Below are 144,179 nucleotides of genomic sequence, written 5' to 3' on the forward strand. Positions count from 1 at the left end.
ACCCATATTGTAATATTTCTTCATTTATATTTTTTTAAAAGTTGGCAACTCTACTCTAAAAATATTGTCATCTTTTAGCTCTCCAAAAGCTCTTTAGTTTGATACCCATATTGTATTTCTTGATTTAATATTTTTTCTGTAATTTTTTAAACGTTGGCAACCCCAATCAAAAATTATTTTATAATTTTAGCTCTCCGAAACCTCTTCAGTTTAATACCCATAATGTTTCATTATTTAATAATATTTTTTCCTATTGGCAACTCTGCACAAAAAAGATTTTCATCTTTTAGCTCTCTGAAATCTCTTTAGTTTGATACCCATATTGTAATATTTCAGACTTAATAACATTTTTTTCTATAATTTTTTAAACGTTGGCAACCCTACTCAAAAAGTTTTTTAAAATTTTAGCTCTCCGAAACCTCTTTTGTTTGATACCCATATTGTAATTTTTCCGGTTTTAATAATATTTTGTCTGCACTTTTTTAAAAGTTGGCAACCCTACTCCAAAAATATCTTCATCTTTTAGCTCTCCGAAACCTCATTTGTTTGATACCCATATTGTAATATTTCTTATTTATTAATATTTTTTTAAAGTTGGCAACTCTGCACAAAAACTAGTTTCATCGTTTAGCTCTCCGAAACCTCTTTAGTTTGATACCCATATTGTAATATTTCATAAATCAGTAAAACTAGGTAGGTCCAGTAATTTTGTGCTCTAGGTCCAAGGATATATACTACGGGGTCAAAAAATATCTGCTGTGGGTCCAAAAATATGAAGCACAAGCCATATATGTACTAAAATTATACGCAACTTAAAACACTGAAGAGCTTTGAGGGAGGGCCATAATTCCGATTGGTCATGAAACTGAGACCCACCACCGGCTTTATCACCACTTTTAATGAATAAAAATTAATAAAAAATCATAATTTTAATTGTTATTTTATTATAAAAGCCTCAACGCACTCCGTAATATTATTTTTACCATTTTTTCATTAAAAAAATACCCGATAAATTTATTAAAAACCCGAAAATATGAAGAATTATACCAAATAATGAATAAAACAAATGATTTTCTTTAAAAAACCCGTTTATTTTTATTAAATAAATGAATTAAAACCAAAAATAAAACCGTTTTTTAATTAAAAATGGAATTTACCAACAATCCGTAAGTATAAAACGCCAATTGCACCCGAAATTCGCTCAAAAGCGCAAAAAAGCGGTCATACCCCTTATTTTCAAGCATTGGCGCACACACCCACACGCACCCACCCGAAAATTCGCCGAAATTCGTGCCTGCATTTCGGCTGCTGAGGTACTAGGCGCCCATAACCGTGCAGTAGCTGGCTGCGCCATATTTTTCGACGTCCTACTGGGCTTTCTGTACGCCTAGTAGCCCATCCGCCGCATAGGTGCATTTTGTTTTGGCCGTAGCTTCGCTGCGCGTGGCCGGATCTGGACGATTGAGGCGTCATATGAAAGAGCATGACAGAGCGAAGCGGATAAAGTACTTACCGACCATCCCCTCCAAGCAGGGGGGCTCTTAAAAGCGTTTAAAAATCGATAAACCTAAAAATCCGGCCAGCGGCGACCGATTGTATTGATTCAGAACTCAAAGGAAAGGGGGCGCATAGGAGAGGGAGCTTACATACCTTTCGGACACTGTCCGTCCATCGGGGAGTGGCATAAGCGTTTAAAAAGCGATCGCCCCCTTTTGGAGCTTGTTCGCCCACAGGGGGCGTGGCAAAAGCGTTTAAAAAGCTGGATCCGTTATAGCTCTGGCCAGCGTGCACCGATCGAGTTCATTGAGGTGTCGATTGAATGCAGAACGCTTAACGAAGCAAGCTTCCAAATTTCGAGCTTGTTCGCCCACAGGGGGCGTAGCAAAAGCGTTTAAAAAGCTGGATCCGTTATAGCTCAGGCCAGCGTCCACCGATCGCGTTGACTGAGGTGTTGATTGAAAGCAGGACGCTTAACGAAGCAAGCTTCCAAATTTCGAGCTTGTTCGCCCACAGGGGGCGTGGCAAAAGCGTTTAAAAAGCTGGATCCGTTATAGCTCAGGCCAACGTGCACCGATCGCGTTGATTGAGGTGTCGATTGAAAGCAGGACGCTTAACGAAGCAAGCTTCCAAATTTCGAGCGTGTCCGCCCACGGGGGGCGTGGCAAAAGCGTTTAAAAAGCTGGATCCGTTATAGATCTGGCCAGCGTGCACCGATCGCGTTCATTGAGGTGTCGAATGAAAGCTGTAGGCTTAACGAAGCAAGCTTCCAAATTGCGAGGGTGTCCGCCCACAGGGGGCGTGGCAAAAGCGTTTAAAAAGCTGGATCCGTTATAGCTCTGGCCAGCGTGCACCGATCGCGTTGATTGAGGTGTCGATTGAAAGCAGGACGCTTAACGAAGCAAGCTTCCAAATTTCGAGCGTGTCCGCCCGCAGGGGGCGTGGCAAAAACGTTTAAAAAGCTGGATCCGTTATAGCTCTGGCCAGCGTGCACCGATCGCGTTGATTGAGGTGTTGATTGAAAGCAGGACGCTTAACGAAGCAAGCTTCCAAATTTCGAGCTTGTTCGCCCACAGGGGGCGTGGCAAAAGCGTTTAAAAAGCTGGATCCGTTATAGCTCAGGCCAACGTGCACCGATCGCGTTGATTGAGGTGTCGATTGAAAGCAGGACGCTTAACGAAGCAAGCTTCCAAATTTCGAGCGTGTCCGCCCGCAGGGGGCGTGGCAAAAACGTTTAAAAAGCTGGATCCGTTATAGCTCTGGCCAGCGTGCACCGATCGCGTTGATTGAGGTGTCGATTGAAAGCAGGACGCTTAACGAAGAAAGCTTCCAAATTTCGAGCGTGTCCGCCCACAGGGGGCGTGGGAAAAGCGTTTAAAAATCTGGATCCGTTATAGCTCTGGCCAACGTGCTCCGATCGCGTTGATTGAGGTGTCGAATGAAAGCTGTAGGCTTAACGAAGCAAGCTTCTAAATTTCGAGCGTGTCCGCCCACAGGGGGCGTGGCAAAAGCGTTTAAAAATCTGGATCCGTTATAGCTCTGGCCAGCGTGCACCGATCGCGTTGATTGAGGTGTCGATTGAAAGCAGGACGCTTAAAGAAGCAAGCTTCCAAATTGCGAGGGTGTCCGCCCACAGGGGGCGTGGCAAAAGCGTTAAAAAAGCTGGATCCGTTATAGCTCTGGCCAGCGTGCACCGATCGCGTTGATTGAGGTGTCGATTGAAGGCAGGACGCTTAAAGAAGCAAGCTTCCAAATTTCGAGCGTGTCCGCCCACAGGGGGCGTGGCAAAAACGTTTAAAAAGCTGGATCCGTTATAGCTCTGGCCAGCGTGCACCGATCGCGTTGATTGAGGTGTCGATTGAAAGCAGGACGCTTAACGAAGCAAGCTTCTAACTTTCGAGCGTATCCGCCCACAGGGGGCGTGGCAAAAGCGTTTAAAAAGCTGGATCCGTTATAGCTCTGGCCAGCGTGCACCGATCGCGTTGATTGAGGTGTCGAATGAAAGCTGTAGGCTTAACGAAGCAAGCTTCTAAATTTCGAGCGTGTCCGCCCACAGGGGGCGTGGCAAAAGCGTTTAAAAATCTGGATCCGTTATAGCTCTGGCCAGCGTGCACCGATCGCGTTGATTGAGGTGTCGATTGAAAGCAGGACGCTTAACGAAGCAAGCTTCTAAATTTCGAGCGTGTCCGCCCGCAGGGGGCGTGGCAAAAACGTTTAAAAAGCTGGATCCGTTATAGCTCTGGCCAGCGTGCTCCGATCGCGTTGATTGAGGTGTCGAATGAAAGCTGTAGGCTTAACGAAGCAAGCTTCTAAATTTCGAGCGTGTCCGCCCACAGGGGGCGTGGCAAAAGCGTTTAAAAATCTGGATCCGTTATAGCTCTGGCCAGCGTGCACCGATCGCGTTGATTGAGGTGTCGATTGAAAGCAGGACGCTTAACGAAGAAAGCTTCCAAATTTCGAGCGTGTCCGCCCACAGGGGGCGTGGCAAAAGCGTTTAAAAAGCTGGATCCGTTATAGCTCTGGCCAGCGTGCTCCGATCGCGTTGATTGAGGTGTCGAATGAAAGCTGTAGGCTTAACGAAGCAAGCTTCTAAATTTCGAGCGTGTCCGCCCACAGGGGGCGTGGCAAAAGCGTTTAAAAATCTGGATCCGTTATAGCTCTGGCCAGCGTGCACCGATCGCGTTGATTGAGGTGTCGAATGAAAGCTGTAGGCTTAACGAAGCAAGCTTCTAAATTTCGAGCGTGTCCGCCCACAGGGGGCGTGGCAAAAGCGTTTAAAAATCTGGATCCGTTATAGCTCTGGCCAGCGTGCACCGATCGCGTTGATTGAGGTGTCGATTGAAAGCAGGACGCTTAACGAAGCAAGCTTCTAAATTTCGAGCGTGTCCGCCCGCAGGGGGCGTGGCAAAAACGTTTAAAAAGCTGGATCCGTTATAGCTCTGGCCAGCGTGCTCCGATCGCGTTGATTGAGGTGTCGAATGAAAGCTGTAGGCTTAACGAAGCAAGCTTCTAAATTTCGAGCGTGTCCGCCCACAGGGGGCGTGGCAAAAGCGTTTAAAAATCTGGATCCGTTATAGCTCTGGCCAGCGTGCACCGATCGCGTTGATTGAGGTGTCGATTGAAAGCAGGACGCTTAACGAAGCAAGCTTCCAAATTGCGAGCGTGTCCGCCCACAGGGGGCGTGGCAAAAGCGTTTAAAAAGCTGGATCCGTTATAGCTCTGGCCAGCGTGCACCGATCGCGTTGATTGAGGTGTCGAATGAAAGTTGTAGGCTTAACGAAGCAAGCTTCTAAATTTCGAGCGTGTCCGCCCACAGGGGGCGTGGCAAAAGCGTTTAAAAATCTGGATCCGTTATAGCTCTGGCCAGCGTGCACCGATCGCGTTGATTGAGGTGTCGATTGAAAGCAGGACGCTTAACGAAGCAAGCTTCCAAATTGCGAGCGTGTCCGTCCACAGGGGGCGTGGCAAAAGCGTTTAAAAAGCTGGATCCGTTATAGCTCTGGCCAGCGTGCACCGATCGCGTTGATTGAGGTGTCGATTGAAGGCAGGACGCTTAACGAAGCAAGCTTCCAAATTGCGAGCGTGTCCGCCCACAGGGGGCGTGGCAAAAGCGTTTAAAAAGCTGGATCCGTTATAGCTCTGGCCAGCGTGCACCGATCGCGTTGATTGAGGTGTCGAATGAAAGCTGAGCTTAAGGCGGTGGTTTTTGGGATAACGTGCATTTGTTGGGAAAAGGTTCTCTAAAACTTTTATATGCATATATAGTAAATTCGTATAAATTACAATTGGAATATAGTAAATACGTTCTGTTACACATTTATTATTTTTCGTTTTGCATTGCAATGATAATTTCAAAAATACAATAAAAATCTTCCTTTTCCACCACACCATGTAGTAGGTATTTATGTATGTGAATTGTAGTTAGTAAGTATGGTTTTTACACATTTACGTAATAAATTCCGATTAGTACACGTAAATATTTTATGAAAGTAGGTACATGACTTGTGTTTTCACGTTACTAGTACTTTTGCTTTGCAGCTAGTTATATGTTTTTTTTTATTTTTTTATTAAGTGTTTTAGTATTTAGTATAAAAATTTTAATCACACCGCAACTTAAGATAAATTTAGTTTATACTCTTCGCTCTTTTTATTATTATTTTCTTTTTTTGTTTTTTTTTTTTTTGGTATTGTGTATAAAAAACGTTGTTTTATTTAGCATATATATAAAATAGTTAAGCCAAACGTATTATATATATATATATATATATATATATATGTATATACATACATACAAGTGCAATTAAATATGTTTGCTTTGTTGTTGCAATGTTAAATTGTAGCTTACTAAATAATTATGCGTAAATTAATTGATTTAAACTATTCAATAAATATACATCTTAAAGCACAAAAGGCATATAATATACTCTAAATATATATGGTATATAACTAAATACATATGTATGATTGATATAACGGTTTTTCAAACAGAACTATAAAAATATATGCATATGTCTGCCTTTTTGTATGTTATTAAGCACACATGTTGCATACATTTTGATAGCAAATATTTCTATGCGCCTAGACTCTGCTAATTTAGTGCAATTTGGCCAACTACTAAGTTTAACTATAATCAAGCGTCGAAAATCACACGGAAATTTTGCAAAGTCAAACTTTTTTATTTTAATATTTTAGCAAACTTTTCACGACACATCCTCAATTAATTGTAAAAGTTTTAAATTTAATTATTAAAAAATCTTTAGCATAAATTTAAGGCAAATATTCGAGCATTAACATTCAATTAGTGCCATTATTGTAATTTCGTAATTATATTATAGTATGCAAAAGCTTAGTATTAAATTGCGAAAAATTTACTGTTACTAGTTTTCAAATAAAACACTATTTTTTATTGTTATAAATATATAAATGTAAAATATTAGTAATATTAGCAAGCTAGTAGTTTACGCATTGCTGGCGCTACAGTTTTTCAATTCCAATTTTTTTTTTTATAATTTTTTCACTAATTAATATTCATTAAGTATGTTTTTTTTATTTTGTAAAAAATATGTTTGATTTTCAAAAAATATTCGCATTGATTATAATTATGATTTTAATTAATTATTTATGTAGACTTTATAAGCGCAATATTATTAAAATGTTGGGGTTAAGCGTACAAGAAATCGGGAAGTTTTTTTTTTAGAAAAATATTAAGTAGAATTAAAATTTTAAATAAACGAAAATTAAATAATTTAATAATAATGTTAAATTCATACTTAAATGTTGGAGAAAATATATACTAGTGTAAATTATACTATAAAAATATAATAATAATAATAAGCTTCGAACAACAAAAAAAATATTATTTAATAATTTTATTTAAAAAAAAATTGCAAAAGACTAAAAATAAAAGTAAGTTACAAAATATAAATAAAAAAAAATTATATAATGGGTTAAATAGCCTTTTCACACAGCCAAATTAATTGATCAATTAAAATTTTGATTGAGTAACCAGTTTTTGTGCTTCACACTGCCAGATACTCGATAACCGATCAGCTGTTATACATTTTTGTTTTTGCTTTTCACAAGAAGTTGTCAAGTTTCATTAGCTGATTGATTGCTGATTTTAGCAGCGACATCTACCGTAGCCTTTTTTATCAAAAAAAATTCACCCAATCGCAGACAAAGAACTTATATCGTACGTCTTTGTCGCAGATTTGCATTTGATTTTCAAGTCGATTAAAATTTAATTATAAATTAATGTAGATTTTTATTTTGTATGATAAATCGATCTTAATTACCATTTTAATTGAGCAGAGGCCGTTTAATTGTTCAATTAACTCTTGTGTGGAAAGGCTATAATCATTCCTGAGTGAATTCGATTTCGATACGATAAAGATTTTCAATCGAAAATTTTCCTGCTATCATTGACTCCGTCGATAAACTGCTTTGCCACAAAGTGAAAATGTAAAATTGTTTGGTCTATCTTTGGACCTCTGGACAAATTCGTTAAGCTCTTTGAGAAAATGCTTTCGATAATTCGTTTTTAAATACTTCAAATTAATTTTTGTTTTCGTTTCTTCTCTCTAAAATACCTTTTTAAAACTTAATTTAGTCTGTCATCAGTAATTGTTTATATAAAAACTGCCAAATGGTTCAATTTTTTTTAATTTTCGCAACTCACTCACCAACGGATAGATTTCGACGAAAATTTTCGATTCTGCGGATAATGATTTCAAAATTAACGACATCTATTGCCGCGGAATGTATTTTATCAAACCGGTAAGTAAATTCACTTCGATCGAAAATTTTATTTTCGATACGATTTCAATAATTTCAACGTAAAATTTTTCGAACGAAACTGATTAAATGATTGGGCCCAATATAAAAAATTAAAATGTGATTATATAAAAAAAATTGCAAAAAAAAAAATACTTATAAAATTAAAATTAAAATAAAAAACTAAACTAACTAAAAAAATAATGAATGATAAAAAAATAAATTCAATAAACACTTGAATATTTTAACTAAAATGAATTAATTAAACTAATTAATTTAAAACTATTTAATTTAAAAAAGGGACGGTATGAATAAAATAAATACAAATTAATAGAGTCAATATAAAACTAAATGAGGTAAATTAGAAAATATTTATCTAAACAAATTACATTTAGCATTGTTAAAAATATTTACGTACTCAAAGTTATAGAAATCTATAGTCATAAACTATATATTTTCAATAAATTATTTGAAAAAAAAACATTAAAAAATCTATAAAAAATATTTTATTTAGATCGATCGATCTTATCGAAATATATCGATCTTCGAAACAAAAATATTTTTTTGTTATAAAAATAAATTAAAAAAAAAAAATCATATTAACTAAAAAATAATATTAAAAACATAAAAAAAAAAAATAATTAAATAAATAAAAAATAGTTTTAAAAAAATAATGCAAATATTGTCAGTGTGCGCGCGAATGAACGCAATTGTTCGTCTCTGTGACTATTAAAAAAAATAAGGTTTCTATTTTACTTTTTATTAAAAATCATTATTTTTTTCGTCTTAACACTAATCAATTCGTTTAGTTATTACTGTTCCGTGTTGTTGTTTCCTTTGGTTTTTTTTTGTATTTTCGTATTTCTATTAAGCATTTAGAAAACTAAAAACATAAATTCAGTATAAAATGCTAAAGATCCCTGAATATGACTTCTTAACAGTATTTTTCGTTTTTTTTTTTTTGTTTTTTGGTTTGTATTATTAATAATAGTTTTAAGTTAAATTGTTATGTTATGTTACTTTTGGTACTAGTTTTGCTTACTATTTTTATTGTTGTTGTAGCTTACACAGTTATACTACGCACAGTGTACGTCTGCCTATTTAAGCAGTAGATTCTCCTTAAACCGGATTTTTATTGTTTGTTGCTATTTTTGTTAATTTTGATTTATTTTCATTTTATTTTTATTTGTTGTTGTATTTTTATTTTTGCTAAACGGTAAACGCTATTCTAAATACAAACATCAAAATTAATATGTTTCTGTTGCTTTTGACTTACAATTACAAAATATTCCCCCTTTTCCCACCCGCTTCTACTATTCCAGCATCGTTTTCATACTTAGCTATTGTTTTTGTTTTTGCTTTTGGTTTACGTAATAAAAAATAGTTTACAACATTAATTAACGGCAGTTCTTTTGGGATTTTTTTTTTTCAATGTATTATGTGTTGTGTGTGTGTGTGTGCGTGTATACTGGATTCTGAGTTTATGAATGCAACTGTAGCTAAGGTTTAATCGCAAGAATCAAGGAAAAAACTATGAACTCGAATATGCGTCTGAATAATGTTTCCCAAAATTAACAGAAACCAACTTTAAATGGAAAATAATAATTCAATAATTAATTTTCAGTATTTTCTGAGAAATATCAACAATAATTATAAAACAGAGCTCAAAACTATTCACTGGGTTAAGCTTATATGCAAAGGGTTGCAATATTTTTAGTTGAAATAAAGAAAGAAAAAATAAATAAATTTTCTTAACCCTTTAGAGAACACTAATACAATTAAAGACCACTCAAGTAATTTAAAGATGATTAAACAAGTCATAGAGAGCGCAAAATAGAGCCGAATCAGAATTCTATATAATATATAGAACAAATCAGTAATTAATTTTTGCCAAAATAAAAAAAAACTGTGGTCACTAAAGGGTTAATAAAGTTAAAGGGTAAGGAATACGACAATAATTAATTTGAAGCGCTAAATCTATATATCTCAACTCAATAATTTCAACTTAAGGATCTCAAATTGTAATTTATGCACTTAAAGATAGGGGTTAAACCTTTTCTGGACCATAAAATTAATATGAAATGTTTACCAAAGAAATTGTGGGTCAAAATTAACTGTATGCTTTGCAAATTATACTTTTTTGGGAAACACTATAGACAAATTGGCATACAAATCGACACATAACAGGAAGAAATTATATAATTGGCATAATGAAAATTAAAAAAAAAAAATAGTTTCTTGATTGTGCTACAAAATGTGGAATAAAGAATTGTAAGACTTATATATGTAAGTATGATGGGATGCAATGGTGTATGAAAGATTTTCGAGTTTTTTTGTTTTTGATTTTGTTTGTTTGTTAAGTGAGAAAATCAGTGCGTTTATCATTTGTCTACATTCTATCTAGGCGCACGTCCACTATTACGACTGCGCAACGACTCCGAATCGGTTTCATCATCAGCCTCCTCTTTGGGGCGCGTCCACTTTATCATCGTCTCCGGTGAGCGATATAGGAAGATTAATTTGGCGAATAGATCCTCTTCAAGCGCAAATTCAAGCGCTTCTCTCACCTTTTGTGGGGGAAGGGTAAATTATTGTTTTTTTTGTTTGAGAAATGTTCACAAAGGAAATGGCCTTTGTATAGTATATACATTTCAAGCAATGTATACGGGTAGGCTTAAGCGCATGTAACTTATTCTAGGACTTACCAAATAGATATCAAGGCACAATTGTAACACTCTATCCACATAAGGCATATCTTCGAACATAATTTTGCGATTTTGTCCACCGATGAAGGACTTGAAGAAGCGCGAAGCCACAATCACGAACGTGGTGTACACGCCGAGTATGCTGCGACAATGAATAATTAAATTAAAATGGAAAAATACTTTTTTTTACAAAAAACTTATTTTTGTTTACTCACCCGCCTTTCGTGATAAAACTGAATGTTGACGGGAACTTCTTGTCGTTAAACGTGTATATAACGATGCCAGAATTGCATTTATCCAAAGGTAATTTTTGCAATACATTCAGATGGAACTCATCATCGCAGAAATCAGAGATTTCCCACCAAATGCGCGCCGAAGAGCTTGTGCGCATGCGTATCATCAGCGGGCGATAAGCTGCAACGTTGAGAGAGTAAACAAACGCATGAGTATATAGTAGCAAAAACTGAGGGAAACGAGAGTATTTAAAATCTGTTTAACTTACATTCGCCAGTCGGCATAAGTTGGTGTACGACGCTAACATCACCAGAATTCAAGATCTATAATTACATATTAACAAATAAGAATACCGTACTCCAATGAAAAAAAAAAACAACAACAATAACTCACCTTAACAAACTTCGGCACCAAATCGGGCAAAGGCACCACTTTCGACTTGTCCTTCAACTCCAACATATTTATCAAATCCTCACGCCTCATAAATGTTTCGTTCATATTGAATGTTATTTCATCCGAAACTGTACCCACCAAGCTCTTATCGGGCGGTATGCGCGTTATCGAATAGGCAAAGCTGGCGACAATTGAGCCATTCTGTTTCAACTCCTCCAGCAAACGCATACGATCCGGCGGTGAGATATTCCACAGTGATGGTGAATTACCGGGCAGCTTAATCGCCGCAATGTCAGACGCGTCATAACTGCTAAGGAATGTTATCGCACCTCGATCCTTGTCGTAGGCACCCTTCATATCGCTGTACATCGCTTCGTCGAAAGCGATAATATTATCGCGTGTATTCGTTTGATAGATGGGCGCGTACGAACCGATACGTATGGAAATACTCACTTGCAGTGGCGTGTTCGATTGGCCGACGGCATTGCCGAGCGCAAAGATGCACAGTGGACCCCAGAGTGCTAAGACAATGGCGATTATGAATAGTCCACCCATAATTAGTTTGGTTAAAATGGGTTTTTTCGTTGCACGTATAGCGGGAAAATCGGTTTCCATTTGTCGACTGCATTTAATGAAATATATATCGGCGAAGATATCCTCCATTTTCAGCCAATCGAAGAGTGTCATTGTGCTGTCTGTGCACACCCAGTCGAGTATGGTACGCAGCTCGTATAAGAACGGTATTGCCATGTAACTGTAATTGATATTTGATTGAGTTAAATTTTGTAAGGTTATTTATTTAATTGTAAATTTACACTTTGAAGGCCAACATGTTGAGCAATGAGAAACTCTTCGTTAGGAAATTGCCCAAAATACGTTTCGGATAACCACATTTGATTTGATACGAGGATAACAGTATGTAGAAGCATTTAATGATGTAGAAAATAATCGGCGGCGCCAACGAGTAGAAACTGCGCTCCGTTACCGCTGGCACAATGAAAAACATCCAAATGTGTATACCAATGACGGAGAGGAAGTGGAAGATGATTTTGTGCAAAAGCGCTTTGCGCAAGTACAAAGCGCGATCGATGACAATCAACATGAATTGCACCAACAACATGATCAGGAAGGGTATGGGCACTTTATTCTCCGCCAAATATGTTTGTACGCCACCAGCGCTGTCCGATTGTTGCGACTATGAGTGGGAGATGAATAGAAATTAAACGTTTTTTCATTAATATAATGTATTGAAAACGATGTACAGCAGCGGGCAGATAAATAGGGATAGTTTTGTTATTTTTTTACTATTTTTGCTGTTTTTTTAATTTTTTATATAGAAATATAATTCATTCTTCAACGTAATTCATATAATTTATAGCTTCCATATCTTATATATTTTTTTACCACTATTGTATATAATAATTAATATTCAAATGCAACTTACACCAAACGCCGTAAAGCCAAAGAGCAGCACGAAGAAGTTAATAAAATCGCATAGGAACATCAAAGCGTACACATCAGCTGGCAGTCGTGATTTAGAGAGCAAATTCGAGAAGAATTTCCGCACAGATGAGAGGTACTTGGCACGTCTAAAATTTTAAAAATTAAAAATAAAAAAAAAAAATTTAAATAAGAAATTAGTTTATATTTAAAATTTAAAAATAAAAATTTAAAAAAATTAAAAAAAAAATAAACAAAAATTAAAAAAAAAAAAATTTAATTAAAAAAATATTATTTTCAATGTTTCATATGTTTTTTATTCTCACGCACTTCAAATGTTTCAACCGTCGCTGGTATGTATTGGAACTTATAGCGCTACTTCTGTCGCTCCGAGCATCCACATCTTGTACAGCGGTGGTCGCCTTCACAATTTGCTGGTTGTTCTCCGGCTCGGCACCACCTTCTTTTCTATTGTTGCCGTTGCCGTTGTCGTTGCCATTGCCGTTCTCCTTCTTCTCATTGCCAGCATTCCCAGCATTTTCCTCTTCATTATTGCTGCGTTTTTCTTTTTTGCTTCTTCTTCGCACGCCATCGGTGGAACCAGGTGTGTTGTTATCAGACATTTCTCCACCTAGATTCTCGACCGTGTTTATTCTACTCACAGAGGACTGTAAGTCATCGTCATTGTCTTGCAGCGTTTTTCTAAATAAGTATAGATAGTAGGAATTATAACAAGTGGAGAATGGTTAATGTATAAAAATTGTGTGGTGAGTAAATATTATTATTGTGAGAGGGCTGTTTTAACTATTTTTTTTCTAAAACAAATAAGCTATAGACCTTAGTATATAGTTGAAAAACTTTTACAATAGATCTCTGGGAGTATTATATCATTATGTATAAAAAACAATAGTAAATTCAGCACTCGCTTTCCAAAAGAGGATCTCACTTAGACAGTAAAACAAAATCATATATTCTGAGGACCCCAGATATTGTAGTGTCAACATATTAAATTAAAATTTATTAAAATAACGGGTGATTTTTTTGAGGTTAGGATTTTCATGCATTAGTATTTGACAGATCACGTGGGATTTCAGACATGGTGTCAAAGAGAAAGATGCTCAGTATGCTTTGACATTTCATCATGAATAGACTTACTAACGAGCAACGCTTGCAAATCATTGAATTTTATTACCAAAATCAGTGTTCGGTTCGAAATGTGAAATCCGCTTTTTTATCGACAAATTTTGTTCAGCGATGAGGCTCATTTCTGGTTGAATGGCTACGTAAATAAGCAAAATTGCCGCATTTGGGGTGAAGAGCAACCAGAAGCCGTTCAAGAACTGCCCATGCATCCCGAAAAATGCACTGTTTGGTGTGGTTTGTACGCTGGTGGAATCATTGGACCGTATTTTTTCAAAGATGCTGTTGGACGCAACGTTACGGTGAATGGCGATCGCTATCGTTCGATGCTAACAAACTTTTTGTTGCCAAAAATGGAAGAACTGAACTTGGTTGACATGTGGTTTCAACAAGATGGCGCTACATGCCACACAGCTCGCGATTCTATGGCCATTTTGAGGGAAAACTTCGGAGAACAATTCATCTCAAGAAATGGACCCGTAAGTTGGCCACCAAGATCATGCGATTTAACGCCTTTAGACTATTTTTTGTGGGGCTACGTCAAGTCTAAAGTCTACAGAAATAAGCCAGCAACTATTCCAGCTTTGGAAGACAACATTTCCGAAGAAATTCGGGCTATTCCGGCCGAAATGCTCGAAAAAGTTGCCCAAAATTGGACTTTCCGAATGGACCACCTAAGACGCAGCCGCGGTCAACATTTAAATGAAATTATCTTCAAAAAGTAAATGTCATGAACCAGTCTAACGTTTCAAATAAAGAACCGATGAGATTTTGCAAATTTTATGCGTTTTTTTTTTTAAAAAAGTTATCAAGCTCTTAAAAAATCACCCTTTAGTTATATAATTAATTTGAATTAAATTTTAACCTATTGCCGATAGATAGATCAATATACAGACTCATATTGCTTTCAAGATTTAAATGAAAAATCAGAGATAAACTTTAAAACTACAAAAAAAAAAAATCAAAATAAGGTCGAAACAACGATTTTAACAAAATAATTCTGATATTTTTACTAGCGATTTCCAGGATGGGAATTCTAAAATAAAATTTTTAAGGTTCTGTCACCTTTCCTCTAAATTTAGTGAATAAGTTGTAAGTACAATTATTGGCGTAATTGCGTTCAATTTAGCGAGTGTTCTTTTTGTGGTTCGCTTATACGAATTTAAGGCTGATACAAAATTAGTTTTTGTTGTGTTTACTGTAATAACTGTGGTGTGTTTTAGGATTCAAAAACAAAATACCTTCTGGTAAGTTGTATGGGATTATCAGCTTGAATAATTTCATAGTCTTTTTGGGCAACCACAAAGCTCACTGGATACACATGCACACACACATACATATATATATATAAATTAGAATATAAATGTTAATTTCAATTCATGCGAAATGGTTTTTAATTGAATTTTGAAAAAGTCCACCAATTTGCCATACCTCTTAAAATAAAAACATTAATAAAATTAAAATATTATTTAAGATATAAGAAATATTAAAAGAAAAAACTTACGACTCCATTGCGTGTGCGCTGTGTGCGAATTTATATTCTGACTTCCAAAGGCCGTGGGACTTCAATATGAATCTAGAGAGAGTTAAATCATAAGTTCAAGCATAAGAGAATTTTTAAGATTCACACAAACCTGTGGAAGAACAACACCAACAACAGCAACAAGTCATAACTTGCATAATTGGGATTCAATTCAACACCGAATATCTTTGCTGGCGCCAATGGTTCGTTGGGTAGATTTATATAGTTGGCCCAAATCAATTTGTATTGGAATATGCATTTGATGAGCACAATCGCCTGTGTGTAGGCGATGAGTGTAACCCAGAATGTCTTCGTCGGACGCGGCAATGAGAGTGTGCCCCAAAGGAACACCATCAACGGTAGTGGCAGCGAAATTATGCTGGCATTAACCACCTGTAAGCAGTAGGGAGGAGAATGAGTAAAATTATTTGATTTTTTTAAGGCTAAACACACAGTGCAGCAGCAGAAATACAACTGAGATTTAGCACTGCTTTGCCGCACTGTGAATTTAGCGTGAGATTATATTACCTGATTAATAAACACAACCAAATAGCAGATTATGTCCGTATTCGAGAGCAAGGCATACCAGAGGGAAATGAGGAATTCAATAATGATGTGATGTTCACGTGCTGTAAAGTCTTCCTCGAGCATGACCAAGCTGTTGCTGGCGAAATTTGGAATAAAAATCAATTTTGAAATTAATAAAATATTATTAATTAAAATACATATTCTTATAGGGGAAAGTGCTTAGGGGCATAATACATAAAAATAAAAGATAAAATAACAGTTTTTCAAGTAATACAAACGAAAAAAAGTAAAAACACTAGAGAAGAATATATTTCAAAACCAAGAATATGGTACCCTTAAAGAGAAATGGTCGAAATTATAAAGTTTAGACCATAATTATGATAATTTAATAATAAAATAAAATAAAATAATAATAAAATATTAAAAATAAAATATTAATTAAAAAGAAAAATAATAATATTCAAGAGAGATAATTTTTAAAAACAAGTATTTTTGATCAATAACAATTTAATAATATAAATATATATATGCTAATATTAAAATAACACAGTGCTTGACTTATCTTGCTTCATGCTTAGCAAAATATTTCCTTTAAAGATCGATTGTTTAATTTTTAGTGATAGAGATTAATTTGCGCTGGGAAAACTAACGAACGAATATTTTTGGAATATGAAGAAAAAAAGGGATTCCGGACTAATAAATTTGACTAAATATAAGAAAAAAAAACTCAGCAACGAATTTCATTTCAGTACATCTATAGCTAAAGCATGTAGTACCAAAGAGAAATGAAAAGTATAATACTTTTGGGCATCTAATTACAAATTATGCGTTAATTTGATGGGGTAAATTGAATAATTTTTTCAAAAATTTCAAAAAATCTTTTTTTTTTTTAATTTTGTCAATATTTTTTAGCCAATTTTTGGTTGAACTAAAATGAACACCATGCCTTCAAGAGATAAAAAAATAACTTGCATTAGAAATACTAGGAATTCAAGGCGAAAAAGACGTGCGCAGCACTGACCAATGGAAATTAAAGCGAATTTAATTTTAGGCTATAATAAAATGCAATATTTTATTTTGGTGAAAAATATAATGGCACTGAATTAAAAATTTTACTATTTATTTATTTTGAAATTTGGAAATTTGCATGATATTTGAAGTACATATATAGTTAATAACTAGTACCTGTCCATCTTTTCATATGACCATTGCTTACTCAACATCCCCACATAGTTGTTACTGCAATCGAATGAAGGTGCCTTAATGCAAATCTTTGGCAAGTCTACCGAATTATGACTGATGTTAGGTGGGTGGTTTTGTTTTGTTTTTATTTTTTTTTCATTTTTTAGGAAAATAGTAGATAAAGGAAATGCGCACACAGCAGTTTACAGACATACAAACATACATATGTAGGTACAAATATGCAAATGTAAGTATGTGTGGGTATGTTTTTTTTAGTTTTTGTGTTTTTTTTTTCGGGGATAGTGGAAAAGTTGTGTGACATTGAAAAAATAGAGTTGTAGAAAGTGAAAGTGAATAATATCTTTTCTAATTAGATTTGGAATTTACTAGCACCCTAAAAGTATGCTACTCAAAAGATGCGCATACAGCAAGGCGTTCATGCGAGCTTTGGTTGCCGTTTAGCATACTTTCAGGTTGAAAATTTTTGAAAACATAATTTTTGAAGTGAATTTGAGTTTTTCATTTTAGCTATACGCTATTTTTAATAAGCTTTATGGAAATAATGTATTTTTAAAGCTTTAGTATAAAGGGAAAGTCGAAAAGTATTTATGATATTTGGTATACTATTTGGAAAAATATTAAGAAATATCAATAAAAAATCATTTATCATTCGTTTATGGCATTCTTTATATATGTATGTAGCTGTTTTGCATTATAGTATATGTATTGTAAATATATAGTTTTGTAGAGTGTTATATGGATTTTGTTAAGTACGAAATATATCATTAACAGTAAATACTTACGATTTTTGTATGGACATACCATCCGCATCGTATCTAAAATGATATGAGAGTGATGAGTAAATGTTAAGGTGTTAGTAGTGATAGATGAGTAGATATATACTACTAAAAATAATATTTTTTAGAGCTAAAAAAATATAACTGAATAACGAGAGCTTAAAAACAGCTACAAGCATTGTACAATAAAATAAAATTACATTAATATTAAATACAATACAAACATCTAATAATTATGTGACATTGGTGTAAGCGAACAAAAGTGGTTTTAAAAAATACTGTTTCTCAAATCACATGTAAACAATAAATGCTCACAAAATATACTTTCTAAACCCACTTTTGTCACTATTTTATTTTTGTTTTTTGGTAACTTCATTTTACCTATCATTGCGCATATCCACAGTATCCACAGACATATCTATAATGGCATGTGGATCCTCTGTTTGCTCTTGCTGTTGTGGTTGTGTAATGTGTGTTTGTAACGGTGATGGTGGGGAAGTGGTATCTGATGTGATCGTATTCAAATCGGTTACATTCGTTATGCTATGTGGTAATGGACGTGTTTCATTTTGTGTATCAATCGATGCCGACCCAATCGAGCCATTTTCATCACTAATGCAATACATAGTGTATGTAAATTACGGTAAACATAAAAACATTCATTGAAATAATCGCAAAAAATAATAATATACGCAAGATGTTGTAGTTGTTTTTGTTGGTAGTGGTAACGTGGTGGTGATGAGCATGGATATTAGCGATTTGCGGCGCAACGCAGCGTATACAATGTGGTGGCACAAACGATACATATATGTAGGTATATGCAAAAAAAGAAAAAGAACAAAATCATAAAAATAATTCAATAAGGAAAATAAAATAAATATTTTGATGCAAAAATTTGTTTGGCGATAAGTTGATTTTTTAAGCGTTGGTTGAAGCTACAGGAGCTAGGATTATGATTACAACATTTTTAAAATACACTAAACTTACGAAAAATAATGGTTTATGCTGTAAGTATGTTGTGTGTAAATAATTTTATATATATTGCAAAAATAAATATTTACTTTTGGGATTTCGAAATCAACTTTTGATTTTCAAAAAACTAATTTTCGAACTATAAAATTGCATGCGAAAAAACTACTAGATGAGCAAATGTAAAGTTTTAATATTATTGTATACAAATTTATAAAAAATATGCAAGCTCAAGCTCAACTTAAACCAACGCTCATAAAAATTTAAACACATTTTAAACACTCAAAAAGAAAGCATACGGCAATTAAATACATCAAATTTCACTTTGCAATAACAACAAACAAAGTAAATACTATATAAAGTTAATATCAATTTACGTACTTTGGCGACAAGCCCTTGATGTCCACATATACGTCACTATTAGTTGCGCGCACCAAATTGACGCTATGAGTTTCCTGAAAAAATAAAAAAAAATATTATTGAAAAATTAATTATTTTCATGCTACAAAAAAACTGTCATGATATAAAATAGAAGTTCAAATATTGGAATTTTTGAAATTTTAAAAAATGTTACATAGTTTCGGATTATACTCGTATTGGTGCATAGTTTGCGATGGTAGTGTCATAGTTGTAAGTATTTGTAATCAAGTTTAACTACCTTTCTTTTTTATACCATGAGATATATGTAATATATGACATATTTACCTTAAGCAAACGCTTTTCATTCGACATTATCTTATTAACATAACGGTAGTTGCGTGACAAACGATGTAAGCCGATTGTTACTGACACCAGGAAGCCTTCTAGCAGACGAACGATTGGATTCGCTTCCAAGTCTGCGGAAAATAATAAAAAATATGATAATTAAATATTCATAAATAAATTCATAATAAATTCAATATTAGGAAATAAATTATAAAAAAAGAAATATTAAATATTATCGACCACATTTATTTGTGAAAAATATTAAATACTACAGAACAAATTTATTTATAAAATAAAAAAAATATAATTATTATATAATTTATTTTATACTCTCGCAACCTGTTGCACAGAGTATTATAGTTTTGTTCACATAACGGTTGTTTGTGTCACCAAGAAATAAAAGAGTTAGATATGGGGTTATATATATATAAATGATCAGGATGACGAGTGGAGTTGAAATCCGGATGTCTGTCCGTCCGTCCGTACGTGCAACCGATAACTTGAGTAAAAATTAAGATATCTTAATGAAACTTGGAACACATGTTCCTTGGGACCGTGAGAGGGTTGCTTTCGAAAATGGGCAAAATCGGTCCACTGCCACACCCACAAAATGGCGAAAACCAAAAACACATAAAGTGTCATAACTAAGCCATAAATAAAGTTATAACAGTTGGGGAATTTTTTTGAGGAAGTGGGCGTGGTCCCGCCCCCAAATCGGTTATTTGTATATATCTCGCAAACCAAGGAAGCTATATAAACCAAACTTTCTGCAGTCGTTTTTTTTAGCCACTTCTTAATACAGTCAAAAAATGAAAGAAATCGGATAATAACCACGCCCACCTTCCATGCAAAGGTTAGGTTGAAAATTACTAAAAGTGGGTTAACTCACTAACGAAAAACGTCAGAAACACTAAATTTCACATAAGAAATGGCAGATGAAAGCTGCACTCAGATTTTTTTACAAAATGGAAAATGGGCGTGGCGTCGCCCACTTATGGGTCAAAAACCATATTTCAGGAACTACTCGACCGATTTCAATGAAACTTGCTTTGTAATAGTTTCCTTACATCCCAATGATATGTTGTGAAAATAGGCCAAATCGCTTCATAACCACGCTTACTTCCTATATACCAGAACTTTGAAGTCGATCTGAATCGTTTACTTTATATATATATATTTGGCGTAGGAACCGCTTTAAGCGATTATAGCCGAATCCACCAGAGCGCGCCACTCATTCCTCCTTTTTGCTTTTTGGCGCCAACTGGAAACACCAAGTGAAGCCAGGTCACTTTGCACTTGGTCTTTCCACCGGAGTGGAGGTCGTCCTCTTCCGCGGCTTCCTCCAGCGGGTACTGCATCGAATACTTTCAGAGCTGGAGTGTTTTCTTCCATCCGTACAACATGACCTAGCCAGCGTAGCCGCTGTCTTTTTATTCGCTGAACTATGTCAATGTCGTCGTATAAATCGTACAGCTCATCGTTCCATCGTCTGCGGTATTCGCCGTTGCCAATGTTTAGAGGACCATAAATCTTGCGCAAAACCTTTCTCTCGAAAACCCCAAGAGTCGTCTCATCGGATGTTGTCATCGTCCACGCTTCAGCGCCATACATCAGGACGGGAATAATGAGCGACTTATAGAGTTTGATTTTGGTTCGTCGAGAGAGGACTTTACTTTTCAATTGCCTACTCAGTCCAAAGTAGCACCTGTTGGCAAGAGTGATTCTGCGTTGGATTTCAAGGCTGACATTGTTGGTGTTGTTAATGCTGGTTCCCAGATAAACGAAATTATCTACAACTTCAAAGTTATGACTGTCAACAGTGACGTGGGAGCCAAGACGCGAGTGCGCTGACTGTTTGTTTGATGACAGGAGATATTTCGTCTTGTCCTCATTCACCACCAGACCCATACGCTTCGCTTCTTTATCTAGTCTGGAAAACGCAGAACAAACGGCGCGGTTGTTGCTTCCGATGATATCAATATCATCGGCATACGCCAGGAGCTGTACACTCTTGTAGAAGATTGTACCCTCTCTATTTAGTTCTGCAGCTCGTATTATTTTTTCCAGCAATAGATTGAAGAAGTCGCACGATAGTGAGTCACCCTGTCTGAAGCCTCGTTTGGTATCGAACGGCTCGGAGAGGTCCTTCCCGATCCTGACGGAGCTTTTGGTGTTGCTCAACGTCAGCTTACATAGCCGTATTAGTTTTGCAGGGATACCAAATTCAGACATCGCGGCATAAAGGCAGCTCCTTTTCGTGCTATCGAAGGCAGCTTTAAAATCGATAAAAAGATGGTGGGTATCGATTCTTCTCTCTCGGGTCTTTTCCAAGATTTGGCGCATGGTGAATATCTGGTCCATTGTAGATTTTCCAGGTCTAAAGCCACACTGATAAGGTCCAATCAGTTCGTTGACGGTGGGCTTTAGTCTTTCACACAATACGCTCGACAAAACCTTATATGCGATATTGAGGAGACTTATACCACGGTAGTTGGCGCAGATTGTGGGGTCTCCCTTCTTATGGATTGGGCAGAGCACACTAAGATTCCAATCGTCAGGCATGCTTTCTTCCGACCATATTCTACAAAGAAGCTGATGCATGCACCTTATCAGTTCTTCGCCGCCGTATTTGAATAGCTCGGCCGGTAATCCATCGGCCCCCGCCGCTTTGTTGTTCTTCAAGCGGGTAATTGCTATTCGAATTTCTTCATGGTCGGGTAATGGAACATCTATTCCATCGTCATCGATTGGGGAATCGGGTTCGCCATCTCCTGGTGTTGTACTTTCACTGCCATTGAGCAGGTCGGAGAAGTGTTCCCTCCATAATCCCAGTGTGCTCTGGACATCCGTTACCAGATTACCTTCTCGGTCCCTACATGATAATGCTCCGGTCTTGAAACCTTCTGTTAATCGCCTCATCTTTTCATAAAATTTTCGAGCATTACCCATGTCGGCCAGCTTTTCAAGCTTTTCATACTCACGCATTTCGGCCTCTTTCTTTTTACGTCTGCAAATGCGTCTCGCTTCCCTCTTCAGTTCTCGATATCTATCCCACCCCGAACGTGTTGTGGTCGATCGCAACGTTGCGAGGTAGGCAGTCTGTTTTCTCTCCACTGCGGAACGACAATTCTCATCGTACCAACTGGTTTTTTGGCGTTGCCGGAGACCAATTGTTTCGGCTGCAGCGGTATGCAATGAGTTTGAGATGCCGTTCCACAGCTCCCTTATATCGAGATGCTGATGAGTGCTCTCCGAGAGCAGGAGTGCAAGTCGAGTAGAAAATCGTTCGGCTGTCGGTTGTGATTGCAGCTTTTCGACGTCGAACCTTCCTTGTGTTTGTTGACGGGCGTTCTTTGCTGCACAGAGGCGAGTGCGTATCTTTGCTGCTACTAGATAATGGTCCGAGTCAATGTTTGGTCCTCGGAGCGTACGCACGTCTAAAACACTGGAGACATGTCTTCCGTCTATCACAACGTGATCGATTTGATTGCGCGTGTTTCGATCAGGGGACAGCCACGTTGCTTGATGAATTTTTTTATGCTGGAATCTGGTACTACAGACAACCATATTTCGGGCCCCAGCGAAGTCGATCAGCCTCAGGCCGTTTGGCGATGTTTCGTCATGGAGGCTGAATTTTCCGACTGTTGTTCCAAAGACACCTTCTTTACCCACCCTGGCGTTAAAATCGCCAAGCACGATTTTGACATCGTGGCGGGGACAGCGCTCATAGATGCGTTCTAGGCGCTCATAGAAAGCATCTTTGGTCGCATCGTCCTTCTCTTCCGTTGGGGCGTGGGCGCAAATCAGCGATATGTTGAAGAACCTCGCTTTGATGCGGATTGTGGCAAGACGTTCATCCACCGGGGTGAATGCCAGGACTCGGCGACGTAGTCTCTCTCCCACCACAAATCCAACACCGAATTTGCGCTCCTTTATATGGCCGCTGTAGTAGATGTCACAAGGACCCACCTTCTTCCGTCCTTGTCCCGTCCATCGCACTTCTTGGACGGCGGTGATGTCAGCCTTTAGTTGTATGAGGACATCAACCAGCTGGGCAGAGGCACCTTCCCAATTAAGAGTCCGGACATTCCAGGTGCATGCCCTCAAATCATAGTCCTTTATACGTTTGCCGTGGTCGTCATCAAAAGGGGGGTTTCTCATCCGAGGCCTGTGTTTCTTATTCACTGGTTATTCGTTTTTATGTGGTGGGTCCCAAGCCCTACGCACAACCGCACAAGCGGGCTTCGCCTTCTCACTTTAGCTCGCCTCCAAACGGATGTCTGTTAGCTACCCAGGGGATACTTGGTCTAAAACCGGAAGTCGTGAGCTGCTTGAGTCATATGCAAAAGAATCGTTCCTGGCCACTCCCAAGTGAATGGCAATCAGAAACTTTCCTCACTTGCGTGAACTTCTACATATGACCCCATCCCCCACTTCTACATATGACCCCATCCCCCAAAATCGCCGAAATCAGACCATAGGTTTTCAAGGCCCCATATATCGAACATGAGGACCTCGGTGCTTCTAACCTAATATTAGGGTTTCCAACTTTCAATGGACTTTATACAATATATTTAACGAGTATGTGGGTCAAATTGTGTATTATATAATATTAATTAAGTTAAATAAATAAATTGCGAGAATATAAAATGTTCGGTTACACCCGAACTTAGCCCTTCCTTACTTGTTTAATATTAAATTCTTACCATCATCAGAATCCTCGGAATCGACGACATCGCCCTTCTTTTTCTTTTCTTCCATTTCGGATGCCTCTTTAGCCTCCTTACTGGTCGATGGCTCTGCTTCGGTCTTGCGTTTGATGTCAGTCTGTTACAGATATGAATGAAAATATTTTATTGTAGATTTTCAAACGAAAATTGGTTTTTAACAAAGCTACACTAAACTATAAAATATTTTTTTTTTTATAAAAAATGTGGAGTTATAAATGTGTGTGTGTATGTATATAAACATATGATAAATATATTCAGCACAGTGTAGCATATTAAGTGGAATGCTACTAAAAATATTAAGTTTAATTTTATTAAATAAATGTGTCTAAATATAATGTGAATATTAATAAAAATGTATAAATGTGTTAGTGTGAATATTAGCGAGTAAAAGCGTTAGTGTAGTCAACTATTTTATTTAAGTGATCACTAAGTGTTGTGACTACTAATGTGAGTTTTTTTAATTGCTGCTGTTTAACGAATTCAATTTGTGCTTTAAGTAAAATATATTTTTGTGTATATGTGATTTGTAGTGGTAACTTAGTGGTATTTAATTTAAAACACTTATAATAGCAGAAGTTTAACGGTACACAGCACCGCAAACATTTCGACGTCAAAGGTTAACGTGTAACCCTTTAACAGCCGCAACAAATTTGAGCATAATATAATAGTTGAAAGCCGAAACTTATTGCATTTACACATTGACAAAGGACAGATGATACTAAAAGTCGTGATTATTTGTATACAAATGTTGTACGAGTACTCGTATATACAGCATTATTTATTTTTTTTTTTTGTTCAGGGATCCATTTCGAAAAGTGAGTTGGTGCATCACAGCGAGACACAACGAAACTATTTATTCAATTAATTTTGTGTACTAATTTCAGCAAATTTCGGTTAACTCACAAAGAAGCCGCTGGCCGAACGCGCCGGCAACGTATAATCGTACGGCTCGGAGAGCGTTGATGTGCGTGCGCCAGCCTCCTTATCGTCTTCATGCTCTAGCTCTTCATCGATTTTTATGCCAATACGCGAACCAGGCGCCGAAGCGTATGAACGCTGACGCATATAGACTTGACGACGAAATTCGGCGGTTTGTATATCCTTCCAAACCTTTTTTGGTTGGTAGTTTTTTTTTACAATTTTTAATTGGTGTTAGTGAGTTTGTTTGTGTGTATGTAGTTTGGTTATAATTTTGAAAAGCATCCGAATTTGGGCAGCAAGTGTTAAATAGATTAATTTTTGTTTAAATATTAGCATTTTTGTTTTAGTGTTTTGTATACAGTGAGTGTCAATTATATTCGATAATTACTTAATTTTTTTAAAATAAATAATTTTGAATGGAGTAAAAATATTGTTTACATTTTTTAAACTTATATTACATACTTTTAAACCAATTATACTTAGAAAAAATATATATTATATATACAAAATCTCAAATAATACTGTATTAGCAATTAAATTGACTAAAAAACTAAAAATGTTGCCTACATTTAGGCGAAGAGCAAATTGTTTTTGATTACCTTTTCTCTCTTTTAATTACGCTTATAGACTTGCTTTAAAATTTTATCAAATTCTATACTATGACATCAAATAAATATTTTCTAAAATTAATATTTTAGAAAAAAAATTGTCGACACTTTCACTTTAAATTTAACATAAATTTACAGAATTTTAATATGCGAAAAAATTTATATAAAATTTTTTGGCATTTTTTCATATATTTTTTTTTATTTTATTAAATCAAAATACCTAACGAACGATATTTTTGAGTCTCTATATATTTTCACTGTTATAAATATAAAATAAATAACATAATATATATATATACATATACAGTTGAACTTCCATAACTCGAACTGCTCTAACTCGAATTTATCCATAATTTGAACTATTGAATTGGCAATAGAAGTCCAAATTCATACAAATTACCTTCTGTAACTCGGAAGTCTCTCTAACTCGAAGTTTTTTGGTGGATTATGGTGATTCGAGTTAGAGAAGTTCCACTGTATCTACGAATACTCACTGACACTCACTGTACTTTCATTTTGCCGTGTATATTACCAACTTTGCGGCTAGAGCAAATACATTGCATACGCTTAAATACTACAACTGTTTGTAGGCATGTTTTTATGTAGCTCCAAAACAGTTAGCTTACTATTTAGTCCAATACTATTTGTTATGAGTATACATTTAAAAATTTTTTGAACTCACGTTTATGACCGTTTTACGTCTTTGCAATTTCTTCTCACTCTCCTGCTCGGAGAGGAAGTCTTGTTCATCATCGATTACGTCCAATTCGAATTTATCATCAACATCCTCGAACATATAGTAATCGCCAGCGCGTACGGCTAAAAGTGTTGAAGGATTAAATTGAAAATAATGAATTTAATTAGTAAAATACTTTCAGAGACACATCTAAGATCCATTATATAGGTTTAAAGCAATTATATGAGTACATATTGTATGTAAATCGTTAAAATTGTAAGTAAATATATACAAATGAAGCAAAAAACATAACACCAGACAAGTACACAAGTAGTATTAACAGCCATTGAAAATAATTTAATATATAAAGTAATGTACATATACGATTACTAAGTAATGTAAGCAATTGTTACATACACAATCAAGTATTTAAATATGTTTTATAGTAGCTAAGACAGAGCTATAAGTTGGTTATGGTTAAGAATGACCTTCCAAAAAGCGACGCGAATCTAATTAACAAACTACAGACATTAAAGTAATCAGTATGTAATGCTAAACACAATTACATTTGTATGTAAGTACGCAATTCGACACCGAAGCTAAAAATTTCACAAATTTTTAATTTCTATTTTCAGTTTTAGTAAGTAAGTAAGCAACTACTACAGAGTAAATCATGTATTTTATAGCTGTATAAAATGATATACAGTTTAGTGCGCGATAAAAGCTGGATTAAGCTGGTTTAAACCATACTTTGTTAGTTTGGCAGGAGGGGGCCACAGCCACCGGATAAACGCGTGGGTTTTAGTATTTTGCATGGCGATTTCATGTTTCATTGCTGTTTATTTTTGTTTTAAAAATTTATTAAAAATTTTCCACAACAACCAAAACTGTTTCATACAAGGAAAAAACAAGTGGAACACAAATTAAACCTTTCTTATGTGGCAGCCTTAATTGTTCAACGACAACGGTACCTACAGGCGCATCGGGCGCATCTAAGGAAACAAAAATATGCAAAATAACACTTAAGATTAAATATACCGTTTATTGTTTTTTGTATGAAAAAATACTGGGCATTTTTAAGCTTAAAACAAATGAGGGATGAAATGGAATTTTGAAGGTTTCTATTGGAAATTTTGGGTAAATATGCATACAATTGTAATAATTTAATATAAATTTAGTTTCAAGTAACTTGCGATTAGTTGAGATGTTAATTACAGTCGGATATGGATAATGCTTACTAATAATTAACAAATTATCGAAAATTTAGTTAAAATATTGTTATGAAAGTATGAAACTTCAAATATTTTAAATTTGATTTTTTTTAATTTTTTGATATTTTTGGTTATTAAAAAATAAGATTTTTTTTAACACTTTTCTTTAAAAAATTAATTCTGTAATTACATGCATAGACTTATTTCAGTTAGTTTAATATTTTTTTAGAAGAAATAAACTATAATTTTACAAAAATATTAATAATAATAATTTGCATAGTGAATTTCTCCAAATAATTTTTTGTAGAATCTTGCAGAGTTGACAGTCATTAGTTGGGTAAACACGAGTCTATGTCGGCTATAATAAGCGGACTGTATTAAAAAGAGGCTAAGGCTATGTGCTCCTTTGGAGAAGACTCGACTAGCTCCTTTTACTTTTTTTATTAATTTTGCTAGATAAGTTTATAGCCTTTTCACACAGCCAAATTAATTGATCAATTAAAAATTTGTGTGAGAAACCAGTTCTTGCTCTTCACACTGCCGGCTATTCGATAACCGATCAGCTACTATACATACTTGTTTTTGCTTTTCTTGAGAAGTTGGTAAATTTCATCAGCTGATTGAACAACAACTCGCAGACAAAGAACGTATAAATAATTTCAAATAATCTCTTTGTCGCAGAGTTGCATTTCATTTCATTTTCAAGTCGATTAAAATTCAATTATAATTAATTAATTCTAAAAAAAATTAATTCAATTAGAATTAATAGATTTTTATTTTGTATGGTAAGTCGATCTTAATCAGCGTTTTAAAGGAGCAGAGGCCGGTTAATTGATCAATTAGCCTCCGTTTGAAAAGGCTATTAGACTAGCAACTCAATTAAGAGGTAATGAATGATAATAATTCGAGATTTATGGGGTAAATTGTCTACAGAATTATTAATGTTGTAGTTTCTAAGCATAGTCCAAGATTAATATGGAACCACAGATTGCACTTTTAAAGGAAATTATCAGAAGAAACGTCTTTAAGTCAAGTGTAGTACAATGTATACTAACAAAGGCACTTGATTAGACTAAAAAAAAAAAATATTTTTACATTAAGAAAAGAACTAATGAGAGTGGATAGAGAACATGTTGGCTTCACAAAATCATTAAAAAGCTAAATTGTCATGTCGAAATTAATGACTTAGTAATACTCACAATCTAACCTAAAACTATATGAAGGAATATACCTAAAATATAATCTAGTTATAGAAATGATGGAGAAATATTGACTAGATTTGTAGTATGATGTGAGAACGCACATAAAATAAATCTAATATATCTATATACATAAGGTTAAAAGTATTAGTATATAGTATATAGTGTGGGTAAATATTAAAAATATACATATAGTTAAAGATTTGAGCATAAATAAGGTGTAACAAAATTTTGAAGACAAGCTTTTTTTAAATGTTTTTTAAATGTATATAAGATACAATCAATAAATTGAGGACAAAAACATTTTTATAGAAAAATCTATAGAAAATATAACACACAAATACATACAAGTATATAAAGAAGTAGGGAATAAGTAAAATACTTGTATAAAGTGTTAACCAGAGAGAGAAAGCAAGCTTTTTCTCACATAAATATTTACAAAAAATATAAAATAGCATAGGCAAATGTTACAAAGCATTAGCATGACTGGTATACCAATTATTTTTGGAAAAATATTTAATTAATTATCAATTATTTTTCAACAAGCATTGTGTGCATAAACTAAGAGGGGACTAAACTCAAAATAAACATAATAACAATAAATACATCATTTAAACATATAATGAAATAAACAGTTCTGTATATATTGAAACGTAAATACGTTTATGTGAGTATAAAATAAATGGGTTTTACCAGGTCCGTGTAACTTAATCTCTTTCCGTTTGTGCGGTTTGCTCGGAGCACCATGTTCTAGAAGTATTCGAAAAAAAAACATATACAAAGAAAGGAAAAAATAAACGTAATAAGCATACAAAACAGATAATGAAATAATTAACGGTAATTAATATGCTGGAAAAGCAAAGTAAAATTGTGCTGGCAATAATAAAAGTACGCTACTGAAGCCAGGCTTAATACATAAATGGCGTTTGCTTCGTAGCAGCCCGTTGTTTGAGGACCGGTGGAAGCATATTTGTTGCTTCTTATAAAAAAATTATTGAAAATGCTACTAATATACATTTTTTAGTATTTCTAAGAATATTTATATAAAAAAATTTAAATTTCAACTCGAAAGAGGCACGTACACCTACAACACGCTTCAACTAAGACACACTTTAAGTTTAGTTAAAAACTGCAGCTTAAAAATATTTACACCACTTTTTTATACATTTGTACAAGAGTTTTTGTTAGTCACAGTTAAAAAGTTACGCAATAAAATGACGGCGGTCATTTTGAAAAATTTTCTTCGTGTTATTTACAAAATGCAGTGCTACGGTTTTTCGTTTGAATTAAACAAATTTTATTGTCTATTATCACACGTTTGTTCGCTAAATATATACAATTTACAAAGATTACTATAAATTCGAAAAAAAATTGTATGCTTAGAGTGGAATAAAAGAGAAAAAATATGAATCTCCAAATCACATTGTCCATGCAGTTTCGTATCGACGGCGTCACACATCAACGAATCCAAATAGGCCGTACCAACGGGTCCCCAACTATGCGGACGCATTTTGGTGCGTTGCGCTTCAGCGTCACGTGCCCACGAGACATTGCTGTAACGGCGATTTCCATCCTGCAAGATGCTTTGCTCATCCAACGGGTATGTAGCATTACCGAGACTGAGGTGACGACGATGCAACACCTTCTCACGCATTGTAACGGGCACCTCCACCGAAGGCTTTATGTTGGAATTGTGGTTTTCATTATTAATATTCGAGATATTGGTGGGAGACTGACACTCAAGAGGAAAGGTGGTTGACCAAAAGGTTTTATTTGACCAGCTTAGCGTCATCTAGAATATATTTCGACCTCTGTATGCTCCGAAGAACATCGTAAAAAAATAGTAAACTAATTCATAAGTTCTCTAAACCCGAAAACTGGCGAAGGAGACAAATTTTGACTAAATTGGCCCGCTCGATAATACCCTAAAAGTTTAAAAACCGAGATTACAACAACAAAATGGAACCGGATTTCATGCGAACAAAAGCTGATGTTCTTTATGTTTAAAATCTTCTCTAGATTGTGTAAAATTTTTGGAAGAATAGCCGATGTTATCTAAGAAACCCCGATCCTTGTCAACCTTTAGTCAAACACCTTTCCTTACTAGCTATAGTCTCAAAATATTTCCAAAGCCTACTTCTTCAGCGGGATCGGTATTTTCATCGGGTGCACATTGCACCGAAACAGTTTCATTCCACGACACGACATTAACCGATGATTGACGACGATGTCTACCAGTGGTCCCAGTGGCACCATCTGTTACCAAATTCGACGAGATATTAGAACTAGCGCCACTAACATTAACATTGAGGCTGCAAGAGGTTGGCACTGGCACCATTAATGTATGCAACAAGGTCGGTTGCTGAACGGAGTCCTAGAAGAAGTGCACACAGACACGATCAAATCAAGATTTCGAGGAGTCAAAAGCATTAGCTGCAAGTTACATAAGTTGGCGGTGAGAAGACTTCATTCGAAGCCTCCGAGTCCTCCTCACGTATGACGGCAGCCAAATCCGAATTGGGTCCCGAGCCGAATGACATGCGTTGCACGTCGAGGAAACCATCTAACGGTATAGTGGTGTGATCCGAAGATGGTGTGGTAGGCTTCAATATGCACAGGCGGTTGTTTGATGAATTAAAGTAATATTTTTATATAATTTCATAAATCCTACTTACCTGCGTATGCGGTTGTATACCGATTTCTGGCAAACGCAAGCGCATAGCAACAGCAACCTCTTCGGCCAGCGCATTATCAGTGGCCTCACTCTGTGAGAGCACATCGGCGTACTCCGAACCACCATAATCGGCAAATTCAATGCGTATCTTGTGCTGCACCGTATCATTGTCAATAAGGTGCACACATTCCTCGGTACTGGTATCGCTCGCGGTGTCAACGTTATCCTCATGGCGCATGCGCTTATCGCGACGCACCTTCTCACCACCTTTCTTGCTATGTCTGCTACTGCGGCTGCTGCTGCTATGCGTTTGTGAAGTTGAGCTTGAATCGCTGGTATCGTCATCGTCGGGTGTATGATACCCAGACCCCTGACACGAGGCGAAACTACTTTGATGCGCCAATGGCGCCACATGTATGGTGGGCTTCAACTCAGTGTCGATAGAGGAGGCTGTAGCTTTTTTTCATAGATTATTTTTTGTTGTAGTTTTGTAGTTTTTTCATATTTATAGTTTTTTGTTTTAGTTGTGCTTTTGTGTCCAATGTGTGTGTGTTTGGTAATGAGTTTTTGTGTACTTTTTTATAAAACTTTGGAAATCAAACTCAGGCATGTCAATACACATTTTTCGTACAAAAATCATTTTGAAAAATGCACTCAAACACACCGAAAATAAAAGTAAAATATCACGTTTGCAAAAAGCGCGCATAAAAGTAGACAACGCGACGATACACGATTGCCTACAAAAAACTACGAGGCTCAACACAGCCTGGTCGGCTCGAAATAATAATTTTTAAAAATTAAAATAAAATATTTGAGAGAATTTTTAGGAAAATTAAAATATCTGTATTAATACAGAATACCATTAGAACTATATATTTTTTAAATATACGAAATTACAATATTACAACCCGAAAATATATTCTTGTATTAAAAAGGTTAAGCAAAAAATATTAATATTTTTTTTTACTAGGATAACTATTTTTATTTCATTATTTCTAATGCATTATTGGGCTAGGCACATAGTAACGCGAAGAATGATGAGATCTTAGAGCGAAAAAGCAAAATTTATCATATATGATCTCATGAAACCATAAATTTCAAGTTCCAGAGCCATTGTTTATTCTCATTTCAATACGTGCTTAGCCTAATATATATTAAGATTAAAAAAAATATAGACAAGGTAGATTTGAACCTTTAAAGTAATTTCAAATCGTTTAGAAATGTATTTCAGCACCCTATGCATCAGTTAAATTACAAAACAATGTATTATTAAATTCTTCATAACCTAAATTACACATTCTTAACCTCAAACACATAGCTTTTCTTTTCTTAATGTACCTTTTACGATATTAAAACTTGGTTATGTTCTAAATAAACTCATCTCACAAACTTTGAACAAAAATTTGTAACCGGTCTGATCTAATTTTCACAATTAATCAGTTGAAATATCAAAGTAGGGTTAGAATGAACCAGTAGGAATGTAAAATATTATTTAATGCTCTATATTAAAATTTAAAATTGACATTTTGGTGCTGATAAGTTAAATGCACCCTAATTTAAAACAAAAATTAAAAATAATTTAATAAGTTCTAACCTCAAATATACTCGGACTACTCAATTACGTTTTCGAATGACCTCCCATAACCTAAAATGTGCTATACACTGCAGACATAACCTAAAAGTTTGATATAGTTTGAAAAATTCACTATTTCCAAAAAAATCTTTCATAATCTAAAATAAATGTACTGAATACTTAATGACAGCACAAAACGAACATAACCTTGACGTTTTTAAAAGTATTAGGTTCACACGCTTTTCAAAAATGGTGTAGAAGCATATAGGTAATAATAATAACACTTTTCAACTTCGAACGAAGTTTCATTATCTTAGAGCATATTAAAAAAATACGAATATGAAATATACTATATATGTAATAAATATTAAAATATCAGTTCCACTTTAAAATTTTGCTAAAAAATATTCGTAAGCATAAAATTTGAAAATTCAACTTACCATCGAAATGTGTGGGCTTATCAATGGGTTTCAACATTTTCTGTTGTGTGGCACGTATGCGCTCCATCTTACGCTTGATCTTAACCAAAATTTCATTTTCATGCTGTTGACGATGTTCGATTTGCTTCTGACGCAGATCCTCAATAATGTCAGCGCCGCTATAGAAGTAATATAAATATTAAAAATAAAAAAACACATCAAACAACACCAATTTACCGCGTCGCCAAAATGCTGTTCGCTTTCGTGTCGATAATCAGATGACAGAAGTAGTGTGACTTGAAGATGCGCATTTGTAGTATGAGGAATGCAAAGCAAATGGTGTCCCACATCATTATCGACGACTTGTTGATCTCCGGACATTCAGAGTCCTTCTTATTCAGTGCATCATCTATATTTAGATCCGAACGGAAATGGCATGAAACGCCCAATAAATGCACCAGCCAACAACAATTCTGTGTTAGTTCTTTCAAAAACAGACAACCGGCCATTTCAATGCATGTCTTCACAACAATATTGAAGACATTATAGGCCAACAACCAACGCCAACGACCGATTATCTGATTTATAGGACGCAAATAGAAATCGGAACCCTCCCACAGGAATGTGAAGGCGCCAATTAGATAACCCAATGTGAGGAAATCACTCATATTTGTGCCGGCCAAGAACACAGTTGCCAATGTGACCCAATAGAAGCCGCACAGCACGGCATACATGAATATGTCCAAATAGTTGCGCACATGCGATAGGAAATCATTTGTGGGATTCACAAATGCCACGCGACCTAAATTCGCAATATCCTTCACAACATTACGATTCGAACCGCCGGCGTATTGTTCACCGTAACGCATTTCGATGCGGAATATACGCTTCTGACGTGTCACTATCATCAGTAGTATGAAATCGAAGATCAGCTTTTTCGTGTGATCGTAATGCAGGCCACCGGGTAGTAGCAGCCAACCTTGTATGGGCGCGGAGAAGCGAGAATTTTCCCAGGGGTAATCTGAAATTGTTAATGGTAAAGTTGTAATAACAGTTATTACAAAATGATTAATAAAAATAAATCAAAAATAAGAAAAATTCACTTCCACCTACCAATACACAAACTCGGCGGCAATCCGAGCAAAACTAAATATTGCAAAAATATACTGAGCGCAATGAACACTTGGAATATGCCCCACACAGAGCTGCGTCTGGCGCGGCTAAACATCAAGAGCACAGCTAACCAGATCACATAGAAAATCGCGATGATATCCTGGCGGTAAGCAATTGTCGTCACCAACATGATCAATGAGATTTCCTGTCCGAATTTATAAAAACCATAATTGAAAAGATATTGTATCATAGATTTGAGATTCGTTTCGGCTTTGGCACGATCCGTTGCCGGGAAGAGCAGTTTCGTTTCCATATTGTCGTCTTCTTGCACGGCGCGCATTTGGAATTGTCTCAAACTAACGACAGCGTGCAACGTCACCACGATCATATAGATGATGTACATTTTTATCAGTCCAATTAAACCGTTTGTGGTTTCATCGGCTTTCTGCAAGCCAAACCATAATGCGCTATTGCCATGAACTATCTTCTCATCTTGCTGTAAGTGAAAGAGAGAGAGAGAGAAATAGAGAGAGATATTTTTGGAATTTCTGTATAAGAATGCTTGTTGTTGTTAATGTCGGCCTACTTACACATCGCACATCGTAATCCTCATGCGTTAGGTAGCCAATTTGATAAATCATCTTCGAGAGTATTATTATGGAAACGACGAATGAGATTATGCGACTGATGAATATTTGTATAGAACTACGTGTTATACAACCCAGTATACATAATGCTACGAACACAACGTGAATAACGCAAACCTGGAAGAAAATAATGGAAATGATGTGGTTATCATAATTATTAAAAAAATTCAGGAATTTTAATTAATTACTGATTTTATTACAAAATATCAGAAATAGTTTAAATGATTACTTTGAAGAATCATCAGAGTTAGTTGATTAGCTAAATCAACAGTTAAACCTGTATAAAGATAGCTAAATTTCAGCTGTGCGCCAAAATGTAGGCAACGTTTTTGTGGTATAGTCAATTTTTAAGTGTTTACTGCTATGAACTAACTTAAAATTCTCGACTGATCGCAACATAACACAAAAGGCATATTACTTCAACCAACTCACCTGACTAACGGCACACACGAATGCCGTCACATAAACGGCTTTTATGATGTGCAACTCTAGGAAACGCCAAAATAGCTTTTTCGAAACAATAAAATAATGTTTTGTTATTTTGCGTATACGTTTCAGTGAGGAAACCAATAACTTGGTTGCATCATTACTGCCACGCTCTGCCTTTAACGATTTGCCCATCTCTTTGGTAAATTTCATTTCGGGTGTTAGTGAGGCCCTACGCTGATGCAGCGATTCGATGAAGCGACGATGGAAATAATGTACTTGTATAACGGTTAAAACCACAATCAGTGTGGGCGAGACGAGATGCAGGAATAGATCTTTCGTTTTATAACGCTCCAAACCGATATCGTTTTGACTACAAGTGGAGAAGTGGTAATTATTTTTCTACATACATAAATCATATGAGATTTCCAAGGTTTGTGTATACTTACAGCGTTTGCGATATATTCAAGTACTCATACCAATATTGTTCGAACTTATCAAATTGATAGGTGTAGATAAGTATAAGCATGGACATGGCGTAGAAAATGATGAAGAGCCAAAAGCCATACATAACTTTGACCCACACTTTCGACGAGGATTGGAAGACGAGTAAGAAGAAGAGGAATAACGCCATGTAGCATATGCGAAAACCGGTCATAAATTTGCCAGTCATCGCGCATAAGAAGATCACCAACACCAACATCCAGATCCACAGACGCACCAGCAGATTCTTCACAATATCACCGATTTTCTTCAGAAATTTCGATGTATGCTTAGTTTGTGATTCAACGGATACATCCGAATCTATCGTTTCCATTGGCATGACCACCGGTGCACGACGTTTTATCAGCTTCTCCTCGGATTGCTCTTGGAAAAATTGTCTTGAGGTGACCCAAAACATGAGTAGAAACAGGGTTTTCACAATTAACGGTACACACGGATGTGTGCCATGCTCTTGCGGACGCTCCAGACCGATTTGTTGCAAATTAATGCCGGCAGTCTGCAAGAAACGAGTAATGGTAGTTGTGAAAAATGAACAATAGGAGAGTGGAAAGCCTTCACTTACATCAACTTTGGAGGGTAATTCGTCGTTTTTCAGATTCATGCCATAAATATACTGCGCTATCAGCAACAACTCAGCATAGCACACAATAAAGGGACTGGAACGCATCATGGCTTTACGTTGATTCGGTATCATCCAGAGTATGTTGGCCCACAGCAACAGCACGAATGTCAACCAACTGTGATAGACAATGGACCAGGTCTGGAAGAGGCAGTGTGGTTAATTTTTTACAGTGTTTGAAAGCTGACTTTATTTAAAATATATTATTTCTTATTTATAAACTCAAACTATTGTTAAAAAATAATGTATTCAGAAAATCACTCACCATCATTGAGATATTCGTAAAAATATAGCTATTTTGATAAATAAATTGTCCGATGCTTATAAAACCATAGCATATCTGATCACATATCGTATTCGTAAAGACATCCGTCGATGTATTTTCCTCCAGTTCCATGGGAGCCTCATCGCTTGACCCTTCTTTCAGGTCATTTTTGCGCAAACGTTTCACCAGCTGTGCGAAAAAAGTATTTATAAAATATTATTTAAAATAAAAATAAAAATTATGCGGAAAATTTAAATATCCATTATTGAAACAGTTAGACCATAGACAAAGGGTATATATTATAAACCAGTAAACGCTCACTAACGAACACAATGATGCGGTTAATTAATTTGTGATCTCCAAACGAGAGTTGCTGATTGGACAAAACGCAGGTGAATGATGATTAGATATTATTTAGGGGGAATATTTTAGGTTATGAAAGTTAATACAAAGTTAGTTTAACGAATATTGCATTTAATTATTATACCAACACACTCACTTAAAAAGTTAAAACTGGCATAAAACATAATATGTATACATTTTTTTTGATAATTTTTATATTATCTAGTATATAAATATGTACAAAGTAAATAAGAATAAGAGAATACAGTTTTATGCTGGTTAAGCGCCAAATTTTGCTTATAAGGCTAGTATGACGTCATATTAGCAATGCATATTTGAGAATCAGCGCTATTATGACGTCATCATAGCAAACTTCGACACATAAAAATCTCTGTATTCACTCAGAGAACATATATATGAATGAAAAAGTAATATAATTTAATATAAGTTTAATTAGCGAGAACATGAGACGTCTGCCAACTAAATTGTATAACGAAATTCTACTTAAAAAGTTATAAAGGAGAATACGCTATGTACAAATTTACTTTAGACCCAACACCAACCCAGACAAAACCACAACAAAATAAAACTGATACAAACAAAAAATAATAATTTTAGCTAACTTTTCAAAAATCCAAATTTTGTCGAAAATTTCGAATTAAAAATTTGTTCAACTATTCATTTAATATATAATATGTTAGTATAAAACTTACTACAGAAAAATTAAGTGCAATGATATTGATGAAGGGACATATATTACGTTTATTTCTAGATTAATTAGCGGCACTGTAGTTTAGCTAAGTAGTAAGTAGTAGAGTCCTATGACAAGTTAAACATGAATTTTAGACAAACAATTTGAACATTTAATGCTACTAAATGCTGAATTATTAGTTGATTAGTGATTATTGTGATGAAGTTTGTTAATTTTTTAGCAAAAAGAATTAAATTTAGTTAATACATTTGGTTTTATTTATTATTTAACACACTGGTTAGTTTACGTACAGGTGTCGTCTCAGTCGGTTCGATAGTAGTTTTTGGACGTTGGTCACGACGTAACGAAACCTAAAGTAAAAGTAGAAAAGCATAAACTTAAAATAAACGCAATTGAAAGCAATAAAACGGTGCAAAATTTTACATTATTATTAATTTTTTTTTTCGAATATTACACACTCGATTTTTTTTTTTGATTTATGGAAAGTGTGCAGATAGTAGAGATATAGAGCTAAAAGAAAGAGTTTTTATAAGTAATTAATGTCAGATAAAAGGAAAGAAAATATAACGTAATCGATATTAAATAAAAGCGACGTTGAAAGCAGCATTAATATTAAGAACTAAGAGAGTTTTTCAAAACTAAATAATATTTGTAAATTACATAAGAGTTTATTTAAAAAATATATATAATTACTTTTTTGTTAGTATTAGATATGAGGCGGGATAAACTAGTTTACTTCCTAATATTTTTTATTTTAAAATAAATATTATTCTTATAAAACCAAGTATGGAAATATAAATTAACTCCTCAAAATTTTCCAATATGTGGCAACCTTCAACTAGTAAAAATATACAAATTTGTTAAAAAATAAAAAAATATCAAATAATAGGGACAGAACTGTAGAACTCTTAAAAAGTTAAAATAAAATTGAACTGAATTGAAAAATTGAATAAAAAAAAAAAAATTTTAAAAACATAACCCGGATAATAGATATTTCCATATGAAAGACACGATCTTTAAGGCAGTTTAGTTGAGGAAGTTTACTTGAATATAATTTATAATACTATTATACAGTGGAACTTTTATAACTCGAATCACCATAATAAAATATAGATTTATACTCAGTTTTATTTATTTACCTCGCATAAAACCTTATGTAAATACGTTAAAACATATATCCTCTAATCTTGTATGTTGCAGTTTGCTATTCTTTGGCTCTTAACGTCTGTATCACAAGTTTTTCTTCCATAATTTATGCAATCCATAAGTGTAATAGTATATTTTTGTTCGCCTCGATACGATATAGATGCAATCTTTTAAAATTCTGCCTCGATAGTAAAATTTAAAACTTTGTATTATGCCGTGGTCGAAAAATTCGATTTATGTAAGGTAATTTGTATAAAATTTGGCTTCTAAACTCTTTTGAAAATTAAAGTATTCGAGTTATAGAGATCTTCGAGTTATAGAAGTTCGAGTTATGGAAGTTCCACTGTATCTGATTTTTCAGGTATTTTTGCTTTCTTAACAATTTTTTTTTTATTAAACCAAGAGTACTAATGTATCACAACCGACACTTATAAGGGGAATTATATTTATATTGTTAACTTTTTGTTGCTGTAATTAATTATTTCATTGCAGTTTTTATACTCCGAGGTTTTAATGTTTTTTTTACTTTATAACATGAACTTATTTTACTTTAGTTTTTAAAATAATGGTACTCGATAATATGAGAGTGTATATACAAATATAGTTATTTTCATAGATATCTTTGGTAATCGTATTATGTAACATTATTTTAGTTAAAATGCAGATGATAAAAAATAAAAAAGAGTGATACTTATTTTACTTATTAATACATTATTTTATCTAAATAAACATTTTTAGTTAGGTTTAAATTTTATGAGAAGAAAGAATTAAACTTATTTTTTTGTGTCAAAAAAATAAAAAAAAATATTGGGTTATCCCTAGCAATAGTATATATTGTTCCTGTTACTCCTGCAAGGAGCATAGGGCCACAATAGCAATAGTAGTACCTTCTAAATAAACCAGATATTGAAAAAAAATATTTTTCACGTTTCGTAAAAAATGTTTTCGAAATAAAAACTGATGCTTAGCTTAAAATTTTTATGAATAATTTTTTAAACCCAGCATTCTGTTTCATACATCATAGTATGCCTTTCTTGTGAAAAACACTATTCTTCCACACTTTTAAGCCTATTAAATCTTATTGAGATTTTTATTTAGAGAAAAAAAATACATTGCTTACAGTCAGACGCTGTGCACGCTTCCAACTATCCTTTTTACTACTACGCGATGAATGTGTCGTTATGCGTGATATTTGACGAGCTAATTTACTGCCATTTTCTAATTGGGATATGACGGGTTTGGGCTTGGCGGTGACCTAAGGCAACCCAATAACACAGTGCAGAGTAATAGTTGAATTTTTAGGATTCGATATTAAAAATAATGGCACAAAAGGAAAATATATATATTAAATTAAATATATATGATAAATATTATTATTATTTAAATAAAAAATTATTTTGTAAATGTTACGTTCGAATTATTATTATTTTTTTTTTATTTCGGCGCAGCAGCAGTAGCATATTAGTTCGGACGCAAAAGCAGCATTAAATGAAAGAAAGTTAAAAGATTTCAGTTACATTTTTTTTCACTTTTTTACAGTTTTAGTCAAATTAGTTCACATACGAGAAACTTATGGTTATAAAAACAAGAGACAAAAAAATTAATGCCAAAAGCCATTTGAAAATGTTTGGGGTAAATTTCGTGTTATGAATTTCGATTATTTTTGTTTTATTGCTATGAAAATGCATTTGTTGTTGTAGTTTCTTGTGTGCATTCGACGATTAGTTAAAACACAATAACCATGAAATCGGTTAAAATGCAAACAGTGTACCCCCAAACTGTAGGATTAGATATGTAGTGGGTATGTATTTTTGAAATACAAACGTGTATTTGGTATATAATTTGGAGAAGGAGAGAATTGTAAATCTGATACTCACATTTGCATTGCTCAGACACTTGGCGGTAAGCGCAAGCACAAAGTATGTTAACAGCATTAGTATGGGAAGTATAAAGGAGTCGAAACTGTATTTGAGATTATAGCTCATGACGCGTATATCGCGATCGCAAGAGGAGAGCACCAACGGTTCCAAGCCGATTAATCTGTGTGGATAAGAAAATTAATTTTTATATATTTTTAAATAGTTTTATGAGAATTCGTTATGTACCTTGCTATTAGATTATCACTACTCAGGTAATACTGCGCCCAGGGTGTCTGATAGGCCACTATACACACCGAATGCAAGGCGATCACCAGCATTAGGAAACGCAGCAGCACGGAGAAACCGCTACAGATGATTTAAATGAGGTGGAAAAAAATAATTTGTTTAAGTTTAGCTTTATTTTAGTTGTACATTAAAAAAATAGTAAATACACTCACCGCCGCAGCGAATTATAGGTGGCCCAGTAGGAACCGCTTAGCAAGAATATGAGAAAATAGAAGCCAGCAGGCGCTGACGGCCGCAGCACCGCTATAACAAACAGCATTGCCAGACAGAAAAGCGGCGCTGAGGTAATACAAAAAAAAATTAATAAAAATTATTAATATTATTATCACAAAAAAAAATATTTTTCAAATAAAAAAAATTAATTTAATTTTTAATATAAACAAAAATAATTATTTAATTAAAATTAAAAAAAAAAAATTAATTGAAAATATTTGATAAAAAAATACTTTTAAAATCAAAAAAATATATTATTTTCAATACATTTTTTTAAACAAAAAAAAATTATTTTTATTAAAAAAAATTAAAATTATTTTTATTAAAAAAAATTAATTTTTTTCTATTATTATTTATTTTTATTTTTAATAAAAATTATTAATATTATTATCACAAAAAAAATATTTTTCAAATAAAAAAATTTAATTTAATTTTAATATAAAAAAAAATTAATTAATTAAAATTAAAAAAAAATTAATTGAATATATTTGATAAAAAATACTTTTAAAATCAAAAACATATATTATTTTCAATACATTTTAAACAAAAAAAATATTTTTATTAAAAAAAAATTAATTTTTTTCTATTATTATTTATTTTTATTAAAGAAATATTTTTAAAATATTTTCTTTTTTATTATTTTCAATAAAAAAATATTTTTGAAATCAAAAATAACTATTTCTATAAATTTTTTTTTTAATAAATAAATAATTATTTTCAATAAGAAATTATTTTTCAAATCTTCTCTTTCACTCACATATTCGTATTAGACCATCGAAGAACGCTTCATCATCTGTGTTATCGCTATCTGTTGAACCTCGTATTGGTATAACTTCACCAGTTTCCAATTGCAATGTGAGCGGCGGTGGTTTCTGGCTTAATTTCTTGATGACTACAAATGAAATCACCACCGTTAGGAAAACCACCACATCCGGCATATGCCATTCGGCGGCGGCTATAGGACTGTGTAAGAGAATTGTTATTAATATTTCTTTAAAAATGTAAGAAGAAATGCTATGACTCACTGCAAACCCTGCAGATTGATGAAGCCAATGTGTCGCAACAGTTGTTGCGTAAATGAACACATAGCGAAGATCGACTCGATCTTTATTGCAATTATTGTCACTTGCAGTACTATATGACATAATAATAGTAGTGAACATAGTGCGATGAGTATGATGTAAAATGGACCAACGGAACTTTTAAAATTACGGCTGTTGGCGATGGGGATAAAGGGCGTTATAAAAAACATTAACAGGTACACGAACGAAATGCCGGCAGGACGAAATAGTGCAGCTGGGAAAAAAGAGGGGAAATATGAATTAAAAATATATTTAAAATTTGTTAAGACCGCCTAAAGGTATACTACATTTTTTCATTAATAAAATGAGCTTGCGGTGTATTATAAGTGTTCTTATAAAGAAAGTTACTCACTTCCTAAAATTATTTCACTTGAGTATTTTATGAATTGGAGTATTTTTCGTATATATTTCTTAACTAAAAAATATGATTGGCGCCTAAAGCTATACCTCAAGTACTTTCTAAAGTAATACACTTGAGGCAGGCTTTTTGATATTACTTTAGAAACATGTCAGTACAACTTTTATAATTCTTTGAAGGCCTAAAACTATGCTATCGAGTTCTATAATATCTGTGATTGGCTTGCTTGGACACAAGTCACGTAAATATCGACTTAAATAATATCCTATTAAAAACTAACATAATTTATATGAAGCTATTATTTTAAAAGCTCGCATGTCCGCCTAAAACTATGCTTCAACAATTTGACCTTAAATATAGTATACTTTTAGGCATTGAAGGGAAAAACTTTCATAACAAAACCAGTTAAATCAATAATTTTCTTTCTTTGCATTAACTTGTCTACTTAAATATTGTTAAAAAACGACAAACTTACCCAACACCAGCACCGTCGGCACCACCACATATTGCACCGCGAGACAGGCATAGCTTACTGCCATTTTGTGGAAGATTTAACTATGTAACTATCGAGGTTAATATACCTACGTTGGCTATTAATTTCTGTTGTCTTTGCGGCATCACCAGCCAGTGTAATTTACACGCATAGATTCAGCTGAAAAATAAAAAGATAGGGAATTGATATAATTTAAGAGTTAAAATGAAAAAAAAAAAAAAAAATATTTTGAAAGTAAATATTTTTATGGAAAAGCTTAAAATTAGACTCGAGAGTTTATGAAAACAAGAAGATACCTAAAATAGTTCGTATATAACACTAGTTAATGTTTCAGAACCATATATTGGACACGTAAACTGAGATTTCATAAAAGAAGTAGTTAAAATAGCTCACGGCGAACAGAAGAACAAAATTTAAATGTTATTTTGAATTCAAAAATTAGGTTGGGAGAAAAACCATTCGATTGGTCAATAATTTTAAGATCGCTAGGAAAGCAAGAAGTCCAAGTCTTTGAGATATCAACATTGGGATCAATCTAAGTTCAAATACACTTTGATATCTCTCAAATCTTTAGAAGGAAAAGGATACTTTGTATATTTCTCGAGTGTTAGATCATCTCAAATATATTCTGAAATATTATCCATCCTTTTCAGCGATTTTAGTATTTAGACTATAAAACCCTTCTAAACATACAAAATATGAACTAAAAAACTAACTGGGGTGCGAAATTATGACAACTATAAAACAAAAGTAAAGCACCACCATAAAGAAGGAAACAAATGGTGCGTTCCATACACCATTTACTTGACGCTGAGTGGCTTTCTCATAAAACTGACACACTTTATACACTACTTAACCTTTCGGTGGCAAGTGCAATGGGCGATGAGCAAGAAAAGTGAGACAAAGACCGTTTCAAAACAATGGGAAAAGGCCATGTGTGGCACGTGGAGCAACAAACACAGCGATGGTTCATTGTACGTGCCACTTAGCGGGGCGGTGTAGCATGAACAACAGTCAAGTTGAAAGCATAAAAAGGAGCACACCCACCAAGCAAATGTGGCATAAAACAGGATAAGAGCTAACAAGTGGATGGTGATGGCGGACAAAAGCCGAAGTAGAAGAAGGACTTAGGCGTGCCCATTTCAGTGTCAAGCCATTATATATTTTTGTGAGTAAGTGTGTGTGTATGTGTTGCCATTTAATTAACAAAACTAATTTGCGGAAATAAACATTGGCACACTTGTAATTATAGTTGTGTTAACAACAACAACAACAAATATAACAAATGGCGTTTCGTACCACCGTATGAAAGTAGGGGCAACATGCTCGACAGGTTGCTGGAGCAGCTCATTCTCAAAAAAAAAAAGTAAAATGACAAATGAGCTCACAGCTGGACAGCTCAACAACAAAAGCAAAAAGACACAAAAAAAATATTTGAAGCCTCGGCGCGCCTCTTTTTTCATTCATGCATTGTCAGTCTTCAAGAGTAAGTAGTTTTTGTTGTTGTTGCTTCTTCTTTGTTTTTTGTTTTTGTTCACATAACGTGACTACCCATTTGGCGGTCAAAGCGCCGTGTTGCATAAACTTGGCATACAAGTTCGCATTAATTTGTATGCCACATCAGGACATCAAAATTCAACAGTGCGGTGCAAAATTGTCAACAACCGTTAGAGTAAGGAATTTAATTACAGTCAAGAAGCATGCTAAACACTTGAATGTGATAAATATGTAGGTGCAGTCCTTCAGGCGAGGCTAGGCTAATGAATTTGCACAACCTGTCAGAGTTTATGAAAAAACACTTTCATCACAAAAATTCAAATTAACTTTGTTTGAGTTATTAGAAAAGTTGAAAATATCTCCAACATAACATAAAAAATTTATTTCTCCTTCAAATGGCAAGAACCCATCGCGAGAACAGTACTGTCAGAAAATCGTTGAAACAACTAATGCTCTGAAGAAAAGTAAGAAGCTCTCGCTCTTACTCGAAGTCTCATTCAAAGAAAAAGACAGAAAGATCGATACTTTGATACTATAAAAATGATTGACCGAAATTCTTGTTAAAGATTGTTCCTTTGTTAACTCTTGCTCAATACACGTTCAATTCGAAAAGCTTTTGATGCGATATTTTCCAGATTTTGACCTACTTTGTGCATTTGCAATGCTAACACATCAAAGTAATAGCTAAATTGTTTATTGATGAGAGAAAAATGTGTGTTGAAAAAATGAATAAATACAAAAATGTATAGATAAATGCAGCATACGGTGCAGAAATCACAGTAGTTGCTAATAAAAATGATTCTTGGTAGGATTTAAGGCACCCATAGCACATATTTGCAATATTTAACAGCAAAGTTTCTAAATGGAGATTCAATTAATGAAATTTAAATTAATAATTTGTTTTAATGAAGTCAAAACCATTTATTGCTCACAACGACAATGTGGTGAGTCCACATAGAGCTCAAATTAATCTTTCTTGAGTACTTTTAGCTCAAGGTGGAACACATGATTCTCCAAAAGGATAGTTTTACGAGAAAAAGGCAACAGTTTTAAAAAATCGATACGTAGCAGCTGGATCTAGTAGAAGAAGAGACCTCCTATTGAACACTTGAACCTTAATAAGGGAATTTCGAAATTTCTATTCTTGAAATTACCTCTTAAGAGCTGTATAATTATAACTGAAGATTTTTTTGTTGGTTGCAGTTTGATATTGTTTGGCTCTTGACGTCTGTACCCATGTCTTTGTTACGTGATTTATGCAATCCATAAGTGTAATATCATATTTTTTGTTCGCCTCCTTACGAGAGAGAGAGGCTCCTTTATATTATGCCCTGGTCGAAAAGTTCGATTTATAGAAGGAAATTTTTACGAAATTTCTCTTCTATTGCCACTTTAAGAGTTCGAATTATGGAATCTTCGACTTATAGAAGTTCGAGTTATGGAAGTTCCACTGTATGTTAATGTAACAAGATTTTAAACCATATACTGTGCCCAAAAAATAAGGTGACATTTGAATTTAAACTGCGCGCGTCGAAGGATTTGGAGAATTATTATTTTTTTTTTTAGGTTAGTAGTACTGTCAGTCACATTTATGTCAAATTTCATATCAAAATATTCGTTAGAGTTTGAGATACGTGTCGTTTTGTGAGCTGCTAAAAGTGAGTTTTTCGTTTTTTGCGATGTCGAAATTTGTTGAGCAAAGAATTTGCATTAAATTTTGTTTACGGAATCAATGCATCTGCTGCGAATACGGTGAGGATGGAGCAGAAAGCCTTTGGTGATAAGGCTATGTCTAAAAAAAATGTTTACAAGTGGTATAGTGAGTTCCAAGCCGGCCGTGAACGTGTCGAAGACGAAGAGCGTCCAGGGCGACAATCAACATCAACCGACGAAGCTCACGTTCAACAAATCAAAGATTTGGTGTTGAAAAACCGTCGATTAACAATTAGAGACCTTGCTGATGAAGTTGGCATATCGAAAGGCTCAGCCAATACCATTTTGAAGGATGTTTTGGGTATTAGAAGGGGATGAAATTGATTTGGAAGAATAAATAAAGAATTTTCAAAATAAATACAATGTCACCTTATTTTTTGGGCACAGTATAAAACCGCAATAGTATTGATAAATTATTATTAATAATATTGTCTAAATACTTGTTTACGATTGTAATATAATCTCTAAACAGAAAAAAAAATCTAAAAAATACACTTTTTAAGTTACAATAGTTCCATAACGTTAATGTTTTTCCCTTTTTTAATTTTCACTCATATTATTATTTTGTTTTCAAAACGTTCTTTTTCTGCCGCCACCACTGTCCAACTACCAGCAAATTGAATTTTAAAGATGAGTGTTAGGTTCAAGGATAATCTCCCCCACACTAAAGCATACTAACAAAATATGGAATATGGAAAAGCTGTTAACATACAACGGACTTTACGGCAAAAGTAATGATAGGAATGCCCAAACAAAAATAAAAAACAAGATGGCAAAATAGTGGAAAAAAATTCACATTTCGCCCACTCAAAGTGGAGTGGCGAAAGAAATTCATGCTAAATATTTTTTATTAGCGAATTTGCTGCATTTACAACAGCACTAACACGAATGTGGGGATTGTTGCACGAAAAAATTGGAGGAGTTGAGTGGAGAGGTGCAAACATACAATGCCAGCCATATTAATACAACTGACTAAGCTTATTCGCACACCTGCCTACCTACCAACCTACCAACCTACGAACTTCTGTGGCAGTGAAACAGTTAACAGTTTGCCGCATTTATTTTACTGTAAGCACTTACGGTACTAGCCTTACTATTGCATACATAGAAGCTTCCATTTATTTATTGCAAAGGCGAAATTTAATCATATGAAAGTGCGCTTCTTTTTAATTTAATAAATTGGCAGCAAAAAAATTTAGGTTTTAGTAAAAGAATTTCGGGGAAAAGTAAATGAAGAAGAGAAGTAAGAAGCATGAAAAAAAAGAAAATATTTCAAAGCTTTGTGGCACTGTTGCTCACATATAATTAATTCAGTGTAGTAATTTCACAGTTCTTTTTTAATGAAAATTATAGTGTATGTGTTGCCAACAGCAACAACAACACCAACGTAATTGTAATGCGTGATAATGACATTTTATACGCTTATCAAATCAGCAAATTGAAGTGTGCGTACGTGAGGCAGCAAGCAAGGCGTTGCTGGAACTAATGAAAGCCTAATGGCGTAAGGATGGCTGAAGAGGCAGGCATAAAGGCAAAGCAAGGATGGCAAGACACACACACAATAAATGAAAGAAGCGTATGTTTATGACACATTTGATGATGATTGCCCACATAGTAGTTGTGTGGGATAGGCTGTAATAATACTACATATGTGGCACGTAGAAATTTTACGGCCTACAAAGTATGTATGTACATTCATACATACGTATAGGCGACCCACCATTATGTTAACACGCTGTTAAGTTGATGAAAAATTGTGCGAAAATAAGCAAGAAGGCGGAAATAAGTAGCAAAATAAAAGTGAGAAAAAGAAATAAACACAGAATAAAATACCACAAAACATGTTCGAGTGACAAAGTCAAGCTGTTAGGTTGACATCATTTAGCGCGAAGTCGTTTGTATTGTTGTTGTTGTTTTAAGAGCAAACAATGCTAGGCATTTGTGTAGAATTGTGTACAAATGTAAGTATGTATGTATGTAAAAATGTTTTTTTATAGAATGTGGGTTTGTTATAGCCACTGACAGGTTCGTTATAGAGAACACACACACACTGGGTAATGCGTCAGTTCAAGTATTCTTTTTTGATTAATTTATACCCATTTTATATTAAAATGTGGTATAAATTTTATTTTTATTTGGCATTAAAGATTAAAGAAAATTGAAATTGAATTTGAAGTTATATGACTTATTTGCTGCATACAAGTGTATGCATGCGGTTGGACATGGCGTATGAGCAATGCGAAATGCTGGGGGAAAATTAAAAAAAAATGGGTTAGAAGTGAATGGTACCAAACATTAAGTACTCTAGCAGATTGAAAGAACTTATTCTAGTAGAGTATTCATGTATGTTTTTAATAAGAGAGATTTACTGGCAAAGATAGCAACTTTCGCAAGAGAAGATATGGAACAAATACATCAGTTGTTTCACCTAATTTTGTTATACAGTGGAACTTCCATAACTCGAACTTCTATAACTCAAAGATCTCCATAACTCGAACACTTAAATTTTCAAAAGAGTTTAGAAGCCAAATTTTATACAAATTTCCTTCCCTAACTCGAATTTCTATAACTCGGAAGTTCTCCATAACTCGAACTTTTGAAGTGGTAATAGAAGGAAACTTTCATACAAATTTCCTTCCATAAATCGAACTTTTCGTCCAGTGCATAATACAAAATTTAAAATTTTTCTATCGAGGTAGAATTTTAGAAGAGTCCCTCTATATCTTTTGAAGGCGAACAAAAAGTATGATATTACACTTATGAATTGCATAAATCTTGTAACAAAGGCATGGAATACAAACGTTAAGAGCCAAACAATTGCAAACTGCAACATACAAAATTCAGAATACATGTTTTAACGTATGAACATAAAACTTTTTGCGAATTAAATAAATAAAACTGGGTATAAATGTATATTTTACTGCTTTTTGAAAAATTATATTTTTTTATGAAAATTCTATAACTCGAAGTTTTTTTGTGGATTATGGTGATTCGAGTTAGAGAAATTCCACTGTATATTAAATATTCATTCAGGAATAGAAGAACTAGTAAGAAACTCCTACTAGAAAATTGTGACCGGTGTCTTCTGAAGACTACTTCAGACATTAGCCTGAAGCAGAAAAAAATTCGAGAAAAATCAGTAAAAATTAATAACAATTTTATAAATTTCCAAATAAATAAATTCCTTTTTTTCTGTGAATTACATCTTGGAATTTAAATTATTATAAACGCAGTTGTCTCTCAGGGCTCCAACTTATCTAAAATATTGTCCGATTTTCCAAATGTATGGTTTAAATGAATCTCGTCCTATTATAATACTAAGCACCTCGTTGTATGATCTCCCAAACCAACTCATCTAATAACTCTTTACATATTATCTAACCCATTCATCCCTCGTGTCTCGTTATTGGACCTGATTTGTTTATCACTAAAATGGGGTTTTTGCACAGTTACAACAACTACTGTAGAAATAAATAATCATAAAAGGAGTTTACGACATTTTTCTGTAACTACTTTTTTGAAATGCGTTTGACAGAAGACCCCATTCGTCCGCGACATCAACTATGTAAGGAAGTCAGGTTTTCGAACTAACAGAGGTAGGCTCCTATCCACTTTTCATACAAATCTAATTCCAGTATCTTAAAATTACCTCCAAAATGTAATTTCTTTTGTTTACGCGACTATTGAACTATCCATCTATAAACCAAACAGAGCCACGTTTCTGTAGGAACGAAAAGTGTAAATAAGTGGAAGGATCCAAGTTATACATTTTTTAAATCAGTATATTAGAACTTCCCTATAAGAAAGCTCGACCACTCATTTAAAAAAGTAAATCGGCAACTTTACTTTGTTTAAACCCAACCGAGGTCCGAAGTAACTCTTCGAGGCAGTATCGACAAACATTTGTAATTAAATAATGTACCATTGATGATATGTTGTATTGTAAAAATGCACTTCAAAAGCCCAAGCAATTCAGAAAAGCTTTTAAATAAAATCAACAATGATATTAATTCACTTAAAAGCTTCATGATCTATGACTATATGATTATTACGTCGAAATCAAAGCACAATCATCCTAAATGCAATTTTTCTAACCTCTTTGTGATGCTCAAAAACTAACAAAGAATATAAATCGATGGGGCGGAAAAACACTTATTTGCCACAAATAAATCAAAAACAACAATAAAAACAGCCAAATCACTTCCTTTACATGTGATTTTGCCATTTCATTTTGATTTTAAATTTTACAACTGGCAACAGCTTAACAAACAAACATGTTGCACATCCGTCATAAACAGACACCTTACACGCTTGATGGGCGATAAAGCACATATAAATACAACGAATCGTTAAATGTAACGGCATACTTGCCACATGTGGTTGTACATATTGATATATAAATAAGTGAGAGAATATTAAAAATATATGGCAGGCGAAATACACAATACGAAATGAATTGACTATTCGATTTAAATAATGCATTTAAAAGCGAATTTCGCCGAGAAAATGATGGCAATGTACAGCTGTTGGCCGAAATGACGGTTGCCAGGCGATTTGTATATGTACATATGAGGAAATCAGAGAATTCTACAAAGCACTTGAAATCATTGTATTTATATATATGCAAATAAACACTTATGGCCACTCAATATTGAAATCAGTGTGATATATTTGTGCACATGTAAATATTTATGTATGAATAATGTATTTTGATTGCTAAAACACCATACCGAATTGTTGTTTATGAATATTTATACCTAGACATAATCCACACCGCAAGTGCGTGTAGCTCACTCATCAGTTATTTATTAAACGGTGGCAATTTTCTCGTTTGCCTCAGCATACCTTCAGTAATGAATAAATAACTAAGCACATATGTATGTAAATGCATACATATCTATATAAAAAAAAAACAATAATTCTACTGACACATTTAACCATTTTTGGCAACATCATCTCGGCAGCAGACTCACAGTAGTTATAAAGGGTGATTTTTTAAGAGCTTGATAACTTTTTAAAAAAAAAAAACGCATAAAATTTAGATTGGTTAGATTGGTTCATGACATTTACTTTTTGAAGATAATTTCATTTAAATGTTGACCGCGGCTGCGTCTTAGGTGGTCCATTCGGAAAGTCCAATTTTGGGCAACTTTTTCGAGCATTTCGGCCGGAATAGCCCGAATTTCTTCGGAAATGTTGTCTTCCAAAGCTGGAATAGTTGCTGGCTTATTTCTGTAGACTTTAGACTTGACGTAGCCCCACAAAAAATAGTCTAAAGGCGTTAAATCGCATGATCTTGGTGGCCAACTTACGGGTCCATTTCTTGAGATGAATTGTTCTCCGAAGTTTTCCCTCAAAATGGCCATAGAATCGCGAGCTGTGTGGCATGTAGCGCCATCTTGTTGAAACCACATGTCAACCAAGTTCAGTTCTTCCATTTTTGGCAACAAAAAGTTTGTTAGCATCGAACGATAGCGATCGCCATTCACCGTAACGTTGCGTCCAACAGCATCTTTGAAAAAATACGGTCCAATGATTCCACCAGCGTACAAACCACACCAAACAGTGCATTTTTCGGGATGCATGGGCAGTTCTTGAACGGCTTCTGGTTGCTCTTCACCCCAAATGCGGCAATTTTGCTTATTTACGTAGCCATTCAACCAGAAATGAGCCTCATCGCTGAACAAAATTTGTCGATAAAAAACATTTCGAACCGAACACTGATTTTGGTAATAAAATTCAATGATTTGCAAGCGTTGCTCGTTAGTAAGTCTATTCATGATGAAATGTCAAAGCATACTGAGCATCTTTCTCTTTGACACCATGTCTGAAATCCCACGTGATCTGTCAAATACTAATGCATGAAAATCCTAACCTCAAAAAAATCACCCGTTAGTATGACTCTCAAGTGTCAAATGAATTTGCCTGGCGTCAAACGGAATGTCAAACAAAGGAGTGTGTATGTGCTGTAAAATGATTTACAGTGACTCACAAGTGTGAACATTAGGATTATATATATCAAAGTGATCGGGGTGACGAGTAATCTACAAATACGGATGTATGTCTGTCCGTCCGTTCAAGCTGTAACTTGAGTAAGAATTGAGATATCTTAACGAAACTTGGTACACGTGTTTCTTGAAGGGCGAAATCGGACCATCACCATCCGCACAAAATGGCGATAACCGAAAAAATATAAAGATCTGTAACTAAGCCATAAATTAAGATATTGAATATTGATATTAAAGTTTGGTTTGAAGGATTGCACTATGAAGAGTCATATCTGGATGTAATTTTTTTGGGGAAGTGGGCGTGTTCTCGCCCCCTGCTAAGTTTTTTGTACATATCTCGTAAACTACTAAAGCTATATCAAGGAAACTTTCTAAAGTCGTAAAGTCCAAAATTGGTGGAAATCGGATTATAACCACGCCTACCTCCCATACAAAGGTTATGTCGAAAACTAGTGAAAATGCTTTAATTCAGTAAGGAAAACCAACAGAAGCCTTAAATTTCATTATTAATTTTAAATAGGCGTGGTTCCGCCCACTTCTGGGCCAAAAACCATATCTCCGAAACTTCTCGACCAATTTCAATTCGGTTCATAATATCTTGTTTGAAGAAATGAGTGCAGTCGCGATAGATCAATTTTCAACGGCTAGTGAGACCGGTTAGGGTTTGTTCTATCAATTAAGATTATAAGATTTGAGACAATCCAAAAGAATACTTGGATACCTCATTAAAGTAATATAAACACCTCATTTCTACAATTTATTTCATTATGCCAACTGGTATAAAAGTTGTTTGTTCTTTTCGCCAACTTCCAAGAAACAAATACATTACCGAACCATATTAATGAATAATTGCTACAGTCACTGTAAATAATATATTTGTAGGTGATCATCGGGCTTCTATGCGCACTTATATATATATGTTAATCATATTTATCTGTGAATATGTACATTGCATGTCGTCGTGCGACCTTTGTGATGATGATTTCATTTAGTGAAAATGCCACGCATTCAATTGAAAATTCATAACCAATGTTGTAATAACATTGAAGTACTCGCCAACAAATTTAGACACAGACATACTATATGAGTATCTATCTCTGATAAATATGTAATGCATTGGCATATGCTATGCATCTAAGCAAATACATGGCTGAGCATGTAATCCAGTGAGGCGGAAAGTGAAAATGGTTGATTCAAACACAATTGAGTTATGTGAGAAAATACATATGCTATTTAAATAATTGAGGTTAGAATAACCAAAAAAAAAAATCTAAAATTTCCAAATTTAATGCTAAAAACGAAAGAAATATATAAAATTTATGGATACATCATAATGAGAGATAACGGTCTCATGAGAGCATAACTTGACTATAATCAGAAACAAAATTAGTAGCAGTACCTCGACCTCCAGTGAAATGTTTAGTCTTTCAGTATGTAAGACAGAAAATTTTTCAACCAAAAAATACCTAAAGAATATGATGAGATGCAGATAATGAAAAACCGAGTTCCAAACCGATTTACCAAAACTACAGGATAGTAGATGAAGAATGTCTAAAGTTCGGTATTTAGTAGTAGTTAGACCTAGTGAACAAATTAAGACGATTTTTGATATAAACTAATTAATTTTAATTCAGGATAGAAGATTGAAGAAAGGTATATAAGGTCACTCTTGGTCGCTTTGGGTCACCTGATTTATGGAAAAAAATATGGCCTTTGCTTTCTACGCAAAGACACTGGAATCTACTAAGATCAGCTCTTTGGGAAACTCTAACTAACATGTATCACATTGTCTTTAGTATACTTCACAAGTCGTTCATTTCTTCAACTTCGAATTTATATGAAGGGAAAATATACACAGAGAAAGATACCTAAAGTTTATATTATAATAGTACCATACAATAACTTCACACTGATTTAACATTCATCAGGCTGTTAGGGCCAGCCAAAGCTTTACCGATTCTTTGTCTCACTAACTTTCTATTAAACAATAGAGTTTGAGTACAACAACAGAGATTATATACATAAATACATATGTTATGTATCTTATATGAGCGCCAAACCAGACCATCCAAGGGCTTACACACATTATATTGAGTTTAGTGTCTTATTATTGGAGGGCAGACTATGCTGCTGGTCAGTAAGTCAAGCGACAAGCCGGTTAGGCAGCTAATCAACCTAAAAGATATGCAACTTAGTATGTGTGAGGTATGGAGTTGGGCCACAAAGGCAAGCAGAGCACATTTGTTGAGTTGAAGATTCATATATAATTATGTACATATGTATATGTAGCTATATTTATATTATATAAGGTATCTGTGCATATGTAATGCTCGAATTTCAACGCTTTTCAAATAGTTTCGCCGCGTTGTTTGTCTTCGAAAATTACTTTTCTTACATTCAAAGTCGCTCAAGAGCTTTTTCTATATATTATATACAGATTTCTATGTATAAATATGTAATACGCTTCATAAGCAGTACAAATATCTGTTTTTCTATCACTAAACTCAAAAATTCTCTTTTAATTTTATTTTCTGTGTTGAATATTCTTCATTGTCTCACAGTTTATTTCTTTCGAATTAGGCTTATGCTTTGACTCTATTGTTTTTTCAGTACTTGACTTTTCTTTTTCTTATTTTGTTGACTATATGGATAGATACAACCGTATATTTTTGTTAAAAAGCGCTTTAATGATATGTAGATACATATGTTTTTAATTCTATTTGATGCCATTTCAGTGCCGGTTTTTTCATTCACGCTTCTTCATATTCCAAATAACACAAAAAAACGGAATAAAATAAAACAAAACAGAATTAAAGCATAGAAACCAAAAAGTGACCGAATATTACGTCATATTTAGCGCTAAAATTAGCCAGAATAAATATGTATACTGTAAGTGTGTCAGTTTTGTTTTTAATTCACTTTTGAGTGTCGGTATTTGGTAAATACTATTGTTTCATCCATTCGCACTCGCAGCGATAGACGTTGCTTGTGTAAGTATGTTGGAGCAGATGGTGAGCAATAGTTTCGAAGCTGAAAGTGATTTTCAACCGACAACATTTCCTGTCGGAATACAATGCGATTGCGAGTTACAAATTAAAACTAAATTTACAGATGATTGCAAATGCTTGAAGTTAAATAAATGCTATAAGTAGTTCTCAAACCAACCATGAATGTAGTCGACACTCAACGGAAGCTAACACCCTTCAGATATCAAGGTAATTGAATCCGAATCCGAATAGTTTTGAAAAAGAAGAAATGGCCGAATCAAGGCAATGCAACTGTCGCAACTCCATAAAAACGATGGCAAAATACAGTAATTGGAAACGAAGAGATTTAAGATTACTAAAGCAGAAGATCGCAAATCCATAAAAGGGTTTTGGTTACCGAATAACATCATGCAAAGGCTCTGGGATAAGATTATAGGAACATATGTTCACAGAATGAACTTGCGGAATCTTAGACCTGGCTGTCTTGCTTAGAGGACTGCTCGGTTGGTTAAAAAGGGAAAGAACTCCAGCCATATTGAACTGAGTCCAAGTCGTTTGATATTCAATTAATACTTTTACTGTTTTAAAACCGTCAAAGTAAAATCCATGAAGTGGACCTTTACGACTTGAAATTTTTGAACAAAGAGTTGTAAAATAACCAAAATCATCAATGAAATTAAAAAAAAAAGGTAAACTTCCATATTTATTACAACTATTCCACCCAATTTAATTACAATAGTTCGCCACGACCTTGCCTTCAATAGCCAAATCCACTTAATAATTAAAGATGAAAATCGCCAAAGCGCATCGTTGCCACACCCGTGAAAAATGAGAGTGAAGCCAGCAAATATGAAATATACAAATGGGAAATTATGCTAAGTGCCGTTAATATTTGCGGTATTTTAGCAATAATATTTTGCATAAAGAAGGGCGAAGCATCAAGATAACGGCACTTAGTATGCGTGTATTCCCCTTGTCGGATGAAATACCGTTTTTTATGTCTTACAAAAGGGATGTGCAAGTTGTGAACCTGCACCCTTTTTTAAAGGGGGGAAAGAACGATAGAAAACTATGTTGAAGAGATCAAGGGGATATATACGGAATGCAACGGAAAAGCGGGAAGTTAGTGTGTGCAATGCATCTTCGCCCCTTGTAAACGCAGTATTTAGGTCACTATGGCCTCTCCGACCCACAAATCGCACCGATCAGCAAGTAAACGCAGCCATAACTATTTTGTGAAAATCAGCCAGCCGTAAACAAAAACACAGCTTTTGAGTTTAATTTCCCTAGTGAAATGCTGTGCAACTGCGTAAACATTACTCGCTGTGCAATAACAACACAAATTTACTTATTTATTTTGACTAAATTACTGCTCGCTCGGCTGACTATTCGATTATGAGTCAAAATATGATTTTTAAATCGGAATGAAATCATGCATTCGATGTGTTAGGGGCTCTTACATATATATTATTCATATGAACATGTGAGCTTTAGCATTTGTTTATAGATCTATAAAATGAAATTAGTAGCGAAACAATAACAACAATAAATCAGTGAATGAGTTTAAATGAGCACATTCATCATGTAAATACTCGTGTGTTTGTCACCACATCATCGACACGACCCAATTATGTCTGGAATAATATTTATGATATTTTTCAGTCTGCGGCTTTGAACTCATTTCTTGCGGTAGCTACTACTGTTGAACACCCACCAACAAATACAATTGAAAAAGTGAAAAGTCATCTACTCATCCGATAAGTTGTAAACATTCGTCTGAAGCTGATAAATCGATTGTTGGTGAGTACTGGCGAGCACATAGTTGTAGGAGATTTTAGGATATTAAATAAGCTGCTTGATTGAGTGTTAAAAGATCACAAAAAAAAACTTAAGAAGACTCTATCGAAAAAAGATTTCCTCTAGTTTTCTGAGACGATACATTCTTCAACAGAAACAAGAGACTGGAGATATAAAATGAAGAGAATTTCATTGACTTTAAAAAGTTAAAAATCTGAATACTTAAAGAAATCTGAGTCCTAGGTATAAAGCAACATTGCCTTAGTATTTGCAGTTAGGACTTTCCAAAGCTATGTGAGATTGTACAAGAGAATGAGTTTTCAAAGATCACTCTCTTATGTAGCTTTCCGGTTATATGGTATAACTTCGAGTAGGAAACCGAAACACTGAGATTGAAAAATGTAACCTCTCTATATGAATCCAAGGCGCAGGCAAAATGTATCACTCTAAACGGAGAATTGCAATTTCAGAACGAAGAACATACAAATCTAACAAGGGAAAAGGGAAATCTTGCAGTCTTAGGACTCTGCAGTAAAATTATGTTCATGATTCCAGAGAATCAATAATAGATCGAGAAAAGAAATTCAGCGATTAAAAGTAAAGAATATCCGGACCGAGGTCCAGAACTGAAGTATGTAAATTTAAACCAACCGTCTTAGAAAAGTCATTGAAGGTAGTAATAAAGTTTTCTATTAGAAAATACAGTGTAAGCTTGAAGATATTTTTTTTTTATAAATATTTTTAATATAACTAGTCTAGGTATATCCAAGAGACGGATAGTTTATGAAAAGCAACAACACAAATACTATATATAATATTTATTAGAAATAATATTCATAAACTTTGAGTTAAAATCAACAGTTTGCAGTAGCACAACTGCTTGTCACACAAACTCACAATCTAAACTTTCACTCCTCCACTTTCTGTTGCTGGATGAACTCAGCACCAAAAGTTTACCAGATTTTCGTTACTTAATTAAAATAGTAATAAAGTGTGGTATGCATGTCAAGTAAGTTAGTATAACAGTTTTAAAGCAGCTAGTTTGATATGACAAGTTCAAGGAGAGAGAGAAAGAGAGAAAAGCGAGAGGGAAGAAGAAAAGAGTGTGCTACAATAGAAATGGGATGAACATTTTAAGTTCAACACGCAATCAAGCTGCTGACACAAAAACAATAACACTTGCAGTTTATGAACTTATCAACAGTGCGTGATAAAAGTATGACTACATCGAAAAAATAAGTGAAGAATGTGATCACTTGGCTTGCGTGCCAAGAGAAGAGTTGGATGACTTGTAAATTGTGGAGTTTAGTGAACTTTGACAGGGGCATTAGAAACTAAAGTTGGCTCTGTGTAAGTAAGTATATATAGAGTAACTGGGTGTGTATTGGTAATTTAGTAAAAAAAGAGAGAGATGGAGAGAGTAGAGTAGAAAAAGTGAAAAAATATGGAGCAAATTAAAAAATCTAATTACATTAAAAATATAATTTAATTTTCTTTTCATCTTACTCGCATGCTAATTGCCTACACATGCAACCCTGTTCAAATATTTTATGTTGCCTAAGCCAATTAAGCCTTGATGTTTTGTGACAACTTCAAATTAGTTAATTAAACGCATGCGAGATAACTTTTAATGAAACTTTATAATTTGAACATATGCACTTTTTTGAGTAAAATGGAGAAATATTATTGCATATAGTCAAGATAACAAGGCAGTCACTTTACTTTAACGACTCGAATTTGACAATAAAATAAATAATATGAAATGTCAACCCGTAAAATGCACAAGCGTGCCAGAAATGCTGTTGCGGAAGGGGTAGCCACCAAACGGATGGCACGAAAATATTTTTTATGCACTTTTTATTTTCATTTATTTTTTTTTTTTTGTTGTGCATTGCACTTTGCACTCTCCTTTTGTGTATTTTTGGCTGTGACAAGTTTCCGTTGCATTAAATCAAATTTACTGTAGATTCTCGAAGACGACGTAACTAAACGTCATTTCATTGATAGAAAAGTAAAGTGAAAATAGCAACAAGAAATTGCGAGAAAATAAAATGGCAACAATTTACGAATTGATTTTGTTTTGTTATTGTTGCACTAAATACAATTTAGCAACTAGCAACACACCCAAAACCAGCAGACGTGGTGGTGCACAAACGAAGAAGAAGCGACCAAAAAATGTGTGTTTCTACAAACAAACTTAAATGGTTACATACATGCATATATACATACATATTTACAGGTATGAATGTAGAATTGCAATTGTTGCATTGTTTCATGTCACACACAATATGTGGCATGTACATGAAGTCGTGGGTGTTGTACTAAAAAACCATAGGTATCTTACAGTATCTAAAATAGAGCAAATTTTGCAATACGTTCTAATTATTGATAGTGCAGTCGGCTGAATAGATATATGTATGTATATACTTATTGTATTTAGGTCTACACCGTTATATAATATATGTATGTTGTATGTTCACATTTCGCATTTTCAACCAACTTCAGGTATTTTCGTGTGTTAAAGCTATCAAATATTTATATTTCCGAAGGACACATGGAGGCACAGGCATACGTATTTACATTGGTAAAAATAAATAAAACCTGTGTATATAGCTCTTAGACAGAGGATTAGGCAACTAGCTTCTTCATGGGTGGTTCAAAGCTCAGTGCGAAAAAAGACTAATTTTAAGACCACACATTTCGCTCAAACTGAGGTAGCTGATACTAAGTAAACGATATATCTACCAACTGAAAGGTCGACTCTTTCAAGGAGCTAAGTATTACTTCCAATAAAAGTGCAACGATAGGAGTCTTGAGTCATAATAAACTTATTTAGTAACTGTTTAACCTCGCTTTCGATTGTATCGAGTAATTCTTAATAAGCCTCATATAAGTGTCAGGCAGTAACCGAAAATCCTAACAATTATAAGACTGAGGAGCTTGCAAATAAAGCACCCTCGCTTTAATATTACCGGAATCGAATCGAGTGGCATGCTGCTTTTCCTCTCATTGTCTATCAAATTTCACGTAAGTTCAGCAAGCGCCAATATTTGCTTTCTAGTAATAATAGTATCTACTCTGGTTTCATACTGTAAAGCCGAAAATGTTCCTTCATCCCTACTATCGAAATCATCAGGAAGAATTTACTATACTATTATTGAGGTACATTGAACGTCTCTTTTATAGTCACCTAGAGAAATTTTCTGGTATTAGTCCCAGGAAAATATTTTTTGTGTTGAAAGATTTCTTAAGCTTCGTTTTTGTGAAAAGTCATGCTATATTTATTTGTAGTAACCTATTCTGAAACTTGAAATGCGCTCCAGAGAATTTTTGTGTAAAATCTTGAACAATATATTTTACTATGCTTTCATGAAAGATTTGTAGATTTTTTTAAATCAAAAATTAAAACTTTACAATCGATATCTTGGTATTTTAAACAATAATTCTTGAAGCAGAATAAATCTTGCGCCAAATTGAGCTATGTCGTCCATAATTATGGATACATAAGTCAGCAGTTTCGGTCGATGTTTATTAAATATAAATGTATGAATTAAATATAATGTTCATTAAATATAATATAAAAATATTTATAAATATTTTTATTTTGTCTGATAAGATAACCTCTAAAAAGTCAATACCCCAACGAAGAATAAAAAGTATTTAAACCATAAATAACAAGTAAGGAAAGGCTAAGTTCGGGTGCAACCGAAGATTTTGTACTCTCGCAATTTATTTAGAGATTTACCTATATTTTCGGTGAAAAATTACCCTTAGGCACTGAGTTCTTCATGTTTGATATCAGTGGCCTTGAAAAGTCATGGTCCGATTTTGACAATTTTTCCACAAGTGATGTCACAGCTCAAATACAGTATTTGTGTAAAGTTTTATTTCGCTATCTTTATCGGTTCTTTATGTATACATTATAAAGTGAAAGAATCAGAAGGATTCAAAATTGAGTTATATGGTAAGTAGGCGTAGTTGTGAACCGATTTCATCCATTTTCCACACGTGTCATCAGGGTGCAAAGAAAATATTATATACCGAATTTCATTCGAATCTGTCGACTGAGATAAGGTTTGGTGTTTCTGACGTTTCTCGTTAGTGAGTTAACGCACTTTTAGTCATTTTCAACCTAACCTTTGTATGGGAGGTGGGCGTGGTTATTATCCGATTTCTTTCATTTTTGGACTGTATAAGGAAACGGCTAAAAGAAACGACTGCAGAAAGTTTGGTTTATATAGCTTTATTGGTTTGCAAGAATATACAAAAAACCTATTTGGGGGCGGGGTCACACCCACTTTTCCAAAAAAAATACATTCAAATGTGCCCCTCTCTAATGCGATCCTATGTTCCAAATTTTGTTTTCATAACTTTATTTATGGCTTAGTTATAGCTCTTTATGTGTTTTTGGTTATAGCCATTTTGTGGGCGTGGCAGTGGTCCGATTCCGCCCATTTTCGAACTTAACCTTCTTATGGTGCCAAGGAATACGTGTTTCAAGTTTCATTAAGATATCTAAATTTTTACTCAAGTTACAGCTTGTACGGACGGACAGACGGACGGACAGACAGACATCCGGATTTGAACTTTACTCGTCACCCTGATCACTTTGGTATATATAACCCTACATCTAACTCGTTTAGTTTTAGGACCTACAAACAACCGTTATGTGGACAAAACTATAATACTCTCTTTAGCAACTTTTGTTGCGAGAGTATAAAAATATATAAAGATAATAAGTACTCGTATAAAGCAACTGACGCATGAAAGACTACAAAGAGTTACACGCTGCACTTGAATGGATGCTTCAACGATTTAACAGACACAGAATACGCAATTGTGAATATAAAAAATACCAACGCTGAAATGATTTATATTTGTAGAGAAAGAGAAAGCTTAGCCGCAAAAAATGTAGAAAAATAATTAATCAAAATAAATATATACAAATATATGGAAGGAGTGAAAAGCTATTAAAAATAGCAAATTAGTACCTCATTTGTCTTAAAAAATCTAAAATTATTCGTGCTCTCTATGATAATTAAGAGAAATAAATCAAACAGACTACTGTACAGATGAATAAATTAAATAGAATAATTTTAAAAAATCTAAGCTTCTTTTAATTATCTACAAAACATTTTAGCTAGAACAAACTAATGTCATATATATAATACTAATTGCATAATTTTTGAGATGCTAACTAAGAGATCTTCAGCAATGCGCTCTTAATTATTCTTAATTAATTATGCAGTAGAGTAATTAACAAATTACACAATTAGTAGGAAAAAATAGAAACATTTTCGTGCAGCCATCAAATATTATTTGAGCTAAATAGAGTACGTTGAAACACCAAAAACAATGAGTCAATTAGCATCTTAATTGTGTCAACTAATTGAACCATTTGAATATGGCATAGATTGTTACAAAAATGATGCATTTTATACAATATTTTTCGAGAATTTCAAACCAAAATTTTGAATCTAAGATGGAAATAAAAATTATAAAAGTTTAGTGCTTATAATGTGACAATGTCTCACAAAAAAAAAATAAAGAGAAAAGAGAAGAAAACTAGGTTAACAATTAAACAAAAAAGGCATCAGCCCACACAGCGGCGATTTTGGCACTGAGGCAAACATAAATAATAGAAAATACATATAGAAAGCTTAAAGAAAAATTAAAGACACACTATTTTGTCACAATTTTCCGTAAAAAAAAACTAAATGTGAACCACTTACTAATCCATATAAAAAAATATAGGGTGCGACAGCTTTTATGTTCGGTATGTGAACATTGAAAGAAACAAACATTGAAACGATTGAGAAAGTTAGACATATGTGTATCGTGGAAATTACAACCCTGTATGATGTATCATGAAACGCTTCACTCTGAAACAACACGTTGATTCTCTAGATAGAAAATAGGGGTTTAACCCTAAATTAATACATATTTAAACCCACCTCAGGTTATCTGACGGCATTAATAAACAAATATGTCGTGTTAATGGAGGAGGGATATTCATCCACTCGAGTTCCCTGGAAGGGTTTAGCAAGACCAAAATCATCCCAATTGAGAATATTTTCGCACCCAAAAAATAATTCAGGTTAGAAGGTATTGACTTTTACTTGCATAAAAAATGGGGCATCCTCTATATACACTATTATACCAAATAAATAATCTAAACACATTTTGAGTGGCGTGTACGTAAGAAATCTCTGCGCTATCCCAGCGAAATTAGCACTTTTGGTGGCACACTAAACTAATATAATATGAACAAACACGCAAATCTACAAATACATATAATATTTTATTATTTATAGCATATTGTTAACATTTTTATATGTTTTTACGGGCAACTCGCTGTGATTTAGTCATCACTTGGTAGATTTGCGTTTTTAAACGAATACTATTTAATTCGAACTACAAATGTATGGGTAAATAGTATTCAAACATACACAGAGATACACATTGGTGTTGTTGTTGCTACGCAGTGTGTATGCCAACAGTGACGCCGGCAATCCGGTCGTGTCAAGTTTTTCATTCATTTTAGAATTTTATAATTCTTTTAATTTCCAATTTTATTTTCTTATACTATTCGTAGTTTTTTGTTGTAGTGGGTAAGGCAAGCGCACGAATTCGACGTGAGACAATACTAGGCGTGTGAACTGACCGGCCGGGTGTTGTTTGAAAACATATTTATATACATACATATGTATATGTATTTAATTTACATATTCTGTATATATAATAGGCACATGTAAATACATTTTGGTTAGTACAAATGTACATATGTATTTATGTATATTACAAGCAGGTAAATGTTGGATATAGAACCGTTTAAATTTTTTATAAAAATGCTCTTGCGGCAGCGACAGCGAAGACGTAGTGTGCTTGGGCTTTATGAAATTAATGTGTCTCTATTTTAAAAGATTTACGAAATCGTTGACGTCAGCCAAGAGATTTTTATAGTTCTGTAAATGTATATAATATATAAAACTGTACATTGAAGGGTCTAACGAATAAAATTTAATAGCAGTATAAATATCTAGAATATCAAAATGTTTAACAACAATACAAGTTTTGCAATGGTCGCTTTTTCTTTACACGATGCTCGAAATTACTCCCGAACCGTTGCAACTTATTTAGATGAATTTTAGACCGATTAGTTCGAGAATACAGAGAAATTTTTATAACTAAATAGTAAAAAAAGGCTGTTGTATATAAGTTGGGTAATCTAATTTAAGATCAATGTTTAAAACATTTTAAGCATGAACTTCAAAGATCAATATGAAATAAGAACTCTCCAATGGAAAGTGTTGTTGTTGAACGGGCAAGAAAGACTCTTAAAATGTTTTGAGGGAAATGTTCTGGAGTTATCAGTCCTTAACTGGATATAAATACTAATCTGTTCCGATTATACCAACTTGGAACAGAAAGTTGTCGAAATATTCGACCAAATATGATGACAAAATTCGATGAAACAAAGGAGTATATACGAAAAACTGTTCACAATTTATTAGCGAAGCGACAAATCTTCTGGTATAACAATTCTTACAGCTCAACAGATTCTACATTCAATGATTTTCTAATTTATTTGCAAAATGAAGTAGAGATCAGCCTATTAATGGAACTGATCATTAAAGAAGAGCGGAATGGCCCGCTATAGAAATAAGAGCGGTCTTGGACACGGGGTTATAATAACATAATACTTCTGATAGTCGTTTAATTTCATCATAGTAGTCTTAAGCGGACAACGAACAGCTGCTGGACCCGTTTCCGGTCAGAAAAGATTTGACATTACCTGTCGAAAAACGAAAGCTACTAGAAATTACTTTTTATAAATATTTAAATTTTGTTTCAATAAAATTTGCATCGTCGATCTCATCCAATCTGACAGCTTGTTTCAGTTGAAGTGTGAAAGGGATAACTCCTATAAGAAGAACAAGTAAAATAGCAGATGACATATTTGTAATGATCCGTTCCTATCTATTAGCGCACCTACTGTAATACCCTGCGGCTTCTTGCAGAAGGTAAAAAAAGAAAACACCTTTAAGTTTTCAATGATGTAAATTAAATTTAAAGTAAAAACAATTCCACATAAAACAAAAAGAAAACACCCTTTATGTGCGTAGCAGATGTTTCTAATTTTTAATTTCATCATACTTATATGTACTTAATCCACCCTTAATAGCATTTTCCTACTTCTTTTTTATCCGTTTTAATTGACTTTTGAACTACTTTGACCCACCTTTGCCTGGCATACATTTCATTCCTGGCGTTTGCACGCATTCCATTCATTACACTAAAAACAGTACAATAAAAACTGTCAAAGTACAGGTAAAAATGCCTTAACATTGAAACATCATGACCAAGCCCAAGAGATACCGGCATGAGCACACACCTTTTTCGAAACATTTCTCTATGGCTATCTATGTGTTTGTATGTTTCCAAATGTGTATGTGTGAGTATTTATGGGCATGACAGCCAACGAACGTTGAGCCGACCGACTGACAGCCGCTGTCAGTGCAACAACTCAACAGCTGGACGAGTTTTTGTGGCCAATTGCACAATTTCAGTGAGAAATTCTTTCTATTTTCTAGTTTCGAGCGTTAAAGGAATTATTTCTAGAAAATTCTCTCCACAAACCTACATTCAGACAAACCGTTACATGCATTGTTAATGCAGCATATTTCCATTTAATTTCCTAATTGCAGCAAATTAATAATTGCAAGCACTTGAAAAGCGAAAGAAGCGAGCACACACCGTCGACAAAGAGTGAAAAGCTTACAACAACAACAAAAAATAAAGAAGTCTTCATACACACCTCCTCTTGAGTGGACCAATGGCCCACATTGTTTGATGATATGCCGTGAAATTGGGTCAGTTGCGCGAATCCTTGGCCTTTGCAGTTGCTTCGTTGCTTGCTTTTGTTTTTATACATTGCGCTCTGCCTTATCTGTACAACAACAACAAGCAACAAAAACACATACAAAGTGTATGTAGCAGAATTACAAGGGAAAATATTCAATGAACTCAACGTTGAAAGCAAACAAGCAAAGTAAATTTATTTTGAAACAACGATTGTCGAACAGATGCCACCGGCAACAACCAGCACCAGCACACCATCACAAACACACACACAGTCGTCGGTATAAACTTTTGCAATGGCGCATAGCATGCAGACAACGCTTGCCGCTTGCGTCCATTCACAATTTAGTGGCGACCAGCAGTTGGTGTGGAGGGTGCGCAAAAGGGCGCTCACCACTTTCTGCTATAGATTTTTGTGTGGCCCAACTTGCATGAGAAGGGCTGAAATATATATATACAAGAATATATACGCTGTCATTTCGAGCGTTTGTGGTTTAAATAACTCAGGTTTGAGTTATAACTTTAAAGAATAAATATTTAAGTTAGTGAGTGTGGACTTTTAACAACTACTATATACAGACACATACATATATTCCCATACAAGTCGCGTTAAATCCGAATCAAAGTATGGTTGAATTGATTTTGCACTATTAAGAACACTGTAGTGAAAAAAAATCACCACGAAAATAACTTTGTAAAAATAATTCGCGAAATACAGTGGAACTTCTCTAACTCGATTAATGGTGTTTCGGGGGATACTCTATCACATCGAACAACGGAGGAATGGTTTCGACGATTCAGAGAGAGTGAAAACGACACCATAGATAAGCGAGCCGGCGGAAGACCCGTGACGACGAATACCGACCAAATCATGGAAAAAATCGAGTTAGACCGGCATGTGGCATCTCGTGACATCGCCCAGGAGATGGGAGTTAGTCACCAAACCATTTTAAACCATCTGCAGAAGGCTGGATACACACAAAAAATATTGATGTTTGGGAGCCGCGTGATTTGACGCAAAAAAACTTTCTGGACCACGAAGCGGATGGTGATTGGCGACGAAAAATGGATCACATACGACAATATCAAGCGAAATCAGTCGTGGTCGAAGGCCAGTGAATCGTCCCAAACAGTGGCCAAGACGGGATTGACGGCCAGGAAGGTACCAAAAAAAGAAAGTGCCCAAAAGCTTTTTTTTCAAAATTTCACACTACAGTATTTGTCGACTACCAAACTAACGAATATTTTTAAGCCCATATTTTCCTCACCACTTATGTCTTCCGTTTTTCTTCGATTGAGTTGAAGGCAACCTCTCTCCACAATTTTTTGAGGTAAGATCTATTAGGTAATTTTAATTTAATTTGAAATTTCAAACAGGTGGCAACCCAATTTTTTGTTGTAATTTTTTCGACCATTGAACTTGAATTTTTTCGACTATTTAATTCATACTGTATTAATTTATATAGATTTAATTAATTTTTCTTTGAAATTGAAAAGTACTGGTGATAGAAAGTAACAGGTGATTTCGCAAGATTCTTTTTACCATAATAGGGAATGTACATGTGGTACATAGCAGCACAAAAAGTGTATAACTGAAACAATATCTGAAATATTCAATTCAAAATAATATTTTTGAAGAAACTCAACAAAAAGCAAATAACTGAAGCAATATCTCTAATATTCAATTCGAAAACATTATTTTTGAAAAAACTCAATCGATTTTATAACTGATTCCATATACATATTTATATGTATTTATAAAGAACAGACAAATAAAGGTCTAGATCGTGTAAATAAAGACCGGAAAGTCATTGACTGAGCAGGGTCTTCCGTTTCATTTCCACTTTTGGTTTCAACTAAGCCTTTTAATTATAAATATTATTGGTTGTATATGTATCTACAACAACATATTGAACAAAAGTTGTATAAAAATAAATAAAAATTCTAAACATGCCTAATTGTTTTCAACAACTTCAGAAATAAACAGAGGTAAATACAAAATGCAACCAAACACAGATATTGTATACTATAAAGCTGGGAAGTAGAACAGCAGTACCTCAACAAGGCTTGTGCAAATATATACAAACATATCTACTATATGTATGTATGAACGCAATTGTGTAAATAACTGTGCTTCAGTATATAATAGCCAATTGGTAAACAAATGTAAATAGCACACTTGTAGCTACTGATAATCACCTGCGAACAATCGCGCATACAAACATATGTACATATGTATATGGAAACAATAGACCAACACATTTGTGTTTTTGTTGTTGTCGTCTGTACGTGCAACACGTCACTTGCGTATCGATTGCGATGTTTAATTAAGTTGCAGCTGGCATTCACGTCAACTACTATTTGTTATTTGCACATTAGGATTGAACCGAACTGAGTCACGCCATTTGCTGGCCCATGGACGGTGTCATGTCACTGCCATATCGTTCGTTAACTATCAATCGGTGGTCATAAATAAAAATGCAACAAGGCAAAGCAAGGCGTGTGGGCGTTTGTGGACCCACACACACACATGTAAAGATTTTTCGCATTCTAACGCTACTAGATGAGTCGTAAGCACCGTTATCGCTAGGCATTTTTTAGCCCAACAGCTCATCGCAATGCAGCTCAGCCCAGCTCAAATTAGCTCGGCCTCAGTCTGTGCGCTGCATATTCTACATATTTGTAAGTACTCTTATGCACTCTCAACTAATAATAAGTGATAATGAGGCAAAGATGAGATGGCGCGCAATCATAGTTACACACTCACGTATGCCTAGATGAGACATATTGCACTTGCATTGCGGTTGGGCCTCTCCCACGCCACCCAACTGGCGCTGCTTTCTACTTCCTGGCGTGTGCTCAGTGAGCCAAGGCGCTGTCAGGCCTCTAAAAATGATTTATGACACCAAATGGCAAAAGAACCGTTGAGAAATTGTGAAAGTATTGTCACTAATTTCAATTTGTAAGCATTGTAGTTGTTTGTATGTATTTGTAATTAAGCACTTTTGCTCGGTTCTTAATTTGTTGGGTCTGAGGTTATCAGCGATGTTTGAGATGATTTCATAGCACAAAAATAGAATATTACGCATATTTATAACAACAGATAATGAGGCTGAGAAGAGTAAAAAATGTTGTTGTTGTGTTAATTGTAGATATGTATGTAAACACCATACTACATATTATAATTATTAATCGATTCGTCGAAAGTTGCTTGCTAGATGGATCGGTTTAAGCTAATCACTCCACAGACTGGGCCAAAAACTGAAGTCCAACCTTAATAAGCTCTTTGAAATATTTCAGCACAGCTTTAGACCTAACTTCTGATCTCTAGGACATCCAAAGACCCGACTAAAGCATAAAAACCTCAGTGATCAAAATAAGCAACAGCGAAAAACCAACTATTGTGGAATAAATAATCATACAAGTCGGGTCTTGGTCTTGGTGACGGAGTGGGAGATACAGGAAAGGTAATGATGATGAAGTCGGGTCTTTGGCCCTACATTACCGCCGTATCTTTATTGTATTACACATTTCCATTGTTTGAAAGGCAATCCTATAAGTTCTATACTTTACAGATTCATATTGCCAGAGGAAGATCCGTTGAGAGAAAGATCAATGGAAGACATACTTTGTGCGGAAGAACAAATAACAAATGACCGTCTTCGTCTATATGTATATATATGTAAATGGATGGCCCATGATTTTTATTTTATTTTTTAAATACTTCCAGTATAAATCGGGTGCCCTAAAAGGACTTGTAGATATTGATACTTCGAAACCATATATAGGGCCCAGGGCCAGGGCTTTAGTCCCTCTGACATAAATATTAATAACAAATAGGAAACAGGAATTAAGTCATTCATAGCCGAATAATCGTAAAGTGGGCTTTCGGCTGGGACCCAATTATGCCACCGGTGGATGAAGAAATTACTTATCGCGACGTGTATAATAATTGAGTATGTTTTAGACAATATATTTGTTCGTTGCCACGATAGTGGGGAATATATAACTGAAATATAACTGTAACAGACCCGAATTCGGCCGATGATTATCAATTCCGTAACAATAATATCATTTCGGAAATAAAGAAACATTGAAGACATAGAAAACGAAGATCACGAACCGAATCCGCATCTTCATCCCGCCATGTCAGCTCCGTAGTAAAGACAGTTGAACTTCCATAACTCGTAGTTCTCCATGACTGAAAATCTTGAATTGGCAATATAAGTCAAATTTCATACAAATTACATTCCATAACTCGAAGGTTTTTTTTTTGTGGATTATGGTGATTCGAGTTAAAGAACTTCAACTGTAATATAATTGTTTAAAAATGAAATCAGTAAATAATTTTTTTTATAAAGCTTATCAGCGGTAACGAAGAAAAAGGAAACACAGAAGTTCTTTAAATATTTATATAGAATACTATGTACTATAATCGTATATGAATATATGCAAGTAAATCTACACGATAAATAATGGCTTAGAAATCAAGCAGAAAGAAGTCTAAAACACCGGACATACATACTTACACATATGTATGTATAGAGAGCTTGACTCTATGTAAAATAAATTTAGATATACATACATTTGTATGTAAATATATTTGCATGTATTCCCAAGTAGTATTCAGCGAGAATATTCGCATACTTAATGAATTAATTACGTCATGCTTGAGACTTTAGAATTATTTTTAAAAGCGCAATCGATGTTAAATAGCAACAACAATAATAATACAAAACGGTTTTGAAGAATAATAAAGAAATGGTGCAGAAAGAATTTTAGAAAAAATAAACGAAAATAATGCTCTTTTCATGGAAAACATTAAAACACATTTTGATTGTAATAAATGTACAGTAAGTAAATGATATCATTAATTTTTTGTGTTTCACTCTCTAAACAATAATTTTATTGTGCGAGCAACGCGTTTGTGGCCATTTATGGTGCTCGCCAGCTGTTGTGGAATGCGAATTATTTCGGTTTAACTGAATTTCAGCGAATAAAATCATATTTTAATAGAAGAATAAGGCAAGGCATTAGAGCAAGTATATACAACAAAAACAACGAAGTATGTACAACTTGTGCGTATCGACAGAGCGCCAAAAATACAAGCAGCGTCTTCTTTGGCAGCCAACAGCAACAAGTGTAGGCAAATACTAATGCGCCAGAATATGGTAAAAAAATAAATATGAAAAACAAAATTAATATGTATTCCAATGTGCCACAAAAGCCAGCCCATAACGCTAACATTCCGATACGGCCAATTAACGTCAGTCGCCGCATTACGTTGCGTAGCGTTTTTAGCTACAATAGTTCGCTAGTTGGCTGACTAGCTAGTCTGGCGTGTTGAAAACACTAATCGAAAACGCAAAAATGTGGGGAGCGCATTGTTGGCTGTCTGACTACATACATATAAACATACATAAATACATATTGAAAAGTGTTTTAGCGGCGCGAAAGTGTAAACCGTTGGTGGTAGCACCCAGAAATCATCAGTGAAAATGCATATCATACATAAGTACAAACATATGTACAAACATATGTACATACATATGTATATTATTAGCTGACAGCTAGCGATAAAACAAATCATAACACTCGGTTTTAGCATGCATTGCCCTTATCAGTTTATCTGGCCAAAAATGTTTGTATGTATGTCTATGCTATTTACTTAACCATTAAATCGTAATCAAACAATGCGTAGACATGGTAATAATTGAATGACTGTTGCAGATGAATGGCATAAACAGAGGCAAGTCATGCCAGAATATGTCTGATATGATTTGAGTACGAAGAAATACGGAGAAACTATTTTAAAAGTAAAGGTATGCACTGAACACAACCAAACAATGTCTAAGTGTATTGAAAAAAATTTAATAAATAGAAAAATGTGGCCTACATCTTGGCGCATTGATAAAATCAAGAGACCCATTGTCAAACAACTAGCAACACCCCTTATTACAATAAAAAAACTCTTGGAAGCAAGATGAATTACAACTAATCTTTCTTAGATCAAATAATGAATTTTAATTAAATTAACACACTAAGTGCCGATAAAGCCAATAAATTACAACGAAATATCAAATGATCAGCGATTCCAATGACAGCATCAATTAAAGATGTCACACTCAATTGCCCCGCTGGGCTCAGCGATAATTGCATAAATTTCTTCAAAGCCAAAGCGCACATCTATGTATGCTGTGCCTTAGCAGTTGAAAAAGAATCAAGAAGCAACAAGTCCACAATTGAATTAGCGACAAGAACATAAAGTAATAAAGAGGAATACTTTTTCGTAATAAATATGCGAATATACTAATGTTTACATAGATATATGAGGATATTACTTCATATCTATATACAGTTTAACTTCCATAACTCGCAAATTCTCCATAACTCGAGCTCTTGAATTGGCATTAAAAGTCAAATTTCATACAAACAACCTTTCATAACTCAAAGCCTCTCTAATTCAAACTTTTTTTGTGGATTATGGTGATTCGAGTTAGGGAAGTTAAAATATATCTACATACATTTATTAAGAAAATTTCATTTTATGATAAAAATTCTCTTTAAAATTCCATTTTAATCCAGATTACCCGTATCTAATTCCATAGAAATTTATAAATTCGCAAACAATTGAGGAAATTCACATTTGATGAGTCAACAAAATTGCAAACTGAATAAGAATTTGTTTGTATGTATGCATGTGTAATTGTAATTGTTGTATTTATGAGCATTCACATATTGCTATTGACCTCATTTGATGCTTTCGCATATAAACAAGATACCAAATTTGGTTTATGAAATTACAATTGGTGAAAGAATCTATTTATTCATAGATAAGCTTATAAAAAAAAAACATTATAAGTTGCAAGAAATAGTTAAAAATCAAGATTATGTGTACATATGTATGTACCTGTAACTATACAACAACTTACACCTTAAAGCGATCTTAAAATACAATTGATGACAGGAACTTATATGTTAATATGTTTATTTTGCAACTTAGTGAGGAATACAAAGGACCTAATGATGACTTAAAAGCAATTGCTTACAACCAGTCATTCTTGCAAAGCTTCTTTAACCAAACATCTAACCAATCAAGTCGAATTACACATTTACATAGTTACAGGGGGATCTATCTCGCCCAATATCAAAAACATTGTTAGGTCTAATAGTTAAAATACCGAAACAAATGTAGCCGTTATCTCAAATATACATTTCAATTTTTCAGTGCTTCATCCATACTACAATATAATGAATCAATTGTTTAAACACTCACCTTATCTCTCGCGGCCCGTTTGTTTGTTAAACTTATGATAAGTACGTATGTAGGTATGTACTTTCAGTTATTATATTTGTTGTTTCGTAAACTTTGCAAGTAATTTGTCACTTCAACTTTACAGCTTAATTAACTCGTTGTAGCTAATATTAACAAATCACAATTGCACCGACATGCCACTACTTTTCATTTCATTCATGAAATGACTATTCTACAAACATACTCGTTTCACTTTTATATTAGTGTATTGCACAAATTTTAAACATAGACAGCTGTCACCCACACCTGGTAATTAACGTTGGTACGTAATGTCCGTGGTTGTGTGGCCAGGTGGCAGGTGGGTGAAACAGACAGCGAACAAAAGGCGCCTAGAAGGAAATAATTAAAAATAATAAATACAATTTTGGATAATATATAGCAAAAACTAAAACATTAATTAACCAAAACGCTAAAAAATCATGAAGAAGGCTTTTTAATTTCACAAATTATGCATTTCAATCGACAGCGGCATTGTTTTCACTTTCGAAATGTTATCGTTTATTTGTTAATTTTGTTTTTTCTATTTTTACACATCGGTTGGCTTTATTATTATTTTCATGATTATTACTCCCGGTGCTGCGCATTACACATTATTAGCTTTTTGTCATTGTTGTGTCGCCTTCACAAAAGTTTATATACAGCCGTAGCCCCCAGGGAGGAATGTGTTGTTTTGCCGATGCGCTTGCAGCTCAATGGAGGAGCGCCCTCGGCGGCGCCGCGTCTTATTGAATTTTCAAAATTCCATAGGAATTTGCATAGCTGTCATTGCATTGGCAGGATTGGCAAAATTATGCCGTTACACACACGCATTTTCTGCCAGGCAGTTTTGCATGTTTGTACATGCACACTACAACACTGCACTTTGTTACTTACACGAATTGCACTTCAATTTAGCTTATTTTCACTATTTATATTGTTAAATATAAAAATTATTTTATTTAAACCGTTTACACGTCCACACGCGTTGAAATTCTTCTCGTGTCTGACAAAACTTTTCTGTGTTTCCCAATAGCTGACATTTTTTAGCGTTGCCAGATGGGGAGTTCAGTATTGGCAAATGAGTGGTTGGGTTGAATAGCCAATTGGAGGCGCAGTTGGTAGGAGCGCTGGTTGGACTTTTCAGCTTGCAGCTGACTTTTGCTTGCATTATATATAATCTAAAATTAATATAGATAAATGTTTATCAATTAAAACAGTATTTGAGAAAAAAAAATGTTGGATGTAAAAAAATTAAAAAAATAGATTAGTTTTTGATTATTTACTAATTAGATTTGAAAAAAAAATAATTTAATGCTGTTTTCCTTATTTAATATGTTAAAAAAAACTGATATATTCTATATTTTTTATAATATTTCTTTACTTAAATTCCTCATCCAAAATGTCTCAAGTTGGCTATAGCTTCTAAGCAATGCAACTCTGCTTAATATTCCATTTATTTACATTCTCACCCATTCCTTGTTAATTCTTTAGGTCTACTTCGTAAATATTTACGAAATTGGTTTGGCGACATGCTAAAAACAGAATGTCAACGAAACGGAAAGTAGGTGAGAAATGAAAACAAATATTGATTCAACATGTGGTGACTTGGAAAAGAAAAATAATAATTTTATAGCGAACTCGGAAGTGGGGGTAAATTACGATGGGTTGTGCCCTTGCTAAGTATACGGTAATATGAATATGGTTCGCGTATGCGGCTGGTAGACACATATAACGGCTATTGGCCAGTAGGTGGCGCAAAATTAAAGTAGTTTAGGAGTTAATATTACTGGATGAAGCTGTGAATCGAGAAGGCCCAGTGCAAAAACTTTCTTTATAGAAATTCACGATTATTGTAGGGATATTTTTTCTATAGAACTGTAAAGCACGATTAAACCTTGGGAAGACCGGAGAAAATATGCAGAAATGGAGGTTCTTTTTAAGTTACGAGAATGATTGAAGAGAAAATATGAGAGAACACAAAAAGTAATAAGGAGTTAGAGCTCGAAAATAGTCAAAAATACTGTCACAGGGTGGTACAACTTTCGCATATTTATAAACTGAATTCGATTTTGTTACAGAATGCTAAAATACATTCGAGTCGAATATTAAAGTCGAATAGAATTTACTTTCGAATCGAGTTACAGAATAGGGCCCCTGGGTTTATTATCACTTTTTGACTTTATAGCATTATAAATCGTGAGGAAGTCAGAGAAAAAGTAAAGCCTAGGCAGAGAGAGGGAGAATGAGAGTTTGTATGAGTTTACACGCTTTAAAAAAATTATTTCAAAACCTTTCCTCTCCATTCTGATTTATTTTATACCTTTCTACCTACTTATACTTGACTTCACCAGCTGTTACCTATCGATTCAATTCTTTTTCATGCTCTAAGTACCAAAGTTGTCGAATTCCTGCTTTGTTCAAGTTTTTCAATTTTATATTTATTTTATTTTCCAAAATTGCACATTTTGTCTGCCATCAATCGGTTGGACTTTTCGGACAATAAATGATGCGAGCATAATGGCTCATTCATTCTCATTTCACGCAGCTGCTTGCTTACTACTTCAATGGAGTACAACGTGCGTGTGTATGTGTTTGTAAGGATGAGTGCTTTGAGTAGTACGAAATGACTGCAAAAGGGACAAGTATCTATAACTAATGGGCAGTGGGGTTAACTATTTAACTATTTGTTATGCAAAGCAGCCGCATTGACCTTTTGAGAGTAAATTGAGCAATGCGATTTTATTTAGTTTGATTTATTTTATTAAGTACTTATTGGTAAAAAGAAGGAGGAAGTATGCACTCTCTTCGACCTATTAAAGTGATTTAGAGTTCGAAAGCACCGCAGCCATTGACTCTTGCTTTAGACTAATAATACCAGATTAAAGGTTCTGGAAAGTGTTCGCTTGAAATTAGCCGGCCGCATGATATGAAGGTAATGAAATCTCGAAGGAACTTCGTCGTGAAAATTATGACTGCCTTCGAAAGTGAGAATTTACATTTTATAGAACAAGAAAGATGTATCCAAGAAATAAAGATTAGATATATCATCCCCCTAACAATTATTCCAAAGCTTTCGAAAGTGTCCGGAAAATAGATTTCACACTGTTCTAGCACCACCTGCCACGAAAATCTTTCGCAAATACAGTTTATGAATCAAATGAGGTCCTAGTAAAGAAAGAATTTGATTTTGAGCGACCTTTCAACCTGAAGACTAGAATTCAGCTAATACTATATTTCCTAAAAATATCGGATGGGACATGAAATAAGATTTTTAACAAAATTTCGACCTGAAAGTTACCTATTGGGCAATATTTTTTGGCAAAATGTATGGATTAGTCTAATATTGCGCCAAATCTGTTATAAATGACGGTTTTTACCGTGTAAATATTTTTTCTCATATCAGGAGAGTTCTGATAAACATTATATAGTCGCTAACGGTACTTTTTAACTTTCCATTTATAAAAGCTTCGACAGCCATAGAATCTCTATGCTACGTTTTTTGCTCAATGATACCAAAAGCTCATTTCTGTCATGTACTTCGAACTACAATCTAGTTCTTACTCATTCATTATCCAAAATATTAGCTACTGTTTGCTACAATATTGTTAGTGTTATCAATATTCTTTAGAATCACATTCACCTCACATTATCTGTAATTCTGTTTACGCTTTCTTAAAATAGACGCTTCCAAGCAATTTTGGCAAATCAGGCCTTTCAACTAACAGACATTAATTACTCACACCTCGGCGCTAGCTAGAAATGAAACCGCCACTCAGTTCCGCTAACTAATCTGCAAATTGAACTGTCGGCAAAGCGATTTTTTGCGATTTAACGTACAACAAAAGCAACAAGCGATAAGGAGAGAGAGAGAGAGTGCGACGCAATTTTATTCTTTTTTTTTTTGAGGTTACTCATACGCCCTGCTCTGGCATTTAATGCTCGATTGCATTTGGCGCGCATTGTATATGACAATGCCAATGACAATGATATTCAACGATGTAGAACGACTGCAGACGATGTAGAGTAGATAACGTGAAAGATATAGTCAAAAAAATATAACAAGAGAGAATAATATGGAATGAGGGAGTTGAAGTAGTAAGAAGTTGCAAGAAAAATTTAGTGAAAGTGCGTTCTAAGTTAAGTTGTTGTTATTTTTTTTTGTTGTACAAAGCTTGTGTGTGTTCGTGAATGGCAAAACCCTTAACCCCAAAGGGCCGAGGCACTGGAGACAGTGAAAAACCTAAAACTCACCACACCCCTTTGGCGCGCACAGCACACTCAAGTAATGTGCGCAGATTTATTGTCAAAGAACGCCTTACCACTTACGTATGACAGCATCCCCCAACCCCTCGTGAATTTCTGGCGCTTGCTTAAGAAGTTCAAAGAAAGTACAAAAATAACAACAGCAACAACAAACAATGCAAACTGTATGCCTGCCACCGGCCGGTGAAAGCGTATGAGCACGTCGCGTTGCCAACTACTTTAAGATTTCTTTTTTCCAAATTGCAAAGATGCAAAGATTTGTTTGCCGTTACAACAAAAACACTACTCTAGCGCGAAGTATAAGCGTGGCAAAAGCATATGTGAGTGACATGCGCTGCCATATGGACGGAATTTGTGTGTGTAAGTATGTCTGTGTGGCGTCTAAACGAAATTCAATTACAACATTGACGTGCAATGACAACAGCAACAACAACAATTACAATTACAAAAACACACACATGACGATGGAATAGATGTTCCATTACCCGACCATGAAGAAATTCGAATAGCAATTGCCCGCTTGAAGAACAACAAAGCGGCGGGGGCCGATGGATTACCGGCCGAGCTATTCAAATACGGCGGCGAAGAACTGATAAGGTGCATGCATCAGCTTCTTTGTAGAATATGGTCGGAAGAAAGCATGCCTGACGATTGGAATCTTAGTGTGCTCTGCCCAATCCATAAGAAGGGAGACCCCACAATCTGCGCCAACTACCGTGGTATAAGTCTCCTCAATATCGCATATAAGGTTTTGTCGAGCGTATTGTGTGAAAGACTAAAGCCCACCGTCAACGAACTGATTGGACCTTATCAGTGTGGCTTTAGACCTGGAAAATCCACAATGGACCAGATATTCACCATGCGCCAAATCTTGGAAAAGACCCGAGAGAGAAGAATCGATACTCACCATCTTTTTATCGATTTTAAAGCTGCCTTCGATAGCACGAAAAGGAGCTGCCTTTATGCCGCGATGTCTGAATTTGGTATCCCTGCAAAACTAATACGGCTATGTAAGCTGACGTTGAGCAACACCAAAAGCTCCGTCAGGATCGGGAAGGACCTCTCCGAGCCGTTCGATACCAAACGAGGCTTCAGACAGGGTGACTCACTTTCGTGCGACTTCTTCAATCTATTGCTGGAAAAAATAATACGAGCTGCAGAACTAAATAGAGAGGGTACAATCTTCTACAAGAGTGTACAGCTCCTGGCGTATGCCGATGATATTGATATCATCGGAAGCAACAACCGCGCCGTTTGTTCTGCGTTTTCCAGACTAGATAAAGAAGCGAAGCGTATGGGTCTGGTGGTGAATGAGGACAAGACGAAATATCTCCTGTCATCAAACAAACAGTCAGCGCACTCGCGTCTTGGCTCCCACGTCACTGTTGACAGTCATAACTTTGAAGTTGTAGATAATTTCGTTTATCTGGGAACCAGCATTAACAACACCAACAATGTCAGCCTTGAAATCCAACGCAGAATCACTCTTGCCAACAGGTGCTACTTTGGACTGAGTAGGCAATTGAAAAGTAAAGTCCTCTCTCGACGAACCAAAATCAAACTCTATAAGTCGCTCATTATTCCCGTCCTGATGTATGGCGCTGAAGCGTGGACGATGACAACATCCGATGAGACGACTCTTGGGGTTTTCGAGAGAAAGGTTTTGCGCAAGATTTATGGTCCTCTAAACATTGGCAACGGCGAATACCGCAGACGATGGAACGATGAGCTGTACGATTTATACGACGACATTGACATAGTTCAGCGAATAAAAAGACAGCGGCTACGCTGGCTAGGTCATGTTGTACGGATGGAAGAAAACAATCCAGCTCTGAAAGTATTCGATGCAGTACCCGCTGGAGGAAGCCGCGGAAGAGGACGACCTCCACTCCGGTGGAAAGACCAAGTGCAAAGTGACCTGGCTTCACTTGGTGTTTCCAGTTGGCGCCAAAAAGCAAAAAGGAGGAATGAGTGGCGCGCTCTGGTGGATTCGGCTATAATCGCTTAAAGCGGTTCCTACGCCAAATATATATATATATATAAATATATTGAACAAAAGTTTCGCAAATAAAATGTGGCATTTTTCGCCTGCTTGCCAGCATATGAGTGTGTGTGTGTGTGTTTGTAAGCGTCGCTTAAGTGAAAAGCATTGCGACAAGCAATTGCGACAAAACGATTTTCCAGCTAAATTGTCACACAGACACACACACACACACGCAGTGACAAAGTATGTAGTCAACATTGGAATTGAATGAGAAAACTTTTGCCACATTGCGTTGCTGCAAATGATGTCGCCGACAGCCAGTGTCACGCACACATACACGCACGCTTCCACACACTAGTCAATATCGAAGTTTCTCTAAATCTCTTACTCTCATGCCTTTACCACAGCCGCATTTGACTTGTAAATTTCTTCTGGCTGCCAATAGATTTTGGTAATGCAACTTTCAAATAACTGTAATTTTGGGGCCAATTAGCTTAATACTAGCACGTCAGTGCGACTGGAATTTAAGTGAGCTCCTTCAAGGGTTAAGTCACTAGATAGCAACTTATATGGAATCATATGTAAGCTCCATCAGAAATACATAGATAGTAAATGGAAATACCGAGATTAGTACGAAGAGTTAGCTCGGTTGGTAACAATCGAAATCTAGATCTCAAGATATTCATGAACCTCTAGATGAAACTTGGTAGGCGCCTTTCTTGGCAGCCAAGGTAGATATGAGCTTCCGAAAAATCTCATAACTCTTCAGAGAAAGCCTTCCCTCATTAAGAGAAAGCCTTCCTTAGGGTTACCATAACATAGCGTACTGAAAATATTTCGTTTCAGTATCGAATAAATCAAGTAAAATCGATCTCCTATTTAAGGGGTTAGGGGTAGTCAGGATTTTCAAAAAATCAATTGTTTTTGCATTTCCGTTAAGAGTAAAATCTTAAAAATATTCTCTAAAAACTACTTTTCGAGTTATTCGAAAAAAAAAAACAAAGAGCGCTCAGGCTCTCCAACACACAAGTGTCAAACTTTAAATGCGTTTATCTCAAAACTATGCTTTTTGAACTGGTAACAACTGTAACTCGATAACCGCTCAGTAGATTTTAATGAAATTCATACAGCTTTTAGAACACATAATAAACTCAGGCCTGATCCGAAGGATTTTTTTTCAAAATTTCGATTTTTTAAGACCAATTAACCACTGTTGATTTTTTCCCGAAAATCTAAAAAAAAATTTCCCTGAGGTCGCCATTTTGATAATTTTTGTAAACAAAAAGCTTCGGATCAGGCCCAGGATTATCTATTTATAAAACTATTTTTTTTATCCGATTGATTTTAGATGAATCTCCAATGACTTATGATTGTTACCGCAAGGACCTTCTTTGAAACCCAAGGACCTTGTGACCCCTATCAAAAACTTGCAACGTTACATCACTTTACCCGAAGTTTGACCTCTCTTGACTTCTAGTTTACCCCTAATTTTGAACTTCCTTGAACCCTTGTATAAAATTTATTGAAAAGATAATTACTTGTTGAATTTGGAAGAACACCACCGACGTTTAGATACAATCCCATAACTCAGCAACTGCTCGATCAATTTGAACCAAACTTAGTTAATCAATTTCCCTTGACATCCCTACCTGACAGTTTGAAAACGGAAGAATTCGAACACTATCCACACCTATTTCACGTATGACAGCATGATGAACTAGACGAGAGTTGTAATATTCACAAGGTACTTTCAATAAAGTTCACAGCCCCAATACAAGAAAACAAAAACAGGAAAAGGTGCGCATCATCTTTATCTCCGCTTAAAGCACAGAAACAAGTAAGCGCTAATTAAAAAAATTGTAGATAATACGAAGAAATTTCCCCTAAATTTCAGCCATATAAAAGTGGTAATTTCGCCACAGAGTAACAGTTTTAAAAAAATTACCAAAATGTTGCAATCAACGAAGCTGCTGCTGCTGGCAGTGATATTCATGGTAATCGGAGGTAACCAGTTGATGGCGAAATTCATAGGTCCATCAATCAGCCAAAATTTTAACTATACAAGTGCAAGTAAGTTCAAACCTACTAAACAATATACTATATATTTGAATATTATCTAGGAAAACCTTTGAAAGTGTCCATAGTTGATAAATAGCTCAATACTCCTTATTACTTTACAAATTATAAGTCTTACAAATTCTATTTGAAGATGCCACAGTTGTGTTGACGAGCTCTGCCAATCCTATAACTACAACAGTTCGATCGACAACCTCACCGAAGCCTAAGATAACAACACTTCGATCGACAACCTCACCGAAGCCTAAGATAACAACAGTTCGATCGACAACCTCACCGAAACCGAAGACAACAGAGGCTCCTAACGTCCATAACCATCCGAAATTCTATTTTGCACCGCTACAGGTAATACAAAGATGTTAATATATAGAATCGTACTAGAGGATAGAAAATAAAATATATAACATGAACATTTAAATTTCAGTTGAATTGGTTTGGCGCATATGGTTACTGCAAAGAGAGAAATTGGAATCTCATCGTTCTGGACTCGGAGAAAATCAGGCTGGAATTTGAAAGTTATCTTAATAAATACAGTAAGAAAAATATGTTTGTTTGTTTTCGAAAATATTTAATTTTGTTTTTGTAGACTTGAGACATCATCGCATTTGGACAGCTGGCAATCAATTGGGCGATATGAAGACTTGGCGCTGGGGTCTGCATGGACCAAAAGTCACATATAGCCATTGGGCAAAGGGAGAACCGGATAATTACAAACATCAGCAACATTGTTTAAAATTATATAAAACCAGTTTGGAATGGGACGATGATTCCTGTGAGAAGGTTATCAATTTTGCTTGCTTAAAGCATTGAATTACAAATAAAAGTAGTTGAAATTTCATATTTGGATAGAACTTTTATTAATTTCAAATTTGGTTGTAAGAATTTCATTAAAATCGTGAGATTAGAAGGTATGAGTCGTAGAATTTCCGTAGCTTTCCTATATCTCAGGCTTCAGAAGCATAAATATAGATTGATCCACAAATAGTAAAAGAAAAATAACCCTGTAAGCTTAAAGGTGTCTCCTTAATGCCAGAGTTATGCGCAGTAAAGCTTAGCATCGATTTAAAAATGATTGATAGGTTGTCAAGGATATGATTTTCAATACAAGCAGAGCACTAAGTAAGGCAATATTTTTAGAATGAGATGAAGGATATGCATATTGGCCCGATTACACCACAGTTAAATCTATGCAATCTAAACAGATACGGACATTTATCTGCCCAAGGGACTGTCGATTCGTACGATCCAATGTAGATATGGGTTTTCGTAAAATCTGATGACTTGTGGGAGAATAACCCGCCAATAAAATCTAGTAACAATCTATTCGCTTTATAAAGATAATATTTGATGATATTTCAAGCCTTTCTAAATCCTTATTTGAACTTTATTGACCTACAGCGTGACCTCATTCGACCCATATAGCTTGGCATCTCGTGACTCCTAGCAAAAAATCTAACGTGACGTCACTTTACCCGAAGTTTGACCACTCTTAACTTCTAGCTCCCACCTAATTTTGAACTCCCCTGACCACTCTTATGACTTCGTTAGTTCCCTATCTTACTCTTCCTTGCTTTCCAAATTCAATTGTCCTAGATTGACTTCGCTTGACTTCTCGTTCGAACTTAGCTTGACTACAATCACGTCAACTTCCAATGTAATATTATGTTCAGAGCATCAATTCAAGAAAACAAAAAAAAAAGAAAATAAAAGGTGCATATCCACTTTATCTTCGCTTAAAGAAAAGAAACAAGTAAGCGCTAATTAAAAAAATATCTCTAACCAAATCCCAGATAATACGAAAAAATTCCCCTAAAATTCAACCATATAAATCAGTGCATTTCGCCAAAGAGTACTAGTTTTAAAACATTTACCAAAATGTTGCAATCAACGAAGCTCTTGCTGTTGGCAGTAATATTCATGGTAATCGGAGGTAACCAGTTGATGGCGAAATTCATAGGACCTTCAATCAGCCAAAATTTTAACTATACCAACACAAGTAAGTTCAAACCTACCGAAGAACATATTATATTAGGGAGTCCTGAAAATATAACTTTCGTTAGTCCTTCTGAAAATGTTGGTAATAATATTGTTTGTTGTCCACTTTTAAGGCATACTTAAAACACTGAGTTTAAGTTGCTATGTAGGGTGGAAGCCATTTCACTATACTAAAAAGTTGAAAGGACACTAGGAGAGTTCTAGATCTGACCTTTCAGCGAAGAGATTCGCCTTTATTGATTTTCTCCGTTGTATAAAGTACCGACTATGAAATTGAAAAAATGTTTTTAGTATTTAAATAGTTCAATATTTTATTAATATATTATTATTCTAAAAATTATGTGTCTTTCTAATTCTACTTGAAGAAGGACCAGTTGTGTCGGCAAGCTCTCCTAATCCTATAACAACAACAGTTCGGTCGACAACTTCTCCCAAACCAAAGACAACAAAGGTAACCGTTATTTCGACAACCTCACCGAAGCCTAAGACAACAAAGAAAACCGTTATTTCGACAACCACTCCGAAGCCCAAAACAACAGAAGCTCCAAACGCATATAACCATCCGAAATTTCACTTGGCCAAGCAAAAGGTAAGCTAAAAAAGTTTGTGCAAAGAATAATAACTGAACATTCAGATTTCAGTTGAATTGGTTTGGTGCCACTGTTTACTGCAAGGAGAGAAATTGGAAACTCATCGTTTTGGACTCTGAGAAAATCAGGAAGGAGTTTGAAAGCTATCTTACTAAATACAGTAAGCCATATAATTTTATTTAAATATTCTTTTTTATTCGAAAGTGTTTAATTGGCGTTTTTGTAGACTTGAGAAAGTATCCCTTCTGGACAGCGGGTAATCAATTGGCCGATATGAAAACTTGGCGTTGGGGTCTGGATGGATCAAAACTCACATATAGTCATTGGGCAAAACATCAACCGGATAATTATAAAAATCAACAACATTGCATAAAATTATTTGCAAACAGTTTAGAATGGGACGATGATACTTGTGAGAGAGCTATAAATTTTGTTTGCTTAAAACATTAATTTTGGAATAAATGCAATTGATCTTATATAGACACTTATTTTATTTATAAACATTTTATTTTAATATCAGGATGACAGGCTACAGATATTTCTCAAAGTCAGCATGATCTCATTTTATCCATATTTTATCCTTAACAGACATGTTTCGACATGACTCTCTTCTTCTTGACCAGTATAGACAACGCTTACGCGGCTATAGCCGAGTCCACAACATCGCGTCATTTATTTTTCGTTGTGGCAGTTTGGCGCCAATTGGTAATACCAAGTGAAGCCAGATCCTTCTCCACCTGGTCCTTCCAACGGAGTGGAGGTCTCTCTCTTCCTCGGCATTCACCAGCGGGTACTGCATCACTGCATCGACCGTAGAGACCGACCGATTAATCGGCTTTGGTATCGGCATCGGCCAGTATCGGCCACAAAATTAAGCATCGGCATCGGTATCGGCATCGGCCATATTTGGCCGATTCTTAGCCGATTCTTTCTACTTCTTTCGGGTTACACTAAAATACTTTTTTTTTTATTTTTTTGATTTCTTTAGAGCATAAAATTTTATTTCTTCTATTTACCATATATAACACAGTGAATCACATTTGACTAAACTAATAATTCATCATGGTTATAATTTAAGTCTAGTAAAAAGAAATTCAATAATTTTGCATTCATGAAAGGTTTTATTTAGCACTGCTAGAAACATTCTATTTATGCCAAATATGCACAGTTTTGTTTAAAGTTATTGAGATTTTGAAGATAATGTCATAAAGCCACTATTATAGAAGCTTTCGTAACTATTTTCAAAAGTTTGCCATAAACAGGGTCACATAATAATCACTTGGTGATGGCCTGGACTATAGGGTGAAAGGAAAAGAACCTCCCAAGCAAGCTTCCGAGGTTTCTATTGCGTCACTATCACTATTTGCCGCCTTTCACAATGCGAGATATAAATGACACAAGTCATCTCTTTGAAAATAACTGATTCTTTTTACGAGACCTACTATTTTCGAATATTGGCCTTAATGCTCATATTTGTACTTAAGGGGCTATACCAGTGTAACCCATGAAAAATTAGACGATTTTAGTGAATTTTTTTAAAGAAAGTACACGATCGAATGTTTCGAAGTTTTTTGGACATAATAAGGTGTACGTTCAACTATATTTTAAGATTTTTATTTTACAAAAATTTTGAAAAATAAACGAGTTATGGCTGTCTTGGGAGGTGCCAAAAAAACGTTTCCCAATTGCTGACATGATTCCGACCGAATGAGTAACTGAAACACAAAAATTGAAAAATGTTATTAAAGTTGAATATATTCCCTATATAATGACCTACAATAATTGAAAAATATCAAACATTAACAAAATGGCGTAGTTCTGAAAAAAATTTAGATTTTTTAGGTAAAAAATTATTGTTTTTTAAAAGCCAAAGTGACAATTTTCAACAAATCAAAAAGATCGTAGGTCATTGTATAGTAAACATATCCAAGAATACTCAGTTTAAATTTGAAGCCAATCGGCCAATCGCATTGAGTTATGATGTCAGCAATTTTGTGAAAAGTCGTTTCGAGAAAAACGCGAATAATCGAAACAATAGCGTCTTATACTTGTGAGCGATTGCTCTTTGGAACGCTGCAATTCAAAAACTATTCAAGATACGACCTTACCGCTTTCACGGGATATTTTCGAAATTATAAACTATCGAATAAACAAAAAAAAAACCGAGTTTTTGAAAATGTCGCACCGGTATACCTCCTTCAAGGAAAAAAGCTATTGCTGATTGCTGATTCGCTTTGAGAAAACGCGAATAACTTATTTGTTCTATCTCTATCAACATATATCTTATAATAATATTATAATTTATTTAGTTTTGAGTATTAATTAAATGAATAAACAACTTCATATTTACATATGAATTGAGTTGTTTACTTATTTTGTGATGTTATTTGTCTTTGTAATTATTTTGTTACTATACTAATTTACTAAACAAAGTTGTTGATGAAAGAATCGGCATCGGCATCGGCCGATTCTTTGCCAACTGGCCGATTAATCGGCATCGGCATTGGCATCGGCCAAAATTTTGGTATCTGTCGGACACTATCTTTAACGTTGGAACACGATACAGAAAGGGTAAATTGGTAAAGGTTAGATCTCTACTGCACTTACACATTGAATATTGATAGAATGATTTAAGATAGATACTAGTTAAGAAAGATGAAAATGTAAAGTTTGTATAGCAAATGATGAGTGATGATGATAGTAACTTCGAAAGATATAAGGAAGAAGAAAGTCTAGTGACAAGTGGTATACCTAAGTGACAGAACCACTAAACACATTTAGAATAAACTAAGAATGACAATTAACACAATAACTGTACACATATGTTTGATCCGATTAACCTTGCTTTATTTTCTATCCACCTATTTGGCGTTCTAAGAGATTATATAAAATATGTATGTATGGTATAAGATAAAATATTTTTTAGAATCAAAATAGTTTCATTATTTCTGGCAAATGAAATCGAATTCACCATCACATTCAATTGTAAACCACTCATCTCGTTTAATCCAAGCAGCCATACAATTGTTATGGATCGTATCATTACTTGGTTCATTTTCGGCCCAGCGGGCGTAGCTGAAACTGTAGCCATTCAAGCCCCAAACCCAGTTCTTTTGTGTATTAAAACGATTGCCACCGGTCCAGTAGAATTTGTCTTGTAAACCTGCATATTAAAGATTTCAAATTGAAAATCGAAAAGCTAGAAAAGCACAATCCACGCTTAAGCTCACCGTAGAAACTAAGAAAACCCTTCAATTCAGCTTCTAGGCTTGGCGAATTCAAGCTCACCAATTTTAAATTGGCTAAACCGCAATAATAGTTGGCCTCATACCAAGATAACTGTAAAATGCGTTATTACTTTCAATCATGCTTTCCAACTCTAAAAAGCTCACAAACCTTATCTGGACTCAAGAAGAACTTTTGATTCATGGGTAAAATAGCTGCGACATTACTGCCATTGGCACGTCTATCTTCCGAAGGCTGGAAGCGTAAATAAGGATCTATGGCGCAGAAGTATAAAAATTTTGAATTTTTCATGCAAAAATAGTATTTACTGACCAATTAGCTGCACCTCATTGTCGTCTGCTGCGACTATGGTGGGACTGCTTTGACAGTAGGCAGCCAGACCCAATAGGCTTAAAACGAGTAAACTGATTCCTTTCATGTTCGTAATTCTGCGTAAAATTGAAGACTGTTATTTCTAATTATTTTCTCATTGCTTTTATAGTGAAATTAAAGAAAAAAGAATAACGCAGCTTATCATTTAATATTGTGGGTGTTGTTGTTTTGAAAACATAAACAACAACATGCCACTGACAACAGTAATTAACCATTACATTTTTATTTTTAAACTTTCGGCAGAGAAAAAATATTATTAATTATAGGTTGTTTAAGAAGAAAGAAGTTCTTCCCACACATTATGACAAATCTACAACGCAGACGTGATTTTAAACACATAGAGGTATTAACCCTCTGAGTGACTTTGTCCATCTGACTTTCTCTCTTACCGAATTCCAATCAGCATCTATTGTTCACTTTAGAATATCTGAGCAGAGAGCTTTGTTGGAAGAAAAACTGCACGGCACTCTTTTCTCAGCCTTAAAAAGCCTAAATTAGATATCTTAAACTTCCTTTGATATCCCTCAAAAATCAAATCGAAATTTTGTTGTGAACAGCTTTTAGGAAGCAATGAGGTAAGAGTTCTTGTGGATTAAAAGAAACTATGGGACGGACATATAGAATAAGTTGTTTTTGTAGCGTTATAAAAAATGTGTCGAACAGTTTTGGATAATTCCACCGATTTGGCAGTCCTTGGTAAGTAAATCTGTTACTCAGGGATCCCTTACGTTCAACCAATTACAAATTGGAGGCTACAAAAGTAGACCGATAGGGATAGCAAGCGACGCTTTTGACATTTGTCTTCAGTAAGGTTTGTCATTTCATCATGAAAAGATACTCGATCCAGCAACGAGTCTAAATTATTAAAATTTACTACCGGAGTCAGTGGCCTCAACTTTAAGAGTGCTACGTCCAATTTATGATTTGCTAATTTCTGGCTGAGTGGCTTCGTACTCCATGAGTCACCATTGCATTCCGAAAAATTACGGTTTGGTGCGGTTTATGAACCGGCGGGATCATTGGGCCGTACTTCTTCCGTGGTAATCAAGACCGGCACGCTACTGTAAATGAGAATCGCTACCGCTCAATGATAACCGTATATTTTTAGCCCGAATTGGATGAAATGTACTTGGACAATAGCCACATAGCCACATAGCGAATGTCACACACAAGAAATGGCTCCGTCAATTAGCCCCTCGGTCGTGAGATTTGACGCCGTTAGACTATTTCCTGTGAGGCTACGTAAAGTCTATGGTCTATGTCAACAAGCCAGCGACGATTGATGAACTTCTTACAAATATCGAACGTTACTGGACTTCTGCAAGCGTGCCCGTGGTGGTCATGCAAATCGAGTTCCATACATAATGACTACTACTACGAATCTACTTTCACAGGAATAAAGAATTTCTATGATATTCCAAACCGCTTTATTTAAAAACTTGTGTATTGCTCTTATTGAAAAACGATTTATATAGGCGAAACTGTGCTACGATTATGAATCCATGACTAGTTTAGGCTTACTGAAAGTGGTCGAAATTACTTTAAAACAGAGTCGGAGGTTAGCGATCTAGGTAACCATATAAAAATATTTATAGGAAATTGCTTTGCTATATATAATCAAAATGTAGTTTAGGGAAGACTTGCTTTAATCAGAGATCATTAAATATCCCCCAAGGGATTCCCATTATAAGAAAGATGCCTTCAAATATCTAACTATGTTAAAGTTAACAATTTGATTTATTATTTATCTTTCTTAATATTGTGTGAAGTTCCACTCAACCACCAATCTTTCCGGCGAAGCACAACACGAGTTATCGTTTTCACCTTTAACTCAAATTGCGCTAATCAAGGTTGTTGTTTTAAACTACCGTTGTAAACACTCATTAAATATTTGTACATCAGAAAAAGAAAAACAACCCTTTCTCCGCGTTTAGCTGGGGACGTTCGGCTTATCAGTGTGTACTAAGCAAGCGCCCCCGCTATCTGGTCGACTCTTTAATTTTGTTTTTGCAAATATCGGTCTAGCCAAAAGTAAACAAATAAATACAAAAACAAAAACATAGCTACTGTTTGAGAAAAAAAAGTAGAAGTGAAATGAATTGGGGTTTGTTTATACATAAACAAGCTAATAGTTTGATGTGTTTTGTTTAACGTTTCAATTGGTTAACAAATTCGAGGCAACAATAACAAATGTAGATGTGTATTTACGAGTATATATGTATATATAAGCTTGAATGTAGGAGGGGTATCTCTTTACCATTGCCCTGTAAAGGTTAACCTTTTGAGGTAACACAACAACAAAATTTTAGCACAACAATGCGTAATATTCACGAAAAAATAGCAAAACAATAACAATAACAAGAGAAAGATCATTAAATCTGTGAACTGAAACATCTGCGAAAACATTGCAACGGTTTGTTGTTCTTATGGACGGCCAAGCGGTGTTTTTAGACCAATAATTGCACCCTTATTGCAATTATTTTTTGCCTCATCATGTTTGTGTTTTAGAGTATGAGAGTAGGTATTATATTAGGAGGAGAGAGGTGAATATTTCGAGTCCGGAGAACTGAATTTAAGTCAAATATCAAATTACCGCGATTTTATAGAATTATATAACTTCCGTAAATACTTGTTCGTTTTTGATACGAGCGTCCCAGAATAACATGCTTGCCTCGATGAGAGAATTATTACAGAGAATTAACTGTTTTAGATTTCGCAGACCTTGTGAGTGGTGAATCGTACATACAAGTCTCCTAAATGTATGACTTCGATTAGAATTACAAGTATTTTAGACATGAGAGCAGAGCTCAAATATAGCAAAAAAAAGAAGTAATAGGTCGGTTCATAAATAGTTGAGTTCGGTTAGATCCAATTGAATAACCTAGGACTGTTACTTATATATGTTTTAAGGTTAAAATCCATAATAATACTCCGGGGTGGAGGTTCAGTTCAGTTAAAATAAACTTGGATAACTGAGGGCTGTAACTTACTGATTTTTTTAAGGATAAAATGCCTAATAATACTGCGAGGTCGAACCGGGACTTAAAATCAAATTCACTTCCCTTAGTGGATTTTTTATTTCTGGATTGGTTCTTCTAAGGGTTTTGAATGATATTGTAGAAACCGGTACTAACGTAAACTATTTGCTGAGTTGTATTTGGGTTCAGATTTATTTTTAGAAAGACTGATCCAAAAGTGGATAAGAGAAAACAAGAAGGTGCTCTATTCCATACTAAATTTTGAATTGATTAGAGTGAAAAATCATTATAAGTTCTATATAGTTTTGTGAGGAATCACAACAGCTGAGTTTGGGTAATGGGAGAACTTGCAAAATGTGGTTGAATAGGCATTCTCTTGGAGTCATATCATCAGCACTCACAAGTCCTCTCATCGCTGATTTAGATTTTTAAATCGTAATTAGTTCCTACCCAGAAGGGTTCAAGATGAGACATCGGTACACTTTCTTCGAGTCAGTTTAACTTATGCGACGTAGTACATGAAGTTTTAAGAAAAATTGAGGATGGCAATGATAGCTTTAGACTCGAAGGCAATATATGTCAATAAAAAATATTAAAAAGCTTCCTCAAATGAGAAAACAATTTTTAGCCAGTTTTCTTTAGCTAATATTACAGTTATTTTTCACTATAGATATTAAATTCTTCACAGAAATTCAATCTTTAATTATCAAAGATTATAAAAATAAGTTTCTGTATATAAAAGTAGACAAACAACAACCGTTAGTACTGTTTATTTACGGCATTTAAAATTCCCTTAGCTTTCATTAGCCGGTCTCATTGCGTACATACTCAATTGTCTTTCAACTTTCATATTCAGGTAATTAAATATTCATATTACATAACCCCTCTCTGTACCGCTTTTCTACTACATACTTATACTCCTTCTTCCACACTATTATGCACGTAATCAAGGGTAGTAAAATCGGCACGTATAAATAAATAATTGTGTACTTACCTCAACACTTCAAACAGTGCAGTGGTTAAACGCTTTATAGATAGAACGGTAAATTTAACGGCGATTCAGGGATTTTATTTTAATTATGAAGTAGTTGTTGCTGTTGTTTTTATAAATATTACTTTGAATTGCTTTGGTTTCACTGCTGGACGTGGCAAATCACCATATTTCACTGTCTGGTTGTTCCCGTTCCCCCACATTTATGCCCGTAGCTGTAAGTGATTGAATTGAGTAAATAATCATTAAGAAAAATCAGATTTACTTTGATGTATTTAATTTCTAATTATAATGAGACAACAGTGGTTGATTAAAAATGTATTTAGATCAATGAAGAAGAAGAATTAGGAATTATTATTTAAGTTATTCATTGGTATTTGTATAGTTAGAATATTTAACATGAAAATTAGAGCAGTTAGACTTTCATTAATAGGTATGTACCCCTTCGTAGTAAATTTAATAGCCTAACTGTCATATAAACTCAGCTACTCCAATTCTCATTCCCGTTAAAGTTTGATTTAGTCGCCATTTCTGACATGCATTTGAATTACGCAGACATTTGAAGGTCAAAGTGCATAGCAAATGTAATCAGACATGCATTATCGGCTTAACAAAAAGGGATACCGTTTATATATTGGCAATGTATTTATGTATTCAGGCTCTTAGATATACAAACATACATACCATACATATGAGTTTATGAATATCACCTAATTTCAACCATAATTTAATATTAATTCATATGGACTTAACTTGTCTGTGGCCAAAATGTCAACGAAAGTAATAAACGAAAGCAACAACAAATCAAACAATAACCGCATAGAAATGTGTAGACAGCTAACCACAAAGTCTGATTAACACTACTATATATGTGAGTATATATGACTGTGATTGATAAGTGAGGGAAAGATGGAGACACGAGGCTTGTCAATTTACAGTTGCCACAAAGTTACATTTATTGGTGACATCGAAATGAAAATATATACACATAACCGAATTGGTACATTGAAGACCAAAAACACCCATTTATTCAATCAAATACTGGCAATCAGCAGTACAAGAAGAAGGATACACTATACACCAGACATACATACATAGATAGATATATACAAATTTCCAATCCCAACATCCTTGCCAATGTAACCATTTGTTGAACCAGCTGTTAGTCGTCTGCCAGAATACCCGTCATTCGCTTACGTTAAAGTCAAAACGCCGTAAGGACAACCGTACCATAAGATACGACTGACATACGATTGATACAGGCGATTTGTATGAATTACTAAGTACATACATGTATGCTAATGTTGTTGGCTTAAAATGCTATAAACGCCCACTCCAACCACCTGCCGTAGATCTCTCTCTCTATCGTGCTTCAACTGATGCGACCGCTAAACAATCGCTAACATTTATCATCTTGTCAACGTAATGACAACTCAATGCTGAGGCGTTTCTTAAATGTGCATAACGGTTTACATTGCATAATAGCAGTTGACAAAACGCACAGTGGGAATGAGATATAAAAAAGATGATGATTTTAGAATATTAATAGCATTGAATATAATTCTACCTATACCTATAATAGTTATTAAAAATAACATATTCATAAGTTTTTCTGAGAAAAATAACTTTTTTACATAACTAGTTACAAACTAGGGAAAAATGGACCAGTTCCATTTTTTGTTGTCAAATTAAATCCAATCAAAATCTTATAATATTAAAAATAACATATTCATAAGCTTTTCTGAGAAAAATAAATTTTTTCACAACTAGTTACAAACTACTGTAAAATGGATAGAATTTATGTTGAAAATATGACTAATTAGGTGTTGTAAACTTAATTTGCTATTTTCATTCGTTCAATAAATGAAGCTTTCAGATGCAATAGTTTACATTTCCTACGGGGCATGTATGTACACACTTATATATAAAGTGAGTCCATTCTATTTACGCACACATAAATATCTATGCCCCTACCTCTTTGGTGTACAATACGTTTGTATTGTACTGTCAAGTCAAAGCATTGGATAGTTTATTCAAACTACATTGAGAAGCAATCTGCATATAGCAAGTGTTTGCGGATACATATGTCCATATGGATTGTATGTGTTAGTGTGCTTATCCAACATTTGTGTGTATGTAGCTATGTGTGTTAGTATATTTACCGTCAAATCGTTGTGAATGGCAAATGTGTTGCGAAATCAATTCAAAGCGTTCACAACAAATGGGCCGTTTCAAATGTCTTAATGCTGTGCTTACAATCAATTCAACAGGCAAACTTACAAGTACACACACATATGCTCACACATACATACATACATAAATACAAACAGACAGAGGCGCCCGCCAAGTGTATTCCTCGAAATAATAGGCTATCATCTGGTTTTGTTTATCATTGACAGCAGCGACATCATCAAATCCTTGTATTTCACAGTTACAAACTGACAGTTCACACAGACACACCCTCACATAGAGAGCCACTGATACATATGCATATGTGTATTCCTGTTTATATGAAGCTAAATATCTTAGCTTCCATCTGTCGCTTTAATGTCTGCTTGTATGCATGTCTGCATATCCTTGATTGCCGTTACATTGATGCGTTCGTTGCCCATATCCTTTTGGGCATTTAAATCACAAATTCGTGTTAAGCGGCTGAAATGTTGTTTGACATTTATACTTAGTGCCTGTCAGTGCGTTTCGGCTTAAATAGAGAGGCATGCGATTAGAAATACACTGATGTGGAATTTGAAACTAGTTAGAAAACTACCAGTTACCAACTAGTTCAACACGGAAGAAGTTTGGAAGTCATAAAATTTATAGCAATTTTGCGGAAAGTTACTTCTGAACGAGGTCACGGCATTAAAATTGTTCCTCAGTATATATAGAACTAGTTCGTTATCTATCTTTTTCAGTACAGTGTTAAACTGGTATATTTGTGACCAAAATCCGGTATAATTTTCCTATTGTACTTAAATAAGTCGCACGGAGATAATGTCACAGTGACTCCAATCTCCATTGTTTCCCGTTATATATATTTTTTTTTGGTAACCAAAATCTTTACAATAGATGATGGTGTAGTGTTGAGTAGTTCCTGATACATTATAGCCATTCCAATTAAACTTATGTTAACCTAACGTCACTGTTGACAGTCATAACTTCAAAGTCGTAGATAATTTCGTATACCTGAGAACCAGTATCAACAACACCAATGTCAGTCATGAAATTAAGCTCAGAATCACTCTTGCCTACAGGTGCTACTATGGACTAAGTAGGCAATTTAAAAGTAAAGTCCTCTCTCGACGAACCAAAATCAAACTCTACAAATCGATCATCATTCCCGCCCTGCTTTATGGTGCAGAAGCTTGGACGATGTCAACGTCAGATGAAATCGAGAGGAAAATTTTGCGCAAGATTTATGGTCCTCAGAACATTGGCAACGGCGAATACCGCAGTCGATGGAACGATGAGCTGTACGATTTATACGACGACATTGACATAGTTCAGCGAATAAAAAGACAGCGGCTACGCTGGCTAGGTCATGTTGTCCGAATGGATGAAAACACTCCGCCTTTGAAAGTGTTCGATGCAGTGCAGTACCCGCCGGAGGAAGCCGAGTAAGGGGAAGGCCTCCACTCCGTTGGAGGGACCAGGTGTAGAGCGACCTGGTTACACTTGGAATCTCCAACTGGCGCCGAACTGCGAAGGAAAGAGAGGAATGGCGCGTTCTCATCGATTCGCCTATAACCGGCTAAACTGTTCAACGCCAATAACATACACCCCATTTCTCTAGCTTTGCGCAGAGGCGATATCGTAACCAATGAAGTTCTACTGAGGTGCGATTATTGCTAGTTGAAACCCCATTTCTCTGTAATCAAAAATCCAAACCGAGAAATTAAGAGTTTCAGATAATTATTACTCGAAATCTGGAGGTATATTTACCTACAGGGCACCTCATATAACAAGCTTTTTCTGAGCTTTTCATAGTTATTTCTTTCTATGATGGATCATTTTCGCAGTCCCTGAATGCTTTCTGACTACTTCCTGGCATTAACTTTGTTCTAGGCTTTTGAATTAGAGTCTCACTGAGAACATTTAGATGATACTATCTGAACTATTTATCCATGAATAATAAAAAGTATCGGGCATGCTCTCAGACCACCGAATATACTTCACGCCGACGATTGACGGTTAAAAAGTACCCTTGAGTACTTTCTATGAGTCGAAACCGCTTTATAAAACACAAAAACAAGAGACTATGATCAGGCACAACTAAAAAATATTCGAAGAAAACTAAAGCAAGTACTAGAAAGTAGAGAATTGGAGCTATGAACCAATTAAGCAGTCAGATCAACACTGAAGGAACTGAAATTCAAAGTCGAGATAGTAGTAGTTCTTTCAATGACTCTTTACACATAGCTGTTTTTCTGGACTTTTACATCTTTTGCGTATGTTCCATTAGCTTAAATGTGCGCCACCTCTATGCAATATTTACGCGCTATTTTCCTTTGCTTTTAAGCATTCTCTGTGAATCTTTGTAAAAGATAGCACTCAACGTTTTATATCCTTATTTTTAAGCTCTGCTCAGCACGCTTTAATTACTTTGATAATATTATTTTTCTTTTTCCACGCTTTTGTTTATGCAAACCCCGAGTTAGCGAATGTTTTTCAGTTCGGTCCAGTTGCGCCACCAATGGTTGCAAAGGCATTGCATGCAGTGGCAAATGCAAATGGTGACCACCAACAGTGCGTCGAGTCAGAGCGCATTTAGACTGTGTGGAAATTAAAACTGAAAAGTTACCGGAAAGGTAAACAAAGACGTACCTGTTTATATTGTATATGTATATGGGGTGCTTCAAAAAGTACTCGAGATTTGACTATAAAGGTAAATAATGTTTTATAAAATATAATTGTTCCATGAGGTCCATAAAGAATGAGAGAAGTCCAGTGTAGCTCTGTGGACTGAATATAGATTCTGATCTCACACTTGAATAAGGGTGAAGTAGATTGAGAGTTCACAGATAAGAATTGTCGAAACATATATTACTGATGCAGCTCGAACTATACCATAAGTTGGAGGACCTTAAACTATTTTTGAAACTATTGAAATCTAGCTGAAGAAAATTCTCGAAGTCCTGCTAACAATATTAGAGTCGATTTTTCAAAACCAGTTCTCTCTATCAAACCAGAGAGCATCTGTAAAATTTCTGGATTATGGATATGGATCTACCAAGTCAATGGTTCAGTTTTAGGAAGGGTCGAGAAATGAAAGTACCGTTTCATTCACCACACAAATTGGAGAAGCCATGTAAGAAAACTATTAAAATGTGGACTAAACTAAGAATTGTTATTCTCGTAGACTCCTTCCAAGAAAGTTTCCTTAGAAAAGATTTTTTTTTCAAAACCCTCTAGTACTCAGCAATAGATTTTCGGCCGAAAAATTTTCTGTTCAAAGAATTCTGTGTTTATAGAAAAGCCTTGAGAGCTGGAAAACAAAGACAAAATATGACTTCAATAAATGTGGAAAAATGGCTTCGGAGGATTTTCATTCGAGGAATTTTATTTTTTACCCACAAGTTCTGGAAGAAACGATCAATTCGGACAGATACTGAAAAACTGTGGTTAAGACAGGTACATTCTGAACCATTCTTTTCGCAGGTCTCTCTTTGAATGTTGTTTTTAAGAATTTAACAAGTAAGGAAAGGCTAAGTTCGGGTGCAACCGAATATTTTATACTCCTGCAATTTATTGCCATATTTTTATAAAGAAAACACACAATTTGACCCATATATTCGGCATAAATATATTTCACATATTAACCGATTTATAAGCAATTAAGCTCATCGTATTTTTGAAAATCCTATAATTAGCTATATGAGAGCTAGGAAAGTTATGACCGGAGAGATTTACCGATATTTTCGGTGAAAAATTACCATAAGGCACTGAGTTCTTAATATTCGATATCCGGGGCATTGAAAAGTTATAGTCCGATTTCGACAATTTTTTCACAAGTGATGTCAAGGATCATATACAGTATTTGTGTAAACTTTCGCTGTCTTCATTGATTCCTTATGTATATCTTATACAGTGAAGGAATCAGATGGAATTTAAAATTGAGTTACATGGGAAGTTGGCGTGCTTGTTAACCGATTTCGCCCATTTTTCATCCGTGTTGTCAGGGTGTCAAGAAAATGTTATATACCAAATTTCATTAAAATCTGTCGAGTAGTTCCTGAGATATGGTTTTTGACCTATAAGTGGGCGATGCCACGCCCATTTTCCATTTTGTAAAAAAATCTCAGTGCAGCTTCCTTCTGCTATTATTTTTGTGAAATTTGGTGTTTCTGACGGTTTTCGTTAGTTAGTTAACCCACTTTTAGTAATTTTCGACCTAACCTTTATATGGGAGGCGGGCGTGGTTATTATCCGATTTCAACTATTTTCATGGTGTGTGGTGAGGAACGTAGGAGAACCGACTGCAGAAAGTTTGGTTTATATAGCTTTATTGGTTTGCGAGAAATATACAAATAACCGATTTGGGGGCGGGGTCACGCCCACTTCCCCAAAAAAATTACATCCAAATATGTCCCTTCCAAGTGCGATCCTTTATTCCAAATTTTACTTTTATAACTTTATTTATGGCAGACTAAACACTTTAAAGGTTTTTGGTTTTCGCCATTTTGTGGGCGTGTGGTCCGATTTTGCCAATTTTCGAAAGCAACCTCCTCAGGGTGCCAAGGAATACGTGTTCCAAGTTTCGTTAAGATATCTCAATTTTTACTCAAGTTATCCGTTGCACGGACAGACAAACGGACGGACAGGCAGACATCCGGATTTCAACTCGTTTCGTCATCCTGATCATTTTGATATATATATCCCTATATCTAACTCGTTTAGTTTTGGGTGTTACAAACAACCGTTATGTGAACAAAACTATAATACTCTCTTAGCAACTTTTGTTGCGAGAGTATAAAAAACAGAATTATTTGCTTAAGGTGCTTACTTTTCGAGGCACCCCCTTGCAGTTCTATGCATATCTATATACGGTATTTATGTAAGTTATATATGAGTACATTCACAGAGCTAAGTTTATTCACGAATAGCATGGAATTAGTATTTAAAGTCACGTTCCACAAATGAATTCAACGCAGTTATACGCCATTTGCTGTAAAGTCTGCTGGCGCGCGTGTGTGGGTGTGTCTGACTGACTTTTGGTTACCCGGTTACTAGAGAACAGCTGCAGCAGAGTTTAGGCGGTCGCGCAGGTGTGCGCTCTATTTTTACTAACTAAACTAACTGTAATGGCACAAATGTGGGTGTCTGTGGAAAAACTAAAGCTTTTGCTAGTTATACTATAGAGCTCACGTCCAATTGCACTAACTTACATATAAATTTGTATGGTTGTATGTATGTATCTTTCTATGCAAGTAAGCGCTGCAGTCTCCTTTGCATGTAAAACACATTTGTATTGCGTGAATTCACATCCTTTTTTGGGTGTGTGATGTATCATTTGTGGAAATAGTAAATTTCATAAGTAAATCCCTTTGGATAAGCTACCCAGTTACGTTTTAGTTTACAGTTTACTCAAATAAGCATTTTTTGTGCATGCACTTAAATGCTGCCACAAAAAGTCCCGTTAAAAAAGAGAGACAAAATAGTTTGCTTACCAAAGAGTTTGCAATATTTGCTTTGCAACAACCATTTTAACTGTAATTTTAAGAATTTTAATTTTAATTTTAATTTTAATTTTAATTTTAATTTTAATTTTAATTTTAATTTTAATTTTAATTTTAATTTTAATTTTAATTTTAATTTTAATTTTAATTTTAATTTTAATTTTAATTTTAATTTTAATTTTAATTTTAATTTTAATTTTAATTTTAATTTTAATTTTAATTTTAATTTTAATTTTAATTTTAATTTTAATTTTAATTTTAATTGGTTTTTTTAATTTTAATTTTAATTTTAATTTTAATTTTAATTTTAATTTTAATTTTAATTTTAATTTTAATTTTAATTTTAATTTTAATTTTAATTTTAATTTTAATTTCAATTTTAATTTTAATTTTAATTTTAATTTTAATTTTAATTTTAATTTTAATTTTAATTTTAATTTTAATTTTAATTTTAATTTTAATTTTAATTTTAATTTTAATTTTAATTTTAATTTTAATTTTAATTTTAATTTTAATTTTAATTTTAATTTTAATTTTAAATTTAATTTTAATTTTAATTTTAATTTTAATTTTAATTTTAATTTTAATTTTAATTTTAATTTTAATTTTAATTTTAATTTTAATTTTAATTTTAATTTTAATTTTAATTTTAATTTTAATTTTAATTTTAATTTTAATTTTAATTTTAATTTTAATTTTAATTTTAATTTTAATTTTAATTTTAATTTTAATTTTAATTTTAATTTTAATTTTAATTTTAATTTTAATTTTAATTTTAATTTTAATTTTAATTTTAATTTTAATTTTAATTTTAATTTTAATTTTAATTTTAACTTTAACTTTAACTTTAATTTTAATTTTATTTTAATTTATTTTTTCCTCACTCCTCTATGATCTTTTAATATTCCTTCCTATTTTCGATAAATTCTTATCGCCCTGCCCTCTCCCCTTTCAAGCTCTTCATCTCTTCTTCAAAAAATATTGCGCCACATAATCCCAAAAATCATCTCTTTGCATTGCAAACAAAAGAGGTCAGTTGGAAAATTTATGACAAAACGATAACGAGTCATAAGTTAGATAAATCATTCAACTTTCGTATAAATTTTTCTAAGCTTTTAAGCGTTTTGGCGGTTAAAAGGGCAACTGCAAACCGACTTTCCCAGCAACTTTTTATGCATTTATAAAGCATAACTGTATATATTCATATATGAGTGTGTCTGTGTATATTTGTGTGTATAAGAGTCAGCTAGTGTCCTTGCCACAGATGAAGCGTGCAGGCGTGTTTCCTTACTTTGTATGCATTGGCGTTTTTTCTTATCAGCACAATATGCAAATGCCAACAACAATAAAGGCACTGGAGTAGAGCAAAGGAAATGTATACCAAAAGTATGCAAATACTTTTTTGCGGAAATTAAAGTGGATTTTTAAAGAATTGTGATTGGATGCAAACTGGGTTTTAGAGGTTAGTGGTTAGAGATCTGAAGAAATATATTAAGTATATATATTTAAGAGATTGTATTCATCTGTCCGAATGAATTAATTCGACTCAAATATAAATTCTTATATGATAAAGAACGGAATTTCGCTATCCTTCGGAAGGTCTGAGGTATTATTGATATGTATTGCTGAAGGGGGAGGGGTCTTTTGATAAAATGTAGGGTCTCTCATATAATGTATGATCTATCCAGCCATGGTCTATTGATAAAACGTAGGGTCTCTCATATAATGTATGATCTATCCAGCCATAGTCTATTGATAAAACGTAGGGTCTCTCATATATTGTATGATCTATCCAGTCATAGTCTATTGATAAAACGTAGGGTCTCTCATATAATGTATGATCTATCCAGACCCATATTTATCCAATAGAGAGAGTCGTCATAAGCTTTTACCTTCTGCCTTTCTATTTTTCACTAGCCAAAAGTGAGGGAAATTAACGCGAGCTGTACCAAATACCTATCAACAGATAAATATAATACAAATAAGTAGGATATTAAAGATACATTTTAATACAAAAGTGCAACTTTTTGTATACCTATTTTCATATATATTCATTTAATATTTGCAAAAAAGTGCAGTAAAAAGTGTAATCGATATTAAAAGCAAATATTCATTAAGCCAATCATTTTACAAATATTTAGTTTGATGAGTCAATGCAATATAAAGTCAAAATAACAAAATGGTTGGGAGTTTGGAAGGCAAAAAGCCATTACCAAATTTAACTTGAATAACTTTTTATGCAGCTGGATAAAAAACCAATGAAGAAAATATTCATGAACAACCAATACAACAGCATAACCTCATTGGATTGATTGACGTTTGCAACAACTTGAGGTTTTGGTCGAAATTTTTATCGAAGGCTGACTCTATTTATTACTAATTAACATACTTATATAAGGTCTAGGGTATTTCTAATACAGAGATCAACACATGTTTTTCTAATAATAGGAGTTCTAACTGATTTTCCGACTAGTTGGACTATTGCGAAACTAATATAGGCATCCAAGAGATTATGTTATTGAGAATAGTTGCAAGAGAACATTGGTGCTGTGATCAATATGTTTCCTCGAAATAAAGTATTTTTAAGAATTATGGCATTACGAAGATCCTGTCTAAGTTTGTCTAGGTGTGATCTCAAATAAACCTAATCGCGTTTTTAGACAGCAGCTAATTGATCAATTAACCGGCCATTGCTCGATAAAAACACTGATTTAGATCGATCAGAATAAAATCTCTATTTATTATACTCTCGCAACAAAAGTTGCTAAAGAGAGAAAAACGTCAGAAACACTAAATTTCACAGAAATAATAGCAGAAAGAAGTTGCACTCAGATTTTTTTACAAAATAAAAAATAGGCGTGGCATCGCCGACTTATGGGTCAAAAACCATATCTCAGGAACTATTCGACAGATTTCAATGAAATTCGGTATATAATATTTTCTTGACACCCTGATAACACGGATAAAATCGGTTCAAAACCACGACTACTTTCCTTATAACTCAATTTTGAATTCCATCTGATTCCTTCACTTTATAATATGTACATAAGGAACTAATGAAGACAGCGGAATAAAACTTTACACAAATAGTGCATATCATCTCTGGCTTCACTTGGGAATAATTGTGAAAAATTGTCGAAAACGAACTATAACTTTTCAAGGCCCCAGATTTCGAATATGTTGAACTCAGCGCCTAAGGGTAAATTTTAACCGAAAATTTAGGTAAATCTCTCAGATAATTTAATGTAATTCAGAGGAAAGTGTTTTCTTCTAATAGTGTGTCTCTGTTAGTTAAAATCGGGTAATAACTTCCCCTAGCTCCCATATATCTAATAATAGGTTTTTCAAAAATACGATGGGCTTTATTCCGCATATATGTATTGGTAAATATGTGAGACATCTTAGCAAAATTAAGTGAGTGTATAGTGTTGGATATAATGTACCCTGCTGGTGAAAATGAAAAAAATCGGTTCAGGAACTACCTCAGCCCTCATATACTATATGTAACGATTTTCGTTATTATATTAAACTTTATGCCGAATTTAATCAAATTTCTTCAATAAATTGCGAGAGTATAAAATGTTCGGTTGCACCCGAACTTAGCCTTTCCTTACTTGTTTTTGATTGAATTTTAATCGACTTGAAAGTATAAAAGGCAAAAACGATTTCTCAATAAAAATTTTAGTTGATCAATTAATTTGGCTATGTGAAAAGGATATAACCTACGAATTTATATGTCTGAGGTTTTGAAGAAGAATGATTAAAAATACTTCAAGAATACACATTTAGCTTAAAACTAAATTTTATCCAGACAGTTAATCCTACTCTCAGCTTAGTATAGTATTAAAATATCAACAAATTTACATTGGAACCACCCTATATAGTTATACTAGTTATGGCGTCACATTTAATGACTGCCATGCGGTTATAATGAATTTAATCGGCTTTGTATTGCAATACAATGGTTGAAAATCAATATGACAGAAATTTGAAAACACATAACTGTATATGTATGTATGTACATATGAATCTATAATATATATATATACATACATGTACAATTAATACACATCTATGCATATAAATTAAGCTGCAGAAGTTTGTTCATACAAAATTAACAGCGTATAATTAAAATTGCCTGCAAATACGAGCATTTAAGCATTGTATTAATTTTACTTGAAAGGAGTAGAATAAACGCCCATTAAATGAGTAACAGGATATGCTTAGCAGGACAGGCTTAAGAGCAGTCATGGCAACGTTATTAAATGGAAGGTTATGCAGGAGTGGTAATAAGCAAAGTATTTTGAAGGGAATATGGGAATGTATAAATACTTATATAGAGGTGTTCGAGTAGGAGAGATTAATTTTAGATGAGTATATATGAAAATTTAATATGGCATCCTAGAAAAATCAATGAGAATATATTTGCATTCTGCAGGAGGCGTTAAATCGACTATATTTAATATATACTCATTTAATTAAAATTTATTAATTACAGAAATGTTGAATTTCTACCAAATATTGCATAATTTTTTTTAGCAATTTCACTTATTGATAAATATTTATTTTCATTCATTTGTATATTTTGGTAAATAAAATGAACTCATTACAAAATTTTGATAATAATTTTTAGCTCTTTATACATTAGTAATCATTTCAAATATATTTTTTTTTTTAATTTTCTTCCATTTATTTTATTTAAATAGCGCTACAAATACATCGAACCAAAAAAAATTTAAAATATTTTTTAAATCATCATTGCAATATATACAGTAATATACAGAAACAAAAAATAATGGCGGCAAATTTAAATTTATTTCACCGCACCAACATATTTACGCATCTTGTGGCAAATAAATCCTTTGGCTTTTCGGTCAAAGGGAAATGAAAGCAAAATTTATGTATGTTCAGCGCCGCCGACCATTGAATTGGCGCTGGCGGCGGCGGAGGCGGTGGTGCGGCGCACTTACAGCACATAAAGCATTTAAAAATAACGCATTCATTTAACGGTGTTGTTTGTATGTGCAATCAAAATAAAAATAAAAATAATTATTATAATTTTTTCCAGTTTTCCTGCTGTTGCAGCTGTAATTACACGTAATCGCCAGTGTACAACTGTCTGCGGTTCGGTGATTGTTGTTGCAGTTGTTATTTAGTGCTCTTGTACAACTACAATTATTTATTTCTCTTTTACATATAGCTTAATGAGTGTATTTTTAAAATATATGTACAATTGTGGGTGTGGCAGGAACAATATAATTAACTAATTTTTAAATATATTTTATAAAGGTATTTCTAATATAAGTATCCTGATCCGGTTGTAAATACACCCGACACCACCCGATCCTTCAAAATATCTTACATTATATAGACAAACTCGCCTTTGTCTCCCTCAAAGTGTAAACAACCGACTTGCCCTCTCCAGGCATGTAAAACTGACCTCAAAGTCTTCCAAAAATAAGCAAAAATTATCTAAAATAATCCTTCAAATTGTAAACACACCTGAACTCAGGCGAACCCACAAAATATATACAAACTCGATCTCATGTAACCCCTCCGAATTTCAGAACCGATTTTACGTTGTCTCTCAAAACATAAATAAATAAAACTAACCCGTGACCACCACAAATATAAACAAAAATAACGTGTATCGTGATCCCTCAACATATATATAAATCTGGCGTTTCCTCAAAATATATGCAAACCAGATCTTATGCTATCCCCCCATTTATAAGCAGACCGAAAATTACGATATAAACCGCCTATGCGGCTCCACATAGAAACAAAATTGACCTCATGAGATCCCTCAAAATATAAACACTACTGACCTCACACGATCGTTCTAAATATATGCAAACACTCATCTTCCCCCTCCTAAAATAAACTCGACCCCACATAATCTCTCAAAGTATAAATACATTTGATTAAACTACTACTCCAAGTTTTACCCATATCAATCTCTGGTGTGCATTCCAAGTATATGCAGCCCTCATATTATCCCTAAAAATCTAAGCAAACCAGACCTCACCTGATCCCTCAAAATATAGACGAACCCGACATTACTTGACCCTCGTAACCTGAATAAATCCGAGCACACAAATATAAACAATCCCCGGCCCAAAATGTAAGATTTTTGACCCCCGCCAAAATGTAAGCAAACCCTAACTAAAGTTTACTGACCTCGATCTAAAATGTAACCAAACCTCAGCTAAAGGTCATTGACCTCGGCCAAAATGTAAGCAAACCCTGTCAAAGGTCAATGACCTCGGCCAAAAGGAAAACAAAACCCTGGTCAAAGATCATTGAACAACTTGATGTCAGATTTGTTTACGTTTTGAGGGATTAAGTGGGGCAAGCAGAGTCATGATAGGTAAACTTAGGGTGACGTTAGATCAAGCTTTAATAGTGTTGAGTGCAGTCAAAATTGGAGTCATGTGTCGACAAGTGAGGTTATGACAGAAGGCAATGGTGAGCAAACTAGAGATTACTCCATTCCAAGTTAGGGGTTGAGGGTCAAATAATTCTCCAGGTCCATTTGCTCAATATACTAGTTTTATTATTCTGGAAATTTGTCTGCAGAAAGAATCGGTTAATGTGTGAGATATCCTAATAAAGTCGAGTATATTTTAATCTACTTAATGTTTTTGCCGAATTTACTGAACAAGATATAAGAAATGTTTTTTTCGTGAAAAAAAACCTGCAGCAAGGAACCGCTAATCTTCGCAACCACTTCAAATTCTTCGCACTGACATTTGTAACTGTCAACAAAGTGAAAAGAAAAGTCAAACCACTTTGATAAATAACGGTAAATTAACAACTTGCCAAGCAGCAGTGAAAGTAATTGATTACCCAAATTGTAAAATTGAGAAATTGCAAAACTTCAAACACTCTTGACTTGGGACGCAACAAATGAAAGCAAGCCGGTGTTAAGATATATAGGGGAAAAAACGTGGCAGACGAAAAAGATTTGCTAGCAATGACACATTGCCAATAGAAGCCGAACAAAGTGCAACTTTTCGCAAACACATTTTCACATTTTTCCCGTTTTTTCCTGGCGGCACAGTGGAACATTTACGCAGCTGCGGGTCGTTTGAGCATTCAATCAGCGCACAGTTGACAGATTTTGCTTTTACAATAACAACACGACGCAACAACAAATGTACTGAAAAAATTCGCTCACTGGCATTCATAGAACGCACCTCAATTGGACGGGCAATAAAAGGAGCCAAACAGTTGATTTGCCGTTTCGTTGCATACCTTGAGGCGCTTGGAATGTCACTCCGGAGAGCTATTTGCCATTACAACACGGCATGTTAGTTAGCAAGAGACATATTTACATTCGGGTATCGATGGCAGGAGTAGAATTCAGAGTTTTTTTGTTGTTTTTTTAAGGTGCACCTTAGTTAGCTAACGGTTTGTTGACAACAACAAAACAGAAGTTGACAACTTTATTCAATTAATTTTGTTCGTTTGTGTGTGTTCGGAGATTTTTTCTGCTCCCTGCTGCTGTTGCTTGTAGGCGAAAACGCAGAAGAAATGTGACACGCGAATTGCGGAGATGCCGAAGCATGAGCGTGAGGCCGCAAGCCAAGCCAGTGAGTGACTTTCGTTGTAACGACAACTCGCGTAGCTGTATTTAGTTGGTTGCTGAAAACATTTTATGGCATGAATATTTGAAAACATGCGGAAAAAGCTTAGCTATCAATTTTTAACAAATTTCCGTTTCCGTTTCTTTGCAAAGTAAACAAATGCACGAAAACGGTAAATGAAGAACTGTTATGACAGCGGCCAAATGGAATTTTTAAACTGTCTGCAAAGCAAAAAAAAAAAAAAACAAAACAAAAAAGTTCAACACAACATTGATTTGGGTTGCGACAAAAACTGTCAACAAAATAGGTAACTTAACTCAAACAATTATAGTTGTATAAAGCAACAACAACAATAGCAAAGCTATTTTGTTACCTGTCGTGAGATGTCAGAGCAGCGGATGTTCAAGCGACAGGAGAGATAAATATTTAACGTTGAGTAAACGATAATGTTTTACAAGAGAATATTTGTCAAGTCAATCAAAAAATTTGACACCGGAGTTTCGTTCTGGCTCTCTGATAGCTCAAGACAACTAGCTCGGCTTATAAAACAGTGGAACGATATTTCCCAATCTCTACACAGCACTGTCGAAGAATCCACGAATGAAGATTTTAATAAATAGAAGGTAAAAAGAGAGAGAGGGCGAGTGAGAGAGAGGTTGTAATATATAGGAGCCAAAGAGCTCAAAATTGCGACACAAGGAAGAAGATCTAGGTTAGGTTAGGTTGGTAGGTAGATCCCTGCATATACAGGAAGTTCTCAATTGGATAGTTTTGCGCGCTGTCCTTTACCAAAAAAACTCCCAATGAATCAGAAAGATCCTTATGATTCGACAAATCGTTTGCAATCGGTTACAAACAAGAAGAGGATCTGAAAATTCATAACATTATTTCAAAATAGCCAGAAAAGTCCTAACAGAATGCAAGACGAAATTCGAGGAGTGAAGTCCAGAGACCATCAGAAAAGTGTAATTCACCTGAAGACTCAATTGAAGTAAACGGAATTAGCTGACTATGAAGAAGAACAAATTTTAGTAATAGATTAAACAACGGTTATTGCAATTAGACTACTTACAAGACTCAATTTGATATGGAAATTACAATTATTCTTGCTTAGAAGTCCTATTTCGGACTGAGGTCAAAGGTCAGTTTTCCCTCTCTCTCTCGCTCGAAAAAAACTCATCATGACCTTCCTAATAGATATTGAGACCAGATGTTATAGGTCTTGAAGTGTTCGAAGTAAAATCTCTGCGTAAGATTCAGTGATATATTACGTCTGTACCGTATCCAAGCTTATCGCAATCGATGAAATGATAGATTTTACAAGCCTTAAGGCAATACCGGTTATTTTAACACTTAAAACTACAGTATTAGGAGGTCGGGAAACCCTCCGATAGTTCGTTGAGAAGGCAATACATACTCAGAAACAGTTGTATGTATGTGATTAGCGTTGGACCGTTTAGTCGGTTATAGCCGAATCGATGAGAACGCGCCACTCCTCTCTTTCCTTTGCAGTTCGGCGCCAGTTGGAGATTCCAAGTGTAACCAGGTCGCTCTCCACCTGGTCCCTCCAACGGAGAGGATGCCTTCCCCTTCCTCGGCTTCCTCCGGCGGGTACTGCATCGAACACTTTCAGAGTTGGAGCGTTTTCGTCCATTCGGACAACATGACCTAGCCTGCGTAGCCGCTGGCTTTTTATTCGCTGAACTATGTCAATGGGGGGATGGGGTCATATGTAGAAGTTCACGCAAGTGAGGAAAGTTTCTGATTGCCATTCACTTGGGAGTGGCCAGGAACGATTCTTTTGCATATGACTCAAGCAGCTCACGACTTCCGGTTTTAGACCAAGTATCCCCTGGGTAGCTAACAGACATCCGTTTGGAGGCGAGCTAAAGTGAGAAGGCGAAGCCCGCTTGTGCGGTTGTGCGTAGGGCTTGGGACCCACCACATAAAAACGAATAACCAGTGAATAAGAAACACAGGCCTCGGATGAGAAACCCCCCTTTTGATGACGACCACGGCAAACGTATAAAGGACTATGATTTGAGGGCATGCACCTGGAATGTCCGGACTCTTAATTGGGAAGGTGCCTCTGCCCAGCTGGTTGATGTCCTCATACAACTAAAGGCTGACATCACCGCCGTCCAAGAAGTGCGATGGACGGGACAAGGACGGAAGAAGGTGGGTCCTTGTGACATCTACTACAGCGGCCATATAAAGGAGCGCAAATTCGGTGTTGGATTTGTGGTGGGAGAGAGACTACGTCGCCGAGTCCTGGCATTCACCCCGGTGGATGAACGTCTTGCCACAATCCGCATCAAAGCGAGGTTCTTCAACATATCGCTGATTTGCGCCCACGCCCCAACGGAAGAGAAGGACGATGCGACCAAAGATGCTTTCTATGAGCGCCTAGAACGCATCTATGAGCGCTGCCCCCGCCACGATGTCAAAATCGTGCTTGGCGATTTTAACGCCAGGGTGGGTAAAGAAGGTGTCTTTGGCACAACAGTCGGAAAATTCAGCCTCCATGACGAAACATCGCCAAACGGCCTGAGGCTGATCGACTTCGCTGGGGCCCGAAATATGGTTGTCTGTAGTACCAGATTCCAGCATAAAAAAATTCATCAAGCAACGTGGCTGTCCCCTGATCGAAACACGCGCAATCAAATCGATCACGTTGTGATAGACGGAAGACATGTCTCCAGTGTTTTAGACGTGCGTACGCTCCGAGGACCAAACATTGACTCGGACCATTATCTAGTAGCAGCAAAGATACGCACTCGCCTCTGTGCAGCAAAGAACGCCCGTCAACAAACACAAGGAAGGTTCGACGTCGAAAAGCTGCAATCACAACCGACAGCCGAACGATTTTCTACTCGACTTGCACTCCTGCTCTCGGAGAGCACTCATCAGCATCTCGATATAAGGGAGCTGTGGAACGGCATCTCAAACTCATTGCATACCGCTGCAGCCGAAACAATTGGTCTCCGGCAACGCCAAAAAACCAGTTGGTACGATGAGAATTGTCGTTCCGCAGTGGAGAGAAAACAGACTGCCTACCTCGCAACGTTGCGATCGACCACAACACGTTCGGGGTGGGATAGATATCGAGAACTGAAGAGGGAAGCGAGACGCATTTGCAGACGTAAAAAGAAAGAGGCCGAAATGCGTGAGTATGAAAAGCTTGAAAAGCTGGCCGACATGGGTAATGCTCGAAAATTTTATGAAAAGATGAGGCGATTAACAGAAGGTTTCAAGACCGGAGCATTATCATGTAGGGACCGAGAAGGTAATCTGGTAACGGATGTCCAGAGCACACTGGGATTATGGAGGGAACACTTCTCCGACCTGCTCAATGGCAGTGAAAGTACAACACCAGGAGATGGCGAACCCGATTCCGCAATCGATGACGATGGAATAGATGTTCCATTACCCGACCATGAAGAAATTCGAATAGCAATTACCCGCTTGAAGAACAACAAAGCGGCGGGGGCCGATGGATTACCGGCCGAGCTATTCAAATACGGCGGCGAAGAACTGATAAGGTGCATGCATCAGCTTCTTTGTAGAATATGGTCGGAAGAAAGCATGCCTGACGATTGGAATCTTAGTGTGCTCTGCCCAATCCACAAGAAGGGAGACCCCACAATCTGCGCCAACTACCGTGGTATAAGTCTCCTCAATATCGCATATAAGGTTTTGTCGAGCGTATTGTGTGAAAGACTAAAGCCCACCGTCAACGAACTGATTGGACCTTATCAGTGTGGCTTTAGACCTGGAAAATCTACAATGGACCAGATATTCACCATGCGCCAAATCTTGGAAAAGACCCGAGAGAGAAGAATCGATACCCACCATCTTTTTATCGATTTTAAAGCTGCCTTCGATAGCACGAAAAGGAGCTGCCTTTATGCCGCGATGTCTGAATTTGGTATCCCTGCAAAACTAATACGGCTATGTAAGCTGACGTTGAGCAACACCAAAAGCTCCGTCAGGATCGGGAAGGACCTCTCCGAGCCGTTCGATACCAAACGAGGCTTCAGACAGGGTGACTCACTATCGTGCGACTTCTTCAATCTATTGCTGGAAAAAATAATACGAGCTGCAGAACTAAATAGAGAGGGTACAATCTTCTACAAGAGTGTACAGCTCCTGGCGTATGCCGATGATATTGATATCATCGGAAGCAACAACCGCGCCGTTTGTTCTGCGTTTTCCAGACTAGATAAAGAAGCGAAGCGTATGGGTCTGGTGGTGAATGAGGACAAGACGAAATATCTCCTGTCATCAAACAAACAGTCAGCGCACTCGCGTCTTGGCTCCCACGTCACTGTTGACAGTCATAACTTTGAAGTTGTAGATAATTTCGTTTATCTGGGAACCAGCATTAACAACACCAACAATGTCAGCCTTGAAATCCAACGCAGAATCACTCTTGCCAACAGGTGCTACTTTGGACTGAGTAGGCAATTGAAAAGTAAAGTCCTCTCTCGACGAACCAAAATCAAACTCTATAAGTCGCTCATTATTCCCGTCCTGATGTATGGCGCTGAAGCGTGGACGATGACAACATCCGATGAGACGACTCTTGGGGTTTTCGAGAGAAAGGTTTTGCGCAAGATTTATGGTCCTCTAAACATTGGCAACGGCGAATACCGCAGACGATGGAACGATGAGCTGTACGATTTATACGACGACATTGACATAGTTCAGCGAATAAAAAGACAGCGGCTACGCTGGCTAGGTCATGTTGTACGGATGGAAGAAAACACTCCAGCTCTGAAAGTATTCGATGCAGTACCCGCTGGAGGAAGCCGCGGAAGAGGACGACCTCCACTCCGGTGGAAAGACCAAGTGCAAAGTGACCTGGCTTCACTTGGTGTTTCCAGTTGGCGCCAAAAAGCAAAAAGGAGGAATGAGTGGCGCGCTCTGGTGGATTCGGCTATAATCGCTTAAAGCGGTTCCTACGCCAAATATATATATATATGTCAATGGCGTCGTATAACTCATACATAACATAACGAAGTAACAACCGATCTTTCGTTCGAAAAGTTCGGTAAGCTTCTTAACTGTCGCGCTCTCGATTCTGGATGTTTTTATTTATTTTTCGATGTTGTAAAGGACTCTTTAACCCTTCTTTCAAAACTGGGTACGCTAATGTGATTGTAGTTATATCGTAATGCATTAATATTAGGTCTACAACTTTGCCGTTTTCCAATAGATGTCTCTATTGTCAAGCACTGGTCGATTACATCGATTTTTTATATCGATCTTGGACATTTGTGTCAACATTAACCCAACAAAATATTTGAGATCTGTTTGCATCCCAAACTTATTCTCAACTGAAAATGTCACTTTTTGAGCTGAATTCTCGACATTTGCGGGAAATTTTGCTTTTCTTTTTTAATTTGTAACATCGACATTTGTAACCGTTTTTATACAAAAAAAGCCTTAAATTTACAAAAAAAAAAAATAATAGGAATGACTTTTCTTCGAATAAAATAAAATATTGAGGGATCATCCTGTGTATTAAATATAATATGATTTTCTAGCGAAAATGTATATTATTTCGGAGATCTCATAAAGTTTAATTGAGTTCTCATTCTCTAAGAAAAAATTAAATAAAAAATTTAATTAAATGGCTTAAGAAGAATAATTAAGGTCCAAATATCTATTATTAAAACGGTATAAATTATACAGTTTGTTCTCACTTTTCGTTACAACCTTTCGTCATCGTCTTTGGTACCTATTTGGAACCTTTTTATAATGATTTTTTTTTAATTTTTCAACTAGTCACAGTTACCTAACAGTTTGCGGGTGGCTTGTGACAGTTCCCCGAGGCACAGGAGGCGTGTCGGCGCGCGTAATATTTTTTCCACCAAACAATGAGCTACTTTCCTTGCAAGGTACCTCCCAATTCATACTCCTTTGGCGCTTGCCACGAAAAGAAATAGTCGAAAAAATAAGAACAAGAATGAACAATAGCCAAAAAGTTCGAGTTCGCAACTTATTTCTCCTGCCACTTTAGGTTGACTTTTTAAACTACAGCCATACCTTGCTTGCTCCACATTCCACACAATCCGAAGTTCGCACAGATTGTCAAATACTTGTATTTATTTTTCGGCGTGGGGAGGTGAAATCGCTTTTGTATGAAGAAAAATGTGTTTTTCATGCTAATGGCTTTAAATGCTTTTTAACCATTTCGCTTTTCGGTTGCGACTCCGTAGAATGCCTCATCGATGTCTGATTTTTCGGGTTTCCTCAATTGTTCGGTGCCTCGCGCTGCGCTGTTGCATGTTCTTATCGGTGCGCTTTGGCAGTTTGTTGAAGTTTTGCATGTCGGCATGTCCTTTCTTCGAGCACACACACACACACACACTCTCTTTTAAATATATATATGTATATTATTCCTGATCCTTGTCAATACTTTTTTGTGTTCTCTTTGTGGGTTACGGTTATTTGAATGAACACATAACTACTAAGTTCGACAGTTTCATTTTCTACGCTTCCATTGTGTATCACTTGTGCATTCTGTCAACGCGTTCTCTCTCCTCAATCTCTTCATCATTGTTGCACGCTGTACCTTTTTGTGGCGCCCCCACCGTATTATTATACACCGGGGAACTTAAATAGAGCCAGTTACCTTTTTTATTGCATTTAATAGCCGGTAGAGCGACCTAACCTCCTTTTCCAACGCTGCCACCTCCCCCACAATCTCCTCCCTTCACCGTGGTAGTCAAATTGAGTTCATAAAGTAATTTAAAAAGTCGGTCGCTTGTTTTGGACTACAACAAAAAAGAAAGTAGAAACGCTTGAAAATGGTGCAATAGCGAATGTCGATGTCGTTGCCGATAATAAAATCAATTTGAATTGATTTTGCATAGAAAGTTTAGATTAAAATGTTTTCAAAAACATTGCCGAAATTTATGGTTTTTTCGTGTTTTTTTTTAGTTTAGTTTTGGTTTTGTTAGCTCTGTTTCACTTTTAAATCGCTTGGTCTGCTGGGGTTTGAGGTGGCGGAATGTGTAGATTTCAATAAGTAGTAGCTGCTCTCATACTTATGGGAGTGACGGTGGTGGGGTAGCGGTTATAATGGAAAATACATTATAGTCGATTGAAAGCTTAGAAAATTGTTTGGGGTTCACTTAACTACCGAGACTAATGGGCATTTTTTTAAATGAGAATATAAATATGGTCCCTGTTACCCTCACTCTCAATTTTTTTACACAGGTTGTTTTTGGAGTCTATAAAGTTGCAATTTAATCTTTTAGAAAATTCTTTTATGGCGATCTCGAGATCTTTTAAATAATATAAACTGTATTTATACTTCCATCAGTATTTTTGAATAAAGACAGATTTTGAACTACTATATGGTAGTAGAGGAAACCCCCAAATCATTGCTAAGGAAATGTTTTGATTCCTAGCAACTACTAGGTTCAGAGAGCCATCAAAAATCATTGTGGAAAACCGAAAGTTCGTTCCATTGAATAGTTGAACTGGCATTCTGGAACCATTAAGCACGATTGATATTCACGTTGACTCAATATTCTGCCCTAAAAGGGTATGAACCAATAATACCTACCTACCAAATAAACAACAGCAGACAGAAATATTTTCTAGATACAACGGAGTCTGGAGAGTCTCTTTAAGACTGTCCGAACTTTATTGGAAATATCTTATTAAATTTTACCGTTAAAATGAACTATTTTAATAAATTTGGATAACTGGGACCAAGCTCAGGTTTTATGGAAAAGATATTAGTGAAAGTCTAAGTCTTCTGAAAACTTGGTAGACCTAGTGGAATGGGTAGGAGGAAGGTAACAAGTGTTTAGACGCAGATATTACATCATACACAACCATTTCGTAAAGGACCTGAAAGAAGCGTTCCGAAGTTTAGATGAAGCCAGTTTTTCAAAGGAGTCATAACCTAGCCATACTTCGGAAAACGCAAGATCTAACAAAAATCTAACTTAATTTTTTGGCAATGATATCAAAGTAAAATATTTTTTTAGTTTCACCTCAGACACTGGAGGAACTTTAGATTTCAATGACTTATATTTTAAATACATTAATCGTCTTTCTTTGTCTTCAAAAACATACATACATTAATACGTATATTATTCTTGTTGTAATACATTTTCTTTTTTCATGGTAGACATTTGTTAATGTAAATTTCATTGAGTTCCCGAAATAGAGTTTTTCAACTTATCGTTGCTTTTTGAATAAGTCTTTGTTGTTGTATATTCAACCGCTCCGCCGTGATTTCTGTCAGTTTCGCGTGCATCGTTTAACACATGGCGACGGCATACAAATGACAGCGCAAATAAATTTGTCATTTGTTAATGTCAACGTGTGGACTAAGAATAAAGTGTAGAGCGAGCAATTTGCAAGCCGTCGAATGAGTGCGCACGCACTCGAAATAGCAACACATGGGAAATAACAGCGTGGAAAGACAGGTTTTTTGCGGTGAGTGGGGGAAGGAGTTTAAATAAAAAAGAAATTAAAAATTTAAAGTAATTTTTTTAGGATAATGTAAATAGCAAAGTAAAAACAAAGAATACGATTTTGGAAAATATTAAGGTCACTAACTTATAGCAGTCTTGGAAGTAGTTAGGATTTTTAATATATTCTAAGCATACTCTCAAACTCAAAACCATATTTGTCGATCAAGGAAACGGACCTATTTTTATTTCTGCTTAAAGACTATCAAGTCGGAATAGATTTTCGAATTTACTTTAAGAATATTTTCCGATATAACAACAACAATTATTCAGGTGTCAGAAAGAGCTAGAGGAACTACGGTTGTATAATTTAGAGGTTCTTTGAACGTGTGGATTAAATGGATTGGTTTCCGATATTCAACAGATAAGATATTTCAAATAAGTTTCATTAATCCATAACCATCTCCAGAAGATTGTATCAAATGTTCTCGTAATTTCGTAATTTTTTCCATTTTTATACTCTCGCAACAAAAGTTGCTAAGAGAGTATTATAATTTTGTTCACATAACGGTTGTTGTCAAAAACCATATCGCAGGAACTACTCGACAGATTTCAGTGAAATTCGGTATATAATATTTTCTTGACACCCTGATAACACGGATAAAAATGGGCGAAATCGGTTCACAACACGACTAATTTCCTTATAACGCAGTTTTGAATACCATCTGATTTCTTCCCTTCATAAGATATACATTAGGAACCAATGAAGATTGCGGAATAAAACTTTACACAAATAGTGCATATCATCTCTGGCTTCACTTGTGAAAAAATTGTCGAAATCGGACTATAACTTTTCAAGGCCCCGGTTATCGAACATGTTGAACTCAGCGCCTAAGGATAAATTTTAAACGAAAATATGGGTAAATCACTGAGTTAATTTAATGTAATTCAGAGGAAATTGTATTCTTCTAATAGTGTTCTGTTCCAAAAATTATGAAAATCGGGTTATAACATCTCCTAGCTCCCATATACCTAATTATAAGTTTTTCAAAAATACGGTGGGCTTTATTCCGCATATATGTATTGGTTAATATGTGAGATATCTTAGCAAAATTAAGTGAGCGTATAGTCTTGGATATAGTGCACCTTGCTGGTGAAAATGAATGAAATCGGTTCAGGAATTACCTCAGCCCTCATACATACATATAGTATATGTGACGATTTTCGTTATTCTATTAAACTTTATGCCGAATTTATGGGTAAATTTGTATGTTATCTTAATAAAATTTCTTCAATAAATTGCGAGAGTATAAAATGTTCGATTGCACCCGAACTTAGCCTTTCCTTACTTGTTTGATATCATTTATAATATACTGAAGACTAATAAATTGTTAAAGCTTTAAGCTTCGTTGGCTAGGGGTAAGGTAAAGTACCTCACATGAGCTTTATGATGAAAATTTGGGTTAGAGCTTATGTTTTTCAAACGTCTTAGAAGAGACATCTATTTTTTACTAATCCAAACTGTGTTCTTCTATGAATAATAGTCTGTTTATATGTCGCAAGTTATAAAAATCCGTTTTATCTGATTTTCTTTTTTCAGTTTTTATTCCATTTTCCAAACATGAAGAGAGGCCTATATTATAGGAAATTTAGGGCGAATGAGGTGCCTGTATGAAAATGTCTTCTTCTTCTATCTTTCTTTTTAAGAATCTTGAGTGAATAAGATGCATGCTTCTTAGGAAATAAGCCGTTACAACACAAAATTAGCATAAAACTTTAAGAGCAGGGTAATAAATGGTAAAATTTCCTCTATATTTTATTATAATTAAAAATATATACATATTTCTGAAAATTACTGCATTAACATGCCACATAACTAACTGCAGAGTATAACGGCAATTCGCGTGTGAAAAATGCAAAAATATCTCAAAATAATTTAAAAACAAAGAAACAACAACAAATAAACAAAAAACAACATCGCGCCGCTGAATGGGTCATAAAGAATGCCAAGCAAATGGAGTTGGATCCGCAGCTGAGTTGTAAGTGCAATTGTATGCGCTGTGGCATGCGGCCTGCGGCAAGTTGCAAGCGGTGATATGTTGCATCTTGAGCGCTGATGTTGACAACTTGTCTGCGCATATTTGCCATTGTGGGCTTTAGTTGCCATTTTTGTTGGCTTTTGTTGGTGTGTTGCTGCTATTGTTGTTTTCACCAATGTTGAAACGCACTCGCACTTCGTCGGTGGATAATAAACACATGTTCCGCCTTTTTTACAACTTTTTTGGCTTCTTAAAACAACAGCCGCTCACAGCTCGTCGCCGCGCTGCACTCCTTCGCGTTCATACTCATTTCATTTGGCAGCTGCGTGACGCTTTCAATGCCTTCGCCGCCGCCGCCACGCTTGTCATATGTGCGTCTGTTTGTTTGCTGCATCATTTTTGCGTGCTAATTATCGTTGCAAATGAGGCATGCAACAAAGGCGTCGCCGTGTGGTGTCAATAAATTTCAATGAAGTTAAATTCAACCAAAAAAGAGTCTAAAAGAAATATTCGCATATTTCTCTGCTTTTATTATATCACACTGTTACATGATGCGGCGCTGCGATTCAACTCAACCCATACGCATAGGCGTAGCACTGCGTCTCAGTAGGTGGAAAAATATACCAAGTAGGTGGCAATTGCACCATATATGCATACCACAGTGTTTCGTGCCACAGCGTGGGGCACAATCGAGTCGATTTTATGCAGATTTGTTGTTGTCATAAAAATTGTTGTCTGTCTATTATTGCGGTATTTCTGAAGCGTTTTATGAATTATTAATGTTGACGAAATAGTCAAATTAGCGGCAGAGCGCTGCAGTAATTGTGTCGTTATACGAATGAACTTAGAAGGAGCTTTATAAAGACTTTAGTCTCAAACTGGCTTCGATTCTTAAAAAAAACTCGAAGAAAGAACAACGACCAAAGTATTCTGTTAATTTGTGGGTATCTCATTAAGGAACTAGGCATAACCGCTTGTTCTCCTACCTCTATTGGGTTATGAAAGTTGGCTGTTCGATTCGTCACTCTCTAAGGTTTAAGGTCAAATTCTTTCGCTTTGTATTTATCCACATTAAAAATTAGTCCTCACTTCGTGTTTTTACACGAAAAACTTTACAATTGCGATTTCGATTTCGATTGCGCCTAGATGTATACAACCATTTCATTTCACTCCTAAATACATGCTTCAATGATAAAAAGACTCGGATCTTAAGTACATTAACCACCGCAAAAACGGGATAAACAAATCTTCGAAGTAAAATACTCCTCTTTAAAACTGATATGTATGAATACTATATATACATATCTATAAGAGTGTACAGCTACTGGTGTACGCCGATGATATTGATATCATTGGAAACAACACCCGCGCCGTTAGTTCTGTTTTTTCCCGCCTGGATAAGGAAGCGAAGTGAATGGGTCTGGTGGCGAACGAGGACAAGACGAAATATCTCCTGTCATCAAACAAACAGTCAGCGCATTCGCGTCTTGGTATCCATGTCACTGCTGACAGTCATAACTTTGAAGTTGTAGACAATTTCGTTTATCTGGGAACCAGCATTAACAGCAATAACAATGTCAGCCTGGAAATCCAACGCAGAATCACTCTTGCCAACAGGTGCTACTATGGACTGAGTAGGCAATTGAAAAGTAAAGTCCTCTCTCGACGAACCAAAATCAAACTGCAGAAGCGTGGACGATGTCAACATCCGATGAGGCGATGATAAGAGTTTTCGAGAGTACAATTTTGTACAAGATTTATGGTCCTCTTAACATTGGCAACGGCGAATACCGCAGACGATGGAACGATGAGCTGTATGAGTTATACGTCGACAAAGACATAGTCCAGCGAATAAAAAAACAGCGTCTCCACTGGGTAGGTCATGTTGTTCGAATGGACGAAAGTGCCTCAGCTCTGAAAGTGTTCTATGGATACTGCATACTGCCGAGGAAGAGGGAGACCTCCACTCCGATGGAAGGACCAGGTGGAGAAGGACCTGTCTCCAATAGGTATTACCAATTGGCGCCAAACTGCCAAAAGAAGAAACGAATGGCGAGCTGTTGTGGACTCGGCTATAACCGCGTAAGCAGTGTCCACTACAGTCAAGAAAAAGAAGAAAGCGGGATAGACGAATCTTCAAAAGAAAATAGAGTTCCAGAAAACTGCTCTCTTAGGGATCTAATGAGTTAAAAAATGATGATTTCTAGAAAATTTCTATATTTCCGATTTAAAACTCTCGGTGAGTTTTGATATCATAATAAATTTCGTATATACAAAATAAAGAGTTACACAGAGAGTACACAGTCAACTTTAGGCTCAGATATCCTCATATTTTTATATAGGGGTGTTAGAAAAGGATGACTTAATTAGATCATTTTTATACTCTCGCAACAAAGTTGCTACGAGAGTATTATAGTTTTGTCCACATAACGGTTGGTAGTAAGTCCTAAAACTAAACGAGTTAGAAATGGGTTATATATATCAAAATGATCAGGGTGACGAGAAAAGTTCAAATCCGGATGTTTGTCTGTCCGTCCGTCCGTGCAAGCTGTAACATGAGTAAAAATTGAGATATCTTGATGAAACTTGGAAGACGTATTTCTTGGCACCATAAGAAGATTAAGTTCGAAAATGGACCAATGCTACGCCCACAAAAAGGCGAAAACCGAAAACACTTAAAGTGCCATAACTCAGCTATAAATAAAGCTATGGAAGTAAAATTTGGTATGTAGGATCGAACTATGAAGGGGCATATGTGGATGTGGTGAAGTGGGCGTGGCCCCGCCCCCTACTAAGGTTTTTGTACATATCACGCAAACTACTAAAGCTATATCAAGGAAACTTTCTGGAGTCGTTTCTTTAAGGTACTATCTTAAACAGTCCAAAAATGGAGAACATCTGATTATAACCACGCCTACCAACCATGCAAAGATTATGTTGAAAACTACTAAAAGTGGATTAACTCACTAACGAAAACCGCCAAAAACACTAAATTTCACATGAGAAATGACAAATGGAAGCTGCACTCAGATTTTTTTACAAAATGGAAAATGGGCGTGGCATTGCCCATTTATGGGTCAAAAACCATATCTTAAGAACTAATAGTTTCCTTACACTCCAATGATATGTTGTGAAAATAGCCTACTTCCTATATACCATAACTTTGAAGACAATCTGAATCGTTTACTTAACAATATATAAAGTAAGCACTAGTGAAGATATCGATGCAGAACTTTGCACAAATACTACATTTATAGTGTGGGAGCCCCATTCTAAAAATCGCCGAAATCGGACTATAGGTTTTCAAGGCCCATTATATCGAATATGAGGACCTCGGTTCTTCTAACCTTATATTATGATTTCCAACTTTCAATGGACTTTATAAAATATATTTGACGAATATGTGGGTCAAATTGTGTATTATATAATATTAATAACGTTAAATAAATAAATTGCGAGAGTATAAAATGTTCGGTTACACCCGAACTTAGCCCTTCCTTACATGTTAGATGAAAGTTTAAACACTATGATTTATGATGGAGTTTAAAACCATGTTATATGAGAAGGGGCGTGGTTGTAGCAAGATTTGGGTACATAGAAGAATATATCTATGCCATAAAAACTACTCAGAGTCCTAAGGAACAACTATCCTGCATAGAACGGACGGAGTCAAATGGATTTGAAATGATTTATCTCTTCTGATCATTTGGTACAAATATACCCGTTTCTATCTCGAAATGTATATATACGAAAGACAAATATGAGATATAAACTCCAAACTATAAATATATTAAATAAATTCATTTATTAGTTCAACTTCACGGTGAAGCGGACAAAGCATAATATTTTTGAAGCAATCCAGCTGCTCACTTGACACTTTCACGCAGGACCTCCGAGTTAAAACTAAAACAAGAGCTGCTGCAAAATTTCAATGCAAATTTTTGCATTGTTAACACTACGCCACAACAACAACAATATGCAAATAGATAGATATATGTGTGTGTATAGACCATAATTTTATAACCATGCAAATCCGCAGCCACAGCAAACAGACATTTCATTTCATAGTTTTGCCTGCACATAAAATCGCGCATAATTCCTTGGCCGTCATCCAAAGTGCAAGTAATTCTGCGAAAGTCTGTTTCCCCTCTGGCGCGCCACGCCAAGCACTTCAGCTGCTTATTTGTTTGACTTGGCTTTCATGTCGCGCTATGTGTAATTGCAACAAATGTCGAGAGATTAATTCGTCGTCAGCGTCATCGCTATTCGTATTGTCGCCGTTGTTCTTTTAGTGGCTAAATGCAAACACAAATAAAGGGTGATTTTTTAAGAGCTTGATAACTTTTTTTAAAAAAAAAACGTTAGATTGGTTCATGACATTTACTTTTTGAAGATAATTTCATTTAAATGTTGACCGCGGCTGCGTCTTAGGTGGTCCATTCGGAAAGTCCAATTTTGGGCAACTTTTTCGAGCATTTCGGCCGGAATAGCCCGAATTTCTTCGGAAATGTTGTCTTCCAAAGCTGGAATAGTTGCTGGCTTATTTCTGTAGACTTTAGACTTGACGTAGCCCCACAAAAAATAGTCTAAAGGCGTTAAATCGCATGATCTTGGTGGCCAACTTACGGGTCCATTTCTTGAGATGAATTGTTCTCCGAAGTTTTCCCTCAAAATGGCCATAGAATCGCGAGCTGTGTGGCATGTAGCGCCATCTTGTTGAAACCACATGTCAACCAAGTTCAGTTCTTCCATTTTTGGCAACAAAAAGTTTGTTAGCATCGAACGATAGCGATCGCCATTCACCGTAACGTTGCGTCCAACAGCATCTTTGAAAAAATACGGTCCAATGATTCCACCAGCGTACAAACCACACCAAACAGTGCATTTTTCGGGATGCATGGGCAGTTCTTGAACGGCTTCTGGTTGCTCTTCACCCCAAATGCGGCAATTTTGCTTATTTACGTAGCCATTCAACCAGAAATGAGCCTCATCGCTGAACAAAATTTGTCGATAAAAAAGCGGAACACCGAACACTGATTTTGGTAATAAAATTCAATGATTTGCAAGCGTTGCTCGTTAGTAAGTCTATTCATGATGAAATGTCAAAGCATACTGAGCATCTTTCTCTTTGACACCATGTCTGAAATCCCACGTGATCTGTCAAATACTAATGCATGAAAATCCTAACCTCAAAAAAATCACCCGTTATATATTCACATAAGCCTCCATATGCATGCTCACGCCTGTCATGATTGTCTAATGCATTTGTGGTTGTTGTTTTTGTTGTTGCTGTCTTTTTTTGCACACATTTCTAGTCAACGCCACACTTTATGTCTAAGCAGCTGAAACGCGCTGAGTGTCGTAAAGAGCGAAGAGTGAAGGCGGTTCACCAAATGCATAAATGTTTCTAGGGGCGTGGGGCTGGCGCTGTGTGTTGCAGGTTCGTGCAAATGTTGCACATAAAATGCGCTAATTTCATGACAATTCACAGACGTCGTCGCACAGTCAACGAATTGGCGTTATTTGTGACAATTTGTCGGGCTGTAAAATGTGCGGCGCACGCCAGCCCCTCAGCGTTTTTTTAGCTAAAAGTAGATTTGCATTTATTTAGGCCGAATTATTTGCGAAATTTTGCGAACATCAAAAGAGATGCCTGCGCATTCACTTTAAGACGCTTGAGATATTGTGTGGACAGAGGGATTTCAATTCATTGAGGTTATGTTAGGTTAGGTTGAAGGTGACTAAATAAGTTGTAATTTTAAGATAGTCTTGTATATGACAAATATTTACTTTCGATAATTCTTAGACCCCAACGAATGGAAAGAATATAATCGATGAAATATGAGATGCCGAAGCCCACTTAAGTTGTATAATATACGACTTCCCATGACTCAGCTCTGATTTTTCTTACGGCAACCCCTCCTGAATATACGCAAGTCTAAAAACACTTCCCTCGAACGAATCTATTAATCTATTCTCCATTTTGATGCAGTATATATAGACAAGATTTATCTGATGATCATTCCATTAACTCACCACTGATTTCACATTATGAAGAGACGAAGTCATTTTTGTCGACGAAGTTTTGTCTTAAGACCCTTACCAATTTTCTGTATGAGGCTTGGTAAGGGTGTCTTAAGCTGTAACTCTTCTCGATATCGAAAGATTCTTTAGTTCTTCCGACTAAACAGATTTAGGTGTCTAGGAACTCAGAAGAGTTATATGATGAGCCTTTCAGTCACTGAACTTAGCAATAACTCGTAATTCTTCACGAACCTGAAGTTTTGCTGCCCCTGTCGGGGTCCACATCTGACTGTGTCAAATGTTTGCTTTCTCTTTACTACTAGGGTTATTCAAGAATGTCCTATGGGCTATTCCAGGATTCTAGATTTTACACTTCCTGGCTGAGATTTACAAATAAAAGGATTGAATTCAAAGTTTTTAGTTCAAAGAGTGTAAGTTTGTAAGTTACTCTCTTCTATAAGCATATGAAACTCATATGAGTCTTTTATGGAAGAAGAGTCGAAATACTCTACTACTAAGAAGATTATTTCAGATTTATAGCTCTAAACTCTTCGTGGCTTCTCGTGTTATTAATCATTTTGTAACAGCTTTATAGAGTAACTGAAACTCCTTCCTTGACTACATTTTATTTCCTACTTTATTCAGTATGCTCAGAGTCAGCTGTAGAAGAACTATTACACATTTTGTTCTGTGAAACAATACACCGAATGTCTTAGAACTCACCGCCGGTGTGAAAGAAATATAGTAATACGCTTCCTTCGGAGCAACAATATGCAAATGACAACAAAATTACTTATTCCGCACACAAATCGCTGCAATTACACAAGCGTGAAATGAGCGGAGAGACATAAAACCGGCAACAGAAACAAGACAGGCGACACCAAAAAACGACAAAATGGTTAAAGCAATGTGGACAATAACTAGTAGATCAAGCCAATGAAAGTGTCACACACACACACACAGAAATAAATACTTAAGAAGCGATAGATATTGCTGGTTTTAGTGGGAGGCGGCAATGGCTAATTGTAAATTTAATTAACACCATTCAAGTTTAATGACCAAATCACGTCCCTACACAATTACAACAACATATGCTACAAGTATAATTAGTACAACAACAAGCGTCTAACGTATATGAGCATTCACCGTTCATTGGTAGGGAGCCACTTTCAAAGGAAATTAATACAATAACAGTAACGTAATGATCGTACGTGACAGGAAATTATTGAATGACAAGGCGAATAAGGAACGATTAATACCGACGCCTCAATAGCAATGGCATAATAAATGATGGAGAAAAGCAAACAAAAAAAAAATAAGTTTCGAAGAAAAAATTGAGAGCTGTTGAGATGGAGTCATGCAGTACAGATATTTGATAGGAAGATTAAAAATTTGCTTTGAATATAGTATGTATGTATATATGTGTATCTAAAAACCTGGCTTTAATCTCCATAACATATATTAGCAGACGGAATTTATATCTATTTTCTTGATGGTCAGTTTTCACTTCTTGGGTCCCTTTATATCTGAAATATTTTTCATATTATGGTGTTTTTATAGAGGGATCTCTTACAAATCGAGAACCAAAGACCTATTTTTTTGTTGATTTGGGAATCCCATATATTTTTTCGCTGAACTCAATATTTTATTTGAAGATTGTATATCAAAAAAGTATGTTCTCTGATGAACGTTGACAGAATCCGTTGGTTCTACCGCTACAGAAAATTTTATCCTGGGGTACCGTTCTCAAATGATAAAGCTTCATCAATGAAGGATTGAATCAGAATGGTAAATGTTATTTTCAGTCAGATAATCTCACTCAGCCACGTATTTCGAATAGGGTTCTATCCAACAGCTCAACTTGAAACAAACTCATTGAGTTTAATCCGAATTTTATGCGAAAAGTTACTGTGTTACTGTTGCAAGATCTGATTGACACAGTTCTTTTGATCGATATTAGGATGTAGTATGTGTCTTCAGTTCACTTCTTAAGGATTGCTTAAGGGGCTATACTAGTGTAACCCATGAAATATTAGACGATTTTCGTGAATTTTTTTTTAAGAAAGTACTCGATCGAATTTTTCGAAGTTTTTTGGATATAATAAGGTAATTTTCAGCTATATTTTAAGAGTGTCTTTGGGGGTGCCAAAAAAAGTTCTCCAACTTCACACACGATTCCGGCCGAATGTGTAGCTGAAACACAAGAATTCAAAAAGGTTATTAAAGTTGAATATATTCCCTATACAATGACCTATGATTTTTTAGAAATATCTAAAATTAACAAAATGACGTAGTTCTGAAAAAAAATGCCGTTTTTTAGGTTAAAAAATAGTCGTTAACAAATCAAAAAGATCGTAGGTCATTGTATAGTAAATATATTCAAGAATAATCAGTTTAAATTTGTCAATCGGTAAATTTCTCGTTGAGTTATGTTGTCAGCAATATTAAGAACTGTCATTTCGAGAAAAACCTGTTTAAAGTTTCGACTATAGCAGCTTATACCTGCGCGGTCGCTCTTTAGAACGCTGTCAATCAAAAACTAATCAAGATACGACCATACCGCTTTCACAGAATATTTTTGAAAGTATAAACTAACGAATAAACAAAAAATAAAAAATTTATAAAAAATAAATAGTCCTTAATATTATCTTATCTCTTTTGAAATTTGTCGACCTCGAATCTTCAATATTTTTATTTGAAATTTAAATATATTTTAAGAAGATCCTTCAGTTGAGAATTTTCAAGAAAACCTATGTTAAAAGTCCCGGCGTAGAAAAAAACTCGCATATTTTTTCAAGTATCTGTCACTTAACTGTCACAAAACTATTTAACAGATAATTTAAAAGAATATTGTTAGCTCTAAAGAGATAAAACAATCCTCTAACCTAACTTTTAAAATGTCACATATATAATGGAAATTTATTGACTACAATAATCAAGTGAGTTACAGCATAAATGGCTTGGAGAACATTAATTTTGTATGTAAAATCCGATAATCACAGCTGTGGTCAAGCGATTTTTTTTAACTTTTGTTTTGAAACTTTAATTTGACATATCAATACAAAAGTTTGCGTAAAACAATTGATAGTTTATACACTTTGCGAGCGGCAACCAAACAGCGACCCTCATCAAAGTGACAAATGTAAATTTTTGCGGAAAACTTCTTGATATCAACAAATATACATACAAAGAGACTGAAGAGATAAAATACCGCTGTGGCACGCCTAAAATTATGCTATGACACAGAAATACGCACTGTAGGGAATAACTGTAAATTTGTTTGCGTAGTTTTTATCCACTGTTTTTGTCCCGAGCAATCACCCACACATGTGCCCACCCACCATTTTAGGTCCCATTTCTAATTTTTACGATTTCAATTTCCGTTGATTGTTGCCCACAGCGCTGGACCAACCATGTAAATTCAGAAGAAAACGAAAAAAAAAAGAAACCGTTAGGTGACTGAGTGATGGTGCTATTGGCAAACAAATGTAGTCGCACTCCACCCAGGGCCCTCCGTTGTTTAAGAAAATAAATGATTTAGCATTGAAGAATGGCAACAACCAAAGATGGAATGTTCCGCAGTCGCTATTGCTGTTTGTCGCTGTTGATTGAAAAATGATGTCTCCGCCATTGCCAGGTACATCATCTATCAGTGCTCCGTATATTATTGTTTTGACGACACAAGTAAATTGACCTCACACCATCATCATGGACTAGGATAAACGAACCGCATATGCAAGTTGATTTTGGGTTGTTCGTGTATGTTGCCTCCCTCTCGCATCTAGAGAAGAGCGTCCAGCGTTCTTTTGTTTTACGCGTGTAACACATTGACACTTTCGCAAACGCTAAACGAATCTATCATTACTGGGAGGTATGATAATGTAATTTGTGTGGTATGGAATTGATTTTGGTTGGTAACTGGTTACTTTTGGACCAGTACAGGTCTACAGAAATTAATTAAATTAAAAATGCTCAGTTTGACATTTAATCAATTTAATTGCTAACTGGTTACTTTGGGATCAGTACTGGTCTCTCAGTTTTAAATCAAATACACAAATACATTTTAATTTAAATGTTTAATATATATTTCTGATACAATGGTAGCTTCTATCTGTCAGTTTAGAGTCAATAAAGTATAAATAGTATGTAATCACTTTCTTCTAAGCCTCCCCTACTAATTTTACCAATGGGTTATCATCATTCTCACACTTGTATATCCATCATATTTCATATTCACTTTTTGCATAGCGAGCTGCTCTGTTGTTTTAGTGTCTACAACTCATTTCAAATGGTTTTTTCGTCGTCGTCAATCCAATTCACCTTTAATTGTTGGCAAAACACATATCAAGGTACGGTTGTGGGTATGTACAAGTGAATTAAGTCTTGGCGAAATCGAATTTGAAGTAACACGCATAAACATTGCGGTGACAGCACCGCAGGAATATTGGGAATAAACATGGTGAGCTGTGGCACAGGAACAGTGGGATATTTTCGAGGAAATTCAAAAATCATAAATAAATGTAACATACTTTTAGGTGTTTAAACTTTGTCCATAAAATTTCATGCACTGTCTGGTTACAATTCTCAAATGGTTCATAAATTTAAATTAATATATTTTTTCCACGAACCAATTTTACTATACACTTTAACTTTATAGAAGATCATGGACCAAGTTCTAATACGTAGCTGTTTAAGTGACAAAAAGATAAATCTAGAAAATGAGTTCAGAAAGACTTTTCGATATTGTTTTCTAACACTTCAAAATAGGTTCATTTGAAGCAAATCACTTATGGTAGTTTCATGATCTCTCCTAATTTTTTCTAACCTCACTTTGCGAATACCCACACACTGTTAATGAATTGCCTGTCAAATGAATGTTTACCTCCCGGTTTGTCTATGATTGCTTTCATTGTCTGAGAATTTATCAATGCCAAACAATGGCGCACCGCAACAGCGCCATTTAACTGTTGACCATTACCGCCAGCGTTGCCATAATTTTGAGTAGCATTCAGCAGCTCTCACAGGAACACAACAAAAATCAGGCTGCAAAGGACATGGGACTAGAGGATGGTGACTGTTTTTCCCTGCAGCACTTAGACACATGATAATGAAATATCGCGTTGCTTGAATTTTGCATATTTTGATGCAGGGCGCCCACATAGTTAAAGCTTAACTGAAACGAATACTTTTTTGATACTTCGCTATTTACTCAGTCGGTCATAGAAGGAGAGGGACTACCAAGCTAAAATTTTTAGCTAAAAGAAGGTATTAGAAAATCATTATAGAATCAAACTGAAGCAGTTGATGAAGGTTGAAACTTGTTTTAAGAGGGTTGCCACCTATTACCTGATTTCGATTGAATAAAATTTATATTAGAAACAAATTAGTACCATGTGCGAATACAATTAATGAAGATTAAGAATGAGTATAGTGGAAATATTCTCGAGAAGGCTGTTATAAATATGTTTCTTTTGCAAGATCACTCGGTTTATCTAATATATTTAGGATTCCGTTGGGAAGTTTTAAATAAAAGATAATATCAAGAGGAAATTTAAATGATTTAGAAAAATGTTTGAGTAAGGATGCCACCAGTTTTAAACAAGTATTTGTAATTATTGTTAAGATATTTAAGAAGGTCACTTCATTTAATATAATGATCATAATAATTCAAAAACAAAAAACCTTTAAGATAAAGAGAAGAGAAATGATTTTAAGAAAACTTACAGCAAAACAATTTTAGGAGACAGAGCGCCACTTATTGATTACAAAAATGAATTATTATGGTATGGAAATGGTCCTAAAGTGATTAAAATGTTTTCATACTCTGAATGGATGTCAAACTTATGAGGTGTAATAAAATTTACAATTGAAAGAATTCAGTAGGGTTACCACCTGTTTACCAATTCTAAATCATCGAAATAGATTAGATAAGTGTTGTGGCATATATGCGTGTCGAGCTATTTTAAATTAAATCAATATATGATGCAATATGTTTGAGTACCAAACTAATGAAATGTTATCAATTGAAAAAATATATAAGGGTTGCCACCTGTATACGTTTTTTTTTTAATTTTTTTCGTTAGACTATTTTAGCTAAATACTCTAATAAAATCATAAAACTAAACAATTAAATGAGATATAATTTGAGGAAAAATTTAGGTAAGCGTTGCCATCGGTTTAGTAATTCGAAAAGTTTATTAAATAAATTGAAAACTACGATTATTTATTTATTATAAAGTTGTCGAATACCTCCCTCCCTTAAAGCGCTATAGAGCTCGTATCTGGTAATACTATACATCTTTGAAAGGTGTTGACATAACCTACAGAACGATGCTATGAATGATTAGTTTGAATATTGCGTTAAACAGTTATAGACGTGTAAACATGGAGTTCACTAACACCGAAATTCGCGCTATTTTAAAGTTTTCCTTCGTTAAGAGCAAATCCGCAAGACCAAATCCGCCAGAGAAACGTTCCTTGAGATTAATGGTGGTTTGGTGGGATGATACTCTATCACTTCGAACTACGGAGGAATGGTTTCGACGATTCAGAGGGGATGAAAACGACACCATATAAGCCAGCCGGGGAAGACCTGTGACGATGAATACCGATCAAATCATGGAAAACATCGAGTTAGACCGGCATGTGGCATCTCGAGACATCGCCCAGTAGATGGGAGTTAGTCACCAGACCATTTTAAGCCATCTGCAGAAAGCCGGATACACAAAACAGCTTGATGATTGGAGTGCCGTATGATTTGACGAAAAAACCATCTGGACCGAATCAACGCCTGCGATATGCTGCTGAAACGGAAGGAACTCGAACCATTTTTGAAGCGGATGATGACTGGCGACGAAAAACGGATCACATGCGACAATTTCAAGCGAAAACGGTCGTAGTCGAAGTCCGGAGTATCGTCCCAAACAGTGGCCAAGCCGGGATTGACGGCCAGGAAAGTTTTGCTGTGTGTTTGGCGGGATTGGAAGGGAATCATCCACTATGAGCTGCTCCCATATGCCCAGACGCTTAATTCTACCATCTACTACGAACAACTGGACCGCTTGGAGCAGGCGATCGACCAGAAGCGTCCAGAATTCGCCAACTGGAAAGGTGTAGTTTTACACCAGGACAAAGCGAAAACACACACTTCGTTTATGACTCGTCAGAAGCTATGAGAGCTCGGATGGTAGTGTAAAGTTGACTCATTAGAGAGAGAAAAGTGGCTGTCTGAGTTATTCGCAAATAAGCAGGAGGGCTTCTACGAGGGGGATATTACGAAGTTGCCGTCTAGATGGAAACAGACTTTCGAATGAAACAGCGCATATTTGAATTAATTCCGATTACTGTAACACTTTTTAAAGCATTGAATAAAGAGCAAAAAAGCTGTATTTGCGATATTTCACAACCAAATATTTTTTAGTATTTTTTGAACTACTACATATAGAAACAGAATCAGTAGTTTCTACTTGTATATACAGTTAATACAACCTCACAATATCCGTGTGTCTACCATCGCCAAACGCGCTTTCAGAAATCTACACAAATTATTAAAGCGATTTGTCGCAAAAACAGCAGACTGTGGCATTTATGTTTACATAAATAAAATAATTACTCAAATGTAATTTTGCATGACCGATTACTTTGCTATGCACTAACACAAACACACTCACTCTGATAGACGATTATATATTTGCACAAAATATTTGCTTTGGAAAACTGCGTGCACAAATAGCGAGAAACTATGAATGTGAGGGGAGAAATATATTTGTTTGCTTGTATATTTGTATGCACACGTGTAGTTTATTTAAGTTTATTTGTGAATGCGAATGCTAGTGCGAGTGCTTTGACTAACGTCTAATTTACTCAACGTTGTCAAATCACAAAACCGCAGGCGGCCACATCAAGCATCTCGAATGAATGGCATGTCGGTGTGGCGAGCTAGCGAGGAGCTGGAGTCACACGCCAAATTCTACTATTTTATGCTGCGTTGTGCCATGCTAAGTTAAGGGGGTGGGGTGAGTATCCACGCAGTAAAAATCAACTAATTGGATGCAACAGACGCTCATTACTGAATTACAGTAGTTGGTCATAAAATGATCGCCACCAACACACACACACATCCATACGAAGGCAATAGCACACACTCGCACATTTACAGTTTACAGCAACAATTAACAAGGATATTTAATTTCAAACCATAATTTCGTTACAGTTCCGAAAACATTATGTAAAATGTGAGAGAATGTTCAATATTTGGTTTTTGGTGTGTTGGAATGCTGGCATATCATCAACGCATATAAACATACACATACATACATACAAGTGTGGAATAAAACAAATGGCCGGGCCACTCTTTCATTGAATTCAAAAGCTCAAGGTGTTTTTTGTGAGTGCATGTGTGTTGGAATTTTGTGTGTACCGTTATTTGACTGACTGCCACATGAGTTGGATCTGCCGCTTTGGTCACAGTCTGCCGCACAATGCTCCATAATAACGGTTTTGTGGTTGCAATTGCAAATGTGGCATACAACAACAATAACAAAAACAACAGCAGTAACAACAAGAATATTAACAACTCTACAACAACAACAATAATAGCAACAACAAGTAAGGAAGAGCTAAGTTCGGGTGTAACCGAATATGTTATACTCTCGCAATTTATTTATTTGACTTTATTTATATAAATAATACACAATTTGACCCACATATTCGTCATATATATTGTATAAAGTCCATTGAAAGTTGGAAACCATAATATTAGGTTAGAGGTCCTCGTGTAAGATATATGGGGCCTTAAAAACCTATGGTCCGATTTCGGCGATTTTTAGAATGGGGCTGCCACACTATAAACGTAGTATTTGTGCAAAGTTTTGCACTGATATCTTCACTAGTGCTTACTTTATATATCGTAAAGTAAACGATCCAGATTGTCTTCAAAGTTCTGGTATATAGGAAGTAGGCGTGGTTGTGAAGCGAATTGGCTTATTTTCACAACATATCATTGGGATGTAAGGAAACTATTACAAACCAAGTTTCATTGAAATCGGTCGAATAGTTCCTGAGATATCGTTTTTGACCCATAAGTGGGCGACGCCACGCCTATTTTCCATTTTGTAAAAAAATCTGAGTGCAACTTCCATCTGCCATTTCTTATGTGAAATTTAGTGTTTCTGACGTTTTTCGTTAGTGAGTTCACCCACTTTTAGTAATTTTCAACCTAACCTTTGTATGGGAGGTGGGCGTGGTTATTACCGATTTTTTTCATTTTTGGACTGTATTAAGAAGTAGCTAAAAGAAACAACTGCAGAAAGTTTGGTTTATATAGCTCTATTGGTTTGCGAGATATATACAAAAAACCTATTTGGGGGCGAGGCCACGCCCACTTCCCCAAAAAAAATTACATCGAAATATGCCCCTTCATATTGTGATCCTTCATACCAAATTTTATTTCCATAGCTTTATTTATGGCTTAGTTATGGCGCTTTATGCGTTTTCGGTTTCCGCCATTTTGTGGGCGTGGCAGTGGTCCGATTTTGCTCATTTTCGAAAGCAACCTTCCTATGGTGCCAAGAAATAAGTGTGCCAAGTTTCATCAATAATTTTTACTCAAGTTACAGCTTACACAGACGGACGGACGGACAGACAGACATTTGGATTTGAACTCCACTCTTCACCCTGATCACTTTGGTATATATAACCTTATATCTAACTCGCTTACTTTTGGGTGTTACAAACAACCGTTATGTGAACAAAACTATAATACTCTCTTAGCAACTTTGTTGCGAGAGTATAAAAATTACAACAGTAACAACAAAAATATTAACAACTCAACAACAACAATAATAAAGACAACAACGATTATAATAACAACAACAAAAAAATATTAACACCAACAACATTACAAATTATTATAGCTCCAGCCAATAACCAGTGCCGAACAATGAACAACAACAACAATAAATAATTTCAGAACGACAACACCCATGTTTACATTTCTGACATTCATGGTGAACTTCCGATTGCAGCTACACGCAAAAAATTCAAACCTAGCTCCATATTGTGTCTATCGAAATAACAACAACGAAAACAACAACAAGAACAACACTGTATGACACGACAGTGGCAGCATCCATAACCAGACAGCAGCCACATATAATTGAAGCAGCTGCCATTGGTGTTTGTTGATGAATGGCATTGGCGGCCGAGTGGCAGAGCTGATATACGAATATGTATGTGTATGCAAATGGAGCTTGTACAACATGTAGGTGTTCATTGCTGCCCTCTTGATGTCCCCCCGGCAGTCGCCAGCTGCCGCTCTGTGGTTTGTGTCATTTTGCTTTGCGTGTGGCGCGTGCGGCATATGTATGTGGCAAGTATGAGTTGTACGAATACTAGGAATCAGGCCTGCAATGTCCCCACCTCATTAGTTCCATTTGGACAATATTTCATTGGAAATTTAAATCAAAATGTTTACATATTCATACATTAGGCAATTAGCTCTATTAGGCCTTTCACTACCTCATTTATATTCCTATATAAGTAGATAAATATACATATATACTGTTAAGTGAACTATATGCATATACCCTCACATATGCATTCAGTTACGTTTGCTATCATATATTTGCCATCAGCGTATTCACTTACATATTTGCTATTGTTGTTGTTGTAAAATTTTGCTTTTAAGCTAGTTCATTGTAATTAGAAATTAACTAAGTACAATTGGTAATGTGCCGAGATTTGTGTGTGTATGTGTATGTAGGTGTTGGCAATTTTAATTATACTAAGTAGAGGTCACTATGTGGTATTGATTTGATCGGCTGTGATTTTGGGAAATTGCAAAATGTACGAAATTCTGCTCGAAATTATTCGCCTATTATTAATGAGTGCAGCTTTAGTGAAGTCTGTTACATACTCGAACTTAAACACATACTCGCACTGTCATTTAATTGGAGAGGAAATTTGTATTATTAAATTTTTTCTAAATGTTAAATGCCTACAGCTACATAGTCTGAAAGCACTATTGTTGATTAATGATGCAATTAATTTGTTTTCGGAAAATAATACTAAATGATAATTAAATTTTGTCAGACTGAGACACCTGCAAGAGTTAAGCTGACCCTGAAAGGCTGACGACTGGCAATAATAGCTCCGTAATTCATGATTTTTTTTTTTATTATATTAAATACATTTCTGATAGGTGGAAATGGCATTCAGAAGAGCCTTTATATTGGTTGTTGTGCCTACTTCGAGTTAATGCCATACTACCTCATTCAGTATTATGAATTGTAAATGTAGTTAGATAAGGGTTGCCTACATTTAGGGTTCTAGTATATAAGTGTATTTACTTATAGTATGGAATATTAGTATTAAAATGTAATTAAATAATTGTTCGAATAAACATAAATTGTCCACAAATCAAGTAGTGAGAGTAATTAATTCGACAATTATTTATTAACATTTCGCAAAAATATTTTATAAATGGTAAATTAGCTGAATAAATTCTCAGAAACCTCAATTAGCTGGGACAATTAAGAATTTCATTTTTAATTTTGTATAATGTCTAAATAGCAAATTAAAGAAGTAGCTTACTTTTAGGAGTTTAGTAATTGTTAGTAACTGTCTCCTGAAATGTCCAGCATGAATGCATTGATGAAATCGGATTATAACCAAAGATTATTTTGAAAACTAATTAAGTGCTTTAAATGTGTGTGTGTAAATTTGTAACGGAAAATATCGGTAAATCTCTCAGATATTCTAAAGAAATTTAGAGAAGACAGTTTTCTTATAATAGTGTGCCTGTGTGTCAAAAATGGGCTACATCGGGTCAATACTTCCTTTAGCCACCTTATATACGGATTTTAAAACATCCGGAGGACTTTATATCTTTATACATATCCAAGTGAAGTATGATGCAGCGCGCGCAGAGTGTAGGCTAAAGATCTTGGGCCACTGGACCCAAACATTATACCAATGGGAACATGGTATCGTGACCGGGAAACTGAGACTGTTGAGATAATGGTCACGTTCTCTTTCCCCAGCAGAGAAGGATGGACCAATGATACAATCATAGATAGTACTAATGGTGAAATCTACATATTCACCAATGGATCGAAATGTGAAACAGGTACAGGAGCACGCTTCTTCTGGTAAAACCCACATACAAAACGCTTAAAACTAAACGACAACAATTCGGTATTTCAAGACGAGATTGTCGGACTAAGGGAAGACGCTAAGTGGGCTTGCACTCTAACAAACAGGTCCATCAACTTTTTTCAGCAGCAATTTAGGCTATCCGTTGCGCCAACACGAAGTCTCACTGCATTAGATCATGCAAAGAGGCAAGTAATAGACTAGCAAGAGAAAACTCAGTTAAAATTACCTGGGTACCCGGTCATCTTGGTGTAGAAGGATAATGAAAAGGCGGATGAGTTGGGCCACAGTTCCCTTAAACTAACCTAGACCTTTAAATTCCCTCAAGCGCTACCTAAAGGAATGCTAGGGAAACATCTACAAGGTCTTGGAACACGGGTCGTACCACAAAACTACTATGAGTTAATGCTGACAGTGGGCAGACCAAAAAGCTTCTTATTTTGAGCAAAAGAGAACTAACTGTATCACAGGGGTTAACACGGTACACTTACCTCTAAGAAGCCACATACAGAGACTTAATATAGAAGAATCGGCAGAACGCAGGGCGTGCGCGGAAGATGATGAGTTACGATCTCATCTTTGCGATTGCCCAGTCTTCAGTCAGTTAAGAAGTGAAGCCGTGGAAGGCTCCTAATACTCAAACCTAAGACAAATTGGGTATGTGTGATGGAAAAAACTTTAGGTAATACTTATCAGGGTACTCCCGGGGAGTACAATGGGCCTAATGATGGTCTAAGTGCGGCCGCTTGTGGTCAGGCTCTCTTCGTCTCGTTTTTCAACCAACTAACCACATAAACACCTTGAGAGCTACATATCCTCATGAAGGGTGAATTAAATAATAAGCTTTCTAATGCAAACATGTCACAACAAAATTATTGCAACAAAAATATTGGAAATCATTGTGAATACCTCATTTGAAATTGATGGCAAATCCCACTAGAGAAAACAAGTTCCAGCTAATAACCCATTAAAAGCAAAGCCCCGCTTATAAACATTTAATGACAAGCAAAATACAAGCAGATTTCCTCTAAGCATATTATTTGCAATAAGCGGCACTTACTCTTTACTCCCGCGCAGCATAGCACAGCATGGTGGCTAATTTGAACATGTTGCTGAAATTCTGCAGAAAGACACAAAAGGATTACAACTGAAATCCCCATAATTACCGCCAATAAATACGAGACTCAAGCGAAGGTAAACAAAGCGAAATGCGAGCTAGAAAGCAAAAAGAAGCAGAGAAGAAGAAGCAGAGGAAAAAATGAAAGCAGATGCAAGTACGCACATCGTAAGTGCCACAAATGAGCACAACAAATGGTGCATTGACATCATGTGAACGGCGCAGGAGACGCACAAGCATGCTACACGCTGCAATCGAAGCGGATTACCGGTCAACGAATGCACGAAATGTGAATGAACGAATGAGAGAGCAACTGAATTATAAATGCCACTCAAATGTCAATAACTCAGAATCGGATACAGTTGGCTGAATTGGTAATTATTTCATAAATATGTATGTAGTTGGAACAACACATATCCAACAACAACAACAAAGTCGAATGGTGAAAATAATTGTAAATTCATGCGACATTCATAATTTTGAGTTTTCCATTTTCAAAACACACATTTTAAGTCTATTGAAGTACGCTTGGAGGGTGTGTTCCGTGCTGAGCGCCTTAAAATATGCTAATAATAGTAATAAACATGTGACGAATCGGACACACATGCCCCGACAACAGTGACAGTTGGCGAGTTAATCTCGAATATGAATGCACAAAAAATTTCAAAAGTATTCAAAAGCAAAAAGGGAAGCGCCTCAGGGTATTTGGCATAACTAAAGCAACAATAACAAAGCAGAAACTATAATGAAATGCAGTTGCAGATCAGCCGAAAGTGTTGGTGCTAATGGTGTTGGTATTAGTTGCGGTGCTCATTGCTGTTATTTTTGTTGCTGTTGGTGTCAATGCGCTGAAAATTATTTTCGTGGTTCTTGTTGGTGTTAAACGGCAATGGAGGTTCATTATGCTTTGTTGGTGGTGGTGGTTGTTGTGTGTTTATATTTGACTTAAGGCTCAAGCGCCTGAGGTGATATTTTGCAAAAGCAACAATAACAAAAAATATATAAAATACAACAACAAAGACTGCAAGGTGTGTTCATGCAAAATCCAAATTGTTACAATGTTCAAAAAAGAATTAAAAGAAACATAATAATGAAGTCTCAAACCCCTGCACAGCTAGACACCCTTCTTTTTACAACAACAACAAAAACAAAATCATTTGTTTTGTATAGAAATTTTTAATTTTTGACAGTCGTCGAATGCGCTCAAGGGTTGTTTTGACAGGCAGCAACAACAAAAAAAAAATATAAAACAACAACAACAACGTCATATAAATTTTTACCAATAAGTACCACCACTTTGTCACTTTCCAATTCACTGCCATTTCCTCTTACGCGCCTCTCATGTCGCTCAAGAGTTGCATCTCAGTCAAGCGCCTGACAGCTTCCGCAGCTACACTCCTCTCATTACTTTTTTTGTGCCACAAAACTCCTTTGCAACCCCTCCACGCTCTCTCAACACTCCTCAACTCTACCGCTTACACCTTTTAATGGCGTTTTATTAAATGTTTTGCATTTATTTCATTGCGTCATTTAAATAGTCATGCGTTGAAATGCAAATACAAAGGCAACAACAACAACAAATACATACAAATTAGCCACGCGGTATTGTAATTGTTGCTAATCCTTTGTTTGGCATACCCCACTCTATGGCACTCTATGGTGTGTATGTGTATATTTTATTTGGTGCTCGCCCAGCTAGCTTTTGGTGTCACGTGACTTGGCTAAATGTTGCTAAATTTACGCTTTTGTCTGGCTGTCATATTTTTCTGGAGTGTCATGTGATGTGTTCAAAGTCAAAACGCTTATGTAATGACGCTATGTTAATGAAGCGACGGCAGTTCATTTGGCAAAAAGGGGTTCAACTTGAAACTACAAAGAGTTGAGTAGTTTTTTTGGTTAGGGGTTGGTTGATTTTTGAAGATTAGATGGAGTTGTAGTTGTTATTACGTATGTGTTTATGCTAAAGTGAAGTTCGGATTTTTCAAGGGTAAGTCTTAAGGATCAGTATTTGATCTATACTGGGACCATTAGATTGAAGGACTGAAGTCAGGAAGAATATTGTCAATATACATTTACCTAATGCTATATACAGACCACCCATTGCCTGCGATATTACTTCTTATAACGGGAATTCGATTTCAAAATCTCTAAATAACATGTAGTTTATTTTTAACTGGATCTCTTATAATTCAAAAGCTTCATTAAAGCATATATCGCCCGATTTTCTGGACCTATCCTATGAAATTAAAACCTCCACCTGAGAGATCTTTTGATTTTGAGATCTTCATGAGTTTAGTCTTCTTTTAAGGAAGTTACCATATCCAGAGAAACGGGTTCTATTTCCTTCTCATCTAATATATCATAATCTTTCACATATAACTATGATCTTTGGGTTAAATTGATGATCGTCAGACCCCTTCGAACTAGAAAAGTCACAATATTCTGACATCATCTACGCCTTCAATTTGAGCTACATATGATATGTTCGAAAACAAAATCTATCCAACTTATATTTGTAATGCATAGCTGACTGCTTTTCCAAAGCTCGAAGCTCCAAGTGCTATCTACAGGTAAGAAACCTCATTTTGTTTTCGTCATAAGTTCTCTTCACTTCATATGGGTTACTTCGTTTGTTGAATATAGATCGTATTATCTATTAAACCTTATTATGTATTCTTTCCAAATTTCTAAGACCAGATCTCGAAACTTAAAACTTTACAAAGGGCGATTATTAACTCTGTTCTTATAATTATAATTGAAAGAGAGTACAAAATTATCTCTTTCGATTTGGAAAATTAAAAATAGATATTAAAATTAATATAATTTTCGGCCATTAATTCTCAATTCTGATATATATATATGTATATGTCTCGTCTGATAAGAGAGGTCTGTTTTCCAAACACAGATCTAACTAACTTCAAATAAAGTAAACAATATCAAAGTTTTTAATTTGCTTATCTTCACATTGCAGAGCACTTTAAAATGCATTAAAGGCAAAGAAGGAGGATAAACTTACATACAAATATTTACAATCCACCACACTACTAAATCAATCATTCACAAATCCCAGCAATTGATAAACAGATAATCTACGGCATACAAATAGACAGTACTTGCGGCGAGCAAGCTTTCTCAGAAAGCATTTCCCGCAATTTACTTAAAAGAAATGTTAAATAAACAATTACACTGCATTCGATTAAGACGAAACTTTTAGTGATGAACAAACAACAATATACAAAATTAAATAACATTTTACTTAAACAAATAAAACAACAAAACATGAAAATAAAATCAATGAAAAAAGTACGAAAGCGATCGCATTAAATATTTAGAAACTTCAGAGAGAAACAAATGTCAATAAAAAGGCGAAGAGAAAACAAATAGTGAGAGAGTGGAAGGGTCTAACGGTTAACAAAGTGAATGACAGCTATTGAGGAAATTGCATGTTGCATTCTTTATGGACCACAGTGGTAAGGCGAATATCGATGAATAAAATCAATGATCGAAGGAATAAATGAAAATGTATTTACACAAATAAGAGAAATGAAAATTGTAGAAAATTTAAAATAAATCGGTTATTTTATCAAAATTACCATATATTTTCTCAATGAGATGATTTTATGTCATAATTTTGGGTTCATTAAGCAATAATCGTTGAGTGACGTCAGACTAGCAAAGGCACTGTGACAGAACTCGGATAGTTATGAATGGATGGGTGCCAGTAACCAGTAACTTTATTTTCTCAACGAACATACTATTTTACAGAGAAATCTTAACATAGGCATAGCGAAGTCCTTAACGTTGAGGTCCGTTTCTACTGACGGGACCTTTCGCTCGACTGAACACGGATATTCACGGAGTTTTCCTTGACGTTCCTTTTGTTGATCAGTTCTTAGAGACTAAATGAGTTGTAGTAGGAAAATACTGATCACGTGAAGTACATAATAACCAAGTAGTAAAAAGATCTGTCGATGAGCTGGTTAGAGAAAGACAATGCAAGAGCTAAAATGGGGAAGGGAATCGTCTCCAGAGAAAAAATATAAACACAGCAAAATGTCAAAAGTGTGTATGAGGAGCTCAAGTCTGAAATAAGACTGGCCAGCAAGTCAAAATCTCAAGTCTCAATTAGTCAATCAGATGGACTGATTTCTGATAGAAGTCAGAACAATTTACTTATTCAGAGCAAAGTTGAATTCCTGAATACATTTAGAGCACTTATGTACTGAGTACACAAACAGGGCAAGGGTTAAAATAAAAAAACTAATTAAATTGCTAATTTCGACACAAAAACAAAAGAAACTGCGAGAAACTGCTTTTGGATTTGAATTCAATTCTCGTGGCTGCGCGATGCGGGGCACTAGACCGTTATACTGTGTTTACGCAGAATGTTGATTTGCTTCCATTGTAGATCAAAGCGAAAGCAACGGCAAACGACAATGAAGGCAAACAATCAGCTAACCAAGTGCTGCTACAACAACTGCAACAACAATAACAAAAGCGGTAGTATCATTCATTCACTGGCGCGTTCGCTTAGTAGATATTCGTATTTGTATTTGCTGAGCTCGCTGCGGCTTTCGTTTGAGGCGGTTCGACGCATCAGCGCTTTCGACGTTTGTTTGGAATTATTGGTTTTGTTTATGAATGTGCCTACATACATATAGACAGACAGACATATGTACATTGAGTATAGTAATTGTAGGTGTGAACATGGCATCTTATGTAGGACTACTGACAAGTGTATATGTTTTGGGAATCTTTCAAGCCAACTCAATGATATCGCGATTGTTTGAACTTTCACATTTACCCAGTAGGTCATATTATTTGGATTCCTAGTATTGGTTCGCAATTAGAAATGGAATTACTTGACTAAATTGGGATCTGAAGATATAATCTGAGTACTATCCCTTATAAAGTAATGACTAGTTCTCGACCTAGTGGCGTTATTTTGAGAACATTTGCTTAATTTTCAATATGGATGATCTTATGGTACTAAGTCGTCCCGAAAACTGTGAGAATTTACTAGATTTGTGCAATAGAGAGAGAGAGAGGGAAAGAGAGAGAGAGAGTAGCAAATGAACTTATGTTCTCAATAAATTAAAAGAAAATAATATTAGCCAAAAATCAATACTCGCCCACTATCAACTAGTTCAAATGAAACCAGTCGAAAACTCTCTTATTTATGTATTCTTTTCAGCACATAAATATATACATTTGTAGTCGTCTTTGTCATTTTAATATAATGAGTAATTGTTAGTTCTTCGACATGTCTTTCGATACATCTGTCGTGACATTAAACCACTAATAGTTTTGTATACATGACATTTCTCCACGCAAATCTACAAATGTATTCTGATGAACTATTGTGTGTATGAACATATGTAGAGCATATAGGCATATCTTTTGTTGTGGCCAATAACATAAACAATTAAGTCGACTTTCGGTTGTCATCAAAGCGAATTTGGGGCAATGTGTGGGTAAATATTCAATTTGCACAAAAATATGTATAATTCTTTTATTTCCTTCATATTATAAACAAATGAATAAATGTATATACATAGATGCCTACAGATGTTTTCAAAGCTCGATAATAAACTAAGTGAATTAGTCATTTTGTTATTGGGAAATAAAATATTAAGTCTGTTGCAGCTTTGAACTTTCATAAATTTCAAAACTCATAAAAAGTGCTCAACAGTGATTTAATTTAGTCACATAAAGTCCAATGCAGAATAGACTGAAGAACCACCAGCAGAAAAATCTCTAACCAACACTTTTTCTAAACAAAGTTCCTCAAAATCAATAGGGTTTATTCGAAAGATTCTAAATAAAATTTTTGAGATCTAAAGATAGAATTTCGGCAACTTGATATATATTTATCTCAAATTATGTGTAGTGGTCTGAACTTTGTAAGCTAGGTATAGAGGCATTAGAAAAAGTATACATTTAATGATTTGAAGCATGGTTATTGTTGTTTTAGCAATAGGAAAAATTTTTAGAATCATTTTACTTGACTGTCTTTGGTCGAATACAAATCCAAGTCCGCTGCGAAGACCCGAGTGATTTGGGAACAGGCGTCTTGAAGTTTCAAAAACCCCAAGATATTCTTTTCTTATTTTTGAGTCGTTTTTTCTGCTTTTTTCGCATTTTGGCTCACAAGTCACTGTTGACAGTCATATCTTTGAAGTAGTCGATAGTTTCGTCTACTTGGGAACCAGCGTTAACAAAACCAACAATGTCAGCCTCGAAATCCAACGCAGAATCACTCTTGCCAACAGGTGCTACTTTAGACTGAGTAGACAATTGAAAAGTAAAGTCCTCTCTCGACGAACCAAAATCAAACTCTACAAATCGCTCATTATTCCCGTCCTGATGTATGGCGCTGAAGCGTGGACGATGAAAACATCCGATGAGACGACTCTTGGGGTTTCGAGAGAAAGGTTTTGCGCAAGATTTATGGTCCTCAGAACATTGGCAACGGCGAATACCGCAGATGATGGAACGATGAGCTGTATGATTTATACAATGGCATTGAGTTCAGCGAATAAAAAGACAGCGGCTACGCTGGCTAAGTCATGTTGTACGGATAGATGAAAACACTCCAGCTCTGAAAGTGTTTGATGCAGAACCCGCTGGAGGAAGCAGCGGAAGCGGTTCCTACGCCAAATATATACATATGTATATATATATATGGATATATTTTTGAGTCTCAAAATACTTTCATTGTATGATTAAGTTAAGTAAAAGTTCTTGAAAGCCAGTAACTTATGATTATAATACTCATATGTACCAATGAAAGTCATTACTAACCTCAAAATTTAAGAATAGATAATAAAGAGTACCACGGATTATTCTACGAATATTGTACCCTAAATTTTTTGCGCGCATAAGAAAAAGAGTAAAAACGTAATATTCGATGAGTAAAAATCTACAAAAATCATGGAAAAATCTAAAAGGCTTCCTAAAAATTAAGCTTACCTTAAAAATCTTTTTTAAAACTTAAAATAAACTTTAGAAA

The 144,179-nt window shown here is 35.2% G+C and overlaps 6 protein-coding genes and 1 non-coding gene across 18 annotated transcripts; 3 read left to right on the forward strand and 4 right to left on the reverse strand.

Moving 5' to 3' along the window:
• Positions 1-8,536: 8,536 nt before the first annotated feature.
• LOC105217028 (piezo-type mechanosensitive ion channel component) lies at positions 8,537-74,686 on the reverse strand. Of its 12 annotated transcripts, XM_054226458.1 has the most exons (38): positions 74,534-74,686; positions 73,622-73,989; positions 43,464-43,640; positions 42,574-42,844; positions 42,306-42,511; positions 41,488-41,614; positions 41,276-41,395; positions 41,048-41,210; positions 38,315-38,374; positions 36,971-37,159; positions 36,649-36,846; positions 36,032-36,582; positions 35,589-35,955; positions 35,100-35,273; positions 34,510-35,005; positions 33,634-34,417; positions 33,418-33,575; positions 29,424-29,480; positions 27,250-27,312; positions 26,327-26,463; positions 25,019-25,225; positions 24,092-24,212; positions 19,386-19,516; positions 19,062-19,135; positions 18,093-18,323; positions 17,718-17,750; positions 16,918-17,028; positions 15,733-15,868; positions 15,317-15,597; positions 15,187-15,258; positions 12,873-13,244; positions 12,547-12,691; positions 11,918-12,297; positions 11,103-11,856; positions 10,978-11,032; positions 10,691-10,889; positions 10,476-10,617; positions 8,537-10,337 (listed from the first exon to the last, which is right to left on the reverse strand). In XM_054226458.1, the coding sequence occupies exons 3-38, from the start codon at positions 43,525-43,527 to the stop codon at positions 10,167-10,169; spliced, it is 7,800 nt and encodes a 2,599-aa protein (XP_054082433.1). In that variant the 5' UTR covers positions 43,528-43,640; positions 73,622-73,989; positions 74,534-74,686; the 3' UTR covers positions 8,537-10,166. The 12 variants fall into 12 exon arrangements, with proteins under 12 accessions (XP_054082433.1, XP_054082429.1, XP_054082423.1 ...); XM_054226454.1 differs by lacking the exons at positions 16,918-17,028; positions 25,019-25,225; XM_054226448.1 differs by lacking the exons at positions 16,918-17,028; positions 25,019-25,225 and having other exon boundaries at positions 15,733-15,862; positions 36,032-36,846.
• Positions 29,509-31,068, reverse strand: LOC128920083 (uncharacterized). The gene is made up of 2 exons (XM_054226461.1): positions 30,868-31,068; positions 29,509-30,408 (listed from the first exon to the last, which is right to left on the reverse strand). Exons 1-2 carry the CDS (start codon positions 31,066-31,068, stop codon positions 30,028-30,030), a joined length of 582 nt encoding a protein of 193 aa, XP_054082436.1. The 3' UTR covers positions 29,509-30,027.
• On the reverse strand, positions 31,152-32,219 carry LOC128920085 (uncharacterized). The gene is made up of 2 exons (XM_054226463.1): positions 31,406-32,219; positions 31,152-31,333 (listed from the first exon to the last, which is right to left on the reverse strand). The coding sequence occupies exons 1-2, from the start codon at positions 31,640-31,642 to the stop codon at positions 31,160-31,162; spliced, it is 411 nt and encodes a 136-aa protein (XP_054082438.1). The 5' UTR covers positions 31,643-32,219; the 3' UTR covers positions 31,152-31,159.
• Positions 74,687-81,796: 7,110 nt separating the features above from the next.
• On the forward strand, positions 81,797-82,800 carry LOC128919745 (macrophage mannose receptor 1-like). The gene is made up of 4 exons (XM_054226460.1): positions 81,797-81,956; positions 82,096-82,307; positions 82,387-82,495; positions 82,549-82,800. Exons 1-4 carry the CDS (start codon positions 81,836-81,838, stop codon positions 82,770-82,772), a joined length of 666 nt encoding a protein of 221 aa, XP_054082435.1. The 5' UTR covers positions 81,797-81,835; the 3' UTR covers positions 82,773-82,800.
• A 999-nt stretch (positions 82,801-83,799) lies between these two features.
• On the forward strand, positions 83,800-85,023 carry LOC105217025 (C-type lectin galactose-binding isoform). Its single transcript, XM_011191827.3, has 4 exons — positions 83,800-83,958; positions 84,323-84,546; positions 84,599-84,707; positions 84,774-85,023. The coding sequence occupies exons 1-4, from the start codon at positions 83,838-83,840 to the stop codon at positions 84,995-84,997; spliced, it is 678 nt and encodes a 225-aa protein (XP_011190129.1). The 5' UTR covers positions 83,800-83,837; the 3' UTR covers positions 84,998-85,023.
• Positions 85,024-87,372: 2,349 nt separating this feature from the next.
• LOC128920084 (C-type lection lectoxin-Enh3-like) lies at positions 87,373-88,258 on the reverse strand. Its single transcript, XM_054226462.1, has 4 exons — positions 88,106-88,258; positions 87,944-88,047; positions 87,778-87,886; positions 87,373-87,710 (listed from the first exon to the last, which is right to left on the reverse strand). Exons 1-4 carry the CDS (start codon positions 88,209-88,211, stop codon positions 87,490-87,492), a joined length of 540 nt encoding a protein of 179 aa, XP_054082437.1. The 5' UTR covers positions 88,212-88,258; the 3' UTR covers positions 87,373-87,489.
• A 7,664-nt stretch (positions 88,259-95,922) lies between these two features.
• Positions 95,923-96,071, forward strand: LOC128920812 (U4 spliceosomal RNA). The gene has a single exon (XR_008470694.1). It is a non-coding gene; the product is annotated as a U4 spliceosomal RNA (small nuclear RNA).
• Positions 96,072-144,179: the final 48,108 nt, after the last annotated feature.

This window comes from Zeugodacus cucurbitae, chromosome 3, assembly GCF_028554725.1.
Source record: "Zeugodacus cucurbitae isolate PBARC_wt_2022May chromosome 3, idZeuCucr1.2, whole genome shotgun sequence".
In the NCBI taxonomy this organism is placed as follows: Eukaryota; Metazoa; Arthropoda; class Insecta; order Diptera; family Tephritidae; genus Zeugodacus; species Zeugodacus cucurbitae.

Coding starts and splice junctions, on each gene's coding strand:
- LOC128920083 (XM_054226461.1), bottom strand. CDS start 31,068: ATGGTGCCAGTGCCAACCTCTTGCAGCCTCAATGTTAATGTTAGTGGC. Junction 30,409..30,867: donor ATACCGATCCCGCTGAAGAA/GTAGGCTTTGGA, acceptor TCCAACATAAAG/CCTTCGGTGGAGGTGCCCGT.
- LOC128920085 (XM_054226463.1), bottom strand. CDS start 31,642: ATGCGCCATGAGGATAACGTTGACACCGCGAGCGATACCAGTACCGAG. Junction 31,334..31,405: donor GTATACAACCGCATACGCAG/GTAAGTAGGATT, acceptor TGCATATTGAAG/CCTACCACACCATCTTCGGA.
- LOC105217028 (XM_054226458.1), bottom strand. CDS start 43,527: ATGGCAGTAAGCTATGCCTGTCTCGCGGTGCAATATGTGGTGGTGCCG. Junction 41,615..42,305: donor CGATGGTCTAATACGAATAT/GTGAGTGAAAGA, acceptor GTATTACCTCAG/CGCCGCTTTTCTGTCTGGCA. Junction 36,583..36,648: donor AATTACCCTCCAAAGTTGAT/GTAAGTGAAGGC, acceptor CGTTTCTTGCAG/ACTGCCGGCATTAATTTGCA.
- LOC128919745 (XM_054226460.1), top strand. CDS start 81,836: ATGTTGCAATCAACGAAGCTGCTGCTGCTGGCAGTGATATTCATGGTA. Junction 81,957..82,095: donor TTTTAACTATACAAGTGCAA/GTAAGTTCAAAC, acceptor TTCTATTTGAAG/ATGCCACAGTTGTGTTGACG. Junction 82,496..82,548: donor AAGTTATCTTAATAAATACA/GTAAGAAAAATA, acceptor TTGTTTTTGTAG/ACTTGAGACATCATCGCATT.
- LOC105217025 (XM_011191827.3), top strand. CDS start 83,838: ATGTTGCAATCAACGAAGCTCTTGCTGTTGGCAGTAATATTCATGGTA. Junction 83,959..84,322: donor TTTTAACTATACCAACACAA/GTAAGTTCAAAC, acceptor TTCTACTTGAAG/AAGGACCAGTTGTGTCGGCA. Junction 84,708..84,773: donor AAGCTATCTTACTAAATACA/GTAAGCCATATA, acceptor GCGTTTTTGTAG/ACTTGAGAAAGTATCCCTTC.
- LOC128920084 (XM_054226462.1), bottom strand. CDS start 88,211: ATGAAAGGAATCAGTTTACTCGTTTTAAGCCTATTGGGTCTGGCTGCC. Junction 88,048..88,105: donor CAATGAGGTGCAGCTAATTG/GTCAGTAAATAC, acceptor TCTGCGCCATAG/ATCCTTATTTACGCTTCCAG. Junction 87,887..87,943: donor TCTTCTTGAGTCCAGATAAG/GTTTGTGAGCTT, acceptor CGCATTTTACAG/TTATCTTGGTATGAGGCCAA.